This window comes from Ixodes scapularis, unplaced genomic scaffold (genome assembly GCF_016920785.2).
Source record: "Ixodes scapularis isolate PalLabHiFi unplaced genomic scaffold, ASM1692078v2 PGA_scaffold3__209_contigs__length_174095766, whole genome shotgun sequence".
NCBI classification, from domain to species: Eukaryota; Metazoa; Arthropoda; class Arachnida; order Ixodida; family Ixodidae; genus Ixodes; species Ixodes scapularis.
The window spans coordinates 144733327-144877505 of NW_024609868.1; the positions used below are offsets into that span (position 1 = coordinate 144733327).

A 144179-nucleotide genomic window follows, 5' to 3' on the forward strand; every position below is an offset into this window, starting at 1 on the left:
GTTCGGGGAGCGGCCGCTCATGACCCAAGCGCTCGCTGTCTAGGTCTGCCCTTTCTGCTCTGCGCTACCATATTGGTCACCGTTCGGCGCGCTCCTCCTCTCCTTTTTCCTGCGGCCGCGCGCTCTATGGCTCCGTCGTCGATGTGCCAGGCTTTCTCCGTATAGAGGAGGCTATGGTACAAGCAAACACGTTTTTTTTTTTTTTTCTCTCTCTCTCTTAAGTATTTTCAATCTTCTCGGGTGCCTCTTTTTTTAGTTCGGATTTTTTTTTTTTTTTTGTATTAGCAGGGTGTTGCCATGGATGACGTTCCGGGTGCGGTTTGTTTTTCGTTGTTCATCTGGAATGTTATCTGAAACAGCGACGAAGATGGCATGAAGGCGTCTGGATACTACTCGTGAATGTGCTTTTTGAGCGGAACGTGCCGTGCATCAAGTGTGTTGTTGCGGATTTTGAGTTCGACTTTGGAATACCCAGAAAGGTACGTTGGTCACGGGGAGACGCAGAGACGAGGCTCTACATATTCTCAGTAACTCAGTTTTAGCGATTGAAGTGACCATTAAGTCTGACTGCGAGACTCTGGTGTTTAAAGCGTGGCTTCTACAAACTGTTCAGTTTTATTTAAAAAAAAAGTTAGTATTTGGGGGTGTTGCGTTTGGATAAATGCTAATTTTTTGCGCGAAGGGAAATTACGTGAATGGGACTTGTGAAATGTCAACAGATAATTTTTGACGAGATAGTTGGGGGAAGTCGAGTTAACACTTTCGTTAACTCGCATTTACGCAACGCGCGAAGCTCTTCCATGTAAGGTCTTAACGTTCGTGCCACATTAAACAAATTCACCAGTTTCGTCCGTGTTTGGCAACACTTTCAAACGTTATGGGCTGGGTCTTGCCGATTCCCAAGACAAGCGAAATAGTATCCGTCCTCTCGGCGAACATTCCGTTTGCCTTCGGGGATTAAACCATAGAGATGCAACCCTGTCTGAGGGGGACCAATGGATGATTTTGCTCGCGCACGCCTATCGGTTAGTCCCAGTCGAACGAAGTTAGTTCCCAGCTTTTGCGCACGGTACCTAGCTTGAACCAGATGGTCCTTTCGGGGAGCAACTGGGAGTTTAGAGGTCCAAATGCTGCCGTTAATCCCTTGAGGCCAACTGTTTTCTTAGAGTGCAGCAGTTATTGCTCAAAAATGCTGTCCCACGGCGACCCCTGGTGTCTGCTCTAACCCCCGAATCCATAAACCTCACTTCAGTCAAATGTAAATTGAAACTCCCTAAATGCGTTGCAGATCGCGTCAGAAATCAACCCCGAGACGCACCCTTCCCTTGTACATCACATCTCCGAGAAGTTTGGGGGGTCGTGGGGGCGCTGCGGTCGCTGCCCTCCTGCCTTCCTTTAACCTCCCTCAAATGCTTTGAGGCACCATTCATCCCGAGAGATGGCGGTGTCCCACAGCAATGTTGCAAGTCCCATCGCATCTTTTGATTTTGTAACTAGCTCTTACGATCTTCTAGTCGGGAATGTTTACCCGCCCAATACGTCATTGCCGCGAGAAAGGCTGTAGGACCGCTTAAACCCCATGGAAGTATACAATGACGCCCAGTTGCTGGCCAGGTACAGATTAACGAAGGCGACAGTACAGGAGCTACGCTCACTGCTGCCTCTCAATGAGACCGGGGACAAGCGAGGGCTACCGCTAACCCCGATGCTACGGTTGCTCGCCATGCTGCGTACCTTTCATACTGTAACGGGAGATGTGGTGAGTGTGTCTCAGGCGACGCTCTGCCGCACAGCTATACTCGGCGACAACTTTTCTTGGCAATGGAGTGGAGGGTACAGGCACGTGTTTTCTATCCAATTTTGAGCGCTGGATAAGGCTGTGCGTGGGCTATCGTCAACTTCCTCTGCATTGCCAAGAAAAGTTGTCGCCGAGTATAGCGAGGTGACGGCACTCATCACCAAGAAGTTGTTCTGGAAATGGTGCACTCTCCCGAGCCATCGGAGTACTCCGACGGAATGCTGGACTTTTACGCCGTCGGACAGTTTTGTGGTGTCACGGGCTGTATAGACTGTACGCACGTGGGTATAAAGAGCCCCGGCGGATAGAACACCGAGGTTTATCGAAACCGGAAAGGAGTGTTCTTTTTGGACGTCCAAGTGAGTTCATTTCATGCTTAAGTATAATTTTTTTAAACATAGCTCAGTATGGAGGGATTTTTACACAGTTGAGAGCATTTTGACAATTAAATACGGATTTTGTCAAGCAACTCTGCTCCTGCTTCTCAGCAAGCATCTGGAGTCTCACACGAGGAATTCAAATGTACAGTGTTTAACGGAATAATGTTATCTCTCTTCAGGGAATCACTGCCCCCAGCTCCAGTTTTTTTATGTAGTGGCAAGTTGGCCAGGACCTTCGCACGCCAGCCGCCTTATCGAAAACAGTCGTGCTTAGGCGCTCTGTGAGGACAGAAAAGTGCCGCCTCCTACTGGGAGACATGGGCTATGCCTGTCTTCCATTCCTAATGGGCGCGTTAAGTTAACGCGCTCGGGCGCGCTCCAGCGGTCAGAGTGCACTCGAGCTAAACTAAACGACATCGTCTCACTTCCGGTGCACGGTGGCGGAGCGCGCTCCGCGAGCTCCATCGTCGGAGATGGTGCGCGAGAGCTCGAACAGGTCGGTTTCCGGTGAGATGACGGCGTTTCCGCTCTCGCGGCCAGTCTCGCGGTTACTCGCGGTGGTTTCACACGGTGGTTGTGGTGGTCTCGCACGAGACGGAAGAATCATCAAAACTCAAGCGTTTTGGGCTGTTTGGGTTCCGGGCCGAGCCGCCGGGCCACTCTGGACCAGAGACGTCGGGTGTGCGCAATCCCTGGCGAGCGAGTTCGCTTCCGGACACTCCGAGGATGCCACCGTGCTCGCCTCGCCAAACCTCGCAGACAGCGACCGCACCAACCGAACCCCGCGGCCGAAAGGCTCCGGCGCAGACAGGAACGGCACCGAGGTAGGCCGGTCGTCGGTAGGAGCTACTCGTTCTGCGCTACCACGCTGTCCTCGGAGCTCTCGGCGTCGTTCGTGCTTGCGCCGAAGCCTTTAGGGACTCCGTCGGACGCGCAAGTCGCGCCTGCTTGGATGCGTGGATACTTCGACGGCGATCGCTTGGCAGCTCGTGCAATCTTTCCGTCATCGTGGACAATAAAAAAATATAAAAGCATGGTGCTGGTGTAGAAAGGTTTGCATACATCCTTCAAATGCTTGTCAAAGTTCTTTATGTACCTTACCGCAATTTCAGGATCAGGCGAGCCAATAAATTCGGCTATTCAGCCGTCATTCTTTAAGGCTTTGGAAAATTTAGAAGGCGTTCGGCGTACCTTTAATCGCCACACCAACAGCGTGCAGCATACATACAAGCTCTTGCTGTTGCTGCCGTCTTTGCGCAGTTGTTTCATCGAAGTCGTCTTCGAACAAACACTTCTCAGACGGTGCGACGAGACGGGAGCCATGTTTAAGCGCGCGCCGGAAAGCCGGAACCGGAAACGTTAAAAAAAATAGGCGTCAGATGGCGCCTCGGTGCCATAGTGCGCCGTTAAGCTACGCTCCGAACCCGCGCGCTCGAGCGCAGATGTCCGGAGTCTGGAACTCACTAACTTAACGCGCCCAATGGCCCCGCTGGCAGAGCCTAGAGCCCCGAAAACCCCAGGAGACAAGTAACCTAATGCATAGGGGATATTCGAGGTTTTGTTGTAATACTAAAGCTACAAGTTCTTTTTGTGAATCAATCATTGTTTTATTTAGAAACATTAATGAACATGCACTAAAATAAGTGCACTTCGGCATGTCTTGAGATCTGAATATAAAATTCGCCACCACCAGCAATTACAATAAGAAAGACTCGGCATCGGGCCTGGCGGGAAGGATTCGCAAAGAAGGGAATCTCCTCCTGTAGCTCCCAGAATAGCACTTTCTAGAAAGCAAACAAAATATTGTAGTAATGAAACAGATCTTTCCAGGCAAATGATGTTTAGGTAAGAGTAAGAAGATTGAAATAATAAAAAAAATATTGTGGGTCTATAACAACAAACAGACTATAAAGAGCATAGAGAATGCAACAATGTGTTTGGGACATTGTTCTGATGGTAGATGAAATGTTTACTAATTTATCCATGTACAAGAGGGCGCAGATACGAACGAGGAACTCTGCTGAGAGGGCCTTCGGGGTGTGAAAGAGGCGCTTCCCGTACCGGGACATGGACCTGCAGTACTGTACATGTCGCTCCTGTAGGATCATCACTGCCTGTACAGCCTTGCACTGCTTGGGACGTGAAAGAAACGACTCACTACCTCTCTTTCACCCCCCAACACAGCCACACACTGCGCAAGGTTTAGAGGAAGGAGCAGCTGCATCTCCCACCGATTGCCTCAGAGAACTGCCCTACGGGTATGCTTGTCCGGCAGCGGTCGATTCAGCGCACTTCACACATAAGCTAAATCGGCCCAGTTTTACGATTTTGTCGTATAAACTTCTTTATTTTTTCATGGCTGTTTTCTTATCCTATTGACTGTCATATATTCCCGATTGCTGATGCTCTGTGTGCTGTAACAAATGGTTCCTTCAGAGGTCTTCAGACCTCTGAACAAGCAACAAGCTAACAAGCTATACTCTAAATTGTGTGAAGGCATATATGCATATCAGGAACATTGTCAGTGTCATCTGAACCATTCCTGACCGCTACTGATGGAAGCATTGACATTGACAATATTACGCAGTTTTATATGAAGGTTTTTATATTTTGTTACATTGCAGTTCTTAAGGATGTACAGTGAATCTGAAAAGTATTGTGAGATAAGGAATATCATGAGAAAAAAGAAAGCGGCAACTCACATAAGCTTTTAATTCTACGTTTTTATAAGAAATTTTTGAAAGGTTTAAAGGAATAATGAGCCAAAATCTGAATTTCAACTAATAATGCAGTGGGAGTTTTCAACTGGAAGCCACAATGCCCAATATATCAATCACTTTTATAACAATATCTCGAAAAAATGGCTGTACATTTTTTAAAAAGAAAGACGAAATTGATCGAAGGTGTCATCACCCTCCTCCATGCAAGCTCCGGAGGATCGCTGTAATGTGGCGTCAGACGAGGAATGTGACGTCAGATGACCAGCCAGCTTAGCTGAAGCGCGTCTTTCTTTTCCAAAAATATAGTCAGTCGTCCGAGATATTGCTATGAAAGGAATGTCTTAGGGTTTGAAGATTAACCTTGGACGGTCTCACGACTTTTTTGAGAAATACACATGAAGAAAGCTGGGACACCCGGCAGTAAAGTGGCGATGATTTTCAACCACGTGAGGATCTTTCAAAGTGCAACCGAAATTGCGGTTACGTGGTGACCTTCTTGCAATAAGCCTCCGTCAAATAGTGGGCATCTCTTCCGGGACTTCAACCCGCTACCTGGGACGCCATAGGCCAGTGCTTTGCCTCAAGGCCAACGAGGTGGACTGTCTAGTGTGCATTTAGAAATTTTATTTGTTTATATCTTGTTACCCTAGATGTTACAACCTTTACTACAAAAGACAACTTTAGGGTATTACAAAACGATTTGTATATTTTTTTACACAAGCTTAATACTTGCATTTAGCATTCCTTCTGTGCTGGTATTTTCTTTAGAAAACATTTAAGGAAATAAGGTAATGTAAAAGATGTGTAAGGAGTTTTGTTTTCCTTCTAAAATATACTGTTAAAGCTACAGGAAATATTTACTAATAAGTCATATTTGCGAAATAAGAGCTTTGGCACCCATACTATCTTTGTGAAACTTTCAACAATTTCTGACAGTATTACCTGCCCTTTAGTTTGGCTAGTATGAAAAGTCCGCTACTTTTTACATGGCTCAACATGTAGTACCCTACAAGCACCACTACCGAATTAGTAGGATGAATACATTCAAGGTCCTACTTCCATATCTGTACGATACTTCAGATAGACTTTCTAAGTAGCAGTAAAGCACCCAATTGGATGTCATTTTATTTCTTCTCTTTCTCCTTCAGATCGTAGATATAGATTCATTCTTGTCTTTTAGAATCTTCATCTGGATTTTGTGCAGGGGGGCCCATTTTTTTTTTAATTGGTCGCGATGATCTTCCTCGAGGAAGGTGCCACACAGGCCTTGCTCCTGCTGGAGGAGGGTCATCTTTGAATCATTTCCTTTTTCCATGCTCTCTTCTAGCAGTGCCATGGCTGCCGGGCACTACTACTAACAGGAGCTTCAGGAGTTGTCACTGCTGGCATTACTGCAGCACTTGCCTGACTGGTGGGGCTTGCTCGGGCTGCGGTGAGTTTACAAGCGGTCCCTCTACCAGCTGGCACAGCCGTCTTCAAATCTGGACGCTCGGCTGCGACGGCCATACATGTAGGTTTAGGAAGTCAACAAAGGTACTGTGCAAGCTACAAGCTTGGTCGACTTTAAGTTGTAATTTTTAGTTTTGAGCACAACGAATTCCGTACACAGCACTGACTGAACTGAGTCAACATTCCCTGAAAAAAGATCACAAGACGTACACTTTACATGCATACCGCAGTGCATCAAGAAATGAAAAAAACATCAAAAATATGATGCAAAGACAATATAACATGAATATTCTTGACTACGAATACCTTAGGCCATATTCACAAGGCGAACTTACGACAAAAAAGGGGCGTACGAAAAATCTGAGGAGAAAACTGTATTCACGAAGCTCAATTGTCGTAACCTTTACGGGACTCATGGCGCAATTCTACGGCAGCTCTCCAGGTGTGTTACGAACCATTTATAATCAACACGGCTCCACGTCACTTGGCTACTTTGCCGTAATCAGCAATGAATTTGAAAGTGCGGGCAAGCGGCATGTGTTTTGCACGCAGTTCGCGTGCATCCCTACTTCAAGGAGCAACAGGAGTACTCAAAACTACACACGAAAGCTACAGCCAACGAACTGAACGGTTTTCACTGCCAGGATAAATTGGTCGTTCGAGACCGTTTTTCCTCAGGCGGTACCAATACCTTATCGCTAGGGCTCCGTGTGTTCGGATTTTATTTTTCGTAAAATTTGGAGGGTGTTTTACGGAGTCTATTTTTTGCCGAAGATTTGGAGTTTATCGGAATTCGTATTTTTTTTTTCGATTCCCCATTCTCGGAAATTCGGAGTTTAAATTTGCTGTGTTTCCTATTAAAAATAAATAAAAAAAACTAACCCCCTGCTGTAAACGTAGGCCAGATGAAAAATAAAACACGCTTGTATCAATTGAAATATCTTCAGTTGAATTTGGCGTTGGTGCCACTGCCACTGGCAATACAAATTATCCACGTCAAAAGTCACACACAAGTGGCGCTTCGATAAACGCCGATACCTTAAAATCAATAAACTCCCTGAGGTAGTCGCTAGGAAACTCCTATTCATCCGATTCTATTCCATCAATCTAGACCGCAGCCGCGCGAGGTGGAGTAACTAAAAAGCCTCTGACACGCCAAAAAAAAATTTTTTTTTTCATGCTAGGCGCTGAAATAGCATATCAGGACATTACAAACAAACTGTTTCACTATAGAGTTGCGTAGTTTTCTTATAAAAATAGAAATACGACGCCCAATTCAAAGTTCCCGCCAGTGCACTGTGACGTAACAGTGTACCGCAAGGTGTCGGGGCGGCCAGAAGGAAGGCATCGACCTACGTCACTAAAAGTGGGTTCGCCGGAAGTCACGTGAGTTTCACTCCTCGTGCTCTCCGCGACCGTGCCTAAGACTTTATTTTTTGTTTTGTTTTATTCTGCCCTTCGTAGGAGCGACCGTAGAAAACGAAGTCTCAGTTCCACTAGCTCTTTAACGCTGCACCGTTGCTTAGTTTGCGTGCTGTAAAACTTGAGGACGAAGAGTCAGTGGATCGACGTGACGGAGGTCAATGATGAAAGCGTTGCAAGTACAAGCCAGTGTACGAGTGCATGCCGTCAATCCGATGATACAGAGCTACACTGGGCACAAAACAAGCTATCAAGTTTTGAAAAAAACAAATTTTTTTAGACCGCTCGCTGCAATTAGGATTGCGTTTGTTTTTATTTTCATGTTAATTGCTCTGGGTACGTTACCTTTTGAGTTTTGACTGTTTAAGCAATTAAGTGTTCTTTGGCGTCGTGTTCATTTTGTATTTGCCCCTCCCCCACTATAATGCCCTCACGGGCGCTGTGGGGTTATTTCAATAAATAAATAAATAAATAAATAGCATACGACACGCCCGATCGCATTGCTGAAGGTTCAGACACCGAGGTCGTTGAATCATCGGATACTCTCCAGGCTAAAGATGCCTGCCGTCTAAAGAATGCGAGCTGGTGAGTGTACCAAGTACAAGTAAACGTCAAGCAAAAAGTTCGTGTTTTGTCTAGAACATGAGTAGAACTTGTTTACTAGGTGCACATGCAGCCGATGCGTCGTGATGCCTGAATTCAAGACTCTTGAGTGCCGCTGCTGCAGGGAGATGGGCAGGAAACTTACACACCTGCAGTTGAGGTATCACACCGAGACCTGTGAGTTTTAGTAAACTTCGCCTAGGGTAGTAATCTTCATCACTAAAGTGCATCGAGCATAACCATCGCCTACACACGGATTCTAATAGCTGTCCTGCGGGGACCGCAGTCAGCCACCGGTCCATCTCTTGTATGTCTCTCGGAAATGCATGCAGTGTGACCTCTTCTTCAGTTGCTTACATACTGGGACAGTCCCTCACACAGCACCTTCTAGCATTGTAGTTGATCACGTCAATTCTATGACTACTCTTCTTCTACCTTAACAGCAACAATAAGCGATGAAAAGCAAATAAAAGAAATCTTTTCTGCTTGGATCGCTCCTGGAGGTGCGGAGAATAACAAAAATATTAAAAAAAAAATATTACACGCGCTCGCGGTAAGCACGAGGAGAGATACAACTCACGTGACATCAGGCAATGCCTCCCTTCTGACCGCCCCGACACCTTGCGGTACACTGTTACGTCACAGTGCAGTTGCGGGAACCTTGAATTGGGCCTCGTATTTCTATTTTTTTTTTAAACTACGCAACTCTCTAGTGAAACAATTTTTTTGTAATCTCCTGATATGCTATTTCAGCGCCTATCATAAAAAAATATATATATATTTTTTTGGCGTGTCGGAGGCCCTTTAAGGTAGTAATAGAGAGTTTGAACTGCCCCTTTTCCCAATTTTATACAATTCCAATGGTCCATAGCTTTCACTGTTACTAAAAGATACCCTTTCCTTTCTTTAAATGACAAATCGCATGGCTCCAACTGGAAATTAAAAGAATGGCTTTTGTCGTGACCCGAATGTACAACCAACGACCTGTTGCACTGAATCAACCTTGAAGAGACAAGCGGCAAGACCCCTTTTGACAACGGTCCGAGATTTGAAATATAATTATGGTGGAATTAAAAAAAAAAAAAAATTACTTTTTTTTGTTTTGCTTGGGGGGAGCGGAATCGACACATAAATATTCGGAGTTTATCGGATAAATCCGAAGGGACCAAAATTTCACAGGGGGGTGTTTTTCGGAGTTTTTTGGATTTATCAGAAAACACGGAACCCTACTGATCGCACTAGCACGGCGAAAAAACCAGTGCTACGAGACAAGCATATATTGTTACGGTCCCAACGTTTCGGAACTGTCTCGATCGCAGCTGCCACTATTTGCTATTGAAATGCACATGCTTTTGAAATGCACATGCTGAACGTCGAACGTGACGATTTTCTGTCGGGCTAGTAGAGACGCCGCCGCCGTAGCAACAGCCTACTCTCATGGGAGTTCGGGGGCTGACTAGCCACCGGAACCCATTGTTTACCCGTAAGAGACCGCAACTTTCCTCGTCTCACTTAGAAATGCGTTCATGCGACCAATTTCGCCTCCCCTTAAGATATTCGTGACTTTACAACTTTCGCAGCTAAGTTATCGTAGCAAGAGGCTTTTTGCGACTGGCGTGTGGTACTGCGCCGGACATGTTGGACGAGAAAGCTATTTCTGTCGTAAACGACCAGCTGATCTCCAATGACGACATAAAACATGCAGATGCTGCGCTTGATGAAGTCAAGCATTTTGCCTCTACAACAATCGAGCTCGAAATTATCCCTACACTCTAAGAAAAAAGTTGGTCTGAAGGGACTAACGACAGCATTTTGTCCTCTGAACTCCCAGTTGCTCCCCGAAAGGACCATCTGGTTCAAGCTAGGTACCGTGCGCAAACGCTGGGGACTAACTGAAAGTGTGCGCGAGCAAGAGCAACCATTAGTCTCCCTCAGACAGGGTGCATCTGTAGGATTTAGTCCCCGAATGCAAACGGAATGTTCGCCAGGAGGACGGATGATACTTCGCCTGTCTTGGGTATCGGCGAGACTCATCCCAGCAGCGCTGAAAGTATTGACAAAACTCGGACGAAACTGGCGAATTTGTTTAATGTGTCACGAACGTTCAGACATTACATGGTAGAGCTTCGCGCGTTGTGCGGATGCGAGTTAACGAATATGTTGACTCTACTTCACCCAACTATCTCGTCAAAAATGATCTGTTGACATTTCACAAGTATCATTCATGTAATTCGCCTTCGCGCAAAAAATGAGCATTTATCCAAACGTAACACCTCCAGATACTAACACTTTTTTTTAAAAATAAAACTCAAGAGTTCGTAAAATACGCGCTTTCAACACCGGTGTCTCGCAGTCAGAATAAATGGTCACTACAATCGCTAAAGCTGAGTTACTGAGAACAAGTCGAGCCTCGTCTCTGCGTCTCCCCGTAACCAACCTTTCTTCGTAGTCCAATGTTGAACTCAACATCCACAACGACACACTTGATGCACGGCACGTTCCATTGAAAAAGCACATTCAGGGGCAGTATCTAGTCGATCTCATACGATCGTCGTCGCTGTTTCAGATGACATTCCAGATGAACAACGAAGAACGAACCGCGCCCGGTACGTCATCTATGGCAACAGCGTGCTAATACAAAACAAATGCGAACTAAAAAAAAAAAAGGCCTCCGAGAAAACTGAAAAAAGAGAGAGAGAAAAAAAAAGTGTTTGCTTGTACGCCACTTGACCGGCGTGTTGAAAATGGCGACCTTCGACCTTCTCCCGTCCTTGGGAGCGTCCGTGTATCCGTCTGTAAAGTGTAGTGAGAGAGGGAAAAGAGATCTTCGTGCACGAAGATCTCTTTTCTGGAACACGCGCCGTTGCTACTTTTTTTTCTCAATTTTTTTTTAGAGTGCGGGAGCTTTCACCAGCTTTGTATCGCACCGTCAAAAGTGTTGCTCATGGCAGACGAAAAGCAGCTCTCGACACGTGAGCGGCGCTGTTTCAGCGCTTCGCTGCCTGTGAGAACCGGCCTTCATGGAGACATTTGATTGTACAGAATTTCTCGTTGATGGCGGGATGGCGCGTAGATGAGGCTCGTTCCGTCACTCTAAAGCACAGTTTGGGCACGCACACGCTGGGTCTGTAATTTGCAGCGGACGGTCTACTAAAAATATAATACTGCGCTGGTCTGCTGTCAACAACTCGCATGTTACATGTGAGCCACTGTAGCATTATTGTAGTCTATTTGTTATTTTATTGTGTGTGTGTTATATCTTATACTTTTATTGAGCGACAGGGTACTTTACGCAGCCCCTGTTGCTAATAATCCAAATTCCTCTCAAACAGGCAAGAAGCTCCCGGTGCCCCAATAAACGGTGCATGGACCACGACCGGTTTGGACAGTCGTCCCACTGTTTCTGCCATTGTCGACGCAAGTGCACTCTTCGGAATTTGGCCTTATCGTGGAGTCTACCGCTCAGGAACTTCGACTTCAGTCATCCTTGAATGCGATGTGTATCTACGAGGCAATAAAGCTACGTTTAACCTGAACTGCTTAGTTTCGTTTCGGAGATCTGTAGCTCGGGACCAAATGTAAAGGATAAACCTTTAGTCCAAGGGCTAAATCCAAGGGCGCAACGTTTAGACTCAGGGGTCCAAGTGCAAGAGCCTAACAGTCGGTCCTCGGGGTTCATTTGAAATGGTGTAGCAGCTAGTCCCAGGGGTCCAAGTGCAAGGGCCTAGCAGTTCGTCCTCGGGGTTCAATTGAAACGGTGTAACAGTTGGTCCCAGGGGACCAAGTGCAAAGCCTAACAGTTAGTCCTCTCGGTGCTATTGAAACGGTGTAACAGTTAGTCCCAACGGTGCTAGTGCGAGAGAATAATGGAGGGGCGCAACTGTTACTCCCCGTCCCGTTAGTCCCCAAGGGGACTAATGGTTGTGGCAACGCACTTGCTCCCCTCGGGGACTAAGTCGCGTTTCCTTTTTTCATAGAGTGTACAGAGGATAAGCTTCAACCTGGTGAAGTTCGATCAATGAGATGACGTGATAAAGCGAAATACAAGAAAACGCTGTAGAGAGACCTAGGTGCGGGCACGAGTCAAGTAAAATCTCGCGTCGTTCTGTCCTCATTTGGAGTAGCACACTCATTAATCACTTTCCTGATATATCGTAGAATTGAAAGAGAGCCACTTTTAAGGCAGTTGGTTGTAACACAAAGGCAAAGGGTTGCAAACTGAAGGTTAAAAAGTTTCCTTTTGTGAGTACACATTTAAATTGTCGACGTACTGTACCCAGGTTGTCATCAGATCTCTCGTTCTTCTCTTCGTACGTTATTTGCAGCAGTGGCGGCACCGGCAGACTGCAGACAGAGGGCAGGTGGTGTAACTTATCACTGGCATCAGTGTTTTCCTGCCGGCTGAAGATGTGAGATGCCATATCCCCCCCCCCCCTTGCAGGAAAGAGGCACTCGTGGATGGAGCAGGTGGTCCTCCTAAACAAGCAAATAATTGTCATTCAAGACACTTCAAACCTTCAAACGCTATACACCCCTAATGAAAATTCCATCAAGGTAAGTAAATTGGGACACTGACTGCCAGTCAGCAGCCTTGGTGGAACGTGCCCTGATGGTCCATCAGATGACGTCTGACTGCCACTGATGGAACGTCCCAAATTACGTATGTGGTGGTCTTTGATGGAACATACTGTGGTGGTCTTTGATGGAACGTATTGTGGTGGTCTCTGATGGAACGTATTGTGGTGGTGTTTGATGGAACATATTTGATGGAAGGTGTGATTGTGATCACTGCTGAGCTGATAGGATAGGCTAACCAGATTGCAGCGTTGCCAGAGAAACTATTACATACTTTCGACTGCCATAGAATCACTGCAAGTTAACTTCAAGGAGAACTGCCAATAAAATGACAAGTAAAATGCAAAATCAACCCTGTTGTATCTTTATTAGGTCACAGAAAACGCCTGCCTTGAGCGATGCTCGATCTGAAAAGGTAAAACAAACAGCACGGTTAGAATAAATTAAGTTAAAGCAAGTGGTAACTGCAATGGTGGAACTGAAAATGGTGATTTGGAGCTCTTGTAGCTAGCAAAAACTGGTTTTGGGGCAGACATTCTCACTTTTGGAGCAAACATTTTACCAATGTTATAGCGTCATTTCCAATGCAGAAGTTCAAAAATGCTATAACAACTTGGAACCTAATGCCGGTGCTGAGGGTTTCTCAGCAATGGTGACAGCTGCTCGTATTGAATTCGAACAAGGGAATAAGTGTGCACCCGTCCCAAGTAGCACGGGGAGCCCGGCCGAAGGATGGCCATATCCCCATGGCCGAGCCTATTTTCATCGGCCATTGCCCGGCCAAAGAGGTCGGTGCCGACCTCGTTATGGTCCCTCGGCATAAGAAAGGCCCACCTGCCCGGGCTTTGGGAGGGCCGGGCCCCATGGCCGAGCACCCCTGGCTCAAGCATCGGCTGGGCACCAATGGCCGGGCACCGGCAGAAGACTAAGGGCCAAGGGCGGTATTGGGTCGGCCACCGAGCTGGCATGGTGGCATTGGCAGAACACCAGTGGCCGAGGGCGGATTTGGGTCGGCCACCAACCTGAAATCGTGGCACCGGCAGAACACCAGTGGCCGAGGGTGGATTTGGGTCGGCCACCAAGATGATATCGTGGCACCGGCAAAACACCAGCTGCCAAGGGCGGATTTGGGTCGGCCACCGAGATGATATCGTGGCACCGGCAGAACACCAGTGGCCGAGGGCGGATTTGGGTCGGCCACCGAGATGATATCGATGGCACTGGCAAAACACCAGTGGCCGAGGGCGGATTTGGGTCGGCCACCGAGATGATATCGATGGCACTGGCAAAACACCAGTGGCCGAGGGCGGTTTTGGGTCGGCCACCGAGATGATATCGATGGCACTGGCAAAACACCAGTGGCCGAGGGCGGATTTGGGTCGGCCACCGAGATGATATCGTGGCACTGGCAAGACACCAGTGGCCGAGGGCGGATTTGGGTCGGCCACCTACCTGAAATCCTGGCACCAGCAGGACCCCAATGGCCGATGGCGGCTTTGGGTCGGCCACCGAGATGATATCGTGGCACCGGCAGGACGCCAGTGGCCGAGGGTGGCTTTGGGTCGGCCACCGACCTGGGATCCTGGCACCGGCAGAACACCAGTGGCCGAGGGCGGTTTTGGGTTGGTCACCAACCTGAGATTGTGGTACCAGCAGAACGCCATTGGCCGAGGGCGGCTTTCGGTCGGCCGCCGAATTGACAGTGTGGCACCGGCAGGATGCCAGTGGCCGGCAATGGCATTGGGTTGACAGCCAAGCTGGTATGGTGTCCATAGAAAAAACTTGGCAAAGATGGTTAGCCCAATGACTCTCACTAGAGGCCACGCTCAAGGTCTGTTCATACTTGCAAGACGCAGTGGTTGCGTGACTGCATTTTGGTCACCGAGAGACGGTGATGATCGCAAAAGCGACTGGTTTGGAGTTGAAACCGCTCGCTTTTGCGACAAAAAAGCAGTCGCGCGACCACCAGATTTTGGAAGTGTGAATGCGCCTTTAGGGACTCCACTCCCCGATTGTCTTGTGGCACCGCCAGAAGATTGAGTGAGACCGCTCTGCCATGAACCGCTTCAACATTTCTGGACGACGGAAAGCTGTCCTTGAAATTCTAAGTAAAGCTCCAAATAATTTGAATACAATAATTTGAATCCATAAGATGGCCTAAGTGTTGTTACTCTGGAGCATAGCTTATTTAGTGTCGCTCATGTTCCCCTAACCAGTGGATTGCAGGTTGCCTGTTGGCCTATTCAATTTCTTGTCATGCAGCTGGCCTCCTCTGTTTGGGGGGGGGGGGGGGCTACAGAAACACACCCTAATTCATGGCAGGAGCCAACAAAAATATGTAAATTTATTTCAAGTGAAAAATAAACAAGTGAACAGGGAATCCTATTTGGCAAGTACACATTAACAGTAAGCAAAGGACGGATATGTAATACTCTTTCAAGGAGCAATGACAGTCAAACTTCAGGGAATAACATTACCTAGCATTCCTTCATGTGTGCTTTGTTGAAAGTGATGAGATCTGATCATTTTGTTTCACACACTTGCTTCTGTTCTGTTGGGAATATGTGGAAGAGCGTCCTCCGGTACAAGCCCGTGCCATTGACTGCACTACGGTGCTATTTGGTAACCGGATGTGCCTATATGCATTTTTCTCATGAGCACATGCCGTTGGCATTAGATCCTACAAGAATGACGTCACCCTCAGCAGCTCCTGCCATCTAAACACAGTAAATGTTTAAAGTTGGAAAGATTGCTTGCCCCGATTTCCAGCAACCAGGACCCTGGTTAGGAGCAAGAGTATAGGGCTAGACACATCTTTCGTTAGTCTTGCCTGGCAATAGGTTGTTCGAAAACACCATGAACTGTGCTGTCGAAGGCCGAAGCTGCTTTGTCCTGACCCTAGTTGACCTAAACCCGTTGTCACATCAAGAGAAATGTTTGCACATTATTCAGGAACTATGTTTTGTAGGTATGTGTGTACAGTCAAACCCGACTATATTGAACCCGTTTACTTGGAATTATTTCTTATATTGAAAAACTTTTGTGCACAGTAATGTTACAGCGATAATATATATCAACAATTACGGTTACATTGAACAAAAATAGCAGCCACTACCGATACATCGAACTGCCAAGAGTGCCGTTTTGCTCTGCAAGCTTGCTTTCCCCCAATGTTTGCGGCCGCATTGGGGGAAAGCCAGCTTGAAGAGCACGCTGGCTTCTTTTTTGTGGGCGGACGCATTGACTTAACACCTCTAAGAAAGAAGGCCGTAGCGCTCCGAGTGGTTACATCACAATGTCGGAGAAGGAAGGCCATGGTGCAACTACATAAAAAAAAAATATCACATCGTCGTGAAAAACATTTTTCTTGTCAAGCGGCACGGTGGGGTTTGTGCGCGTTTATCCGACATTAATATGTCTTAAAAGTGCTGTCTTGTACAATTTATTATATATATATAATATAAATGTAATATATAATGTGCTACCAAGGTTGAAAGTACCAATTTTATATTCATGATTACCCCTATAACCGCGGGACTATGTGCAGTCCCGCAGCTCCCCACAACTTTCGAATGAACCAGTTCGGTGAGACATTTTCATCTTCCCTCCAACGGCTCCGATTCTGGTAAATGTATGTTGTGTGCGAGCTGCAGACTGTCTGAAAAGGAACGCTGGGACTTTCAGAAGGGAAGAGAATGGAAAAAAATCAAGTCATCGCCGCGGGGAGCGCACACGAGCAAGAGATGGGCCGACAACGTTAAGCCTCCCACACTGCTCCGCTGCTCTCGTGTGAGGTTCTTTTGATCCTTGTTCCCGACGTTTTTCTGTCGTCACCGCAGTCTCGGGTAGTTTTTGTGTTCGCTTGATACTACGGCATTTAAGTGGATTCGCGGAACAAGTCCTGCTACTGTTTGAGTGACGTGTGTGGAAACTAGCCAACAATGACACTGGTTGATTATCGATAGACCTCTCGAGATCTCGACTAAGAGGGACTTCTTGGAGCTTGTCTTCAAATGTTTTCGTGCCAGATATTGTGGGACATATGGATACGATCGACAGGTGAGAAACAACTGATTTACGGGCTTTCTTGGTCATGTGGGACGCAAGTAAGTGCTGCAGTCTTTCTTTTAAAATTTTGTGATGGAGTGGAATTTTGTTCTTTGTCGCTATCCGTGTACAGTGGCGTCGACATTTGTAAATATGCGTTGTAACATTCTAGTTTTCACTGGAAGGTGAATGACAAGTTTGTGCGATCATACAAAATGCATTTTTTGTGGTTTCGTGTTTGCTGATACTAATGTCATTTTATTGCCTTTACCGCATTTATACCAGGACCTTAACTGTATTACGGCAATAGTATTATTGTATACAAAAGAAGTTATATTTTGTTTACATGATTGTAAGTGACCCTTCTCTAGCTGTGTCCACGTTGACTATGTCCACCTGATCTTTAACTGATCTGTTTTGCTGTGTCCACTCACTGCGTGTCTCACAATTTTGTTGAAGCGTTTCTGTATAAATTATGCATTCCTACAACAATTGCGTGACTCAATGTTTTCAACTTAAAACAATCACTTTGTATAGGCGTCTTATACGCATACTTCGTGCCATTTTGTACCGATTATTTAGCGATGTAATGCTTTGCCCGTGAAATACAATGTTTTCTAGACCCATTGTTATGGGCAGCTTTCATTTTAGCTAACAAATCACGCTTATGTGACTAAAACCGCGTTACAACAATCGACCCACGCGCGTTGCCTTCACTTCGACGTGCGCCCCCGATGGCCTTCATTTGCGACGTCACGGGAGGAGCGCTACGGCCTTCTCTTCTGGGAGGTGTTGGTCGACCGCCCGGAACAAAAAAAAAAAAATCTCTTTTGCGCAGGGAGCAGGGGGAGGGCGCCCCATGGTTCCTCTTCCCACTCCGTCCACAAAAGAGAATACTGCCTTTTCTTCCGAGAAGGTTGAGGCGGCCGCCCGGAAAAAAAAAAGCCAGCTTGCTCTGCTAGCTGGCTTTCCCCCAACGCAGCTGCCTGCCTTAGGGGAAAGCCAACTTGCAAAGCGAAACGGAAGCTCTGCAGGTGCTACTGCTCGGACGTGCTCCGTGCTCTCGGCATAGTTCGGCCCTAATGTGCGAATATAGAAGGCAGCGGCCTCAATTTCGGAGTCCATCGATAGCGTAGAAAAATATTGTTATTGTGGATGCAATGAAGAAAAAGCAGCAGAAGATGCAAGACTATTTCATTGTGTAATATTTCAGCAGAAAGTGGATTTTTGAGAGTCAAATTCATTAATACTTCTAATTGAATAACCCGCTATATGGAACTGGCAGACGTTTTCTTGCGAGTTTGATGTAAACGAGTTTGACGTATAGTGGATTTTGAGTTCAAAACGAATTTAAAGTGAATATTTTTTTCTGTTGAATAGTTTTGAATTTAATATTGTTATAGTTTTTACAAGCCTTCCACTACTGTACGATACTTAAATAGAAACCCTGCAGGTTGCTGCCGAGATTTCACTTGTACTCTCCTAAGTCCTTATTTTAATACGTACCTCATATTTATAAACTGCGGCATCTGAACAAGAAATTTGTTGCAGATATTCTAGTCAAGAGGATTTTTAAATCTGCTCGTTATATGCAAATATTTTGTATTCAATATAAAGTATGAAAAAAAAAGGAGCATGAATGATGAACGTATGTTCTCAAGGCCTCTTTTGCCTAACCCAGACATTGTTTCTCAAAAATAATGAACTTCTAATTGCAAGTTTTAGAATGTGTCCAAATTTGTGCGTTTCAAAGAAATGGCATCGTCGTAATGCGCCAATCCAGACAAGGTCTAGGCTTGGCACATGCGCACTGGTGACGACGCTATTTTTGCCTCCGCAAGGCTTTTGGGTACTCTAGCCTATAATTGCCTAAAACTATTACTTAAGGTATTCACATCAAACTTGATCACATCAGTCATGCTCGTGAATGCAAGTGACAACCTAGCTTTTCATAATCTACACCTTTTTGTGTCTAGAAATTTAGTTTTTTATCCAAAAGTGTTTTTTGTATTCCTTCATACACAAACTCATCTCTGTTACGTCACAGTGCGGTGGTGGCGCTTCGGGCACAATTCCGGTCTGGGGCTGTAGGCGGAAGTCCCCGTGCGAGACGTGTATTCCTGCGTTGTTTTGAAAGGAACCTGACAAAAACCCGCTTTCTCGTCAAAACATCACGACTGGGGCTGTACTAAAAGAGTCTAGAAAGGTTTGAAGGTTAGTTTTCATGTGCTCGGTTCGTCCGAGAACGTGGATATGTGCCGTGAAAAGGGAAAACCAGATGCCGTCGGACCACATCTGCTTGGGCGGGAAGCACTTCGGGTTGAATTCACGAATACTGGTGGTCATCAATTTATTCTTTTGTTCCCACATGAATGCCAAAAAACCGTCATGTTGTACCGACCATTGTATAATGACTATGTTCAGTGCGTCTTCAAGTTCAAACGGCCGCCTGATCATTCGAACTATCGTATGCTGTCTCAGACAATTCTGCTTGTCTGCTCTTTTAGAAGACACCGGCCCGAACATCAAATGTTGATGCCGTACTTGCGATAAGAAGTAAGTGCAGCCCTCAAAAGACTTAAATTTGAAACTTGGTAAGCAGGCTTCATGTAAACAGTAGATACAAAAAGATGTTCATCATTGTTACCAGTGGCCATCACCAACTTGTTATGCCTAATTCACTTGGTCCGATTCTGCTTGCGATTTTCAGTATCGGCGTCGACCATCTCAGCTACGGTTCACGCTGTTGCAGCCCGAGTGACTTCGCGACTGAAAATTGCAAGCGAAATCTCATCATGCGAATCAGGCTTTAGCGTACATTCTGCGGCGTCCACGCGGAATGAATCGCCGCATGCCACATTATTCACGCGAAGTTTTGCGGTGTAACGAGCCTCGGTAATCTCCCTGAGGCCGCTCAAGTAGTCAGGCATCGCAAAAACGACGTAGAATCACCAATTCGAACGCCAAAAAGGGCAGGGGGACTCACACCGACAACGACAACATCGCATTCCAATGGTTTGTTTATGGGCGACGGCGAGCTTCTCGCCCACACTCCATCGCGCATGCGCGGCGCCAGTGGCGCTACAGTTCGTAAATATGAACTGGTGTAAACTATAATTTAGGGAATGACATATAAAATATCAAGCAAATAAAAAAATGTCAACCATTTACCTACTACTCAGTTTCATCTGAAATGACCCAATACCATGGTGTTAAGAGAGTTCAGCCTTCAGTTGTGTGGTGTAAACATCAGCCAGTGTGCAACGGTATTACAAATACCAGAGTCACCACTTGCGCGAAGGCATGATGTTGCTCCAATGACACTGCCTAGCTTTCTGCTTCTTCGTCCATTTATCATTTTCTTTTTAGACACAGCCTGCTATTGTTTTACCCTCGCCATGCCCGCCATCAATTGGGGCATAAAATTCATAATGTTTCCTGTTCATATGTTCGTTATACCTTACAATACAACACAGACCATGCTACAGGCCACACAAGTCAACTCAATGTAGTGACCTCGGAGAGAGGCGCTGTGATGCGTTGTCACTTGATGCGCTAAGTTGCCCGAGACAGCTGGCAACGGCCGCTACAATCCATTGCACTTACAAACGGAGTATAGTGACTTCTAGATAAATTATTTGAATCATTTTGTCAACTCCCTACATGCACTAAAATACTACTTCGAGAAATTAGCACAGTTGAGAGCAACCAACCAAGCACAGCACCCCGAGGACTGATGCACCACAAAGTTCAGTTTCCATAGGCACTACCAGACACATCACAGATAAAAAAAAAATATAAATAAAAAAACATTTTTTTGTATGATGCTTTGTGGTGCCTGGGAGATAATGCGACCAACTATGGCCACTGTGGATACGGTGCTCGAGTAACCACTAGTTGTTGAGACACAGCACCTCCAACAGAAATTGACTGCAACAGACTCGGCAAAACCGTTATTTCTTTATTTTAAGACAATAGAATACAACAGGTCTTGGTGGTGGATTCTGAATTACATGTTTCTAAGTGTTCAATAACGAAAATGAAAAAAAAAAATTGAGGATGACAATATCTTTGAATTCTCACAAAAAAATTGTTTGACTTTTTCTATATTTAAAAAAACTTCTGAGCATGCATAAAAATATTTACGTTTCGGGAAGTTTTATTACCCTGTGGAGCTCGAAGATATGTTAATGCGCAATTGGGAAAATCATATTTCCACCTCCTCAGACGCAATTTATTTTAACAAAAACATTGTAGGTCTTTTTGTAAAAGTAGGTCTATTCCATTGCAAAGACATATTTTGCTAGCTCCTATAAAATCTTAATTGAAAACAAAAAATAGGCACGACATTATTGTCCTATCTTAACATGTTGCCCCATTTGTTTTTATCGCCTTCCTTGTTTCTGTTAGACTCTACACATTGGCCGGTTCCCCAATAGACAACTTCCATAAAGCCCTGCATGCAACACGGCGCGCGTTGCACTCTGGGAACTAGTTGGCCAGGGAGGCGGGTGCACGGTTTCGGTTTCGATCGACACGTCGACAAGAGATTGTTTTCTGGTCCCGAGTGCGTCATTTGTGGTCTCTAAACTAACCTAAATGGTCAGACCTCGAAGCTTTCGCACAAGCCCGAGATGTATTGCTAGTCTTAACACATACTTGTTGTATTTTTGTACTTGAGCCTTCCTGTTAGCGTTCCAATCGAGGTATGTGGACGAGCCAGTGCCGGGAGTCTCGACGCTGCGAAGCTCGGGTGCTCGGGGATCTTGCTTGTGTACGAATCAACAAGCTGTAGCAAACAATAAGTATGCATATATCGAGCTCGCGCCTTTACATTAGTGTTGTTGATCAGGAAGTTTGTTTGCTTCGTGCGTCCATAGACGAAATATTTCTTTTTGCAATTACTGTTTTTCTTAATGTGCCTGAGTACGCGAGGTCAAAACTCGGAGGTGCCTTTGAAAAGCTCAATTTTAACACACTTCTTATATCTCTTATCTTTACTGACCCGCAGCACTGCACGAAGTGAAGTATCCACCCGCTTGCATTCCTCTAATATTCAACATCGCGTATGCGCATAAAGTTATCCTGCAATCATATAGGCAAATTCGCGCATAAGAATGCAAAAGTCGAGCACTTGTGTGAAGAATGTCGCACCGTTCGCCGGAAGTGCGTCAGACGGGCATGAACCCCCATGCGCACCGCATTGAGGTTCATGCCCGTCCGGCGCACGGTGCGACATTCTTCAGACAAGTGCTGGAAAGAATTCAAAGCGCATTTGATGGTTGCTAATGGCCATAATATTTGTTATGTGTTTGCTTTCTTTTTGCCTGAGTATGCGGAGATAATTTCAGACACACCGTTCCCGGCATAGATCTCGGGCGTCAGTAAAAACTCGTCCAAAAAGGCTTAGCGAGGAGTAGTGGACGCTTGTTAGGGCCTCCGTCGTAGATAGCCGATCTCAGTGTTTGCGGAAAGTTAATCTTCTATCAGCATAAAATTCTAGTGGGAGATATATGATGACACGAGGAAGACATCATAGTAACGTTTGTGCAGTAGTGAGGTTGAATTTATGGCGTTTCCTTAAAAGTTCATGCGTAAACGCTGGCCTCAACTTTGATGCCCCATGAGGATGCGGCTTGCTTTTCGCCCAATGAAGTAACAAGAAGCGGACGTTTGGCAAACAAAATGCGTGTAAGGCTCCAGACGAACAAGTTTCAGTTGCAGTTCACTGGTACTAGACGGGATTACTGACATTGAGCTCAAAGATGCACTCGTCGGGTGAGGTGACTAAGCTACGACTTACTACGTTCGTATACGCACGCACAATATCCGGTGTTTCGGGAACCAAGGAAAGTGCCCCGATTTTCCTTTTATATCGCTCGAGAATGCTTAGAGTATTGTACATTCGTGAAAAGTCAGATAATCGAAAACGTAAGCAGCGCGTTCGGTCGCGGCGTGATAGCATGAGATGAAGCTGCTCAGTCGAAACCGAAACTGAGTGGCCAACTAGTTCCCAGAGTGCACTGCGTGGTATTTTGCCGCGATGGGGCGCGTCGGTTTTGGGAGAAGTCCATTCCCCATTCTTGGGTCAGGCTCTGTTGATGCACTGTTTAGTTAAATTAAACTATTATTGCTACATGAAAGTTTTATGAGTCTGTGCTTTGTCGGACACATGTCTATATTTCCTGTTTACAGTGTAACAGTTACACTTGCGGCTCACCCGGACCGTGTCGCTTGCTCCAGTGCCGCTACAAGTCATGCCTTCATAGTGCCTTGTTTGGAAGACTTCAATGTCATGGGTGCCTTGCGACCACGGCTTCTAGAAAAAAAAAAAAAAAAACACACAATTAATTGCCTGCACGCAGAACACCAAAGAAAAAAAATCAAACCTCTGGGTATCTAATGCCTGTCAAGAATATCAATGTAACCTGTGCTTTAGTGCACATTCTATATACTCTGTGCATTAGTTGTAATATGGGGAAGAGAGCAGATGCTGTACAGAGATGTTGTCCACCTAAAGTAGGTTTAAAGTATGTCCCTTACATCTATCACTTGCTTCATGCAGTTAAGCATGTTATGTACGAACCAAGATTGAATATGATATTCAGTCAATTTCCGTGCAAACGACATAAACAATCACGTGCCTCTGTCAAGTGGCAAATTTGAATGCAAGCTCTGCTAGGTACATATATATGTCTCGTCTGGTTGAAATTAATCACAGGAGCTCACTCTTAAGAGACATTGCACAATTTCAGGTTGTCCGAGCCACGCAGCTTGCTCCACCTTACGTATCATTGCGCAGCATGTTAGTAACATGACAGCCTCCTTGTCAACGCTAAAGTCATTTTCCTCGTTTGAGGTTTTTTGGCAATGCTTATTCCACAGCCTACAGCCCTAAAACTTGAATCTCTATCATATTGAGGGCTATATCACTCAGCTTGCATCCACCCCTTCTACAGGCTGCAACCACAGAGGCATAACATAAACAGATCCAGTCCCTATAACACCAAAAAATATTGAACGGTTCCAATTGCATTGCTGCATCAATAGACCCATTTTCTGAAAGTCCACACAAGGCACACTAGATCTTGTAAAGAGGTACAGTAGCACAGCCAAAAATAATTTACGTCCCCACTCACCCCTCCCAATATTAATTAGCACAGTACGCTGTGTAATAATACGCTACTTTCCACTTACAGTATGGGTGCATGTTCTGGTGTAAGTCATCGCACCAGTAATAGGCAAAATGAAATTGCCCATAAAACTGCATATCGAGTGGAACCTTGATTATGCATTTCCAGTTTATTCAACGTCCTGCATTTTACTATAATTTAGCGCAGGTTTCTCAAAGTGCTGTAATTATTGTCGTTTTGGGTAATACGACTCCGGGTTCATTATTTGACACTTTCGCGCGTTCCCATAAATGTTGTATAATGAATGTTCCACTGCATACGGTCTAAACTTCCAAGGGGGAGGGGGGGGTACTGAAGTTTCATGAGTAAAGCACTGCGGATGCGCCAAATGCCCAAGAACTACCCACGGTTATGCCCAGTGAACTGGCAGGTGCGGATAAAAATAAATTAGATTTGGCGGATTGTGAATTGGATGCAGATGTCATGGGCTACAGGCGCGGATATCCGTGGGTCCGGATCTATATTTTTGTCGAGGGGGCTCTCAAGCGTGAGTTATCGCAGAGCGAAGGGAATAAGTGAGTAATTCTACAAAGTGCATTATGGAATGTTTGGCAGGAAAAAAATTACTCTCTCAGAAAAGGAGTGCCAATTTGGGAGAAAATATTTCTTTACACTAAGACCTGAGTCTTATCAGAGATTGGTTTAGAGTGTTCTGCGTCACCAAACCTGCTGTCCCTACAAAAAATAAAGAATGTAGGGGCATCAATTGCCTTGGGAAAGTGTGTTCTTGTCTGGCACGAAAAGAGTGGAAAACATTCTTTGGGCAAAGGAAACTCAAAACGTACAAGCCACAAAAAAGTAGAAGCCCCAGTCGTGTAATCGCGTCTTACCACGCATATACCAGTGCTTCTCTGCAAAGAGTGACCGCCTTTCCTCGCACACTTTTTTTTATTTTTTAAAGGGACACTGACAGGGTATTTATGCTCGCCAAGGTTTTTAGTTGTACGTGACATATGAGAGCTCAACTACCCAGAACAGAATTTGCGGCTCAAAATTCGGTTTCTTTCCGCCCAAAAACCGCCGATCAAGAACTGGCCGGTTCGAGTCTCGCTCACTCTCCTTTCCGCGGTCACGGGCCGTTTTCTAAGGTATCGATGCGACCACCAAATTTAATCAAAGTCGTGGGTCACTGAAGGCACACACTCAATATTAAAAATAGAAAAAAAATATGAAACCCATTTTTTGTGGCTTCTAAAAAGCTGTAAATACGTTGATTGATAAAAAAAGTTCCACAGACAACCGGAAGCATTCTGTGCGTTCGTCGTTTCGCGTATCGTGGGACTCGCGGGGACGGCGATGGCAGCGGACGACGGGCATGGGACCTCTATTTCAGAACTGTCGTTTGCGGTACCGGCGAATTCTGTCTACCGTTAAAAGAGAAATTTGGGACTGATCAAAAGAATTGGTATTCATCCCGTACGACACGCCCGGCCACCAAGCAGATTTGCACGAAGACGTCGCCGAGCCGTCGCTCCCTTCTCGTGGCTGAAGACATCGCTCGCGCAAACGTCAAGCACGACGTGTCTACTTCGAGTTGAATATGCACGCGTACGATTTCTTTACTACGTGCGAATGTCCCCAAAGCGTGGTGCTTCCCGACTTCGACCCGGGAGTGCTTTTGCTAGAGAAAAATCGACAGCAAACTTTCCAACTTACAGTTTACCGGCTGAATTATTACTAAGAAAAGAGATCCACCAGAAGTGAGATGTGCCAGTAGCTCAGTGGGAAAGACGTCCGGTTCACACGCGTTAGGTCTGGGATCGATCCCTCGTGTAGCTCTATTTTTTTTTTTTTAACATTTTCCGATGTTTACATATCTTTTTCTTTTTTTTTTACAATCATCACTGAAGAAACAAACAAAAGTTGTGGACGATACTTCGCTTAATTAAATGGTATGGGATTTCCGTTTTGACACCTGCGAACTCAATGTAATCACTTTCCACAAAATACGAGGAGCATATAAATCAGGTAGCGTCCGCTTTCCGAGGTGCCCGTATATGTTCTACAGGAATTGCAGCCAGCCATTGGTCCCGATCCCGTTGATCTTTCGGAAACTCTGTCGCACAATGCCACTTTTTTTCGGATGCAGGACATGTGAGCCAGCTCTTCACGCAACATCTTGGGTGTATTCTTTTTGGAGCCGATCATGGAAATTCACCACGGGCACCTACTACTCATCCTCCAACTCCTCAATGTACAAAACAACTCATCTTGGAGTACAAAACAACGAGCGGAACAAACATAACTGCAAAAGAATCGCACGGCGAGCAGTTCCCGCACGCCGCATAGCACACCGCATGTCGTGTCGTCTGCTATGGAGAGGAGAAAACAAAAACAAAAACGCACGGTCGGGTGTAGCCACGTGACTTCCGCCACTCACTCTCTTCTCTCCACTTCTCCGACCTCCGTCGGGTTTCGGTTTCGATTTCGAGCAGTTGCGTCTTTTGGCTATATTAAACAAATACGCTACTCTGTTGCAAAATATTAATTGGGTAGTCCTCCGACACCATAATGAAGTGCCTGGCAAAAAATAAAAAAAAATTTTGGGGGCTGTCAGTGTCCCTTTAACTTAAAAGGGACCTTCAAAAAAGAAAATGTAGGAGGGACACGCAGGTAAAAAACAAATTTAACATGAACAAAAAAAATTTTTTTTAGAGGCTGGTACACATGTACAGCACAGAGCTGATGAACCTAATTTAGCACTAATTCACCACTGTATCACTGGTGTAGGACAAATGTAAGACTGCATAAACAAGATCAGCATTACAGTACAGACTACTTATAACGTAACCACTTATAGTGCAGGACCGGGTATAACGAGACTTTTTTAAACCACCGGTTCGCCTCCCATAGAACTCCATGTAATTACATACCACTTAAAATGCAGGCGCGAAGGGAAATACTGGTTATAGTGCGGTTTCTGGAACAGCGCGCCGATTGCCCTGCGCAGCCAGCACGCTTCCCTGTGCGACACTAGATAATGGCGCTAGCCTGGCTAGCCGCAAGCGGCACTCGCGGGGCAAAGAGGTTGCTCGAAGTCGTGGCTCCAAGAAGCGAAGAGAGAGGCTTCAGTTGCCATACCGACAAAGGGACGCACGCACGTGTCGCTCACGTGCGTGCGTTGGAAACAACCGCAACGACAGACCAATTGCAGGTTGGGGAGAACTGTTAGAGCGCGTTGCATGTCAGTCGCGGGCCGGCTTCTATCCGCAAACATGGCGTCGGTTGCGATCGTTCCACGCAAAAGCACTATCCTTGACTGTGAATTTTCGTTGTGTGCCGCTATGATAACCCAGCACGTACTAGAAGGGGAGATCCACCTACTCGTGCGGCAATGTCGTGGCGGCACTCTCAAGACGGCAGAAACGCCCGTGTCGTTGTGTTTGTTTACTTCGACTACAGTGGTGCTTTCTAAGCATTTGTGTTTTTGAACATCGCCCGGATTTCTTATCTGGAGCATTTCACGCCTGTGCTAAAGTTGAAGGTATTACTGGCGCGTACCGTATAAAGGATGCTAATTTTCACGCGTCTTCATCACCGGAAAAAAGTGATTAGGGTTAGCAATCCTAACGCTTGCAACGTCCGTCCGCAACCAGCGACGCCGTTAAAAGGCTGCGCCAGGCAAAAGTCGCTCATTTCTTTCAAAATTGACACACTTAAAAGAGAAGTGTACTAGTCTGGTGAAATAAAGACTCCTCTTCGACTAACATAAAATAAATTTTTTTTTTTTTAAGGTAAGTTGTCTCATGGCATGTATTTTGGCCTGAAAAATTGATGTTTTCGTTATAACGCGGTACCGCTTATAGTGCAGATTTTCGCGACTCCCGCGTTTTACGTTATATGCGGTCTACACTGTATTCCCAGGTCTTGACTAATAGCCCTAATGTAGAGCTGTGGTTCTATGTGTAAACAGGCCTTACATAATATCTTTTTTTCACTATTACCTTGAAGGTTTCACAACTGCGGTGATGCGATTGGCCTAACCCGTTTTGGAGCACCTTTCGGAGCAGCCAAAACAGTGTTTTGGAGCAGCAAAAGTGGCCTTTGCAGCAGCCAAGAGAGTGTTTTGGAGCAGCAAAAGTGGCTTTTGGAGCAGCCAAAACAGTGTTTTGGAGCAGCAGAGGTGACTTTTGGAGCAGGTATTCTTAGAAAAAAATATTTGTTTTAAGTGCTGGACAAACGAAGGGCACTTTGCTCGCCGCAATAAGCAAACTATGGTCAAGCTAGACCACCTGGGAGTCTCAACGTGTAACTGAAATGCCAATGACATGACAGATTTTGCAGTGCTTCAGGTAAATTATACACACATATGTAACTGCTGAAGATAAATAAGAACCAAACTGCACATAATAAAATTTATTTGAAAATGATCAGCTTACAAGTAAATATCACAGCAGTAGGTTGACTAGTTATATAATATAATGAAAGGAAGCAGTCTCCGACTGATGAAACGCGTAACTACTGCAGAGCAATGCGAAATTGTACACAAGACAAACGTTCATTACGAGTCTTAGCGCGTGCTTTTCTTTTCGCTTTTTGAAACTTTCTGAAAGGCTGCTCCAAGCCTCGCTTTGCCTTCGGCTAGAAATGAATGTCAACTTTCAATGTCTCCAAAGAGACATTGAGACATCCCATAAGTGTACAATGCTGTAGGCGTTGCCGAGCGATTCCGAAAAACCGCTTGCCGCCGTTTCACTGGTTCCCGACGAGCCAGATTTTCGTCAAAAGTAAGCAAACGTAAAACAATGAATTGCAAGCGTCCCAGCAGGTGCTTCTCTTGTACAATCATATTCGCATGCACCTGAGGGCAACTTCGGCAAGCTTGCAGTTGCACGTGCTTCGTCGCGTGAGCGGAGATAGCTGTTCGACCGAAACCATGCTACTCCGCTTCAGTGCCAACTGGTTCCCAAAACTGTATGCAAGATGCAACTGTCCAGGATACAACAAAAACGTCCAGCGGCACGTGCTTGATAGGCAGGCAAACAAGGTACGTACTAAACACACACAAAAAAAGAGAACCTGAGCGCATCGATGCAAGACATCGCGAGTAAGGGTCAAAAAGCTTTTGGAGCGCTTTGTGCAACGACTGAACTCGAGACAAACAGGCACGCTCTGTGAGTTCAGCGTGCATACATTGCCTTCTTTGCTTTAGATCACTTCTCTCCACCCACTTTCTTCCGTGGGAGATTTTTTACGTATCAGGGTCCCTCTCGAAAAAAAACCTACCAAGAGAAACCTAAATAATCATTACTTCGACAGAGCAAACTGAGTAAAAGAGGGATTTTTGTAGTAGCGTAAGATTTAAAAATGCACAGGAATTTCGGTGAACACGCCGCGAACATGCGGCAGTCCTTAAATTTCAGTTTAGAAAGCGCCACATGTGCAGCGACGTGCGGATGGCAACGCCCGACGTTGCGCCACCACGGTGACTGGCAGGCAGACACAAAATATAGTTTTCCATCAGCCGTTCTTTTGAGGAGCGAGTGCTTCAGCTCACAAAGTAACTCCTCCCACCGCGCAAAAACGTGCTTTCGTTTCACAGTATGACTGCATGGCTGGCCTGGTACCCGGTACGCTACTGTCGAAGCATCCACACATGCCCGCGTTTATCTTTGAAAAAAAAAGTCAGCCGCGTGAACCGCAGCGCATGCAGCGTCATTCGCTCCCTAACACACAACACTTTGTGTGTTGGGGAGCGAATGACGCTGCACGCGCTGCGGTTCACGCGGCTGACCGAAGTTGTTTTGTTTTCTTCTTTTACCCTAAACCACCGATGTATCAAGATCGGCCGCGCCGAAAAATAAGGCAAAACGACGACGACGACGAATAAACGCTCAGTCTTGTGACAACCAGCTAGGCTTGACATGACTCCTTCATTTGGTCTTCCGAATTTACTTCACTCCTGCATGCTCAATTATGGTACTCAGTTTAGTTTCGGTTTCGAAAAGCCACCAAAATTGGTCCTTTGGCGCAGATTACTTTTATTTTGGCGAAATATAGCAGGATGTAGCAGGGTTAGTCCCTTGGCGCAGTTTGGCGTAATTGGCGCAGCAATCACATCACTGCAACTGGGCATTACACAAGGGATAGGCTGCTGATATTTGCGATAGCAAATAAGTGACCATTACACTCAAGAACAAGAAAAGTCATGTAGGTAGTGTTCTAAGACATAAGAACTCAGGAGCTACATTATAAAGAATGGTCACCATCTTTTGGTTTTATTTTATATCCACTTCCTTCCCTTCTTCTCATACTTCAGTCCTTGTCTTCTTCGGTCTCCCTACATTTCCACACTTTGAGACTCATACCTCCTGGGATGATAAAGTAAAATATTGCCAATTGTGGCAAACTTGAGTTGGCATCACTATTTCGATATCCAATGGTCTTCAAAATGCCTTGCTGGCTGGACATCTTGACAACGCGAAAGGGCCAAGGAGGTTGGAGTTTGTCCCTAGGAGGTCTTTACGAACTAAGACCAAGTCATTCAGCTGCACGTTGGGTATCCGGCTGCCGTGGCGAGCCCTGAAGTTTTTCTTCATGCTGCCTCGATACTTGAACCTTTTGTCTGCTATTTTCCTTCATTCCCTCAGCTCCAGTTTCTCCGAAATTCCCAGCTGCTGGTCCCCTGGCAATTTAGGAGCGTCTTCAAAGACAGCATAGTATTGCACCCAGGAGCGGCAGTACGCGAACGTTGTGATGAGCCAATTCTGCCGTGAGGCAACGTTTCCATACGCCTTTGAAGGTTGGATACATCATTGCGTGTTGTTGGAGGTCTTGGATGACCCTCTCTGCCATGCCATTAGCTGCTGGATGGTATGAAGATGACCATTGCAAAGTGATTCGGCGCTGTAGACCCCAGTCCCAGAGGCGTTCGCTTACAAAGGCAGGTAGGTCCGTTGTCAAAAATGACGGTCCTCCCATTTTTAATACATCCCACTCCAAAAGACGTATTACACTATTTGCATCTTCCTTTCCAGGACGGACGGCGACCCTTCGTGTGCCCTGGTCGATGCAGATCAAATGTGCTTGAGTTTTCTGAATGCGTGGGCTCTTTTTTATATCGGCGAAATCCAGATGAACAGTCTTGAAGGGTTTTCCGGGGTGTTTTGGAAGAACCATTTCGTTAGTTCGCGGACGGTACTCGGCTTGATGGAGTTGGCATTGGTAGCAAGTTGTAACATACTTCCAGATGTCCTCCTTCATGTGGTTCCATCTGAACTTTTGTACCAGTTTGTTGTAAGTGCACCAAAAACCACAACGTATTGCCTGCATCTCCAGTATCTTGATACAGCTGCAGCACTTTATGGACGAGTGTGCCAGGAATGGTGTATTTGGCGTCTTCGAATTGGAAATCTTCTGTTCCTTCAGATACCTTTTGAAGATTAGTCTCCTCGAATGGGAGGTCTACAGCCAGCCGGGACAATGCATTTGCGTCAGCCAGAATGCTTCCAGGACGATGGTTTACGTAAAACTCAAACTGTCGCAGTTTGTTTATCCATCTCGCCAGCTTCACTTTTGCTTCCATCAAACCAAGAAGGTAGGTCAGCACTTGATGGTCCGTGTAAACATTGAAATTCTTTTCATTGAGGTAAGTATGAAAATATTAAATCGCCATCAACAAAGCCAGTGCTTTTTTCTCAGTGGGTGTGTAGTTGATCTGTGTTTCCGAGAAGGTGAAAGAGTAGTATCCGATAACCTTGATTTGTTGATTCAGGGGTAGAGTGGTGTCTATGATACAGCACAGCTCCTGTTACATAGTGCGAGGCGTCGGTATTCAGTTTAAATGGTAATTTGATACCTGGCAGGGTCAGCACAGGATCACTGGAAACACCAGTGATCAGATATTGGTATGCAATCTTGCACTGGTTAGTCCATTCAAATGGTCTTTCTATCTTCGCGAGCCCCATGAGGCATTTCTTTTCTCTAAAATAGCCCTTTATGAACGCCCGAAATCGACCAGCCAAGCCGAGGAAACCTCGCAGAGAATGAACGTTATATGGCCTCACAAACATGGATATCCAATCGACGGATTCTTGCTTCGTCGTCTTTGTGAAGCCATCAAGCGTACGATTCAGGAAGATGACCTTGACTCGCTTTCCTTAGCATAAATTTTTAAATACGCAGTCAAAGCTTTAAGAACACTTGTGAGCTGTTCGATGTCTTCTTCGGCGGTCCTCAGGCAGACGATAACGTCGTCAATGTACACTGGAGAACACTCCTATGAAGTGCTTCAAGACCCAATTGATCATTTGCTGAAACAAGACTGGAGAATCTTTCCACGCGAACTACAGCCGGCTGCACTCGTATATGTCGAATGGAGTCACAAAGGTGTGTACTTGTATTCTTCCTGTAATGAGACTTGCCAGAAGCCTTTGCATAAGTCGATGCGCGAAAACATCTTACAGCCACCAGTCTCGTCGATGATGGCTTCAATTCGTGGCATAGGAGACGAAAATAGATGTTTGTTAGCTGATAATCCTGTAATCCGTGTACAGATGAAACGACCCATCCTCTTTCGGAACAACAGTAATTGGTGATGTGAAACTTGAAGTAGATGGGTTTTTTTTTTCGCGTCTAGCATCTTCTGCAGCTCCGACTTTGGCCACACCTTCCTCCCTCTTGACATGTTGTAGGGTTTCCTCATGACAACCATTATGACCCTTAGCTTAAAAGGTACCTCGATTGCTGTAGTCATTTCTGGAAAATCTCCAAGACATTCGAGTTCCCGGTACATCTGTGTGACGTCCTTTGCTGATTTGTGTTTTCGGAGAGCTCTTTCTGGAGTCGGCTGTGCATCTCTGAAGACTTGTGCTTTGTCAATGCTGACCTCTCCAGTCCAGTAGATGTTCAAACAAAGCTGCTCAATGAGTGGTCAAGGCAACAGGAGTTGATAGCCTTCACAGTGTTTTGGGCATGCAATAAATACCAAATACCAATACCAATAGGCAACATTCTGCCTCATCAGTGCATTGACTTTGGCGTGGTTTTTTTGATAGATGATAATTTCTGCCCATTTTCAATGCACCAGCTTTTCACCATCGTAGCCCTTCAACTCAATGTGTTCATCAGATATGTTGGCATCCTTGACATGGTCCACGTTAATTACAGCGACAGTTGCTCGACTGTCGACTAAAGCTTGAAGCTTGTTTCTATTTACATTGACCAAGATATAAAGGTTATGATTGTTCAAAGAAACACTCTCCCTTGGCGTCATTGGTCAGATACCGAAACCCTCTTTTATTAGTTTTTTGCATTGCAATCTTCCCCCTGGCCTCTTTGACGTTGCCCTCTTGGGCCACGTTGACGGTGTTGGGAGTGGTCTACTTTTGTATCCAATCATTGGGGGCAGTACTTCATTCAAATGGTCCAGTGGACCTGGTGACAGAGCTTCCAGTGCTTTTGTGTGTCGGCACGCTGGGCTTCAGTGGAACTGAGCAGTTAAAAAAACTTTCCGCTGCTTGTGTGTGTTGGCTAATTCAGACAGTTGTTGCATACATCTTGGCAGTTATGCCAAGATGTATGCACACAACTGGTCCTTCGTCATCCCATGAATGATTAAAGGAACCAGTGAAGAATCTGGTAGCTTTGAATCTGCAAGCTGCACAAGTATCCTCTTCTAAAAATGTATGGCATTGCAGTCCCCTCTTTGTACTTCTAGGCTATTGCTCGTTGCCATGCTTGTAGCTTCTGACCAAAAGAGGAAAGAAAATTGTCTTGTCATTCCTGCCATGACTCATACTCATGCAAAAGCACGCACAGCTCGTAGTACTTTTTGGCCATGCCATCAAGAGAGAGACACAAGTTCTTCTTAACTTTGTCGTGAACTGTCTGCCAGTTGTTAGGCCCACAAGCATGCTCATAGAAATTAATCCAGCATTCTGGGTTGCTAAAAGCTCCATCAAAGATGTCGGGCTTCACCATCTTAAAACGTGGTTTGTTCGCCGCTTGCAATGTGAAAGCAATTGTCTGAAGTAGTTTGAATTGATGGACCATCTGTTGTAATCCAAGCATCCTTGCAAGTAGAAGGCCTGCATCTTCAGAGTGCAGGTTTGTTGGCTTCGGTCAAGTAGTTTCCAAGATGAACTTCTAATAATCTGACAGTTTCATGTTTATCTTGACCTTGACTTTTTCTAAAACATGTTCAAGGCTTCGGCCTGGCTTGTCAACTAGATATTGAATGAAGGTGCTGGTGCTTACCGCTAGCGGTAACGCCATAGGCTCTTCATGCAGCTGACATTTCATGGAATGTATAACTCCCCTGTCGCCGCTTTCAACTTCGAAGGTCACCCCTTGAACTTACTGCAATCCAGTCGGCTGTGCCGTTTTGTAGTGTTCCAAAACATTAAAACTCGGGAGCCACATTATAAAAGAATGGTCACCATCTTTTAGATTTTATATCTTCTTCCTTCTCTTCTTCTCGTACTGCACTCCTCGTCTTCTTCGGTCTCCTTACAACTCATAAACTCAAGAATAGTATACACAGATAAAAAAGTAAGGGGAGACATGGCCTAGGAAGGTCAACTTTTGAACCATTCTCTCAAATTTATTTAAACTTTCAGGGTGAATTGAACCCCATTAGGCTTGATGACATCTAAAGTTTAAGTCTTATAGGCCAGTTCTACAACCCCCCCCCCATACTATGCTTAACAAACTCCAGAAAAAAGTCACTTTATTAGGAAATGTATTTAAAAAAAATGCATCCCACAAAATGTTTGGTTTAATGTGAAGAAAAATACCCATAGTGCAAGTTAAGGTAGACATTAATTGTAGAAAATGGAATTCCAGAGAAAAACAATAACACACAAAAAAGCAAGCGATTTTAACAAATTTCTGTGTTTTAAAGTATTCAGTTTCGTCATGAATTTAGCTTTTTCAGATTATAAGTACCTTAACGTGTCCATCAGAAATTTCAGTCCAGACCACCCTGAATGAAATCTTCACCCTTTCAATATGTCAAATGATACATTTCCTCATACCATATTTCCTGCCAAAAAGTGAAACTGAGAAAAATTCATTTGGAGTTTCAACTTTAGGTTTCTTTCTTTTATATGACTTTGAGGTAGGCAAAATTCCCCTGGAGCATTTTTAGCACCTTCCTTTGAGGCTTTGTTGTTCCCCAGGCAATAGCTACCAGTTTGTGTCACTTGCAGGTGAGCTAACTTTTGTAGCAGGCATTCCTTGACAGATTAACTGGCAAGAACTAAGAGGCAAACATACTAAGGAAGAGCAGCAAAGCAGGAATAGGATCTGAAGTGGAACATACTGTGAAAGGGTGTTACCAAAGATAACAGAATATCACTTCACCGGACAGGACCAATGATAAACCCTGTTTCGGGTCTCAACCAATAAGATTGCTCTCACCAAATTTTCTGGATTTTTTGTTTGGATGTATAGGCTTCTCCTGGCCATTGATACTTTTAAACTTGGAAAACTTCTACGGGCTAAACCTAGAATAAATAGCACTTACAACGAAAGTGGTGAGATGTTCTGGGATTGTTAAACAAGCCTTAAGCCGTGCTAAATAAAATGCGCAAAAAACTTGTTTCCCATTCACTCGGATATGTCGAAAATAATTTATTGTGAGATAAATCTTGCATGTTTATGAATAAAAGTTTCTGAAACCACTCTTTTGAAGTTAATAAACATAAACATAATCTTTTTTAAGAAAAAAACTTTTTTCCTGAATTTTTTTTAGTCTGAGGCATTATCACCCTTTAGCAAAAGTTATACATACAAAAATTAACAAGGGACATCTTATCACTTGAGTGGTATTGTTAGAACCATTGATTCCAAATATTGTTAGCAGTGACTATGTGGTCGGGCAAAGCGTTTCCTTCTGTTATTGTTAAGGGTATCAAAGAGTTTGCACAGTGGACACGAAGAAGGCCTGATTGTTGCAGGTAATGTCTCGTCTTGGAAAAAAAATGAAAGGGGAGATGGAAACAATGTGTTCCTAAGTGCTGGATTATGTGGTAAAATTTGTAAAACAGTGTCCGCCGACATATTTCTCGTCTTAATGGTTAGCTCTGGGCAACGTTATTAGAACACTCAATTGGGCAACTAACCCTTGAAACCCGGACCGCGTGCGTCCACCAAGACCAAACTTTTTTATTTATTTACTTATTCATATACCCTTAAAAGCCCTCATGAGAGCATTACATAAGGGGGTGGGGGCCTGCGTGGATAAGTTTCATACAATAATTACCTGAACAAGGTAAAATAAATATACACGCATTAACACGAGTTCCCATAAAAGCACAACAAAAAAACATTAGGCACAATAAACACATTTCAAGAATAAACCTCGCTGTTTAATCAAATAATCTCAATAATTCACTTCTGAATGCTTCAGAGTTTTCAATTGTTACTATGGCATCAGGCAAGTTGTTCCAGTCGACAATTGTCTGGGGAAAGAAACAGTGGTTGAATGCGTTCGTGCTACCAGATAAACGGGCGATTGTTCGAGAATTCCCTCGTCGGGTCGATGATCGGAGGAGAGAACGCAGTAGGGCGTCGCGAGGCGTAGGATGATAATAGTTAATTTTGTGAAGGGCTGAAAGGGGTGCAATTTTACGGTGGACTTGTAATGGTGGGAGGTTCAGTTGATTCTTTAGAGCAGATACGCTGGTGGTGCGGTCATACTCGAACAAGGTAAATCTTGCTGCCCGGTTCTGAACTGATTCCAGATTGTTGATAAGGTAGATCTGATGAGGGTTTCAAACCGATGCTGCATATTCTAATTTTGACCTTATGTATGTGTTACATGCCACATTCTTTACATGCGAGGGAGAGGCTTTTAGGTTGCGTCTAATGTAACCCACAGTTCAGGATGCTTTAGCTTTAATGTTTTTAATGTGGTCAGACCAGGTAAGGTTAGCTGTCATTGTTACACTGAGATATTTATATGAGTCTACAGCCTCTATCAGACCGCTTCCTATTGAGTATGAGAATACTGATAATGATTATTTTCGAGTAAAGCAATTTAATTTACATTTTGATTTATTCAGTGACATAAGCCAGTTATTATACCATGTGCTAACTTTGTTTAAATCGCTTTGTAGCACATAGTGGTCATTCTGATTAACAATTTGTATAGTATAGTATACAGTCGTCGGCAAAAAGCCGAATGGTAGAAACGACAAATACAGGGAGATCATTAATGAATATTAAAAAAAGTAAAGCTCCAAGCACTGATCCCTGGAGAACTCCTGATGTCACTCGTTCTGTGTTAGATTCACGATTGTTAACGGATGTAAATTGCGAGCGTGAAGAAAGGAATTCTTGAATCCAAGACAGAACCAGTGAGTCAATATTAAGGCATGAGAGTTTGGCGATGAGACAATTGTGAGGAACCCTGTCAAATGCTTTTGCAAAATCCAGAAATACGGCATCAGTCTGGATGCATGCTTGAAGGTTAATATGATGATCATGGGTGAATTCCAGAAGTTATGTCTCACAGGAGTACCCTTTCCGAAATCCATGTTGATGGTTATAAAATATATTGCTAAATTCCAGATGCGATGCAATGTGCAAGAATAAAACATGTTCTAAAGGTTTTGATGCTATGCAGGTTAATGATATTTGGCGATAGTTCGAAACCAAGGAGTGAATGGCAGCTTTAAAAACGGTAACAACTCTGCCTAATTTCCAATCTGCCGGAAGACGTGATTGGGACAATGATTGCGCAAATAGTAAGTGGAGGTACGAGCTTAAAATAACTTTTGTGTTAGCAAACATTTTTGAGCAGATATAGACCGACACGCTGTTTACAAACAAACCCGCGTTTGCCCACACCAGGTGTGGGCACTGCGCATGCGCAGAAACCGAATTCGAGTGAACTGAAGGGTCTGCGCAAGCGCAGTGCCGTCGACAGCGCCACCGCAGCTGTGTGACGTCAGGGACGCGTGTTGGTCTATAACCTCGCCCACAAGAAGAAGTGGGTTTAAGTCTTTCGATGAGCTTTGAAATTCCAGCAGGGGAAATTTCAATAGGTGTCATAGGCTCTAAATCCAAATGACATAACAGGGGAAAGTTATTTTCTGTTTCAACAGTAAAAACAGACGAAAAATACTCATTCACTGCACTCGAAACGTTAGCTTCACAGACAGGACTTCCATTTTCATCCATCAGGTAGACAGACCGATCATTGTTTTGGGAGAATATGAATTTCCAAAACTCTTTGGGGTTATCTCGTAACATCGATGGAAGGTCCTCAAAGAAAAACTTTTTTTTTTTTTTTTTTTTGATGAGCGAAGAGCACTTTTATACGTCTTCAACTAGATACGATTACAGTGCCGCCTCTTAGCGGCGAGTCAAAATATCAAAGTTGCTTTATATAGCTACTTCGAGATGGCACAGCGAGATGGCGCCACCGGCCCTTGTGCAACTCCGCTGATCTGGTACGTGCAACCATGCAGTTCCCAGAGTGGGCGCTACGAGAGAAATGGCAGCAATACAATCTTGTCTAGTTCGGTTCTCAAGTACGGATCATAGCCAATTTTTCAAAGTAGGCTCCTAAGGCAGTTTCCCGACTGAGTTGCTCTAGTAACGTTGGCTCTGGGGGATTCACTCTCTAATGCAATTCAGAGATGCTAGTACAGTGATGCGATTGGCCTAAGCCGTTTCGGAGCACCTTTCGGAGCAGCCGAAACAGTGTTTTGGAGCAGCAAAAGTCGCCTTCGGAGCAGCCAAGACAGTGTTTTGGAGCAGAAAAAGTGGCTTTTGGAGCAGAAAAAGTGTTTTTTGGAGCAGATATTCCTAGAAATATAAAAATATTCCTTTTAAGTGCTGGACAAACGAAGGGTGCTTTGCTCGCTGCAATAAACAAATTACGGCCAAGTTAGACCATCTGGGAGTCTTTGAACATGTAACTGAAATGCCAATGACATGACCGATTTCACAATGCTTCAATTAAATTATACATATATATGTACCCATCATAAATAAATATAAACGAAACTGGACATATTAAACCTTATTTGAAAATGACCAGCTTAGTAGTCAATATCGACAGCATTAGGTTGACCAGTCATATAATATATGGAAGCAGTCTTAGGCTGATGAAACACGTAACTACTGCAGTGAAATGCGAAATTGTACACAAGACAAGAGTGCATTACGACTAGCGGGTGTTTTTTTTTGTTTTTTTTGCTTTTCGTAATTCTTAGCAAGGCTGCTGTAAGCCTCGCTTTGCCTTTGGCTAGTAATGAATGTCCACATGCAATGCCTCCAAAGAGACATTGAGACATCTCACAAGTGTATACATACATTGCTAAGGCCATTGCCGAGCAATTCCGAAAAACCGCTCGCCAACGTTTTACTGGATCCCGACGTGCCAGATTTTCGTCAAAAGTAAGCAAACGTAAAACAATGAATTGCAAGCATCCCAGAGGGTGCCTCTGCCGTGCATTCATGTCCGCATGCACATGAGGGCAACTTCTGCAAGCTTGCAGCTGCACGTGCTTCGTCGCGCGAGCGGAGATGGCTGTTCGATCGAAAAAAAAACATGACTCTATGCTCCGTCACCAACTGGTTTCCGAAATTGTATGCAAAGTAAAATGTAACTGTCCAGCATATATACGACAAAAAACGCACCCGTATTCACCAGGCGCGAGTAGCGCCTGTTTAACCACTGACTAGTGACGTCATCGACTAAAATTATCACGTGGCAAGCGATAGTCGCCGCTAGGTGAGCGCTTGGTTTTCTCCGGTCGTGTTTAGGGCATAGTCGCCCCGCGCGACTGAGGAGTCGACTGACAAATCTTAGTGATAGGGTAGGGCTAGTTTAGCCCGTGTTTAGAGGGTGACTAGCGACTCAGTGCCATGGCCAACGCGTATAGCACCGCTGACCGCCAGCGCTAACGAACCCCTTACTCTCTCGGAACCCTGGGGGCACATCTAGAAAGAATTGGAGAAGCAAATAATGCGTAAATAGCCATGTTCAGTGGACCGAGATACCGCTAAAGAGATCTCAGCAGGGCGCTGGACGACAAGAAAAAACATGTTTACCGGCGCTTTCATATTTGTTTATGTCGCTGGCAATGCGGCTTCCGTGTTTCTCCCTGGTGTTGTTTTTAAATTTTTCTTTGTAAAACTGTCTCGGACAACATGTCTCTCATTGTAACTTTTTTTTTTCCTGATAAACATTTAAAGTTTAGTTTTTATACGAAACAATACCCATTTACGCAGTTGCGCTGAAATATGCATATCCGTGTCCTATCTTTTTACGTATCTTCCGCTTGTTAGTTCTGAATAGATAGTCACCCGCTCGCTTCGCGCTCGTGAATATTGCAGAACATAATCTGCTCGTTAGACGCGCATTTCTCGTTTAGCTCGCGACTACTTAGTCGTGCTACTAACCTTAGAATGGCGCTGGTTAGTCGTGCCTGGTGAATACAGGTGACAGAAGCTAAACAAGCTAAACACACGGGAAAGAAGAACCTGAGCGCATCGATGCACAACATCGCGAGCCATGGGGTGAAAAATTTCTTGGAGCGCTTTGTGCAACGGCTGAACTCAAGACAAGCAAGCGTGCTGTGCGGGTTCAGCGTGCAGACATTGCATTCTTTGCTTTAGCTCAGCTCTCTTCAACTTTCTTTTGCGGCAGATTTTTCACGTACCGGGGTCTTTCTGAAAAGAAAGCCCACCGAGAGAAACCTAGGTAATCACTACTTCGACACAGCAGTATTTGAGTTAAGAAACATTTTTGTAGTAGAGTATGATTTAAACAACAGGAATGTTGATGAACATGCGGCGGTCTTTACGTTACAGTTTAGAAACCGCCATACCTTCAGTGACGTGGGGACGGCAACACTCGAGTTCGCGCGACCACGGTGACTGGCAGACAGGGACAAAATATAGTTTTCCCACGGCCTTTGATTTCAGGAGCGAGTGCTTCAGCTCATAAACTAACTCGCACCGCGCAAAAACGTGGTTTCGTTTCACAGCATGACGGCATGGCTGGTATCCGGCACACTTGCGTCGGAGCGTACGCACAAGCCAGCGTCTACAGTTGAAACAATTTTAAAAAGCCGACGGACGAAACCCACGAGACGACGAGCGCGCGAAACGAGAGACGGCAGGAAAAACCATGTAAGACCGGACGGACAATTGATGCAGAGTACTTTCTGTCGGGCGGACGCTTGCGCCACCTAGCTCACGCATGCTCAATTACAGCATTCAGTTTAGTTTCGGTTTTGAAATGCGACCGAAATTGGTCCTTTGGTGCAGGCTTGGCGCAGATCACCCATATTTCGGCAAAATGTAGCAGCATGTAGCAGGGTTGGGCCCTTGGCGCAGCAATCACATCACTGTAGTATAAGAAGAGTAGACAGAATAACTAAATTGTAAAACTTTTTTGGAGAAGTTTTAATTCTTCAGCAAGATAGTTCTGCCATGGAGACCATACAGATGATGAATGTTCTAACTTAGGGCATACAAAGGTAAGGTATGCAACGCATTTATTATTAGGAGGGGCTAGTATTAAATTGTCCAGGAGAAAGTGAAGTGCGCTGTCTTCCTTACCGATAGTAGGTCTAATGCGGGTGATCCGTGTAAAATTTCTTGTTATATAAAGAAAAACATATTTATAAAACAAGAATGTGCTGATTATGGTATCGTTAATACTGTAGACATAAAAAGATGGTAATGAAAGCTGAGCAAATGTAAGCAATTTGCATTTCTTTATCCTCGAGGACAACAGCCACTATCACACCAACCCGCTATGGATAATAAGGCAGTTTGCAAGGATAAGTGATGATCGCCATCTGTGACAGGAGTAAATTAGTCATCTGTGAAAAGTCAGATAGTGGACGCAACACGAAAAGGATGATCATTGATACAGATTAGGAAAAGAAGCGGTCTGAGCATGTTTTCTAAAGGAATGCCCAATGTTAAGTTGGACTTGGATCACATGAAGTTATTTATAACAGTGCATTGAACTTGATTGGAAAAAAAGTCAGTCAAATTTAGGGGTTTTACGTGCCAAACCTACGACGGGCATCTGGCACGCCCCAGCGGAGGACTGAGGATTAATTTTGACCACCTGGGGATCTTTTGACGTGCAACCGAAAGCTCGGTTACACGGCGCCTTCTCCGCAATAAGCCTCCGTCATATTGTGGGGGCACCTCGGTCGGGATTCGAACCCGCCACCTGGGGATCTGTAGGCCGGCGCTGTCGTCTCAGAGCCACCGAGGCGGCTAACTTGATTGGAAACAAATTAGAAAATCCAGGCAACAATAAAGGGATCAATTGTGACATTGCACGATAAGGTGGTTATGAGACACCAGGGCCGTAACCAGGGGGGGAGATAGGGGGTTCTGACCCCCCCCGAAATTTTTTTCTGGGTACGGCCCTGGTCGGTGCACTTGCAGCCAGCCGATTTTAATCTCCACCTCTGCGCACGCGCAGTGGCGCGGTCGGCTACCGGATACCAAACCGGGACCGGTTCTCCGGTTTGCTGCAACTCTCCATTATATACCACCGATGCACATGATTCATAGGTGAAAATAAGACAATAGACACTTTCAAAATGGCCGCCGTTGTCGCCAAAAACCCCCCCCGAAATTTTTTTCTGGGTACGGCCCTGTGAGACACCCTGTCAAATGCTTTTGAGAAGTCTAGGAATATACAGTGGTGAAACTGACAAGAGGTGATTTGGAGCAGCTCTTGTAACAGGAAAAAATCGGTTTTGGAGCAGACAATTTTGAGCTTTCATGTCAGAAAGTTTTATACAATCTCTTCGAAAGTTAGCCCATAGAAAAGACTGTAGCTGTTGGAGCATTGGGAGACTGAAGTGTTATGCCCACAGAGGACCTGGCCTGTACAGATATTTATTTATTTATTTATTGAACAGTCATACGCCAGCAATTTTGTAGAAGTCTCAATTAACCTATTATTAGTACCGATGGCATCTTCAGTCTGTGTTTAACGTAAAAAGATATTTTCGGCTACTTTGTAGCGGGTTTTATTACAGTGACGTAATTGTCACAAATTTAACATCAAACGGACACTTATGGTTGAAAGTGCCTCACATTGCCCTCCCTCGTATTCAACTTGCTGCTGTTCATAGAACAGCTAAGCGGAGCACATAGCTACTCTAACCGATCACGAGTAGCGGTAGCTATTCATTGCGATCGATGTGAGCACCGTTCGCAAAAAAAAAAGAAAAAGACGACAACTCTTCATTTGGCATGAGCAAAAATAGATGTTGGGTTTCAAGCAAATTCAAAGTGAATAGTAATAGTTCTTTCGGTCGAATATTTTTTAATTGAATATTGAAGACTTTTTGCACCTTTCTCCATGCCTTTTACTACTGTTCCACCATGCTTAAACAAAAATTCAGCTGGACTCACGAAGGTTGTTCCTAATTGCCCACTTATGAGTAGTTAAATTTAATCTAGCTATATTTATAGACTGTAGCCTCAGAACGTCCAGTACCTACAGTGGGATGGCAAGTAAATGACAAATTTGACATAAAATATTTTAAAAATTTTGTGCCTATATAAAAATATTTTTGTTGATTCTGAATTTAAAAAAAGCACAAACAATAAACAGAGGTTTTTTGAACATTGCTGCCTACAGCCTGTTGTAACTCAAGAAGGTAGGGTGAGGGTAAGACGGGCCAGGAAAGAGGAAGCAGATGGAATGCTGGAGAAGAGAGGGGGAAATCTCTCTTAAGTGTTCCGTCTGCTTCCTCTGCCCCGGCCCGTCTTACCTTCACCCTACCTCCTTGACTTGCAACGGACTCTAACATACACCCTTGAATAATAGTCACAGTTAAATTTTGAAGATTTTACTGCAATGTAATAATAACGATCCCAAAACTTTTATGTTTTTTTGTTTTGTTTTTTTCTTTTAATATACATTAGGCCTGCGCGTGCACCATACTAGTTTGAAGATGTGCTTTTCGCATAAGCGTGCGAATGAGCTGCGGCGAAGCGGGTAGCGAGATCACTGTGTCAGCTTCATGGGTATTGCTTCTCCGCAGTGCAACTGTGTTTGAGGAGAAGCGCACTCAAGGGGGCTAACCCACCGCAATCAACACTTCGAAATGTATGAATATTGCAGTTAATTTTTTAAGCGAATATCACCATATTATTTCAAACTACTATTAGAAAATTAAAATATTCGCGTAGCTCTATTCTTCGCACATACTACTTAGGCATCAAGAAAAAAAAACTACTTTCTTAACTTTCAGTGGCATCGCTTGTCCCGTGCCAGACACTTTCAGTTTCCTTTTCGAGAACTGCTCCCTTTCGGCGCAGACATGACGCAAATTGCGCGCAAATACAGCCTTTAGAGCAGCATGTAGCAGGTTATTCATTCTGGCACAGTTTGGCGCAATTAGCGCAGCAGTTTTACCACTGAATATAGCAACGGTTTGTTGTTTACGTTGCAAATTTAATTGAATGTCATGTATAAATCACAAAAGTTGTATTTTGAATGATAATGTCTTTCTAAATCTGTGCTTATTTTTGTTTAGGAGCATATTAGGCTCAGTGTATCTAATGATGTTTGAAGATATCATGCTGAGTGATATAGAACAATAGTGAGGTGAATTTCTATCTTTGAACCTATGTACCTACTTTTTGTATAACATGTATTAAGTTATGTTAATCGTTTAGTTAACGCGTTTTCTGTATACATTTATTACCCTGATTGTTTTTCCTGCATCTCCGTCACCATCTGCCAAGCTCTCGGGGCCCGGACCTAGTAAGCCAACAAAGATTGGCTTTTTTGTCCGTGGTTTCGACATCTGTACTTGCAGATGCAATAAATGATTTGATTTAATGTACAGGGATTACATGGCTGATTTTTAAAAAGGCCCTGCAAGGACTTTTGTACTGGTTTTTAATTTGCACCGAACCTGAGTGCACTGAATGTCGTATCTTAATGAAACTGTTCTTTTCACGAATTTTACTTTATTTTAAAAGATATAGGCAAATTAAAAATACAAAAACAAGCACAAAAACCCTCTTTCATGACGTCCTCGTCGCTTGAGTGGTCGTGAACTAGAGCAGGATTAGTGAGCTCAACAAGCACACACGGCTGCCGCACTCCGTGTCGATGGCTCGAGAGGGCGCCACTAAAGCATGTTCCGGCTAGGCTGTATGAAGCGGGCGGCCAGGGTGGCTCGCACTGCACTTGCTGCACGATTAAACACTGATTCGGCATGACACTTCATTGGCCACCAACGATAGCAAACACGAGTTAAAAATCAGTTCAGAAAGGCAGCCACTTCGCGCTACCATACCACCAAACGGCCAAATCGCAAGCCAAATCTGCTCGCCAAAGGCCTTCGAAACGCTCGGAACCAGTCGGATCCTCGAACCGTATACGACCGCAGCGCCGCCACGTACATCGGAGACCTTTCTACACTCGCCGCTCATCGGTGCCTGACCCCACTACCCCTCTAGTATGCGCCGCCTTTTCCACCGATTGGTGGTGGATATGTCGACGAGTCATTTCTTGTTTCCGTCTTTATAAACTGCATTTGTTTATTTTCTGATCTAAAATACTGAACAAAAAGTACTTTCATAAATATCTGAAACGGTTCGCGCCACTTATATTTTGTATTTCGACTAAAAAGAAGCTTTTAGCGGGTCTGACCAGTAGACTACACAAATTGCGCGCTTTCGGCACCGCAGGTCGCCCCCGTAGGTGGAGGAGGTTTCCACATCGTCCGGTTAAAATATAACGCACTGGTATTTAGTTACTCTCTCCGTGCCCGCTGCCTTGCCCGAACCAAAATAGATTTGGAAACCGCAAAGAAGGTAGACGCTTAAATATGATTGCAGGGCCCCTTTAAGTCAAGAGGTATGCTACCAGAGGAGTGATTCTCGATAGATGTCAGTTAGAACCAGAAATTCTATATGGCTTGGTGTTTTCCATGACTGCAATTTTATGTGGTTGCCACCAGAACTTGTGGAAAGTTCCAGATCTTCAATGGCTAAGGATGTATATCTAACAATTATATTCTGCAGATATTAAACAGGGAATTGCCATTATTACACAAATAATTACAATGCTCCAAGAAGTAATTCCACTAAAGAATAAAACTGAACATACCAACAGCCTCCTGTCAGCAGCTTCCATGAGTCTTGGTAGTTTCAAACTGCAACATGTCCTCTAGAAGTGGAGCATAAATGGCTCTGGTCTGTGCCTGGTCTGGTGCTCTAGCTGTCTGAGGGCCATGAGTCCACAGTCACTTGAGCCTTGGTTTCACCCCTCTATTCTTCTACACGGGCCACAAGCTGTAGTACCAGGCTTGCAGTAGAAAAGAAACTGAAGGTGTTAAAGATGCACTGCTGAAAAGACAAGGCACAAAAAAAGCCATTAACTACTTAGCTTGAAAGGTGCTAAAAAAGAAAATCATACAGATTTAATTAGAACAAAACTTTGAAGATTCATCTCAACCACCCAGGTATTGTGAACCTAGACTGATCTTGCAGCACAATAAGCCTCAGTCAAATTGCAGGAACCTCAGTCTGGTTTACAACCTAATAACTCGGCATCTTGCCTCAAAGCCAACTTTCAATTAACAGCTAATACATTAAACTCTGAAGATACAGCACCAATGAGAGATGAGCATGGTCATGACAGCCTGCTTGACTTACAGTGTCAAGTTAAGGGTTAATCAATGAAACTATTCTCCTATGCCCTTGAAAACTGTGGTCGAGACAAACGTTACAACCAAAAAGATACTTCAAGTAGCTGTCAGCATGCGCTGTACAAGCAGAAGTGTCAAGGGAAGGTTGAAAGGGCCACAGGAAAGCACTGGCTTCCCAAACCTTAGATCCGCCACCCGAAAAACACCCTACTTTCACAGGGAGGAGGGAGCTAGCCTTGTGGCTACAATTTCAGCTATCTGCTCACGTGATAGGGACAGTATACCCAACCTCAACATCAGATTGGACATAGACTGAAGGTTCAGTTGACAGACTGCTTACAAAGCAAATTGCACGGACCAGAGGAGCCTGCTTTAGTATGTTGGTCAGCGACTGTGTGCTGAAAAATTAACAAATAGGGAAGAGTCATGCTAATGCAGTGCTTATATCTATAGTGAGTTTGAAAGAAAAAGATTATGCACGTAAAATGCTTTCAACAGGCTTGTGAATGTGCATTAAAAATTTGCATAAAGATGTTGGCCTGAACTAGGTTTCGGTCGGTGCTGCTTCAATTGCTCACAACTGATCTCATTCCAGGGGTAGTGATTAACAGAAATAAAACAGGCACAAAGGCTGTTTCACACACTTGCGACTGCTTCTGGCTGGAGAGGTTAAAAGACTGGCTTTAAACCTCTATAAATGCTTATGACTGCCGTGCCGGTTGTAGGCAGTTGCAAGTGTGTGAACCATGCCTGCTTTCTTCTGCAGTAATACACTGCACAAGGAAACTTATTGTATGTTTCTATAGTTGCAACACAAGAATGCGGTGAGACTGGAGTATTCAAGTTCTAGTGCGGTGAATCACAGTTTGCTCTTCTATTTAGGCCTGCAAGAATGATGTCCTGGGAATAATAACAACATCAAGCCTATACAAACAAAAACACCTACCTGCTTCCAATCATACTTTGAAAAGACGTTTTTTAAGGCATGGCCAATAAAAGAAAAAGCTGATGGCCATAGAGAATCTTCAGTCACAGAAATAACACTATATACTGCCATATACGTCAGGATAGACCATATCCCAAATTAACCATGCACAAAAGAGAATGCTGAGAATGTATGAACATACACTGCATGTGCTGGTGTCTGCAAGCGAATCTGTTCAAAGGTAAAAATCTAAAATAAATAGCACATTGCACACACATTCCTCGAAACCCTATTTTGGTTTTTTGCCTCGAATCCTTTATGCAGAGAAGGCAAGCGTGTGCAGCATGTGTACCTACGTTTCCAGCATTCCCCTTGGTGCTTGGGTAATTAGCAAAAAGTCTATTGCTGAAGTTGTGTCAAATGTGTGTCCAAGCAACACACTGTGGTCGTTGCAGACAACGTGCTTGCAACGGATGCTGTCAAAGCTACAGCTCCTGATGCAAATTTCTGAAAGGGCCATTAGAGGCAAGCACACATGTCAAAACGTCGGTGAGGGGGGGGCGGCGGCAACTTACCGGTGAAATTCCGCTGCCTCAAAGAATCATGACCACCTGTGACATCTTCGGGCGATAGTAGCTCCTGGGGTGCTATTAGAAAATAAGATGGATTGTTAGGTACAAATCTTCTAATACTCAGAATTTAAAAAATAACTATCAATTGAGTACAGAACCCTCAGATGCATCTGCTATATAAATGCTTGTGCAGCGAGAGCACATTCGAAAAATGCGACCTCCTGCTGAAAATAACAATGTATGTATGCTTTACATGCAGCATTTCTTTGCAGAGCTGGTGGTTGCATATTATCACTGTTCTCGAACTTCCACTTCTATGGTGCACAACCATGTGTTCTATGTTGAAATAGAACACAGGGCTCTCAAACCAATAAGTGTTTTCACGACAATGTCATACCTACAAGTGTTCAATCTGTTGTTTGTTTGTTTTTTCCTGTTTTTATCTCTTGAGACATATGATAGTTATCTCTTCGCTGTTTTTGTAGCTCGCTTTGTCAAGAAGATGAAAGAGAATACCTTGTCAAGCAAACAACTGTTGGCTTTTTGTCTGCCTCCCAGCATTTGTACTCGTACAGGTGCAAATAAAATGATTAATTGATTGATTGAACTAACACAAAATGGAAGTGCAACAATCTAATTCATTCCCTATAATCAAACAACAGAATTCACGTTTGAAAACAATACAGGTGCCTTCACTAAGGGAAGAAAAAGGTAAAATGTAGGCTTCAAAAAGCAAACATATCGTAGCCAATGGCGTCATGTCACTTGACACTCAGCAGACTACTTCCCGCTGCATATGCTTAGCTGTTGGCATAGGCACATAGCCCCCTGCTTCTCTCATTCACCGTCCTCTCCCCCTCCCTCTTTGTGTCACACCCTCATGGAGCTTTGGGAAGCAACTTGAAGCCAATATATATTTTGTTGCAAGTTAAAAGCCTGGGTCATCTGTATTATATTTTATGTCCCTCTTTTCTTGCCCAGTTTTCTCGCTAGACTGGCCAGGCAACAATCAAATGCAGGCGCACTTACTGCTCCCTCTCTTAAATCTAGGCTCTCTCCGTCATCTCCGCCGGCATGTTGTCGTTAGCGCTCCGAACGCCTCTATCGGCATGCCACAACGGCTTCTCCGCGTGCAATGCGGTAAAGCTGCTTCCCAGATAAGGAGCGGAGAGCAGACGACGGCCTTTCCCGCATCTTCTACTGCCTGTTTTGGGTGCCTTCTTGGTCGTGACAGTAAGGTGCGGCGGTCTGAGACTTAGGGCCAGTTGCACCAATGCAGCTTAACGCAAATCAGAGCTTAGCAGGGAACCTAAGCCGAGTTTTGGTTTTGTTCTGTTGCACCAAAATCACTTATCGCTAAACCTAGCACTAAACCATGCCTATCGTGAGCGCTCAACATCGGGTACTTTACTTGGTCATTTCTTAATCCTGGATTTAAAACATGCCGGCTGGTTTGTGGCGGTCTACACGGTGGACGAAATTGGTTGTACAAAGTGTTTTAGGCTACAGCAGCGTGAGAGCCTCAACAAAATGACCTTCGATTGCGACAGATGCAAAATATTATGTGAAGTGTTTATCGACCCGTTTTCAAGTTGACTTTCCAGTCTCAGTGTGTGTTAGCCCTAACCAGGGAAGGTATGCAGATGTGGGGCTCACGCACAGCTCACGTCCATCTTCCCATTGGTTTTTATTTCAGCGTGCTTATTCGTATGCAGTTATTTGCGCATATCTGTAACGTATTGCTATTTACAACCTTGTTTATCTTAGAGCGCAGCTCTTAGGCACCCGCTTCCGGCTTGAGTGGAGTCGGCGTAACCGCACGGTGCATTATGGAACACTACCCATGATGCAATGCGCAGGGAGGAGGATGAGGGGGAGGGAAGGAAGGAGGAGGGGGAAGAGAAGGAAGGAGGGGAGGAGAGAGGAGCTTGAAGGATGAGGTGAGGTGGAGGTGAAGGAAGATGAGGAGGAGGGGAGGAGTAGCAGGGAGGATGAGTGGGTGAGGAGGAGCAGGTAAAGGGGGTATACCCTCCCCTCAGTACCCTTCCCTCGTCTTCTTTAAGAGCTGTGCTCTAATTCGGCGTTACAGGGTGTTGTAAACGTCAGATTCTTACTTTCAACGCATTTCCTTTTTCCAATCAGCGCGTTGAATAGCGGCAGTGCACGATCTCGGCGATCAGCCGATTGTAGCCCCATTCTTCCGTTGTCATTAAATTGCGGTGAACAACGCATTTAAACAATAATGCAACGAAAAGGCTATTTTTTTTTTTTTTAGTGTTAGGACAATTTTTAAGAGAAGTTTCTTTGTCTCCCGAGTAAAATCTTAGCTTCGGAAAACTGTGTCGTTCTACAGTCGAAACTTATCTGGTGACCGCACTTTGTAGCGGCGACAAGAAATCATAACGACTAAGATGCGAGATTTGCTCAGCACTGTATTAGGGCAGGCTGTGGCGGGTAGTGCGAAGAGATGACTGTTCTCATAGACACAATGTGATGACCTAGTGTGAGTTTTCATACTTCAAAGACCGCCACCGCCTTACGTTCAACTAGGGAGACAGGCAGTGTACTGTGCCACAGCTCACACGCCATGCCCCTCTGGGTAAGATGTTACAACATGTTCTGCAGTACCGTAGAAGCTAATAATCGTTCAGTAATTGTATTTGCACTTCGATATATTTAAATTGTTGTCAAAATTGAATACAATATTTACTTTTATTTTTGGGGTGCACTTTGTTGCAATGCACATAAGTTGTGTTGTGAAGTAGGCATCATGAAAATACCCAGTATTTCTGTTTTCTGGCTGCACTTGGAAATTTTTTATACAAATATGTATGGTTAAATTATCCTTGGCAAGCAATTGGACCCCAGCCCTAGACTCAAGCCTTGCTTATTCCAGCATCTGCTCATCTATTTTCTTAAGGAAATAATTCAGGTACTAACAAAAACATGAAATGGTTATGAAGGCTGATCGGGAATCTGAATGGTTTATTTTGGAAAATCATGTAGGTCATAAATGACCTAAGCTTAATGTGATAATCCTAGTGTTGGTTTTCATGATTGAGATCTGAGGCAGAGCAGGTGAAATAGAAAAGAAACTTTGTACAATGTCTAGGTCTAAGGCACAGCTTGTATTTGTTTGCTAAAAGACAGAACTAACAGACACTTAGAAAAACCCTCAACACCTAGGCATAGAAATTAGAACAGCATAATAGAACCAGAGGAATGAAATGCACGACTGCCACAGAAAGATGGAACTTTACCAATCTGGGGAAACTTTACGTAACACTGACTAGTTAAAATAAGTGAGAAACCAGACCGTAATGCAGCTTGCTTTTTGAACTAACCTAAAATTAACTATCTTCAATTTTATGAGCTAACAAAATAATGACTGATGCAGCACAAAGAAAGTCAGAAGGTCAAGTTACAAGGTTACATGTAAAGACCCCAAGTTAGCAGTCATGCTGCATATGGTAAGTTTTCTTTCTGCAGTGGAGACACAAACAGTCTAATTTCATAGCTGACTGATTCATCACTCTCTGAAGGCTAACAACCCATTTAATTTTGACTTTTATGACCATAATAAGGTCAAAGTAGGAAAGTTTTAACCTACACAAAGATATACCAGGTGTTTCTTTCAAAACTTAACAGATTTGTTTAAAAAGCCGTGAAAGTTACACTTATGCGGTTTGTGCAGATGAGTTATACAGCCAGGGGGATAGAGTATTGGGGCTAATTGTAACGATCAGTCAGCTAATTATTTAAAATTCGTTAATTAACTTTTTAAATAATTAAAAATCGACACATAGTTCCAATTAGAAACTTGCTAAGCGCCATTGAAAACCACTAAATCAACTCTTTTTAGAACATAAAGCATGGGCAGCATTTTACGTCGTTCTAATGAAGCGCTCAATTTGGATGTGTTTCTAGGTTTCGCTTACTTATCCGAGCACATCTTTGCGCCCGCAATCCTGTCCCCTCCCCCTCCCCTCCCCTCCCTCCTCCTCCTCCTCCTCCTGTAGTCGCGGCGCAAAGCCACTCCCTCGCTTACCTTGTAGCATAGAGGGAAGTTGGGCGCAACTGTGTTGCACATCTCAGCCACTGTCGAGCAGGACCGTGGGAGCAGAGATGCACTGCAATAACAAATCGAAACCTAGAAACGCGTCCACATTGAGCGTTTTCATGGAACGCTGTAATATACAGCCCCTGCGTTATATCTTTCGAAAAAGAGTTGATATAGTGGCCTTAGGTGACGCTGAACAAGTTTCTAATTGGAACCACATGTCTATTTTCATTTATTAAAAAGTTAATTAACGAATTTTACTTAATTAGCCAACTGATCGTTACAATTAGCCCCCTATACTATGTTCCCTTGGCCGTATACCTCACCTGCGCAAAACCGCTTTAATGTAACTTTCATTTTTTAAAACAAAGCCACAAAGAGTGTCTTGGTGTAAATGCTATATGTATACCGTTACTAAGATTGGCTCATGAAGTAAACTAAACAATGAATAAGTATGGTTGGAGCCAGAACGCAGACGTTACGAAGGATCCATGTCGTACGAGGGTGATTAAAAACTTATTTCACTTTGGTCAACTTACACCTTCTGTTGGCTGCACAGTCTTATCGGCACTTTTCATACAAGGTTGCTGTATCTCCAGTCACTGCTGTGCAGGCTTGAATCTGTTAAATCAGTTCAGTTGGGACTGAGGTGCTAGGAAGAATGGCTGTCCCATGCTTAATTTGTACAAGTGAATCAGTCATCGTTCTCGTGATATGAAGGGGTGTCCAGTAATTCCATATATATGAATATACCGATATCCATAAAAAAAACTTTGTGCACAGTATTATGGAAATGTAAATGTTTTCTCGCAAAGAAATGCGTTTGAATGGATACAGAAGTTCTATGAAGAATGCACGAGTGGCAGTCATAAAGGAGCCAATGCCCATCCATTTCGACGACTGAGAATGACGTTGAGACACATCCGCGAGAGGTGTTGAGACACTTCTGCAAGGCAATGAGGGATCTCCAGAGAAAACTCAAATGCTGAAGATAATCAGAGTATTGTCATCGTCCCCATATCATAGTCAATCATTGGTCTTGAATGGTGCTATTATATTCAAGTTCTCTATTTTGTGACCACACTTGCCTCCAGATGGCTCCAACGTACTGAGAACTACCCCGGGATAGTCATCGGCCTCCGATTGAAGTCAATAATTGGTCTTGAATGGTGCTATGACAACAAAGTTTCCTTTCTGGTGAGCCAACTTGCCTCCAGACATCTCTGCAATGATGAAAACTACCTCGGAATGGTCGTAGTCCTCCTATTGTAGCCAATAATTGGTCTTAGACGGTGCTATGACAACGAAGTTTCCTTTCCGGTGAGCCAACCTGCCTCCAGATGTCTCTGAAATTATGAAAACTACCTCGGAATGGTCGTCGTCCTTCAATTGTAGACAATAATTGATCTTAGATGGTGCTATGACAACAAAGTTCCCTTTCCGGTGAGCCAACCTGCCTCCAGACGTCTCTGAAATGATGAAAACAACCTCGGAATGGTCGTCGTCCTCCAATTGTAGCCAATAATTGGTCTTGAACGGTGTTATGACAACGAATTTTGCTATCTGGTGAGCCAACTTGCCTCCAGACGTCTCTAAAGTGCTGAAAACTACCACTGGATGGTCGCTGTCCCTAAAGTGTAAACTGAACTTTGAAAAAAAAATGTGGTCGTTAAAATTATTAAAAATCATTTGACAATTTTGTAATCCTGACATGTTGCAAAGGGACAGATGCTTAAGGAACTATATCATGTAAAATTTACTGAAAGGACAGATATAAGGGCACTGCCATTCTGATTTCAAATGCAGCACTGATAATAGGCACATTCAAGTCCCACTAAGTTTGTGCTTAGGTCTTGCACTTAGGTGTTTGCTGCTCCAAAACAGTGTTTTGGAGCAGCAAATGTGGCCTTTGGAGCGGCCAAGATAGTGTGTTTTGGAGCAGCAAAAGTGGCTTTTGGAGCAGCGAAAACAGTGTTTCGGAGCAGAAAAAGTGACTTTTGGAGCACACATTCTTAGAAAAAAAAATATTTGTTTTAAATGCTGGACAAACGAAGGGCACTTTGTGTTGTGTTGTGATGCGACGTGTTTGGGCGGAATTCGCTGCTTGTGTTTTTGCTGCTGAGACATCCCACAAGTATACAGTGCTGTAAGCGTTGCCAAGCAATTCTGAAAAAAAAAACAAAAAAAACACTTGCTTTCGTTTTACTGGTTTTCAACGTGGCAGATCTTCATAAAAAGTAAGCAAACGCAAGACATTAGATTGCAAGCGTCCTGGATGGTGCCTCTCGTGCAATCATGTTCACATGCACGTGAGGGCAACTTCGGCAGGCTTGCACCTAGACGTGCTTCGTCGCATGAGCAGAGACAACGGCTGTTCGACCGAAACCGAAACCATGCCACTCCGCTTTGTCGCCAACTGGTTCCCAAAATAATATACATGTACAAAATGTAACTGTCCAGCATACGACAAACAGTCCAGCGGTGCGTGCTTGCCAGGCCGGTGGGCGAGGTACAAGCTAAACACACAAAAAAAAAGGACCTGAGCGTATCGATGCAAGACATTGCGAGCCAGGGTCAAGAAGTTTTTGGAGCGCTTTGTGCAACGACTGAACTCGAGACAAACAAGCGTGCTGTGCAGGTTCAGCGTGCAGGCATTGCCTTCTTTGCTTTAGGTCACTTCTCATCATCAACATTCTTTCGCGGCAGATTTTTCACGTACCGGGGTCCCTCTCGGGAGAAAGCCCACCGAGAGAAACCTAGGTAATTATTATTTCGACACAGCAGTCATTGAGTTAAAGAGGGATTTTTATAGCAGCGTATGATTTAAACAAGAGCAGGAATGTCGATGCGTTTCAGTTTAGAAAGCATTATATCTGCAGCAAAGTGGGGACGGCAACACACGACGTCGCGCGACGAGAGTTACTTTGTGAGCTTTGTGAGCACAAAGTAACTCTTGCCACGTAAAAACGTGGTTTTGTTTCACAGCATGACGGCAAGTCTGGAACCCGACACACTAACGTCGGAGTGTCCGCGCACACGGCCGCGTCTATCACTAAAATATTAAAAAAAAAAAAAAAAGACGCGAGATGAGATTCTTGAGACGACGAGAGTGCGAAACGCGAGACGGCGGGAAAAATCATGCAAGACTGCATAGATGATTGATGCAGGGTACTTTGTGTCGGGCAGCGTCTTGTGCCACCTAGCCAACGCATGCTCAATTACGGTTCTCAGTTTAGTTTTGTTTTTGAAAGGCGACCAAGATTGGTCCTTTTGCGCAGGTTTGGCACAGATTAGCCATATTCAGGGGTGGAAGCGGGCTAGAGCCTTTTGTAGCAGGGCTGGGAGCAGCAAAAGTCCCAATTTGGAGCAGTTTTGGAGCAGTAAAACGCTCGCTTTAGAGCAGCTCGGGAGCAGCAAAAATAAGTTTTGTAGCCGTAGAAGTAGGTTTTGGAGCAGGTCACGGAGGTCAAACAGGTGACTAAAAGTGATTTGTTGTTGCTAAATGTGAAAATGAAGCAAAAATATATGCATGCACATCCCAGAATAATTTTCAAGCAACATACATACACATTTTTCTATTTCTATTGCATTGAAATATGGAATATTGGCAATTTATGCAAAGGAAAGGCTTTGAGAACCATTCCGGCAGCAGGCAGAGTCATGATAGACTTTATATGGGAGGCCCCGACAATAAAAGCCTAACTTGAGCCACGCCAGTACAAAACCGTCTACTTAATAGACCAATTGTAAACATGTATCCAGAAAACTAAACCACTGCAAGGTGTCAGATAAACTACCTTCGCTGACTACAGCTTTTGTTTAATAAAGAATACACATGCTCAATCACTACCTAAAAAGCCCTCCCTATTGGAAAACCCCAATATAAACAGCGTATTATGGATATTGGTAAACAATATCTTTTTATTGTATTGCAATACAATATAGACAGTGTATTGGAAAACATTACATTTATTGTATTGTATTACAATAAGGATTTGTTATGGGATTCCAATATCCATAATACGCTGAAAATATTGGAATCCAATACCGTATAAACCCTTATTGGATCCCCATGTGTCGTATGGGGATCCAATAAGGGTTTACGATTCCAATATACTCAGCGTATTATGGATATTGGAATCCAATATATTATATCGGCTACCAATAAAACTATATGCGAGTTGGAATATCACGTTCAGCACGACATTTCTTTGCAACGCAGTCTCTTCTTGTGTGTATTTCTGAGTGATAAAAGAAAAAGTGTTGTTGTTGTCAAATGATAAATAAAGAAGCAAAACACTGGGCTTATCCATACCAAATATATTTAACATATTCCTGAACTGGAGGATCTGGCATTTACTGCAAAAGAAAGTTAATTGTTTAGGACCCTCATTCAAAAACTTGCTGTTTGAAAACAGAATGTGAAATCCTCACCTTTTAATGAAAGCAGCACCTGCTAGCTGTAGCCATATAGAAACTGCAAAATAAAAATTTGTGATTAGTTCGCAATAAGTAGCAATCCTTCACTAAGCTGGATAGATTCAAAATTATGTCTGCGTTTGATTGTGAAAAAATAAGCTTCCATTCCACTGCCACGGATCATTCTGAGCTCCGTCAATTAAATAAACCTATCGGCTCGTCTGGCTTTACAGTTCCTGCTTTGCACCTAACCACGGTGAAAGATACACTCTTTAGGTGAGGACACGCCGGGGCTGAACGCGCGGCACGAGGAATCAAATAGTGTTCGTTCGACGGGCATCCGAAAGACTGCATCATTCGACTGCCACCGTGCCCGCGACTGACAGTGTCACCGGCGGCCAAACGGCGGAACTGTGTGACAGCAAAAAATCATTATCTCGTTGTCATGACACCCCGGTACACCATGGTCTTTCTGCACGTGTGACAACCTCGCTGGAGCTCTGCGCGTGTGGTACATAAGGCGGCACGAGCCGTCTTGAACGTGCCCACGGGTCGACGAGTCACCTGCTGGCGTTGCTTGAAACCAAAGTGAGAGAGTGTGAAGGGCGAACTTCATCGGGCCGTGGCCAAGAGCGCGCTGTCCTCACCTGAAGAGTATTATCTTACACCGTGCACCTAATTAAAGTATCTGGAATGCTCACCTTTGAGGAAAAACGAACTGGTGCTTGCTTGCTTGTAGGCCGTGGAAACTGGGACAAACTGGGAGAGAGATTTGCGATTAGTTGCGTTCAAGTAGCAATTACATTGAGTAGCCCCGTAAAGTACACTAAGTCGATAGGATGGAAGCTTGGGCGAGTTGGTGAACCATACTTGCCGGTGACAGCGCAGCAAAATTAATCTCAGACCAGACACTCAGGAAGACAAGCACACGCGCTGAACTTACAACTCTTGTGTATTCGACTGCTTCATTTTTCTCTTCAACGTCTGGGTTGACTTTTCAGAACGTGATAAGTAGAAGAAGTAGCACGAAATACAAAGGAAAATTCTAAAGAGAATGCAAAAGAACAGTAAAAGAGAAGACAAATGAAGAAACGGAAAAAATATCTAAACGAAACACTTTTCCAAATTGTCCCTCTCCCTCATCGCTATCATTTAGATAGAAATTGGAGCTCTTTGGTCGACAGCGCTATAGAAGGACTACTTACAGACTTGTCCTTCAGCTGTGCTATCCTTTCCGCTTCCATTATTTCTCTAGTCAATGCGTCTCTACTCCTACCTATTACAGAACAATTTTCAAAATGTGCTATACAGCCACAATCGCGACAATGGATTCCCAAGTGTCCAGCTACGACTCGGTGGGTGTTATAAAAATGCTCTCTTAAGCGATCATTCAAACACCTTCCAGTCTAGCGTACATACTCTCTACCACATGAGAGTGGGACAGAATATACGACTCCTTCAGTACAATTTACAAAGCTCTTTTGGTGCTTTTTCAAACAACCAACTTCCCGGTGTGCCGTCATTTACCTTCCTGCACAGGCTTAGAAGCTTATTTGGTGCTGAAAAAGCAACATTAATGTTAATGCAGTTACCTATCTTTTTTAGACCGTGCTAAACTTTATGTATATATGGAACAATGGCCATCCTTTTCTTTTCTGTATTGCGTTTAGGTCGTTCACCCCATCTTATTCTCTTTAATAAATCCTCTGCAACGGCTGTAAGTAATGCACTAGGATATCCTGTTGACTTTAACCTGGCGATTTGAGCATCAAAGCTAACCTTAAGTGAATGAATACAAGACTTATTAAGCACACTGGTGAGACATAATTTAACAATGCCTCGCTTAACAAGCTTGGAGTGTGCTGACTGAAAATTAAGAGGTTTCTTCCCTCTCGGTTTGTATGACCAACATACATGATGCTCCGAAAAAATTAATCTGAGGTCCAAGAACTGGAAGGAACCTTCTGTGGAGAGCTCATGAGTGATTTCTGGTGGATCTATACAGGATTTACAACAGGAAAGAACATTAGAGACTAATATTTGAAAGTCCTTAGCTGCACAATCTAGCACAATCAAAAAATTATCTACAAAGCGAAACACCTTCACAACAGAAGAAGCATCTAAGCTACGTGAAAGGATCCGGCCCCGATGCGCGAGGTAAAGGTTACTCAAAACTGGTACTATGCATGAACCAATGCATACCCCTGCTTTTTGGAGAAAGGTGTTACCCTCCCAACATGCAAACATAGATTTAAAATATACGGTGAGCAGTTCAAGGAAACCACCTTGCAAAAATCCTGACGCGGTCTGAAAAGCAATAAGTCATGTATTCATTCAACTAAGGTTAGCTTTGATGCTCAAATCGCCAGGTTGAAGTCAACAGGATATCCTAGTGCATTACTTACAGCCGTGGCAGAGGATTTATTAAAGAGAATAAGATGGGGTGAACGACCTAAACGCAATACAGAAAAGAAAAGGACGGCCGTTGTTCCATATATACATAAAGTTTCGCACGGTCTAAAAAAGATAGGTAACTGCATTAACATTAATGTTGCTTTTTCAGCACCAAATAAGCTTCTAAGCCTGTGCCGGAAGGTAAACGGATCGGCACACCGGGAAGTTGGTAGTTCGAAAAAGCACCAAAAGAGCTTTGTAAATTGTACTGAGGGAGTTGTATATTTTGTCCCACTCTCATGTGTTAGAGAGTATGTAGGCCAGACTGGAACGTGTTTGAATGATCGTTTAAGAGAGCATTTTTATAACACCCACCGAGTCGTAGCTGGACACTTGGGAATCCATTGTCGCGATTGTGGCTGTATAGCACATTTTGAAAATTGTTCTGTAATAGGTAGGAGTAGAGACGCATTGACTAGAGAAATAATGGAAGCGGAAAGGATAGCACAGCTGAAGGACAAGTGTGTAAGTAGTCCTTCTATAGCACTGTCGACCAAAGAGCAGCAATTTCTATCTAAATGATAGCGATGAGGGAGAGGGACGATTTGTAAATGTGTTTCGTATAGATATTTCTTCCGTTTCTTTATTTGTCTTCTCTTTTACTGTTCTTTTGCCTTCTCTTTAGAATTTTCCTTTGTATTTCGTGCTACTTCTTCTACTTATCACGTTCTGAAAAGTCAACCCAGACGCTGAAGAGAAAAATGAAGCAGTCGAATACACAAGAGTTGTAAGTTCAGCGCGTGTGCTTGTCTTCCTGAGTGTCTGGTGTGAGTTCGATTTTTTCTGCGCTGTCACGTTCAAGTACACTAAGTCGGAAAGATTTAAAAAATTACATGCGCGGGACATAGATAACCTCTTGCGACGTAACTAGGCATACGTCAATAGCGCTCGCGTGTATTACAGAAAAATAAGCTTCAATGAAGGAGCCCCCAATCGTTCTGAGCTTCGTCAATTAAAAATGCTGTACCGGTCGTCTGGCTTCAGTATTCCTGCTTCGGGAATCTGGGATTCTCACCTCTGAGGAAAAGCAAACTGGGACCTGCTGGCTCTTAGGCCTTGGAAACTGCCAGAAAGATTTGCGATTAGTTGCGTCCAAGTACCAATTTCTTTGACCAGCCACCTACAGCACACTAAGCCGGATAAAATCAAAATTACATGTGCGTGACATAATATGCCTCTTGTGACAAAACTTGGCACATGTTTTGTCGCCTACAGCAACACTGAAGCCAGACAGACAAGCGATACGGCATATTTAATTGACGGAGCTCAGAACGACTGGGGACGCTTTCACTGAAGCTTGTTTTGCTGCAATACAAGCGTGTATTGCAGCAAAACAAGCTTCAGTGAAAGCGTCCCCAGTCGTTCTGGGCTCCGTCAATTAAATATGCCGTACCGCTTGTCTGGCTTCAGTATTGCTGCTTCAGAGCAATCCAGAAAATCTAGAATCCTCACCTTTGAACAAGAATGAACTGGCGCCTGCAGGCTTGTGGGCCGTGGAAACTGCAAGAGATTTGCGATTAGTTACGTTTAAGTAACAATTTTTTTGAGTAGCCAACTACAGCACACTCAAAATTATATGCACTGGACATAGATGCCTCATGCGACGAACTTCCTTCATCCTTGTTTTCTGTTAACTCTGCCCACCTTCACCACCCGCCTCCAATTTCTGTGCTACTTTTTAAATCTCGATTCCCTGGTTCCCAAAGGCCATGCCATGGCTTGTGCCACTCACAGGTCTGTCAGCTCTGCAACCGGCGCCATTGTGGCAAAGACGCCAAAGCACCTGGCGCTTATGTGCTCTTTTAATATTTTGAGCATGGCTCAAAACAGGTGTATGGGTGTCTGGTATGCCCTTTGCTTATTTGCGGATCGTTTCGAATCAGAGGGTAGGCGCTTCTGCGATCTGAGCGCATGCTCGGTTTTTTACAATAGTTGAAATTGAACTCTGCAGGAATTTTCAATCATAACAAACAGAATGTGCATGCCAAAAGGCATAGCAAATGAAACATCCACCGTCTATCTATTTTCGGTTCTTGTCCGCAAGAAGCTGTCGTATATGTAGCCTTCCTTGCTTAAGCCACTCATCCCTAATGTCCCGGTTGGGTCTCGTCCTGATGAATTGTCGGTGGAGACCTGAGGTGCAGTCAACATCAGATTAGACCTTTTGAGACAGAACCATATACTTGCTGGAAGGAAGTACACCCAAACGAATTTTAGACATGTCATTTATAGTGAGTTTTAAAATGAGAGGCCTGATGTAAAATGAGACGTCAATACTGATGCACCAATTTTGCGAACCTAAAATTTTGAAGGCCTTGTCCCCCTAAGGCACATGAATCCCGGCATGTGGATGAAATTTTTACCTTAAGATCCTGACTCAATGCCCATCCCCGAATATTTGACCACCACACTTTTAGAAAAAGATAACTGTTTAGAAAACACCGAGTCATCGACCACCCCTACAAAAGCCTGAACCAAGCCTACTAGTACCGTGGCTTGTTTGCTCCGTGCCGCCTTGAGTTAATTCGGGCTGACAATTTTTTTTTCAAATGGAACCCACATTCTTAGTTTCGGTTTCACTTGTAGAGGCAGGTGGATACTTTTGTAAAGCTTCCTCCCTATGCGCTTCCGAGTCAACATTTTTGCAATGGCCAACCCCCGGGCTTTGATTTTTGCGCTCCTTGACAAATGCTGGAACTCATATAGCAGTGATGTGATTGGCCTAAGCCGTTTTGGAGCACCTTTCGGAGCAGCCAAAACAGTGTTTTGGAGCAGCAAAAGTAGCTTTTAAAGCAGATATTCTAATAAAAATAAAAATATTTGTTTTAAATGCTGGACACGCGAAGGGAATCTTGCTCGTCGAAATAAACCAATTATGGTCAAGTTTGGCCACCTGGGAGTCTTTCAAGATGTAACTGAAATGCCAATGACATGACACATTTCTTTTTGGTTTTCGAAACATTCTGCAAAGCTGGAGCAAGCTTTGCTTTAGCTTAGGGTAGTATTGAATGTCCAATTTTAATGTCCCCAAAGAGACATTGCGACATCCCACAAGTGTACAGTGCTGTAGGCATTGCCAAGCAATTCCGAAAAACCGCTTGCCACCGTTTTACTGATTGCTGACGTGCCAGATTTTCGTCAAAAGTAATTAAATGTAAAACACTAAATTGCAAGCGTCCCGGCTGGTGCCTCTGTCGTGCAATTATGTTCGCATCGTTGGTTTGCATGCACGTGAGGGCAACTCCGGCAGGCTTCCAGGTGCATGTGCTTTGTCGCGCGAGCGAAACGGCTGTTTAATCGAAACCGAAAGCATGCCTCTCCGCTCCGTCCCAACTGGTTGCCAAAAATCTATGCAAAATGTAACTGCCCAGCATGCGACAAAAAAAGAGTCCAGCGCCGCGTGCTTGCAAGGCCGGCAGGCGAGGTACGAGCTAAACACAGAAAAAAAGAACCTGAGCGCATTGATACAAGACATCGCGAGCCAGGGTCGCTTTGTGCAACGACTGAACTCGAGACAAACAAGCGTTCTCTGCGGGTTCAGCGTGCGGACATTCCCTTCCTTGCTTTAGCTCACTTCAACTTTTCTTCAGAACACATTTTGCACGTACCGGGGTCCCTCTCGAAAGAAAGCCCACCAAGAGAAACCTAGGTAATCAATACTTCGACACAGCAGTCTTTGAGTTAGAGAGGGATTTTTGTAGCAGCGTATGTTTTAAACAAGAACATGAATGTTGATGAACATGCGGCGGTCCTTATGTTTCAGTTTAGGAAGCTCCATATCTGCAATGTCGTGTGGCCGTTGATTTCAGGAGCGACAGCTTCAGCTCAAAAAGCAACTCCCGCCGCGCCAAAACATAGTTTCGTTTCACAGCGCCACGTCATGGCTGGTACCCAGCACGCTAGCGTTGCAGCACACACACACGCCAACATCTATCGTTAAAAAAAAAAATCGCGAGACGAGATTATTGCTTACGAGATGACGAGAGCATGAAAGAAGAGACGGCATGGCGGGAAAAGACCATTAAAAAAAACCATGGACGATTGATGCAGGATATTTTGTGTCGGGCGGCCGTTTGCGCCGCCTAGCTCATGCATGCTCAGTTACGGTACTTAGTTTAGTTTCGGTTTTGAAAGGCGACCAAAATTGGCCCTTTGGCGCAGGCTCGGCGCAGATTACCCATATTTCGACAAAATGTAGCAGGGTTAGCCCCTTGGTGCAGTTTGGCGCAATTGGCGCAGCCATCACATATATAGGCGGGCAATAGCTCGCCTTGAAAATACTTGCTCTTGGTGGCCGAGAACAAACTCGTGTTTCTGATTGGCAGCCATTTGCTGCGAAGGATACCTGCACATGTCCTAAAGAACCCAGTCTTAGTCTAATACAGATGCTTTGGCCAGACAGAGACACAAAAGCCTGACACAAGACCACTATAAAGACCGGAAATGGAGTGTCTGTGAGGAATAAAACACACAACCCAGATAGGCATCAATCACTCACCTTGAAAACACTTGCGATGAGCGGCAAAGAGCAAACTTCTGGCCTTGATTGGCTGGTGCTTGCCACCAAGACCTGCATGTATAAGAAAGAACCCGGTCTTAATTAAACTTGGGTGTTTTTGCAGAAGGGAGACAAAAAATACTAATGCAAGACCACTACACATAGGAAATGCCATCCAAGGAGAATGAAACACTAAACGCAGTGTGTTAGTGTTGACTGTTTTTTCCCCCCCGAGTCACCCGTTTTCTCGGACGAGCCCCTGGGCTCGGTCCTTGGGCCACTTTTGTTTTTAATTTTTATTAACGATTCAAAGATACACCACCCCAATGTACAAAGCCGATTTTTTGCTGACGATTGTGTTTTATTTGCCAAGGTAAACAACCCGTCTGATCAAGAAGAATTAAATTAATGTCTATCTTTGGTTCATGCATTGTGCATAAAATGGAATATGGTTCTAAACTCTAAAAGGCGTGTTCAAATGGCCTTGACGCGGAAGAACAACCCTTTGTTTTTTTACATATTCTATCAAATGAGTACCACTCGATACTGCTAACCAATATCAATACCTCGGAGCTTTAATTACCTCTGATTTGTCATGGAGTGCACATTTTCAGTTCATAGCTCGTAAAGCAATGCGGAAGCTCTGGTTTTTAAGACGAAATATTAACCTGTGTTCACCTGAAACTAAACTGACTGCTTATAAAACCATCATAAGACCAATGCTAGAATATGCATGTATTGTATGGGACCCTCATACAAAGCTGTCAATCGATATGTTACAGACTGTGCAAAAAAAAAAAAAACATTGCAGTTTGTGTACAACCATTATGGTTTTATGTCATCAGTTTCAGATTTGTACCCAAGATCGGGATTGAGTGATTTGGCAACCCAGAGAAAAACGGACGGCTGAAGTTTCTTTATAATATGATATAGGGTAATTTGCGACTGCGTCTCTGTGATTACACTTCATTTAACGAAACAAGGCCCATGAGAGGCAAACACCAATTAACACTTGTCGAACCATTTTGTGGAACCACTTTGTTCAAAGCATCCTTTTTTCCTAGAACCACGTGTGAGTGGAATAAGCTTCTTGAAAGTGTTTTGATTTGAGATCATTAGATGCTTTTATTGAAGCACTACTCTCGCACTTTGTTGAGCAGTGGCGCTGTCTGCTTGTTTGTACTACTTCCGCTTGTCTTTGAATATTGTTTTTGTACACCTCCTGCCTGGGCGTTCCACAGAATGCTGGCAGTATCACCAAATAAATAAATAAATAAAATATAGGCAGGCAATAGCTCACCTTGAAAATACTTGCTCTTGGTGGCCGAGAACAAACTCGTGTTCATGATTGGCAGCCATTTGCTGCGAAGAATACCTGCACATATCCTAAAGAAACCAGTCTGAGTCTAACACAGATGCTTTGGCCGGTCAGAGACACAAAAGTCTGATACAAACCACAAAAACCAGGAAATAGTGTCTGCGAAAGATGGAAACAGACCCAGGTGGAAAGGCTCGTTCTGTTTCACCTTAGTCAAATAGTGTAGCTCATTTTGCTAAAACAATGCATATTTGCTAAAAAATGTATAATATATATTTTGCCCCATTTAGCAGAGTTTACTGCAAGGGTACCTGCACACCAGAATAAGTCAGACTTAGTTTTTTTTTCTTTTGATGAGCGACAACAGAATCCTAAACGGGTGATGAAACAAAATATAAGCCTACCAAGCCAGGCTAGTTTGCCTTGATGCAAGCACAGTGCCTCGGCCGACAAATGACGTTCTATTCTTGGTCACTTGCCATATTTGGTGGGAATAGTAAAGTAAATGAAAATAAGGCTATCTCTCTTGCAGCCCACAGCTGCAAACGAAATTCATATACCTCGATAAACGACCTAAAAATAAAATTGGGTGGTGGCCAAGCGGTTTATGGTGTCAAATTTCAAATTTACAGACTGTGTTGTTCTGGTTGAAGTCCTCCTGGTGTATATGTTTATCCTTATTAATTATACTTAAATTGTTTTTTTTTTTATTTTTGAGGCACTAGCACATAATTTATACGCTAATTCAGCTTTAGAAGCGTTTTAAGAATACTCCACGGCTTCCTAGTGCTTGTAATAAATTCTCAATAAGAGCGGGTTTCAATTTTTTTTCTTGCTCTCGCTGCTGCTTGCTTCCTCACCCTTAAAATGCTGACAACTCGACACAAAAGTAATAAAAAAATGTGCTTCAAATGTGATGAAGATGAGCATTTCCAAGTTGTACCCCTGCTTCATGCCCTGACCATGCCACCATACCACAGCTGAATGCAGCGACGAATGGTCCCAGGTGCTGTGACCCGACCGTACATAGGCTTACGGTGTGGCGCGACTCATGCAGCCCCTATGCTTGATGATGGAGCCAGTGTGCGAGGTGCGACCTGCTAGAGCTGTGCAAGCCACAGCTTTACAGCCTGCAAAGGGTGGGAAGATGCCCCTCCCTTTGCAGAGCTTGCAATAGCTTAGCAAGAAGCTATTGCAAGCACTAGGGAGCCACAGTGTGTGAATAAAGGCACTTCTGAATGTGAATTAGTGTGTAAATTATGCGTCTATACGTTAAAACTTAAAAAAAAGTATTATTTATAAATATATATATACTGTATACTAAAAAAAAGGCAAAAAGAAAAGAAACGTCTCCAGGTGGGTTTGAACCCAGAGCTCCACTGCCCTTGATTTCAGTTCCCTAAAACCCGCTTCAGATGGGGCAACTTTTCTAGCAATTTTGAGGTTGCTGGCGGGTAATTCCCTAGGTTTTCCCAGATCAGCACGAATTTCTGAGATCAGGTTCGGCTTAAAACAGACACGCAACTCGAACAAACTGGAAAAGTTTGAAGCGGCAGCAGCCAATCAGGGACGCAATATTTTCACGTGACACCCCTGTGGTGGTGAGGATGACAGCTGAAGACTTGGTCCTGGTTTCAAATGGATCGTTTTTAGAAATAAACTTTTTCAGAAACATGAGTGAGTATTAATGCCAGTCAAAGATATAAAAACATGTTTTTAGCACGTAGTTGTGCGTCTATATAGTGCAAGAAAAATCAAATTTCATGATGATGATGGCAAGTCGTAGCAATTTGGTTGCAGCGTCTGAACGCAGGCGGCCTGTGTTGCTGGTGTTGCGACGTTAAGTTGCTGGGGGAAATTGCCCCGTCTGAAGTGGGGCTTAGGCTTGCTTCCACCGTTCACGCTCGGCGAGCAAGCCCGCTTCAACCGTTCACACCTCAAGGCAAGCTGGACAGCTACAAGCCACCTAAATGTCTACCGCCGCATCCCCGGCCAGGCCGTGACGCGACATAACTTATTAAAAGTCTTGCTGTCAGTGCCACGACCGGCCAGAGTGAAGTCGAGAAAGAATCATCTAAATCACTTCGTAGCTTTCTTGGAACGACCCCCTCAAGGGAGAGTCGTCCCTCCGCCTTTTGTCGACTGTTGGACTGACGCGAAGAAACTAGCCGTCTTGACCCAGCAGTTACAAATCATAGTGCTCATTAACTCGCCTGCCAGCGTTCCAGGTGCCAACCGCAATTTCCGCCAGTTTACCCGACACCCGCTGACAATCTCGTCTGCCAGTGTTCCCGGTGTCAACTGCCATTTCCGCAATCTTTCCAACACCCACTGTCAAAAACCCATCTGCACTCCAGGCCTCGACAAGCGCTTACTTGCCTACCGCATCACCCCAAGCCTAAATCCTAAATCTGCAATGAGTCCTGGCTGTTTCCCCTCCTCCCACTCGTTATCCTGCCTTCCAGCGAACATGCCGTGACTCTCCTCTGCCTCTGGAGACGACTTTCTTACATCTTAACCGCGCTCCCAGTCTCCTGCCAACCACTATTCTAGGGTACCCGAGAAAGCGTGTATTCAACCTCGTTCTTCGAGCCCTTTAGGTACTTGATTCGAGGAGACACCTGCTGAGGTCTGCCGTGAGACAAGTCGCCAAAATTCCAACATATTTGTCTCAACGGGCATCGTTAGCATTAGTGAACAACCCGCTCAACGAATCCGTATGACTCCCTGGGGACGACTAGAAGCAGAGGCATACCGAATGAGCCTCACGTTGGATGTGCCATTTTAATACTGGTTTCTTTATGGAGTTCGCTTAGCTACTAATAATCACCGCCCAATCGGTATGCGCTCCGCCCGTCACCCAGGGAGTGACATACAGCACCGAGAAGACAGCGAATAAGTTTACTACCTCACGGTTGCCCGTCGTTCAGAGCCAGCAGTCCAGGCACGCCGACCCTTGTTGTCGTCCGTCGATCAGAGCTCACAGTCAGAGTCAGTGTCCAGGCCTGCGGATCGTCCTTCCCATGCCAGCGCTGCGTAGGCTGGCTGTCCCGGGCTATCACTGCCCGAGTCTCGCTGCGGAACCACCCCGGGATCGTCGTGGCCTAGGCTAGATGGCCAGGACTCGCCGCTTCTACCGGTCCGGTTTGAACCTCGCTGGTGGACCGCTCCAAGCCAGGCAGCCCGGCTCCGATGTTCCTGCCCAGCTCCAGCCTCGCTCAGCACGCACTGTCTCGCGCCAGCTCGTGACTTCTTTCTCCGCCGACCGCCTGTCACGTGCCCTCTGCGTCGTCTTTCACCCTTGGCTCCCACAAAGTTAAGGAAAGGGAATGTACCATTATGCTCAGTGAAGTTCGGTGAGAAGACCCGGGACTCGAGCAGGAATGCCGTTATCCTTGGTGTGACCCTACGAGACTCTCTTGCTGCTTTTGCTGGGGTTTATCTAACTGAAGTACCTGTCTGAAAAGTAGAAGAAACATATGTGCATAACACTCATTATTCACAAGAAAATTTGTCAACATCCAAAATGACCCATGGAGAAAACTATGTGAGGAATTTGTTGGCCACGTTGGCCGAGTCACCTCTCGTGGCCAATGTTTCATTGCAACTTTAATTGTAGTAAACAGTCAAAGGGTATATTACAAGGTGCAATTTGGTTTTGTGCGAACCTACAACGCACAAAACAGCACTCTAACACAGTATGTAGAGGTACCTCTAAACAAATTCCAGGGTTTCATGGAGCCTCCTTCAGATAACTGATGTTGAACATAAAATGTGTGCACCAAGGAGTGAGCAAACAGTGACTTTCAATTAGTCTCAAGCACCAGCGACATGTCGACGAGGAGTGCAATGCGTAGAATGTCGTCTAGAGGTGTGCAGCCAAGATAAAAAGGCGAGATATAACGATATCAGAATAAGATCACACCAAAAAGGTTCCGTTACAATCTAGGCACAATAATGAGTCAACCGACGTACAGCCGCGATTCACTCTGTGTTGAGGTGAAACATGGCCAACAAAATATAAAAAAGGCGTCTTTTTTTTTTTTTTCTGTACATCATTTGCTCTGCGCCGTTGATAGAAGGACAGTTGGGCGGCGTCACAAAGTCACTCGCTAGCGCTTTTTCAAATTCGTTCATCGGCACTCATGGTATACCCGGGAGGAGAAAAGTACGAGCTCAGAGCCGAGCCGCCGAGCGTCGATTGCGGCTTTCCTAAAGAGAAGCTCCGGTACACTTCGGCGACTCGTCAGCTTCAGACGCCTCTTCGAACGAGCCTGACGTGCCCGCGAATCCAATGAGCCGAACGGGCGCGGCAGAAAGCACGCCGGAAGGAAGGGGGCTGGAGGCTGAGTATCCGAAAGAGACGCGGCGCTGGTTTCTATGTCTATTTCGTACATGAGATAACAAACTGGCAAAGCTAGCCGAGTGTGAACAGTGACCGACGTTACATTGGAGCACACGCAGTCGAAATGACGCCTGCAACAGAGCACAGCTAGGTGCTTTCAACAGGGGACACAGGCGTTCAAAAAGGCCTCGATTTAAAAACTTCACTTATCCTTTCTGTCCTTCGGTGTTTACTTTGATCCGCGTACGCCAAAGCACTCAATGCTGCAAGTAATAGAGTCGTGTATACGTACCTTTCGAAGCAATTGAAAGTGTGTAGGTTTCGCTCGATGCCCACGACATCGAGCGACATCGAACGACATCGAGTGCGACGAACGCCAATCACGCCGGCTGGCCAGGCTGGCCAGGCTGGCCGGGTCGCGCAACACACAGTCGTTGACACAGACATAGTGGTGACAGTGGCGCAACCGACGCCCGCCCGCTGCGCACTGCGCATGCTCGTCTTGGCGGCTCGCCAGCACGCCGGCGACGCCGGCATCGCGCCGGGCCAGCCGGGCTCGCTCTCTTCGAAGTTCGAACAGTTCGAAGTCCAAACTGTGGCCCAAACTGCTTGCGCGCGCGCGCGTGTTGGCGATGGAAACTGTCTTCTCAAAAAACGAGGCTGTAACGTATCGTTTGATGGCGCAAGTGCACGTATTTTTCACGTCGTTTTTTGGACAGTGTGTGTATCTCGCGAAACAGGTGACGAAAAGTGGTGGGTGAAATGTGCTCGCATGTCGTCGTGGATTTTGTGTACCACGTAGGATTACCCAGAAAGGTGGGTCAATATCGATAAATGTGTGCGTAAGAAGCAACTACATGCACGGGACCTGTCAAACCTATTCACCGTCATTATTTTATCGTGCAAACCGACATTGTCACGTATAGCGTTCGATTTCGGTCCCAACACCGGTAACTAGTATATCGTGTCATGATGTTGTATTTCTCACCGTCGGTAACTTCGTATTGATATCGTATTCGATGTGGTGGTCGTGTCCCAACACCGATAATTTCTTGTTGTATTGCGATGGTGTGTTGCAACATCGAATTGCATCCCGGTACATTGGGTTTATCGTTAGGCGATCAACTTTTGTTGCATTACAACTGCAATAAACATTTGTTGGAAAACGATCACTCCAATGAGCACGTCGTTATTGGGCTTTCTCATTAAAAGGTAGGTCGCGGCGGGTGTTCCGGCTAGTTATTCTGAATGGTTTGGTGGTTGTCTAGTTTCAAGCGCGCGAGGCTGTGTGTACTGTGTGCCGTACTAACAGCTGTACATACTTGCACTGTCGATCAATGTTAATGTGTTCGCAACGCAGAACGTTTATGTTATGTGTGTATCCACACCCAATATATTTTTCGCGTATTGCCGTGTGGATATGCCAACGTAATGTATGTTGGTAACTTGGTACCCGCGTTCTGAGATATATGCACGCGATATCATATTGTATTCTCCTTTGGTCCCATGATCGACGACCAATATTTGTATATCGTGTGGCCGTACAGTATGTCCATGTCGGTCACCAATATGCACGCGATGTCGTATTCTATTCCAATAACCGTGTAGTATATCGGGGTATTGTGCTCCGATATCGTGTTGTATACCAATAACCGCAAGTTATATCGGGATATTGTGCTCCAATATCCTGTTGTATACCAATAACCGCATACTATATCGGGATATTGTGCTCCGATATGAATTCCCATCGTGCGTATTGGGTTAATCGGATAACAATAAGTTTTTATTGGTTTCCATCATCATCTTTGGAATACAATATTTCCAATGAGCCGAGTTCATATTGGCCTTTTTCAATAGGGCTATATCAAGTTTAGTAACAAAATACAAGGCTACTGACATTTGACAAGAATTCAGATGCAAAATAAAATGTGTATTTTATATCTTTGGACTACCACAGTCACTCGTACATATGCAGCTTTAAGCATCGACTAGAAGAGCAACGCAACCTTATGTACTCCATAAAATGCTGTGCATTGCGTGTCTCCATAAAAAAAATTAAGGTACCACAACATGTTTCAGAATAAAGCAGTCCTTGCTGACCTGTTTTCATTAAATACAAATGTTCTTAATCCCTGTTCATAAAATACAGTAATCCCTACACCCAAGTTAACATACTAAGCTATATCTAATTACTTTGGATGGAAAAATATATTGTCTTAAAAATATCACAGCCACTAATACATATGCAGCATAAACACTGACTAGAAGAGCCCACAGGCTCCATGTTCAAAAAAAAAGGGTTGTGACTAAGCTGAATCTGTGTAATTTAGAAACAACTGAAGTTCACCTTTTTTTTCACAGTTTGAAGAGCAGAGTCAATTTCTTTTATGCGCTCGAGTACTTTGGGCAGTTTAGAGTTCACATCTCTTAGCAGGAGGTGTCCACTCCCCACCTTGTCCATGTCCTTAACTGCCTCACCCTTGCTTATGAGTTATTGTGCACTCAGTAGAAGTGCTTTAAGAGAAGACAGTTGTGGGGGACAGTGAGCGGACTGCGTGTAGAAGACGGCGCGCCAGCAGGAAGAAGAAAAAAGGACGCTCGTGGTAGGTGCGCGAGGACGAGAGTTCGAAGGGCCGTGAGGAACGAAAGAGGCGGTGCTGAACGAGCCCAGGCAAGACCTGGACCACAGGGCAACCGTGGCCTTCCACAGCATCGACGGCACAATTTGAGTATTTATAAAGTGTTTGTCTATGATAGCGCTTCTTGTGTGACTTCCTCGGAGCGAGTAGAACTAGGCCTGATCGGGAATTGACAGGCGACCCACATAACTGGGGCAGTTATGTGGGTCGCCTGTCAATTCCCGATCAGGCCTAGTTCTACTCGCTCCGAGGAAGTCACACAAGGAGCGCTATCATAGACAAACACTTTATAAATACTCAAATTGTGCCGTCGATGCTGTAGAAGGCCACGGTTGCCCTGTGGTCCGGGTCTTGCCTGGGCTCGTTCAGCACCGCCTCTTTCGTTCCTCACGGCCCTTCGAACTCTCGTCCTCGCGCACCTACCACGAGCGTCCCTTTTTCTTCTTCCTGCTGGCGCTGTCTTCTACACGCAGTCCGCTCACTGTCCCCCACACAGTTTGAACGAGACTGAAAATGAGATGTAGCTGATCAGGCGCTGATCCCTGCGGGGCAGGCTGCCTTCTTACGTGACAAAAAGCCCACCAACTTCTCTCTACCCTACCCAACCCCCCCCCCCCCCCCCCCCAAACCAGAAACTTATACGAGTAGAGTGGCTATAGCAAGTTAAGGTGCGTTCTTGACAGGAATCGGCAGCGCGGGAGTGTTGTACGGCATTTCTGATGTAACCCCCACTCCTCCACGCTAAACGAAAGAAGCAAAAAAGTGTGTAGCACTGCCAATTAACCAACTCGCTTAAGATCGCGGGTATTGTTTTCGCCAGTGGTTTGACGGCAGTAGACAACACACGACAGCGTGCACATTCGCGCACACAATGATGGTTTTGGTTTCGTTTTGACAAGACAAATGAGCTCGAGAACGGATGTGCCTGTGCTCGCGATTCTTCACGGCTAAGCGTCCAAATATGGTAGGCTACCAAATAACAGGTAAAGCTAGTAAAGACCACTTACTTCTGCTCATGTTAATGGCCAAGGTAGCCCACCGGTGCCGAGGCACCATCTTCCACGATCACGGCAAATCGGGACCACGGGCAACTGCATGCGCGCTCCAACCGCGCCAACCAACTATGCCCGAAACCAAACCGATGTGTTCGTATATAAACTCTTTGTAGTAAAAAACGACATCGCACTCTCGATTAACTAAAATCGACGAATCGCCCTGAGGTTAGACATGGTTCGGAGCCCCAGTCGAGTTGGTACGAGTCACCCGCAGTGACACCTAAGCAAAAGTACCCACCTCATGGTGGCCCGTGACCAACCGTTTTCCACTAAATTTAGAGAAAACACTAAAAAAAAAAGTTGAAATTGGTGTTTTGGAGCAGGCTGGCGCCGGGAAGTGAATTGGCGCAGGGTGGCACAATTGGCGCAGCGCTTCCACCCCTGCATATTTTGGCGAAATGTAGCAGGATGTAGCAGAGTTAGCCCCTTGGCGCAGAGTTTGGCACAAGTGGTGCAGCAATCACATCACTGATGTTGGCAGCGCCGATTCCACAGAAATATTAGTAGTTGCACGGTGTTTAATTGGGGGAAGACCTGTGTTTCGGAATTAGTTCAATTTGAAACAAATGCATAATCGTAAACATATAATTAAAACAGTGCAAACGAGCACAAAGACAAGTAGAAGACGGCACAGAGACACAGCGCTGACTCACGACTTGCTCTCTTTTTCGTCTTCTTAAAACACATCAACATAAAAAGACGCGAGTCAGCGCTGTATCTGTGTCCCTTCTTCTAATTGTCCTTGTGTTCGTTTGCGCTGTTTTAATTGTGTTTTTTTATACACCACCGACTAGCTCACCTCAAAACATTACTGCAAATGCAAAACATTCACCTTTCTTTTTCTCTCTTTTTTTTTTTTTTCGAGATTGATTAGCGCTAAGTGGCGCATTTGGGTAAAGATTGAACTGTACTCGCGCTCCGGGGACCTGTAAAAAGGCATGAAAGCAGGAAATAAGCAATCCTATTTTTCCTTCAGTATTTTCTTTTTCTTCTTTCTGTTAAACAAATTATTATTATTTGCAAAAAAAAAACAAAAAAAAAAAACGGAAGCTTTGCGACAGTTAGCGCATTAACATTGTGTGGTGCTTAGCTGGTGGGGTCAGTAATGTGGAAACGGACGGCGAGCAAACAATTTTCAAGGCGCAATTGCCGCCCCCCTCAAGCACACACACACACAGATGTCCCAAACTTCCGCTGCCGCTGCGCCCGAAACCCACAACTTTTAACAGCCATCACATCTATCGTCGTCTACTCACAAACGCGCAAATCATTTTTAAAAAAAAAAAAAGAAAAGCTACAGTAACAAATGGCCAGGGACTTTTCAGGCATTCCCCCATCTAGTAGTGTTAAAAGTGTTCAGAAGACGTGTATTGCCTTGTGTTGAGATGATGAGGGCAGTGGCATAGGAAAGGGAAGGGTCTTTTTTTAATGATATTGTTTACTGGAAATGACTGATTTTCCTGCCCCCCCCCCCCCCCTTTTCCTATGCCACCGCATCTAAGCACAAGACAATACAGGGATAAAAATTGTGCACTGCTCTAGTTTTTTTTCTTTCGTCAATAAAAATATTTAACCCTAGAAAAAAAAATTATCGCCAGAACCTTTTTTTTTGGGGGGGGAGGGGGGGGGGGGGTTGATGTGAGTGGGATGCCCCCGAGTTTTGGAGTGGGTAAAATATTACGAAGTGTCTAGCGTTACGTCCAACGTAACCCAAGTTAAGTCCAAATCTCCGCCTTTCCCAGGTTCACGGGGGAGAGAGAGGAGGGCGGGGGGGTTAGGTATACGTGTTTCAGTGCTCCGACTGGACGTAATGCTAGCCACAGTGAAAATATTAATAAAAAAGTCCCACCCCCCCCGCCACAAACACATACATACACATTGATCACCTGCGTCCAATCCCCGAGGCATGAGCACCGTTTACTCTCAAGTGCACCACCCAAGGCTAGTTATTTCTTTCAATAAAAGCAAAAATATTTGCTTGAAATTAATCTAATTCTGAAACTAGAACCGCCAATATTCCCACTGACTCGTCGAGGCTGCATAAAAGCCGATGTCATTCACAACACAAAATTGAGAACATCTACACCACTGTGTTCATAGTTTCCCGCGACAAAATCGCGCCACACGCGGAGTGCAGGTAAATAAGGTCCAACAGACTCAACAGCTTCGTGCTAACGAGCGTCCGCGCCTCCGCACGCAATCCGCACTCGGAGTGCGGATAAGAATCCAGCACAAACCGCACTCGGAGTGCGGATAAGAATCCAAAATTATTCGCACTCGGAGTGCAGATTAGAATCCACCACCGGGCGCGCTGAGTCCGTGCTCCGGAGCGCGAGAGTTAGATGCTCCTTTCACTAAACGGACAGGAGTGCCACCGGAGACCGACACTCGAGCGCGCTCTTCGTGCACCGAAAATTTCTCGTAGCGCGAGTGACTTCTTCGCGCTCCATGACGTCACGTAAACAAACGAGATGGCTGCGCTGCTTTTGAGACCGTCGAGTCGAGAGGCGTAGCCGGAGCGCTGCCCCTTTTCAGTTGATCAGTGCTTAATCCAGCAGGTAAAAACGATTTGATTTGAAAGCTAAGACAGCAATTAGCGTTCCGAAAAAGGTTTGTTCGTGCATCTCGCATGAAAAAGAAATTCGTCTGTCAAACGGTAGCATGCCGGTAGCACAGCGACAGAAAAGTTGCAGAGATGAGGAGATTAGGACCGCGCTTTTCCTTTTATAATGCTTAGCCCAGCGAATAAAGATACTTCGATTTGAAAGCCAAAACATCAGCAAGCGTTGAGGAAAAGGTTTGCTCGTGCGTCTTGCCTGAAAACGAATTGATCTCTCGGACGAAGTGCTGATAGCTCAGCGACAGAACAGTTGTGATGAAAGGACAGTCAGACCGCTGCCCTGCTTAGAATGCTTAGCCCAGCCGCAGCGAATAATGATACATAGATTTAGTGATGGGACGAATCTTTATCCGAATCGAGATTCGGAGCTGTTAAGTTTGTAAAAATCCTGCTTATTAGTTAAGGTGATTTTTGTTAGGAAAGTTTATCTTTCCAGAGTTGCGTCGGCATTGTTTTTTTTAGCTTTCTATGTTTGTGTCGGCGGGGCCAGAGCGGCCGCGACGCGGGAGCGGTTCCCCCCGCGGTCGTTAAGAAGCGTCTCGGGTTTCGGAAGCCTGCTCGGACCGGGAGCGGGACAGCCCGCGCTTGGAGGCTTGTAGCTTTTAGCCGAATGTGCCTGTACATAGAGGTTTTTGCCACTTAGTATCAAATTGTCGCTTTTTACCCGTTGTAATAATTTAGCTGTTGGCGCCAGCCCGTCTGCGTAAAATGCAGGGGTTGATTCTAGAAAGAATTTGGATTTGGCCGTTGGAAGTGCTAGGCTGACAGCTTGTTGACCATTGGAGAACAGCGTACCACGTGGGAGTGGTGAAATTTGAAGGGATTGGTTGGAGCCTGAGGGGAAAGGAGGCCCCTACGAGGCTACAAAAGGATCCCCGAGAGGGATTCTGCAGATTTGGCTTCGATTCGATTTTGGGAGACTGGGAACAAAAGTATGGGGTTTAATTTTGGGATTTTTAACTCACTGTTGAGTTGTTTTGTTTCATAATAAACGTGGCCACACTGGTCACTGTAAAGCCAACCAACGTCGCAATGTGTTCAGCGGGATCGAACAACTTTTAGTCCTTTTTTTTATTAGTATCAACTTCCCGGGGGGCTGTCATCGGGCGACCACCGTCATCGGTCATCCCCATCCGGACCAGGACGCGCCCATCCCTACACCACCAGGTCCAGGCCCCGGCGAGGAAAGTTGACTGGAGCCAAATCTGAAGATTCGGAAATATTCGGAAAAGTAGCCGAATCTCAAGCGATTCGGAAAAGTTCGGAAATATTCAAAGCGTTGCCATGGTTGCCAGATCACGTTGATGAGTGTTTCAACTTTTCGTGATACTAAATTCACTAAATTCTACAAAGTGCACAAAATAATGTTGTAATATAATATCATAGTAATTAATAAAATGCTCCGCTTTGTTTATAATATTTTGGATGTTTGTCGAGAATGGAAACCAGGCATCGCGGGAACATTGGTTTCGGTTTCGGATTACGACCAAAATAGGCATGCTTGGTGCACGTCGAAATACAAGCATACAAGCGCATGTTTTCATCGCCCGAGTGGCTTGGGCGGTTCGGCGACAGCCGGTTGTGGACCAGGGACCTCCGGCGTTGTCGGCGGGGCCATGGCAGTGACAACCGCGGCTGCCCTTCCAGCGAAACGCAAGCATGAAAAGTTCCCCGTGGATCTCGTCAGGCTGGGTGTGGCCGCCCCAGCCCGGCGGGATTCAGCGGACGTGCAGCCGGTGCAGCGGCGGGTCGACGGAGCGAGCCGATGTTTACGTGAAGATCAAGTTCTCATACTCCGGGGTTACCAGAGACGTCGACCGCGCTCGTCCGAGGTTCGCAGCAGTCCCCCCCCCCCACAAGAGATTGATGCCGTACGTGCAGTTCGGCAGGAACACATCTCGTGCCCATAATTACGGTCATAGTAGCACCAGTAGACCACACCACACATATGTAAGTATGTTCGATTCGATTATCTTTAACGTGTGTCCACTGCGGTATTGTTATCGAAACACGGGAAACAATCTAAAAGTCCTTGCGCCATACTATGTACGGCGGAAGGAGTATTTGTACCTTTCTAGTTAATGATATCTTAATTAGTGTTTGTTCCTGAACAATAAAGTTGCGCTAGACACCCCCATGTTGTTTCTTTTTCATCAAATAAAGTTCTAGTATACAATACTTGCTGCCGAGACGAAGAAACGACAGTGCCAGTGTGACGTTTTTCTTCGCCGGTGCCGTACGCGGTCGAAGCTGGGACGAGCAACACTTTTCATCGCTCTCGCGTTTTACGCAGCTAGCTCTAGAAAAGGAGACGAATCATTTCCTTGCCTGAATATATTTATTGAGCGTTGCGCCACATTATGTATAATAGACAGCATTTCGCTACATTTTACCGATCCCCTCGAAACCGCACAGAAACCAAAACCGTGCATTTGTTAGGCCTACGCCAACCACACCGATCAGCTCAGCTGGACCTGGGTGCGTGCCAGGATTTAGAATGACAGTACAGTACATACCATAAGTTGAAGTAAGCAAGACGAAATCTGGAACACAACTGACCGCATTGGCGAGGTTTATGACAAGGTTCATAGTGCCGTCTGCAACCAGCAACGAACCTGACGAATCTCCGAATCTGCCGAATATTCGTCACGGGAAGTTCGGAAATTTCCGAATCCGACCGAATCCGAATCTCCAGTGATTCGTCCCATCACTACTTAGATTGGAAAGCCGAAACACCAGTTAGCGTTGCGGGAAAGGTTTGCTCCATGCATACCGCCTAAAAACGAATTGACGTGCAATTGAACAACGGTGCGCCGGTATCGGCGTGCTTCCGTCTCGCTGCGAGACGGAACGGACGGAACCAGGGAATCTGACAAATTTGGGGGTTTCCTGCGTCGACGAGCCGGTTCAAGAATGTTTTCTTTAATTGAAATCGTAACAGCATGCATGGTCAATAGGGAGTATTCACTGGACGCCATATTTGAGGGCGATGTTTAGAGCGCATGCTCGGAACGAGCTCACGTTAATAGGCTCCTAAGACCGGCAATCTTGGTGGTGCGAAACGCACGTGGCGAAAGAACTATGGAAGCACGCCGTCAGCACAGGCTCAGCAGTCGCGCACATAGCTATGGCCGCCAGTAAATACGCCCTATAAATACAGGGTGAAACAAGGAGACACCAGGCTCTTTAAATCGACCGGAAAATTCGGTTTCTTAACCTATCGCGCCACGACTTTGTGCAGCGTTGCCCACAGATGGTGCACTTTTTTTGTAAAATTTGCAAAGAGCGAACTTACCTGAGGAAAAAGTAAAGAAAGAAAAAGGCTTAGCTCCTATGGAAACGCAGCGACGCCACCGGTCTTCAAACAACACGGCGCCGTTTCGCACGGGTCACAAGAGATGGCGCAACGAACGCCGCCAACGAACGAGCAAACGGCGCCGAGAGCCAGCGCCTCAAGCAGACAATCTTTTCGACTCAAAAGCGGAGCGCGTTCCGCGGGCGGCGACAATCGCAGAAACAAAAACAAGTGCGGTAACAACAAGGAACTGCAGTTCCTGTCTGCGTCGTCTGCTCGTTCGTTGGCGGCAGTTGGCGTCACGACCGCTTGCGCCATCTCTTGTGGCCCGTGCGAAATGGCACCGTGTTGTTTGAAGACCGGTGGCTACGCTGCGTTTCCATAGGAGCTAAGCCTTTTTCTTTCTTTACTTTTTCTTCAGGTAAGTTCGCTCTTTTCAAATTTTACAAAAAAAATGCACCATCTGTGGGCAACGCTGCACAAAGTCGTAGCGCGATAGGTTAACAGCGAGTTCGTTTCACGGCACTCGTGCCCACGCGTGCCCACTCGCAGCAAGGAACGGGTTCGTTTCGGCCGGCGCTCCACGAGTGGTTGCACTCTCCGAGTTCGTTTCATCGCTGACACCCCACGCGTGCATGCGCTCGCTGCACCGAGAAAACCGGGAGTGCGCCAAAATGCAATCCCGTCATGCCTCGCTCCGGCGGGGCCGGCGAGGAGCGGGAGCAGACGACGAGGGTTCGTCTCCTACGATATGTGGCGGAACCGAACAGAAAAAAAAGAGGCGAGAAACAGACGCACAGTGCTGTCTGTTTCTCGCCTCTTTGTCCCCGTTTTTTGAGCGCTAAAATGTATTCCAAAAGTGCACTGTGCTGTCTGTTTCTCGCCTCTTTGTCCCTGTTTTTTGAGCGCTAAAATGTATTCCAAATTCTAAAACCAACTAGCCCAACAATCTATTCTACGGAAAAAAAAAAAAGTAGATTTTCTGATAGAAATCATGTCCCGCGGGCAACGAAATGAAACGCGAACTTGAATTGTGAGCGCCTGCTATTTCACAAAGGAAGCAATTGACAACCCGTGATTCATTTGCAGGTTTTAAATCACTCTGTTGCCGTAAAAACGCTGAAATATACCAGTGTGTAAAGAAATGCTCAGAACAAACGCAACAGCGGCCCTCGAGATTTCTATCACCATCCGTGTGCGGGTGAAAAATTGAACATTTGTCGATAAAACTCCCCCTCTGACTACCCAATAAGCATCAGAGAAAGCTAAAGATGGTGACTTTACCCGAGGATTGGGCAACATCATCATGTTTAACATTTACCTAAGCAGCTAACTTGCCCCGTCGTATTTTGTTCGAGAAAGCTCTCGTTCTCGACGCCCTCACCAAAGCTAATATCTAATCCACCTATAGTGACGATTTAAATCAAAAATCCCAGTTTCGCTGGATATTCTAACAGGCTAGTTTTAAGCCGTACCCTTTCAGTGGTTCACGCATAATACCATGCTCAAACGGATCAAGCTTCTGCTCGGACAGCATCATTAGTTTTCTTCAGTGTAAACGGTTATAAGAATTGAAAGATCGCAACCAGCTGCTTTGTAGACAGCTGGTTGCGGAAATTTACGCCGTCTGTAACTAGCTCTACGGCAGCCGAGCTGCTTGAAGGCATTGCAACTATAAACTACAGGCTGCAGTTGCCAACGTTAGTAGATAAACGTTGGTAGCAACTGCATTCTCGCATTCCCACGCATCACTCAGAACCTCTATGCTCGGAACAGAAAGGCGCTAGTTTCGGTTTGAAGTCGGTGCCTTTTCTACAACATAGATGGCGGCAGCATCAGTCTTCTGCACTCGGTGCATTTGGCAAGTTCGTTTGAGTCCAGTTTTCCGTGCAACACTCTGTGAGTGCGATGCCTTCTGTTAGAGAACTCGAACGGTGCCAGTGCGTGCGAAACGAACTCGCTATAAGAGACCGAATTTTTCAATTAGAGCCTGGCGTCTCCTTGTTTCACCCTGTAGATCGGCCATGGTAACCTTCCAGATATGTGCACAAAACGGGTCTTAAAACCTTTCAGGAATATTAAAACGTTCGTAGAAACTTCATACGTTGCAGTCTCTTTTGCTTTAGAGTCTGCGGCTCCACACGGGCCTAATTATTTATCTTCGAAATATTTTCGGCTTCTGCCACCCGTATTCACGGTCGGAAGGAGCTTACTCGATCTACCGATCTAACTCTAGGGTAAAGGTGGTTATCGAAAACCTACCCGCGTCCAGCGTTTCTCTATTTTTGTTGTCACGTGACATAATCGGCCAGTGTAACTCGGATCCATTCGAGTAGGTTTGGAACGCAGCCTCGGTGTATCGCGCCATAGAGTTATTATAATGTACGCTAGAGGTTCAACTGGCGCTAGTGTGCTGCTGCAAATTGAAGCAGACAGCAACCAGTCCGAAATGGACTTCCGGTAATGCATTTCTATGGGAAAAAGCGAGTGCATTTTCTCTCTGCGCTCGATTATAAGGGCAAATATCACGAATTATTTGCACGTACAAGGCACATTGGAACATTTCTCAGTCACGCAGACGAAATAATTGGTCAGTTACAGTGTTTTTATTTAAAATTCATGGCACGAAAAACGGTGCTAAAACCGCTTCGTACGCGTATTTATGTGCATTGTCGGACACTGTTAGCGCGAACACGGCGTCGGCGCTTTCCAGCGTGAGGGACACACGTGCCAAACGAAAGAAAGACATCTGGAAAACCAAGAGAGACGGCAAGAACTACGTAGTAACACTGGATAAGTAACTCCTTGTGCATGCAGACGATCAAAAATAAATTGAAAGCCACGTAATATAGTCAGATTTGCAATAAATAATTACTGCTTTATTCTTTCTGCTCATGAATATGTGCGAAGATGCTTGTTTTGGGTTCAAATCATCACCCGCACCCTCCAAATCTTTGCAAATAGGAAGAAGCCAGAGAACAGGTGCCCGATTAAAACTGCCCGACATAGGAAATAATAAAAAGACATCTTTCGTAGCCCACATACTTTATTTTTTTAACAGATCGTAAAAATGCACGACGGAGTCATTTTCATATAGTGACATAACGGGCCTATTACCAATATATAAGCGCCACCGGGATGCCAGCGAACCTTGAACGCACTCTACATCCCTTTCGATTGTTATTTTCCATAGAATCGTCGCTTATTTTTACATACCAGCCATGGAACACAGGTTTGGCCCTGAAATATAACGAAGTTTAATATCGTTCAGTGGTAAAGAATAATGGTGTAACTAAATCAATTACACTTTCACAATATTAATAAAGGTACATACTATCCGGTACAACCGAAATAACAAAAGTTATTTATGTTATTTTTCGTCGAAGAGACAAAATACAGGCGCGTTTTCCCATAGGAATGCACAGGAGCACCGCAAAAGTAGACTGGTTGCTGTCTGCTTCAATTTGCCTCCCGGAAGTCGCATAGACACTAGCGCCAGTTGAACCTCTAGCGTACATTATAATAACTCTATGTATCGCGCTCTTGTACGCTATGCGCCGTTTAGTTGCTGCGCTCGGAGTATGAAACTCGGAGCGTCGGAGTAGAAGTAAAGAAGCGCCGACTTAACGCGCCCACTATCCGCACTCGGAGTGCGAATAGGGACAGCCTGGATGGACTGGCTCGACAGTTATCTATTCGGACGTGACACGCCCGGCGGCGATGCTCTAAGCTCGTCTCTGTCATTTCGGCATGCGTCTCACTTCAAACTTTGAATCTACAACGAAAACTAGCTGGATATCCCTTCAAATATGTTCAATCAACACGCTATCGAATCAATTTAAAAGAGAAACACTTGCTTACCGGCGGTTAGCGTTTCCCGAAGGTGCTCCGGCAGCCGTGCACAACCTACGGTCGTTGACTAGACGCAGCGTCCATCAGCGTCTCCCAGATATCGTTTGTTACTCTTGACAAAGTACCTGTAAAAGAAAAAAGAAAAAAAAACCTAAAGGAATCGGTTTAAAGGTAGAAATGAACGCAAACCACAGAGCGACGTCGACGACGGCGCGGTTCCCATTCGTATGCCAGACTGTGCCAGACCATCTGGAACTACGGAGCAAGTGGTGGTCACAAACGCAAAACTTTAAATGCTCTTTTTTTTTCTTTTTTACTTTTTCTTTTACACGTCGTATAAACAAAGACTTTTTTTTTAACGCGCCTGCGACAATATTTTTGGAGTGACCGCTTTTGTGCAAAATTGTTTTGGTGCTACTGTAAATTCTGAATACTTTTGGTTTCGGTTTCGGAAACCAGGTGGAGAAAAAAAAAATAAATAACGCTTTCGGAAACACTAGTAGCATCTCTGGAATCGTGATTTGAAAGGGAGATTGGAAATGACGCTTTCTTTTGTTTTAGTACAAACTCTGCCTTTATTTTTTTATTTGTGCTTTTTTTAACAATTGTGCTATCCCTTCGTCGCGTAGTACAAACTGTGCCTGCATTTATTTATTTTTTGTGCATTTTTGTGCAAAATTTATTGTTTTTTTATGCTATGGCTTCGTCACATTTTCCAAAATAAATATTTGTAGCACTTCAACAACCAATATAAATGAATTAATGAAAATGAATAAATATAAAGACGAGCTACTCTAATTCACAGTATGCCCGAAGTGCAATGTGTGCCCTTAAAGATATTTTTAAATGCAAAGGATATTTATTTTCATAAATGCTTTCAGTATAGAAATAGGGATTTCGTGAGCATGGCTTGCAGCCAAGATGACGTCACAGTATTTCGGGACACTGATGCTATCATCCCAAAGGCGCTGGAAATTCTAACTATACTCCATCTCAGAAATGTCTGCAGTAAAGACAAAGGCGCAGAGAGGCGCGTGAGCATCGCTCAGTAGTGTGCTTTTGTTTGTACGAGCACTCGTTCCTAAGAGGCACTTTCTAAAGCCACGCGCTCGTGCCGGTGCCTTTGTCTTCACTGCAAAAATTTAAAAGTTCTTTTTTTTTTTTTTTTTTGCACTTTTTGAAGTAGGTTGGCCGTAGTTTGTTCCCAAAATGACTTTTTGTTTTCTTTTTACACCCTATTTTTAAACGAAGTTTGAAAGTCTCCGGAGGCACACCTGACCGCTACTGTTAATATTCTGCCGCTTTTTAGCTACACAAATTACATTTTGTTTTACATCCAGGGCCAGTGGCGTAGCCAGGGGAATCCCCCCAATACCCCCCAAAAATGTGGCGGTAGGTTGCGGCATACGGACCCCCCCCCCCCCCCCCCCTTTCTAAAAAAAAATTATGTCACCAATGTCCAGGGCTAACAAAATGAAACGCACACAGACACAGACGCACGCACACGCGAGCGCGCAAGCACACACACAGACGCACATTCATGCAGACATGCACACGCACGCACACATACACGCACGCGCACAGGGACGTGGCATACACGCGCGCGCTCCCGCGCACACATGTACACAGACGCATGCACGCCTGCACACACCAGTGTTGCACACGCAATCGCATCCGCAGAGGCACGCACACGGACTCTCGCGTTCACACCTACACACACACACAACGCACGTAAAAAATGCATTTAATTTTTTTTAACGTAATCTAAACCCTGAGACAAGGAGAAATAAAATAACGGAGAGGGCAAGTTGTTTTGTCTGTTATTTTGTTTATCATTGTCTCAGGGTTTACTTTCGTTCCTTGATCTTTCAAACCTGCCGGAATCTATACCGAAACTACCTCAAGTATAGTTTCGGTTTCTTTGCATGGGCAGCGCTTTGAAGTAAAACCGGTAAAACCGTTAAACCGGCCGGCCAAGACAATCCATCTTTTCAAAGGCGTCGCAGACTCGCAGTTTCATCTGGACGTGTCGTTTGGACGTGTTGACGGATTTAAAGGTGAGATATTATCTGCAACATTCTTTCGAACACTTGTTATTTGTTCGGGAACCTGGTAAGTGAATATAGAAACCTTTTATTGTTTACATTTGATGGGAGCGACCACATATGTCTGACTGTCTCTTTCGTGGTTTCGCGGATTGCTTTCGCTCTTTAAAAATACCCTGTGCCCAGAGTGCCCTCATTCAATTGCATTCTCACGGCGATATTTTGGGGTTCTTATGGTATCCGCGAGTTTATCGTTAATATTTCATTTTGAAGTTCTGCCGTGGTACTAGCGACATGATAACGGGGTGATCTGTTTTCAACTTCTCAACCTGTACTATCGCGGACAAAATGAGCTGAAACAGCGCTCCGACCTGCGCCGCCCGTCGCCTTGCTCCGCACGCACGGCGCACCCTGAGGCCGAGATAAATTCTCTCTTGCGCTCGCTGCGCCACTGCGCTCTTCCGTCCGTCTGCTAGCGAGACGGCTTGTGCGACAGCGGGCGTGTGCGTGGTAGGGCGGCAAGGGGGGGTGGGGGTGGGGGGGGGGGGGGATGTGCATTGTTGAGGTTGTTCAGGCCACAGTTCAGGCGTTCCGCTCTAGGCAAGGGGTTTTGCGATTCGGCAAAGTCCCTCTCACGCCACGAGGCGGCGTTTTGTTGCCTCCGTCGGATGATTCATGTCCCCATGTGGCGTGTAATTTTTACGGTCACTGTCGTCGTCGCTGCCCTCCTCGGCCTTTTCTCCGTAGCCAAGGGCCTGTGCTATACCGCACTACAACGCGCTTTGCCCTTTATGGTCGATGCTACTGCGTTGTCCCAAGATGTGTTCGACAGTCTCCTCGTCGCCGCCACAGAGCTCGCAGTTTGGATCTTCTCCATAGAGCTCAAATCTGCGTCTCTGGGTCAGTAGGGAGCCCGTTCGAGCCTGGAACAGCAGCGCGCTGGCTCGGTCTCCCTGCTAGTGTGGATAGGGCGCTGGTTCCTTCTTGTGTTTCCTGTACAGTTGGAGGCTGAGTATCCTCTGCATTGTCCTTCTCCAGTCCTCTATTCCGGCCCGTGTCACCACTGCCCGTATTGTCCTCGCCCACTCCTGTTCCGTCGTCACCAGATGTCTTGTTGTGCCCCCACCGTACTTAGAATCTATGGTCTTTATTCTCTTCATCCAGCCTGTCTTGGGCCCCTGATATCGGATGTGGTAGTACATCCTTCTGGCGTAGCTCTCCTGGGGAAGGAACTTTAGTCTGCCCATGTATGCAAGCTTCGACCTGTCCTCTCGTATCTCGTGGGTAGACATCCCATTTCCCCGGTTACCGCTGCGTTTGCTGTGCAGCTCAGCAGCCATCTCCCCAGTCTGTATTGATGTCGATCCAGACACTTTACCACTGTCTCGCTGTATGTAAGCGCATCATTCGCGTAAGTCACTGCTCGGACTGCAAGGGATTTCCATAGTAGCCTCCCAATAGAGTGTCTATTGTATGAGTGCCTGGCGAGATGCCACACCACCCCCTTCAGTTTGTTTGATTTTTTAATTACGTTTTTTTCCTCTTTGGTCAGGTAGTCCTTGCTGTGCGTTATTGTTACACCAAGGTAATTGTAGGCTGTTGTTTTCTGTACTGTTTAATTTTGTAGGTAAAAGCTGGTGTCCAAATTCACGTTGGAGCCCATCCACTGCGTTCTTCCTGCATTAAATTTCAGGTTGTCCCTCGCTGCCACCCCTGTGCAGATGTCAATCATGTGCTGCATATCGGTTGAGGACTCTGCGAGGAGCACCACATCATTCGCAAAGGCCAGGCATGGGATGCGCGTGTATTCTTCCTGTCCGTCCTTGGTCGTAGTGCTCAAGCCCAACCCTGCCCCTTCCTCCTCCAGATGTTTGAGATGTTTGAGAAGGTCGTTTGTGTACACATTAAACAGTGTTGGCGATAGGGGACGCTCCTGTCTCAGTCCAATACTTATTGGTGCTGGTTTTGATTTGTAGTTTTCTAATGTGTACCAGGCCTCGCAACCCCTGTACAAGCTCTTCAGGTGTTCGACACTTTCCTTTTCGAGTCCGCTTTTCTACATCTTATCCCATAATCTTCGGTGTGGTACTGCATCATATGCTTTCTCTAGGTCTAGGAATCCCAGGAACAACTGGGAGTTTTGGATGTTTTTCATTTCTATGGCTTGGGATTAACGTAAATAGGTTATCGCTTGTTCTTCTGTTTTGCCGAAAGCCATTTTGAGCTTCTACGAAAAAGTTGTTTTTATCATACAAGATCTGTAGCCTGTGGTTTATTATGCTTGCAAATAATTTGCAGACTGCTGATTATTGCGATTGGTCAATAGGCATTGAGGTCTTTTGGGTCTGCTTGTTTCCCTTTATATAGGAGCTTTACTCTTGCCTGTTTCCACACTTACGGTATTTCTGTTGACACCAGGCGTTCATTAAAACATGTTCTGAGGTTGTTTGCTGCCTCTTTTTTAATTGCCTTCAGGAACTCGTTCGGAATATCATCCATACCGGTTGCCTTCTTGTTTTTCAGTCGTCTTATTTGCCTCTTCATTTCCCCCGTGGTTATAGGATCTAGTATGGAATGCTTCTGTATTTTGCGTTTTCCCAAAGTTTCTTTTTGACTATGTCTCTTCCGGGGTTTGCTTCAGTTTTTTGTTGTTGCTGTAAGAAGTACTCAGTCATCCATTCTTCTATTTCGCATTTTTCTTTCAGGTCTTTGCCCCCTCTTTGCAGCATACGTGTCTGTTCTTTCTGTTTTTCTGCATGCATTGTAGTAATTTGTCTCCAGAATGTCTCGTTAGATTTTTTCCCCTTTTTCAGTATGTCTTCCTCTGTCTTTCTGCAGAACTGTTGAATTTTTGTGGCCACTATACTTTGTTTCACCTTGTGTTGTACCGCAGGAAAGGCTACAAGCGCGAGCTCCTTGCTCAATGGCACACCTCGGCGGCACAAGCTCTCGTGCACCAAGGGCAGCTGCCAACGCTATGAGCTCACACTTCTAGCCTTCGCTGCGGTACAACATGAGGTGAAACGGGGTATAGTGCCTTCACTCGAACTCTTTGTTCTTCAAAACATTCCCACAGGTAGTCTTGGGTGTAGCCTTTTCGTTGTGCCCACCTGTGCTGCCTGTTGATCTCTTGTCTTCCCAATTGCCTCCTTTACCTCCTGTCGAACCAGGGCCTTCGGTTTTATTGTTTCCCTTTCCTGGTTTTTTCCACTTGTTCTTTGGCTGTTTGGGTAATTAGGCTCATTAGTTCTTCATATGTGTTGTCTTTTGTAATTTTTTTCTCCAATTTTGATGCAAATTTTTCTATTTTATGTTCTGCTTCTAGCTTCCAGTTGTTTTCCTGGATGTTTTTATTTTTTTCTGTCTTTGGTTGTTGGTGTTTAGTTTTAGCAGTATTCTGTTATAATTGCTTGCACAGCTGCTTACCTTGCTCTCCTCTATGTGTATAGCATCTAGATGTTTTCTTTGCCTGCCTCGTCGTTTATGAGTTCAGCGTTCCTTAAACTGCAGTTAACGCGTGAACAACATAGTCTGGGCCCGTTTGCTCAAAGCGCTAACAGCGGCTAAAGTTTGCCGCAGTACCTAGGAGAGGGATTATTATATCACGTGACTGGCTCGGTAAAGATGCGGGGAAACATGGCGGTGCCCCGGTGAGTGAGTGCCGCTCGCTTTGGAACTAATGTGTCGTTGTAGCTTTAATATCGGGCGCGTTAGTCAGCAACAAATGGTGCGGGAGGCTTTCACTTTGCCTTACCTTACTTAAATCGCAAAGCATGAGCAATGACCTCGCCGCATTTTCTTATAGTCTTTTGATTCTGGCCATTACTAAGCCTAAATGAACGCAATAATTGTCGGCATGGCAACGTCTTTGGAGAGCGGATTGCCTTGACTGAATCGGCCGGGTATTGATAGCACACAAAAGCAGACAGCGTCCCATTAGACCTTTTTCTAAACTACCCAAGCATCGAGAACAACGCTGGAAGTGTAATTCTACGGTCCGCGCGCGCTGGCCTTTCTCTTATAAAAGATTCAAAGTAAATAAACATAATAAGGCTTTGACGAACGTGCGTGCAAGGCAAAATTTGTTTTAGACTTTTTGCTTTTGAACAATTACTACTGCAGACGCCAGCACGTGCAATGCCTGTAACTGCACTCGGTGCTTGGGAAATTTAGAAAAAGGTCTATTGGGACGCTGTACAAGCTTGCTCAGCGTCTTTGCGGAGCAGAGCCGCTGAGCTGCTTCGCCTAACTACACTTAGCCGCCTAACTCCACAAACAATTTTGTTCTTAATGTCCCTCAAGTCGGGTAAGCAAATGGCAAAATTAAAAGTGTCCTAATGTCACTCTTATTTATTTTGCTTGGGGTACATGTGAACGAATAAAAAAAAATACACCCGTTATGTGGCACACTTACCTTTGGTAATGGAGCATTTCGCATCATTGGTGATTTCCTTCTCTTGCGATTAGAACGTGCAAACACTGTTGAAATGGCAGTCTTCTGCTTCAGCTTCATCCAGCCATCTGCGCGATTTTGCTCAAACTGGGATTCTTGAAAGTGCCTAGAAAAATATAATTTATTTTACCTTATAATGCCCTATAATTAATGTTTACATGCTTAGTTGCTTTATGTACATTAAATCCAGGACACTTATAACTTTCAATTTACTTAGCAGTCACTAGTTTAAACAGGGCTGTCATAACCAGGGCCCCTTAGATGTTGCAGATAGTGAACATGAGAAATGCACATAATTAAAATTAACTTTGCCGTTTTGTTTCATTTAAATTTCATGTGCTCGTATATCTTTATGCAACAAACAAAGATCCTAGCTTTAGTGATCGCACCATGCTTATCTTGATTGCAACGAACTAATTATGTCTCACTTTTCTTGAGTTGAGCCAAAGTTTGAACTGCATATATGACCAGATCAATGCTATTGACAGTAATTTATAAATTCATACCGTCTGTGATCGTAGCTGTAGATGCGATCACGCAAGGCACAAGTGATCATTTCCATAGTGGAAAGTTTTTGGAATAAATGAAAAGATTCTTACCTCAGAAAGTCGGGAACCAGCTGTTGGCGTCCACGTGTCGCGCTTTATTTTTATTAGCCAGAGTTTCCCTCATTTTTTTCTTTCGGAATAATAAACAACTGAAAGCCGTCATGGCTGCTGTTAGAGCACCCGATGGCGCAGCAACAAATCATTTTTGTCTTTGAAAATAAAAGCTCAGAAAATCAAGGAGCTGGTAAACCTCCAGAGTAGCCTATGCACGCGTACGGGGAATAAGAACAAAAATGGTGGTCAGGAGCGTGTCATGTGCAGCGGGTTCATCGTTGCCACGTGGTTGCTAGGGCCAACGTCAATGCCGTTGGGAGGAGTCAAGGGTCCGCATGGGTTCACCGAGGACAATGGATGGCCAAACTCTCCCCTATCTATGGCTCTGACCCTTGGCAGGTGGAGGCACCATCTGTGAGATGCTGTCACAAACAGCGGCATTCTGTCTGCTGCTTCTCAGGGACGGCGTCTTATAGTCAAAAACAGTTTTCCACCTCTAACTTTTTATTCTGGTAATGATATGCGTTAAAACTTGAGCATCTCGCTTGAATGGCTGCGGCTATGTTCTAACGGAGTTTGAGCTTTCTCCAAAGTCTAGTTTATTTTTGCGGTACAAAAACCAGGGTTCGATTTTTTTCATAGACGTTCTGTACAATAAGCTATTGCACCCTCCTCCTTGCTAAAAGTTCTAGTTAAGGTTGTTTTACTTATTATATGGTGTGTCTCTCTTCATGACATAAACTAAAGTGAAGTCTGAATTTTGTAATAGGTGCCACCCTGACCAGGCTGAAGCTGACATGATTAGCAAGCATCGTAGCGTGAGTTGAGTGAAATGACAGCATATATTGACTACTGTGTGGATGTCCGTGCTTCGTGGCAGTCATACGATAACAGTTGTCTTGACGTCACTTGTGTTGATGGAAGGTTGCCCTATTATGTCATTACGAACTATTATTTATTTTTATTCATTTGGGGAGCTCGTGGGCCATTACAGGGAGTAACTTTGTACAGCATCCTTGTCTAAGGGCTATACCATATTAATTTGCTGTTGTGTTTCCTGTTGGAGGATAATGACTTATTTGCATTGCATTCCAAATCTCACTTTTTAATTACTTCAATATTACTTAGTAGCTGGCATTTGATGTCAGCTTCTGCCACATCAACCCATGACCTTTGATTGTGTGCCAAACACACCACTAAATAAAAATGGCTTCATTATTACGTTTCGTTCCTCCATTGCATAGGATATGGGAATCCCAGCAATTACATTTTCCAACTGTATTTTGTAATACTCACAATTTCAAATTATGTTAACAATTTTATAAACCTCCGAGTCACTCGTTAACTGATCAATTATTTAAATAAATGTCAACTGTTAACCGGTTGCAAGTTTGTAATTAATGCACAGCCCCACACTGCATTACTGTTTGTGTATAATATAAGGAAATGTTGAGTAAACATACAGGTTATTTAAATAACTTTTATGTCTGACCCATTATATTCAGTGTTTTCTAGATAAGTTTGAAGTTATATAAGAGAGTGCTCATCTTAAAATTAGGCCATACCACTGGATGTACACTAGTGTGTGACCTATACATATGTTCCCAGCGAAATGAAAGAAGTCATTTAAGAAGGACTAACCACTTGCTTTGCTGTTTGTCTTGTCTTCTTTTAGGTTTAGTTTTAGGACTGGTTTTCCTGACTCAGCTGGCTTGTCTGGCAGCTTGCAACCTATGGGAACCTGAGGAACTGCATCACAAGAGTGAAAGGGACGCCCACCTAGCACTTCTTCGAGGATGGTGCCTTGAAGAAGGGAGGACTGCGCCTAAAGTGAATGCCATGGCAGGTGGGTCATTACAGTGAACCCCTAGCACAAATAATCCCAAACAAAAAATTATTAACAAATGGGTTAGAAGCAAAGAATGGAAATATGTAAAAAGAGGTGGAGGTGAACACACCATAGCACTGTGCTTTATGTGTCTGTTCTCTTGTGACATTTGCACCGTTTTTTGTTTTGGTCTTAAATGATGGTTTATCATTTAGTCAGTATCAACACTAGTGAACAAAAGTATGCTCTCATCATTCCTATGAATTAACTGTGTGCTTGCAACTTAATCACAAAAATTGTTTATGCTTGTGTCTAGAAATGTAACTCGTAATCTATTAAAGGGACATTGATATGGTGTTTATGCTTGTTGAGGTTTTTGTTTAAACATGACCTACGATATTCCAACTACCCAGAACATTACTTGCGGATCCAAATTTGTTTGTTTCTGCTCAAAAACAGCCATTCTTGAATTGGTTGCTTGCTATCACATTCACTCTCTTTTTCATGGTTATCTGGGGTTTAAACTGTATGTACCAAATATATTCAAAGTTTTGCATCATCTAAGGCACACACGCAACATTAAAAAAAAAAAGAATATGGACCCCATTTTTGTGGTCTCCAAAAGCCAGCAAAACTGCTGATTGAAAAAAAAAATCTTACACAGATCACAGGAAGTACGTATGCATATCATATTCAATACAGTGACGTACTGCGGGCGATGGTGACGCATGATGCACCAACGTTGCGACGGATGAGGGGGTCTTTACTTCGGAACGGTCATTTGTGATACCAGCCAATTGATCTTCAAGCGCAGACATTGAGCGTTTGTCGTGCGAAATAATCGCACGACAAACGGTGCACGCAAATTCGTCGTCATCGTCTTTTCGGTTTCGAACTGCAGAGTTTTTTGGCTTTATTAAATATATACGTGGCTGTGTAGTAAAATATTTCCTGGCTAGTCTCTTGACACAAATTAAATCGCTTGGGCGTGTTAGTGTCTCTTTTAGGGCGTGTTAGTGTCTCTTTAAAGAACAAAACCGAGGTGCAAGCTGGCACAGGTTAAACAAGGTGAATCACCCAATACAGTAGTAGGGATTCATGAAGGATGATGCAAACACTGAAGTCTAAAATAATGGGCTAAAAATAAATAGGCAACCCTGAAGAGGGAGACACAAAGGCACTCTTTACAAATATTATTTTCCTGCTTACAACCACCCTACAAAGGGAATTCGTTCCCGGATATTGCAGCCTTCTACTGTACGCAACCCCGAAGGTCCCCAAGACAACAAATGAAACGAAGCAACCTACGAACCTCTGAATAAATGTGGTTGAAAGAAGAATAGCTTGAGTTTTTAACCTAGGAAGTACAAAAACATCATACACAAGGTCAAGTTTCCAAAAACGGGTGGACATCGAACTTGTTTCTAACGAAAAAATACAGGCAAAAAGCAGTAGCATAGCCAAGAATTTTTTTTTTTTTCTTTTTAGGGGGGTGGCTGGGATGTCCTTTACTTCGGGTTCGGAGAGGGGTAAGGGGTCAAAATGTTTGTGTATAATATTATAGGGTCGGCTGGATTTCGGGGTGGGGCTGAAGCCCCATAAGCACCCCTCCCCCTCCCTGGCTACGTCCCTGTACGCCTGTTCCACTCAGAGTCGAAACACAGAAAGGGCTTAGTCAACGCATTTCTATGCTTTATCAATATTATTATTATTGATTCTTGCAGTATATGCTTGTAGTCATTCCCTTCGGTCAAAACTATTTCAGCAGGATCCCATAAGGGCGCACAAATATTACATTTATTCAAGTGGGTTTTTTTTGTTGCTTTTTTTGCAGAATTTGCTGCAAAGATTGCATAAAAACAGGGGTCAGTATTTGGAACTGTGAAAACATTTGAGGGAATAATTGTGACCCTTTATGGATCTGTCCTGAAAACGTTTTGACCCAAGAGAATGTCCACAAATTTATACTGAAAGAATCAGTAACAAAATTGAAGCTTGTAACTGTGGTGAATAAGTCTTTCCTATGCTTTGACTGTGAGTGGAAGAACTTTTTTAGCCTATATCTTTTTCCCTAGAACCAGGCTTGATGTCCCTCTCTTTTAGGAAGTTAATGTTGTGTATGGTGCTTTTCTATTTTCTAGGCTATAAGCTCGAGGGTATTCCCTGTTTCTTTGATCACATTTACACAGAGGTTAGTAGGTTGCTTCTTTGTATCTCTGTCCTTGAGTATGTTGGGGGTCGTGCTGAGTCCTGGACAGTGCAAGCTGAAATGTTAGTGCAATGACCGAAATCCACTGCTTGCTGGGCTTCTACAAGAGATGCTGAAATAGCAATAAGAGGCGGTTTGAGGACAAGAGTGCATGGCCACTGCTATGCCACTCTGCCTGTTTCTCATCGTTTAGGAGCACCTCGATTTGAGTCTTTATGTTTTGCTATCGCCTAGCCGTGCTTGTTGGCGCCTCAATTATCTGGGCCGGTGGCCTTTGTCCCAGCCCAATAACTTTGTCCTATGACTCAGCAGGCAAACATAATGGTGACTATAAACAATGCCAGGAGCAGCACATCTGCAGCAAGGTGTGCTGTTCTCAACCATGATCAAGCCGAGTCAGGCATCATGCCACTGCAATCTCTTCTGAACGTTATCTTTTATCGCTAGTTGAAGTTTTCTTGTTAAGGCAGTGCCACTGTTGTCAGTCGTCGCTTGGTCATTTCAGCTTCTAGCAACAATGACTGGACTGTAGGGCTGAGCATTGATTATAATTTAAGCCTCATTATAATTGCCATCCCTTAACCGATTATTAATAGATTAATCATTCTCATTCCTTTCCATGCATACTCAAAATTATATATATTTTTGTTTGCCTTCGCTGAATGTTTGATAAACAGTATACAAAATTGATTATGAATCAACTTCAATACATAGTTGACAACAGTTTGAGGACACACTCGCAGTTTATTACTTGAGTTGCATGAGGCAAAGAGGTTTGTTGATATTCATCGGCAAGAGCGGCTTCCTTTGATTGTTCTCGCTGTTCTAAACAGACACTCAATATATGTTAAAGTGGCCAGAGCACATGTAACCCTCTGCACCTAGTCTGGAGTTACAAATCTTGCCCTTACAGTTTATTTTAGGTTAAAATTTCACCTAAACTTTGCCCTTCATATGCATGTACTCGGCCATTTCTCTATGGTAAAAGCATTTAATTTTGATTTTCTTTTGGTTCGTCAAAGTTTTACCGGTTGACCGGATAAACAGAATAATCCAGATTAAAGCAATATTTGATTAATTGGTCGGTTATTCTATCCATTGCCCAGCCGTACTCTTCTATAGAAGGCACTAAAGTCCAGCAAAATATTTTTCTTTTGGAGATGGTTGTAAGTGGAAGTGCACCCATGGAAAGGGTTTCTTAAAATCTCCCTTTATATGTTCTGTTGTGTGCCGCTTAATTAAGAACCTTTCTCTCCATTTAAATTTAGCTGAGGCCCAGTCTTCGGTACATTCATCATAAGAAATTTCTTTTAGAGTGAAACTTCAAGGCAATGTCAAAATTATTGCAAGTTGAAGCAAACCAAAATCACAGAATGAAGTGATGGTTTCCTCTTTTGTTTAGAGAGATCTAATGTTTATCAATATTTTGTTGGAAGGTGCTTTTATGACAAAAGGTGTCGCCAACCTCTGCTCAAGACCATGTGGCTTGCGGCTTTAAAACCCATCACATTCAAGTGTTATTTAAATTTTTATCTTCATCATCATCATTTTCTTGAACCACAACATTATTTAGAGCACCAGTTTTACTAAAGAAACTTCCATTGCCAGAGACTCATGCTCTTATTAATTGTGCAATGACAGTGCAGCCACCAACTGCCATTTCTAGTGAAATAGCGGTCTCTGGTGTAACAAATTAACAATGAACAGTGTGGAATAATGAAAAACAGTCCACTGCTGTTTTTCCAAGATCCAGTGACTTGCTTCTGCAGGCATTTATGGTTTTCCAATGCAGTGTAAATGTGATCAAACCAAAACAGAAGATAGAGATGTGCTGCGTTAATGGTCCCTAGACCTTCCGAGTGGTGATGCTCCTCCTCACCTTTTCCTAGGCAACGAGCGAGAGGACTCTTCACTAACGTAATCCATCTTGGGCTTCTGGTATAACGAAGGCCACTGGGAGGGGCTTGAGGGCAGTCTGCCTCGAGGGGAAGTTGACTTCTTGATTGCTGCTACTTGGGGACTCCAAGATAGATGGACGAGGCTTTTCAGCAGACCTAGGCTATCCTGGAGGTTGGGGTGGGACGTTTGCGAGTTGTGTTACTTTCCTACATGGCGACAGCCGCCTCCTGTGCATAAGTTACCTGGTGCTCATCTTTTGTGTAAGGTTGCTATTCATGTCACTGAAGGAAGCTTTACACTTCTGGTGTGGCATGTTACTTATTTGGCAGCTAGAAAAGCTGTTGCTTGAAGTCAATGTTCAGGTTCTTGGTTTTTGGAGGACCGGAAATATTTTCTAATACACTCGACTCTCAGTAACTCAAACTCCTGAAAGCCACAGACTTTAATTTGAAATATGAGAAGTTTGAATTATCGGAAATTTATGGAAAAGTGATATGAGGCAAAGTATGAAATCGCTATAGCAATAACTACATATACCAAGCAGTTTTTTATACTATCCTCTGCACAGGCCTATTTAAAAAAGGGCACACATAAAACAATGGTGAGGCTTAAAGCAAATATTAATATTGGCCGAATATTTTCTAATTGAATATAGAATAGTTTCTCAAAGCCTTTTACTACTGTTGTGCCGTGCTTAAACAAAAATTCAGCTTAACTTGTGAAGGTTGTTCCCAACCTTCCCCTTGTTCACTTCTAAGCTCAGTTAGTTTTAATATAACTACATATATGAACTGTGGCCTCTGTAAGTCCAATGCCTACATTGGGGTGGCATGTAAATGACAGATTTCACATAAAATTAAACCTAAACAAACGGCCAGCTATCCTAATCGAAGGAATTTATAACTCTGCTTGCTATATGCAAATATTCTTTCTTTCATCTGGAATTTAATCCCCCTTAGAAAAATCAAAGCACAAATAATGAAAGCAGATTGTCAGAACAGTGCTCCTTGCATAATCGAGATGGGTTAGTCCCATCGAGCATGCTTCTCACCTAGCACCCGTATACTGCGGCAAAGCAATGACCACGAGCTTCGCGTGTATTGCTTTTCCGGAGTACACAGGTGCTCGATGAGAAGCGCACTCAACGGGGCTAACCCTCCGCAATGAACAAATAGTGTGAATGGAGCGAAAACATTGTTTGAATTAAACAGCTTATAGATGCATTAAAATTTAGGGAAAAAACTAAATTTTTAAATTTGTTTGAATTAATGGCAGTACGAAATATCAGAGTTTGAATTATTGCGAGTCCACTGTACTTTTTTTAGTTCAGACAAAACAGTATTTAGTGGCAGCTCTCAATGCAAATAGTAGTGGTTGTATACTTCATATACTTTTTTTTCAGGTGCCGTAGTTTCACAGTTTTAGAGGATTTTAAACGATCACATGAAATTGGTAATACAGCACATCATTATGCTGTAACTCGCCTCTGGCAAGCACATTCCAGTGTTACAAGCAGATTATACTTTTTCATGCAGCCATATGAGTGGCAACTCTTCGATTTTCTGCTTGTCTAGTTTGGTAGAAACATTGTTCCAAAATGGTGACATGAAAAGAAGCTATTAGTCTAAATTAAATTTTGTTTGTCTTGATCCTATAAGTGAATTGCTCTCATATCATTTTGCAGGCAATGTGCTGAGGCTTGGGCCATGTGGAACTGGAGGCAGCCAAGTCATCAAAGAAGATAGGACTTCGGCTCATTCAGAAACCATGTGAACTACGGCACAAGAGGCCCAGGGCACCGGAACAGCTGGCTGAATAAACAGCTAAGCCTTTCAAACATTGAAGTGTGTGCTATCCCAAGGGGAGTAGTTTGAAGGGGATTAGAGTTTTAGACCTCAAGGCAAATAAATGTATTTTTTCCTTCCAAAGGTTGGATACTTCTTGAACAGCCCTGATTCAAAAATACGAAAGAGTTATACAAAGAAGGCGGACAGGACAAACATATTTCGAATTTCAACACATTGGTGTCTTTTTTTGCTGGTATAAATTGACTAACCTGGGGACATGCACTTTTAATCTGACAGTGAATCGAACTGATGACCCTTTCTTCCAGTGTCCATTGAATTCATGATCAGTTAACCAACAGCCTGGCCACCAACACCTTTGAAATTTTTGGACTAGGCAATATATATATCCTTCGGAGACTATATTCTTGTGAAATCGGTAAACTGTTTCTTTGTTGTTTGTTTGCCTAGTAGATAACATACACTGTAAATGACACCAATTTTTTTTGTACGGGGAGACAAGAAACAATGCACATCATTTGTGCCAGACTTCGGAGGTGGTTCTTGGAAAGCTAGTGCAACTGCAATTTAGCCTAGACTTTGATTATCATGAGCAATTGCAACTAGGTAGGTTTTTGTCAATCTTTTTTTCTTTTTGCACAGCGAAGCAGCAGGTGCTGTAACATGAAGGTTCAATAAGAATGGGTGCGTCATATGATGTTCAGATCACAAAGACCTCTATCTGGATGCCTCCTAGCTGATCCACCCCAGTGCCTTGAGTGCATTACAGTGATGCCTAGAGCTTGAGTATTGTTGCCTGCAACATGATGAACCTACAAACACAAACATCTGTTCTCGCATGTTATTTTGCCTTTAGATTGGGGAGAAAACTGCCGTCTGCTATACCTTTAGTGGCAATGAAAATGCCACAGCTAGCATTATTTGCCCCATGGCCGAGGTGAAAATGACCTTCGGCTATGCCTTTTCTGGCCAGGCAAATGTCACATTGTTTTTTGCTCAATGGCCGAGGTGAAAACAAAGCCAGGCTAATGCCGCGTCGGTAATTTCTCCATGGCCAGGCTGAAAACGACCCTCGGATATACGTTTGTGGCCTAGCAGATGCCGGCCCTCGTTCTTTGCTCAATAGCCGAGAAGAAATCAAGGCCTCGGTGGCCTAGCAAATGCCGGCCCTCGGTCTTTGCTTAATGGCCGAGGTGAAATCAAGGCCTCGGTGGCCTAGCACATGCCGGCCCTTGTTTTTTGCCCAATGGCCGAGGTGAAAACGAGACCTCGGTTATACATCCGTGGCCAGGCTAATGCCGCGTCGGTATTTGCTCCGTGGCCAGGCTGAAAACGACGCTCGGATATACCTTTGTGGCCTAGCAGATGCCGGCCCTCGTTCTTTGCTCAATGGCCGAGGTGAAAACAAGGCCTCGGTGGCCTAGCAAATGCCGGCCCTCGGTCTTTGCTTAATGGCCGAGGTGAAATCAAGGCCTCGGTGGCCTTGCAAATGCCGGTCCTTGTTTTTTGCCCAATGGCCGAGGTGAAAACGAGACCTCGGTGGCCTGGCAAATGCCGGCCCTCGGTCTTTGCTTAATGGCCGAGGTGAAATCAAGGCCTCGGTGGCCTAGCAAATGCCGGTCCTTGTTTTTTGCCCTGTGGCCGAGGTGAAAACAAGGCCTTGGCAACTGGGCAAATGCCGGGCTAGGCCCTTCCTTGGTGGCCAACATGTAAAAAAATACCTTGGATGGCCGGGAGTTTGCCGAGCACTGCCCTTTGCCAATGGCCGAGCTGAATTCGAGGCATCGGTGGCCTGGCTTTTGCCAACCATGGTTTTTGGTTGTCCACCGAGGATTTGCCGGTGGCCGACCAAATTGATTGTTGGCCTAGCAATGGCCGAGGCATGGCCGATGATTTTAGAAAATTCTGTGCTACTTGGGGTCCGTATTTCTTGTTTTTTTCTTTCACTTATGAAATTTGCGTTTTTTGGGCAACAGGGACATTCCTTCACAAACGGGCCCACGTGCACCCAAAGCATGTTTCAGAGAAACGCCCTCGATATCTGAACCTTTCGGGACGACCGTATACTTTAATTCACAAAACGTATGCGACTCAGCTGAAGCTAGAGAGCAAGCATACATGTTACGACAGGCAGCCCTAGCTTCCACGGATGAACACGAGCAGCAAACATATCTGAACTACGCGCGCGGATGCTTTTTGTCTGCGCTCTTCATGAAACAATAATAATGAGCTGCGACATAGCGGTAATGCCAATAGCCCATCTGTAAAAAATTTGCCCTCTTTTACGGAGAAATTCTCTGGCACCTATGCTGCCGGAAAGGTCATCCGTAATTCTAATAACGGAAAAATCCTTTTAAACACATTCACAATCCGTAAATAAAAGGACATTTCGCAAAACATTACGGAAAGTGCTCTACTATCCGTAACGCTATTCAAGAGCTGTCCGTAAAACAACAGACTGGAATATGCATTCTGCAAAACCTATTACGGAAATCGCTCTAGTATCCGTAAAAGTGCATAAAAGTTGTCGGTAAAAGGGCAAACAGAGTAGGCTTTCCGTAACTTATATTACGGAAAGCACTCTTGAGTATCCGTAATCCTATGGGGAGCACAAGTTTGTCTGCTTCTTGCACAGGGGTTGCGGTGATGTCAGAAGGTCGAGCTCTTATTGGCTGATTGAACAAAAATATAGGGGGTAGACCTCATGGTGTCTAGCATTGTGGTCTACCCACTATATCCTTCCAATCAAAGCCAATGAGAGCTCGTCACCTTTCTGACATCACCGTAATGTCTGTGCAAGAAGCAGACGACTTGCTCTCCGCATAGGGCGGTGTCAATAGAAAGGTGGGCTGTAAAATGAGCTCGAATTAATGCCTTCATCTAGCAAGCTGAACTTATCAAAGGTTTTCTTTTTGTGACACAGATTCCCATGAAAACTTTTAAGGTGCAACTCCAGTCTGAGAAAAATAGAACTACATTATTTAAATTTGACAATGGGCACCAATGTATACAATCGAGAGCTGCCACAACCTGTTGTGGAAAGCAGGCAACACAGCTGAGCAATGCATCTGCAGCAAGTTTCCTTGATGTCAGTTGTTTTTTCTTCTGTCAGTTCTGGCATTCAGACCAATGTGCAGATTTATAGAAGGTAGTGGGATTACAAAACATTATCTGCAGTCTGACTGACCACCGCAGTCATTGCATTTTTAAACAGCGATATAAAGCACCTTATAAAGCAAAGAGAATGCTGTTTTCACATTCCACAGAGACGGAGCTGTGCCTTTACATGTCACAATGGTGTTCACTGCTAAAATAGACCTTTGGTAAGAATATGAGCTCAATGCTTGTAGGTGCAGATTTCTCCAGTTCATATAACAGCCAGTCCCTTAGTGATGCTGCCCTATACATAATGTAATGTTAATTATGACGCTGATACAACCAGGTTTTCCATAAAAAAAAAGTTACAGAATTTTGAATTGAAAAAGGATCTCTTTAAACGAATATTGAGTACTCTTGCCTATGCTGCTTGCAGCAATCATGCAATGTCACCTGAATAATTGATGAGAAAATAAGAAAAGTACCTTCGAACACTTTGTTTGGGTCCTTGAAGAGCCAAAGTAGAGCCCCCCGTGGTGTTTAACATTTGTTTTTAGATACTGCATGTAACATGATGTGCTAAAGAGAAAACAGAGAAAAAATAATTATCTATATCAGATCAACAAGATGTGCAAATTGAGCTTGTGCATGAAACACAGCCCACCTCAGCCCATTTAATTATTACCCATGAATCTTATACAAAAGTCAAACGTACATTGCCTCTAATTGTTCATCCTGTGACCCGATATCTAAAACCAATGTTTGACTTGAGGGTCTTGTTCTTCTGTTCCTTAGTCAAAACCGATACACTTCAAGCCTCAATTCGTTCGAAACTTAGAAAAAAAAATGCAAGGCCGGAATCGCATAAGTGATTTGGTTCATAATGTGAAGCATTTCTTGAGAACTGATGAACCAACCGGAAAACTCGATCCAGTTTGAGTAATGCTTTATTTCTAAGGTTCATGAGATGTTGCAGAAGAGTCTATGTAAAACTGGCTAAGCTCATATCCCAGACTTTCATAAATTTGGGCAGCCACTTCAAAATCTCCCATTAGAACGAAGGGCTAGTTGCACTCTTTCTCGTTGTCGAATCAGGTGGTCAGCCTCGACTGCTTAGAGTGTGTGAACATAGAAACTTGATTTTCTCTTTAGATATCCATAAAGGTTTTCACAGAACTGAGCGGGTGAAAGATTGCATGTGTACTAAAACTGCTATCAAAAACTGGGGACTAAGCAGTAGCTTAGTCCCCAGTCCCCAATCTTACAATTTGGGACCTTCATCCTACCCACGTTTGAGCACACCTGTGCACACGCTTTTGAGTTGGGCGAGTGGTAAAAATTTACAGAGTATCTATATATGGCATGCCAGTCTGTTTGCAAGCTCCACAGTTTGTGCACCTGATTACCCCGAAAATGTGATCTAGCCATTCCCTTTACCCCAAGTGCCTACCACTCAAGGAGCTTGCTTGGCCACCTCGTCAGCGCATTCTGACTGCGCATTTCTTTTGTTGCCCGTTGAAAGGCGGACCCTTCTTCATATTTTTCGCTAAGAGACTATTCCGATGTGTGCGAACGATGCATTTTGGTGTACCTGCATGCCATATACTCCAATTTACAAGTTGGATTTGGAGCTGACAAAAGCATAAGGTCAGATGCACGATTTTAAAAAGCTTTCTCTCTGCGTGAGCGCTCGTACAAACCAAGCTGTCATCACGTGCCTCTGCCGTTGCCTGTGCTAGAGTGAAATCGGTCACACAAACCATAAATCAGACCAACCGACTGGTGAAAAGTGACAAAAAGGTTCGCCCACAAATGCTGTCGAATTTAAAGTGAAAATACGTCAAGCCGAGACAAGCAACCCATTAAAAAAAAAGTGAAAGCCGTTTACAAATGTCTGTAACGCCGAATTGGAGCGCAGCTCTTGAGGAGGAGGAGTGAAGGGTACTGAGGGGAGGGTAGACCCCTCCCCCTTCTCCTCCTCCTCCCCTCATTCTTTAATATGCTCCGGGGGGGGGTGTCACGTGACTTCGGGGAGGGGGTCACGTGACCTCGGGGAGGCGTGACCTGGGGGTGACCTCAAGGCCACGTGACCCCAAAGGTGACCCCCACGTGACCTTGGGGTCACGTGACCTGGAGGGGTCACGCGACCTCGGGGGGTCACGTGACCTCAGAGGGGTCACGTGACCTGGGGGTCACGTGGGGTCACGTGACCTTGAGATGACCTTGGAAGGGGTCACGTGACCTTGGGGGTCACGTGACCTCGGGGGTCACGTGACCTCGGGGGTCACGCGACCTTGGGGAGGCGACCACGTGACCTCGGGGGTCACGTGACCTCAGAGGGGTCACGTGACTTGGGGGTCACGTGACCTTCAAAGGGTCACGTGGGGTCATCTTGGGGTCACGTGACCTTGAGATGACCTTGGAAGGGGTCACGTGACCTCGAGGGGTCACGTGACCTTCAGGGGGTCACGTGGGGTCACGTGACCTTGAGATGACCTTGGGAGGGGTCACGTGACCTTGGGGGTCACGTGACCTTGGGATGACCTTGGTTACGCCGACGCCGACGCCGACGGCGACGCCGCTCAAGCCGGGAACGGGCCCCTAAGAGCTGCGCTCTAAAAAAAGGTACCACGAAACTTTCATTACACCAGTTATTTTATATCTACAAGAAATAAATATGTGTAGCCAACCGCATAAAATTAATTTATAGAGACCATATCGGATCTGCACAGATGAGGAAAAAGCCAATCTTTAGGAAGGCCTTCTTAATAACTGTGGCCTTTGATCTAGTGAAGCTGTACAAGTTAGGATAGAATAAATGTTAGACACAGATTTTTCTTTATACATTGTGGACAAATAGACATCCGACTATGACTGTGGAGGGGAGGGGGACACAGGCAGCAGCCGCATCTTTTTTTTGCGTGCACCTCGACCAAGTCGTATTAATTTGGTTTGTGGGAACCTGTACCTGCATGTCTTGGCACAGAAGTACGCCGAGTACAACGATTTCTGTGCCAAGACATGAAGGCCACAAGACATTTTTCAAAGAATTGGGCGGCTAGCAGGACTAGTGGGCAGCGAAACCACTGCCACCCACCGTGGGAAAAACCCTGGTTAGATGTGATGAATATTGTCCAAACAGTTTTCAGAAGGGTGCTGTCAGTCACATCAAGTTTGCTTTTCTCTCAGACGTGCTAGATTTTAAAAACTGAACTATTTACTTGCCAGCAAAAAGCATGTGCAGCCAACTCCACAAAATGACTTTTTCAAAGTGACCAATCGTCAAAAACTGCTCCACGTTGTACAATTCCAAATGTAGTTCCTGAAAAAAAAAGACAAACACCAATGACAATCTATACAAATGAGAGTTGCTTAAATCGTAGCTGGCTATAACTATCCAAGGTAATCCTGCAGTACAATGGCCACAGGAGTCTGCCAGAAATCAGCTGACTTGTGCTTCAAGAAATTCCTACAAACAAGACTTAAGAACCATGCAGTTCCCTTTACTTAAAGGTTACCTTATAATGTGTTAGAATATATAAGAAAACAGATTTCAAATCTTAGAGCAAGACCTTTTAGGCATCGACATAAACTAAGCGAAAAAATTATGCAATTAGAGGACCCTTACAACATTTGTCGCCTTGGGCAAGATACTTTATTTAAAAAGACTACCTTATTAAGCTAGTTAAGAAAAAGGTAACCTATAACAGTTACTCCTAAGAGGTAGGTCAATTATTTAATTTACTTCTTTTATTAAACAAATAAACAAGGAAAACTAGGAACCGGCTATGCTCAGGTTTTTTGCACAAAGTGCCTGTATCAGTGTTATTACATCTTATACTAAAGCAGCAGTTGCTTTTCTAAATTTTCATCCAAAAGTTTTACTTTACTGAAGGCAAGCACATCCATTTCCATCGCTGAACAAGCTTTCAACTGGCACACTCGGTGGAATGGCTTGCATGCACAAGGATTTGTTCCTGGTTAAAACCTCAACAATACACAAAGCCACCCTATTGAAAATTCCATCAAGGTACGTAATTTGGGACACTGACTGCCAGTCAGCATCCCTGGTGGAACGTGCCCTGATGGTCCATCAGATGACGTCTGACTGCCACTGATGGAATGTCCCAAATTACGTATGTGGTGGTCTTTGATGGAACGTACTGTGGTGGTCTTTGATGGAACGTATTGTGGTGGTCTTTGATGGAACGTATTGTGGTGGTCTTTGATGGAACATATTTGATGGAAGGTGTGATTATGATCACTGCTGAGCTGATAGGATAGGCTAACCAGATTGCAGCGTTGCCAGAGAAACTATAACATACTTTCGACTGCCATAGGATCACTGCAAGTTAACTTCAAGGAGAACAGCCAATAAAATGACAAGTAAAATGCAAAATCAAACCTGTTGTATCTTTATTAGGTCACAGAAAACGCCTGCCTTGAGCGATGCTCGATCTGAAAAGGTAAAACAAACAGCACTGTTAGAATAAATTAAGTTAAAGCAAGTGGTAACTGCAATGGTGGAACTGACAAATGGTGATTTGGAGCTCTTGTAGCAGTCAAAAACTGGTTTTGGGGCAGACATTCTCACTTTTGGAGCAAACATTTTACCAATGTTATAGCGTCATTTCCAATGCAGAAGTTCAAAAATGCTATAACAACTTGGAACCTAATGCCGGTGCTGAGGGTTTCTCAGCAATGGTGACAGCTGCTAGTATTGAATTCGAACAAGGGAATAAGTGTGCACCCGTCCGTATTTCTTGTTTTTTTCTTTCACTTATGAAATTTGCGTTTTTTAGGCAACAGGGACATTCCTTCACAAACGGGCCCACGTGCACCCAAAGCATGTTTCAGAGAAACGCCCTCGATATCTGAACCTTTCGGGACGACCGTATACTTTAATTCACAAAACGTATGCGACTCAGCTGAAGCTAGAGAGCAAGCATACATGTTACGACAGGCAGCCCTAGCTTCCACGGATGAACACGAGCAGCAAACATATCTGAACTACGCGCGCGGATGCTTTTTGTCTGCGCTCTTCATGAAACAATAATAATGAGCTGCGACATAGCGGTAATGCCAATAGCCCATCTGTAAAAAATTTGCCCTCTTTTACGGAGAAATTCTCTGGCACCTATGCTGCCGGAAAGGTCATCCGTAATTCTAATAACGGAAAAATCCTTTTAAACACATTCACAATCCGTAAATAAAAGGACATTTCGCAAAACATTACGGAAAGTGCTCTACTATCCGTAACGCTATTCAAGAGCTGTCCGTAAAACAACAGACTGGAATATGCATTCTGCAAAACCTATTACGGAAATCGCTCTAGTATCCGTAAAAGTGCATAAAAGTTGTCGGTAAAAGGGCAAACAGAGTAGGCTTTCCGTAACTTATATTACGGAAAGCACTCTTGAGTATCCGTAATCCTATGGGGAGCACAAGTTTGTCTGCTTCTTGCACAGGGGTTGCGGTGATGTCAGAAGGTCGAGCTCTTATTGGCTGATTGAACAAAAATATAGGGGGTAGACCTCATGGTGTCTAGCATTGTGGTCTACCCACTATATCCTTCCAATCAAAGCCAATGAGAGCTCGTCACCTTTCTGACATCACCGTAATGTCTGTGCAAGAAGCAGACGACTTGCTCTCCGCATAGGGCGGTGTCAATAGAAAGGTGGGCTGTAAAATGAGCTCGAATTAATGCCTTCATCTAGCAAGCTGAACTTATCAAAGGTTTTCTTTTTGTGACACAGATTCCCATGAAAACTTTTAAGGTGCAACTCCAGTCTGAGAAAAATAGAACTACATTATTTAAATTTGACAATGGGCACCAATGTATACAATCGAGAGCTGCCACAACCTGTTGTGGAAAGCAGGCAACACAGCTGAGCAATGCATCTGCAGCAAGTTTCCTTGATGTCAGTTGTTTTTTCTTCTGTCAGTTCTGGCATTCAGACCAATGTGCAGATTTATAGAAGGTAGTGGGATTACAAAACATTATCTGCAGTCTGACTGACCACCGCAGTCATTGCATTTTTAAACAGCGATATAAAGCACCTTATAAAGCAAAGAGAATGCTGTTTTCACATTCCACAGAGACGGAGCTGTGCCTTTACATGTCACAATGGTGTTCACTGCTAAAATAGACCTTTGGTAAGAATATGAGCTCAATGCTTGTAGGTGCAGATTTCTCCAGTTCATATAACAGCCAGTCCCTTAGTGATGCTGCCCTATACATAAAGTAATGTTAATTATGACGCTGATACAACCAGGTTTTCCATAAAAAAAAAGTTACAGAATTTTGAATTGAAAAAGGATCTCTTTAAACGAATATTGAGTACTCTTGCCTATGCTGCTTGCAGCAATCATGCAATGTCACCTGAATAATTGATGAGAAAATAAGAAAAGTACCTTCGAACACTTTGTTTGGGTCCTTGAAGAGCCAAAGTAGAGCCCCCCGTGGTGTTTAACAATTGTTTTTAGATACTGCATGTAACATGATGTGCTAAAGAGAAAACAGAGAAAAAATAATTATCTATATCAGATCAACAAGATGTGCAAATTGAGCTTGTGCATGAAACACAGCCCACCTCAGCCCATTTAATTATTACCCATGAATCTTATACAAAAGTCAAACGTACATTGCCTCTAATTGTTCATCCTGTGACCCGATATCTAAAACCAATGTTTGACTTGAGGGTCTTGTTCTTCTGTTCCTTAGTCAAAACCGATACACTTCAAGCCTCAATTCGTTCGAAACTTAGAAAAAAAAATGCAAGGCCGGAATCGCATAAGTGATTTGGTTCATAATGTGAAGCATTTCTTGAGAACTGATGAACCAACCGGAAAACTCGATCCAGTTTGAGTAATGCTTTATTTCTAAGGTTCATGAGATGTTGCAGAAGAGTCTATGTAAAACTGGCTAAGCTCATATCCCAGACTTTCATAAATTTGGGCAGCCACTTCAAAATCTCCCATTAGAACGAAGGGCTAGTTGCACTCTTTCTCGTTGTCGAATCAGGTGGTCAGCCTCGACTGCTTAGAGTGTGTGAACATAGAAACTTGATTTTCTCTTTAGATATCCATAAAGGTTTTCACAGAACTGAGCGGGTGAAAGATTGCATGTGTACTAAAACTGCTATCAAAAACTGGGGACTAAGCAGTAGCTTAGTCCCCAGTCCCCAATCTTACAATTTGGGACCTTCATCCTACCCACGTTTGAGCACACCTGTGCACACGCTTTTGAGTTGGGCGAGTGGTAAAAATTTACAGAGTATCTATATATGGCATGCCAGTCTGTTTGCAAGCTCCACAGTTTGTGCACCTGATTACCCCGAAAATGTGATCTAGCCATTCCCTTTACCCCAAGTGCCTACCACTCAAGGAGCTTGCTTGGCCACCTCGTCAGCGCATTCTGACTGCGCATTTCTTTTGTTGCCCGTTGAAAGGCGGACCCTTCTTCATATTTTTCGCTAAGAGACTATTCCGATGTGTGCGAACGATGCATTTTGGTGTACCTGCATGCCATATACTCCAATTTACAAGTTGGATTTGGAGCTGACAAAAGCATAAGGTCAGATGCACGATTTTAAAAAGCTTTCTCTCTGCGTGAGCGCTCGTACAAACCAAGCTGTCATCACGTGCCTCTGCCGTTGCCTGTGCTAGAGTGAAATCGGTCACACAAACCATAAATCAGACCAACCGACTGGTGAAAAGTGACAAAAAGGTTCGCCCACAAATGCTGTCGAATTTAAAGTGAAAATACGTCAAGCCGAGACAAGCAACCCATTAAAAAAAAAAGTGAAAGCCGTTTACAAATCCCTGTAACGCCGAATTGGAGCGCAGCTCTTGAGGAGGAGGAGTGAAGGGTACTGAGGGGAGGGTAGACCCCTCCCCCTTCTCCTCCTCCTCCCCTCATTCTTTAATATGCTCCGGGGGGGGGGTGTCACGTGACTTCGGGGAGGGGGTCACGTGACCTCGGGGAGGCGTGACCTGGGGGTGACCTCAAGGCCACGTGACCCCAAAGGTGACCCCCACGTGACCTTGGGGTCACGTGACCTGGAGGGGTCACGCGACCTCGGGGGGTCACGTGACCTCAGAGGGGTCACGTGACCTCAGAGGGGTCACGTGACCTGGGGGTCACGTGGGGTCACGTGACCTTGAGATGACCTTGGAAGGGGTCACGTGACCTTGGGGGTCACGTGACCTCGGGGGTCACGCGACCTTGGGGAGGCGACCACGTGACCTCGGGGGTCACGTGACCTCAGAGGGGTCACGTGACCTTCAAAGGGTCACGTGGGGTCATCTTGGGGTCACGTGACCTTGAGATGACCTTGGAAGGGGTCACGTGACCTCGAGGGGTCACGTGACCTTCAGGGGGTCACGTGGGGTCACGTGACCTTGAGATGACCTTGGGAGGGGTCACGTGACCTTGGGGGTCACGTGACCTTGGGATGACCTTGGTTACGCCGACGCCGACGCCGACGGCGACGGCGACGCCGACGCCGACGGCGACGCCGCTCAAGCCGGGAACGGGCCCCTAAGAGCTGCGCTCTAAAAAAAGGTACCACGAAACTTTCATTACACCAGTTATTTTATATCTACAAGAAATAAATATGTGTAGCCAACCGCATAAAATTAATTTATAGAGACCATATCGGATCTGCACAGATGAGGAAAAAGCCAATCTTTAGGAAGGCCTTCTTAATAACTGTGGCCTTTGATCTAGTGAAGCTGTACAAGTTAGGATAGAATAAATGTTAGACACAGATTTTTCTTTATACATTGTGGACAAATAGACATCCGACTATGACTGTGGAGGGGAGGGGGACACAGGCAGCAGCCGCATCTTTTTTTTGCGTGCACCTCGACCAAGTCGTATTAATTTGGTTTGTGGGAACCTGTACCTGCATGTCTTGGCACAGAAGTACGCCGAGTACAACGATTTCTGTGCCAAGACATGAAGGCCACAAGACATTTTTCAAAGAATTGGGCGGCTAGCAGGACTAGTGGGCAGCGAAACCACTGCCACCCACCGTGGGAAAAACCCTGGTTAGATGTGATGAATATTGTCCAAACAGTTTTCAGAAGGGTGCTGTCAGTCACATCAAGTTTGCTTTTCTCTCAGACGTGCTAGATTTTAAAAACTGAACTATTTACTTGCCAGCAAAAAGCATGTGCAGCCAACTCCACAAAATGACTTTTTCAAAGTGACCAATCGTCAAAAACTGCTCCACGTTGTACAATTCCAAATGTAGTTCCTGAAAAAAAAAGACAAACACCAATGACAATCTATACAAATGAGAGTTGCTTAAATCGTAGCTGGCTATAACTATCCAAGGTAATCCTGCAGTACAATGGCCACAGGAGTCTGCCAGAAATCAGCTGACTTGTGCTTCAAGAAATTCCTACAAACAAGACTTAAGAACCATGCAGTTCCCTTTACTTAAAGGTTACCTTATAATGTGTTAGAATATATAAGAAAACAGATTTCAAATCTTAGAGCAAGACCTTTTAGGCATCGACATAAACTAAGCGAAAAAATTATGCAATTAGAGGACCCTTACAACATTTGTCGCCTTGGGCAAGATGCTTTATTTAAAAAGACTACCTTATTAAGCTAGTTAAGAAAAAGGTAACCTATAACAGTTACTCCTAAGAGGTAAGTCAATTATTTAATTTACTTCTTTTATTAAACAAATAAACAAGGAAAACTAGGAACCGGCTATGCTCAGGTTTTTTGCACAAAGTGCCTGTATCAGTGTTATTACATCTTATACTAAAGCAGCAGTTGCTTTTCTAAATTTTCATCCAAAAGTTTTACTTTACTGAAGGCAAGCACATCCATTTCCATCGCTGAACAAGCTTTCAACTGGCACACTCGGTGGAATGGCTTGCATGCACAAGGATTTGTTCCTGGTTAAAACCTCAACAATACACAAAGCCACCCTATTGAAAATTCCATCAAGGTACGTAATTTGGGACACTGACTGCCAGTCAGCATCCCTGGTGGAACGTGCCCTGATGGTCCATCAGATGACGTCTGACTGCCACTGATGGAATGTCCCAAATTACGTATGTGGTGGTCTTTGATGGAACGTACTGTGGTGGTCTTTGATGGAACGTATTGTGGTGGTCTTTGATGGAACGTATTGTGGTGGTCTTTGATGGAACATATTTGATGGAAGGTGTGATTATGATCACTGCTGAGCTGATAGGATAGGCTAACCAGATTGCAGCGTTGCCAGAGAAACTATAACATACTTTCGACTGCCATAGGATCACTGCAAGTTAACTTCAAGGAGAACAGCCAATAAAATGACAAGTAAAATGCAAAATCAAACCTGTTGTATCTTTATTAGGTCACAGAAAACGCCTGCCTTGAGCGATGCTCGATCTGAAAAGGTAAAACAAACAGCACTGTTAGAATAAATTAAGTTAAAGCAAGTGGTAACTGCAATGGTGGAACTGACAAATGGTGATTTGGAGCTCTTGTAGCAGTCAAAAACTGGTTTTGGGGCAGACATTCTCACTTTTGGAGCAAACATTTTACCAATGTTATTGTGTCGTTTCCAATGCAGAAGTCAAAAATGCTATAACAACTTGGAACCTAATGCCGGTGCTGAGGGTTTCTCAGCAATGGTGACAGCTGCTCATATTGAATTCGAACAAGGGAATAAGTGTGTACCAGTCCTTATTTCTTGTTTTTTTTTCTTTCACTTTTGAAATTTGTGTTTTTTAGGCAACAGGGACATTCCTTCACAAACGGGCCCACGTGCACCCAAAGCATGTTTCAGAGAAACGCCCTCGATGTCTGAACCTTTCGGGACGACCGTATACTTTAATTCACAAAACGTATGCGACTCAGCTGAAGCTAGAGAGCAAGCATGTATGCTACGACAGGCAGCCCTGGCTTTCACGGATGAACACGAGCAGCAGACATATCTGAACTATGCTCACAGATGCTTTTTGTCTGCGCTCTTCATGAAACAATAATAATGAGCTGCGACATAGCGGTAATGCATAGCCCATCTGTAAAAAAATTTGCCCTCTTTTACGGAGAAATTCTCTGGCACCTATGCTGCCGGAAAGGTCATCCGTAATTCTAATAACGGAAAAATTCTTTTAAACACATACACAATCCGTAAATAAAAGGACATTCCGCAAAACAGATTATGGAAAGTGCTCTACTATCCGTAACGCTATTCAAGAGCTGTCCGTAAAACAACGGACTGGAATATGCATTCCGTAAAACCTATTACGGAAATCGCTCTAGTATCCGTAGAAGTGCTTAAAAGTTGTCGGTAAAAGGGCAAACAGAGTAGGCTTTCCGTAACTTATATTACGGAAAGCACTCTTGAGTATTCGTAATCCTATGCGGAGCACAAGTTTGTCTGCTTCTTGCACAGGGGTTGCGGTGATGTCAGAAGGCCGAGCTCTTATTGGCTGATTGAACAAAAAAAAATAGGGGGTAGACCTCGTGGTGTCTAGCATTGTGGTCTACCCACTATATCCTTCCAATCAAAGCCAATGAGAGATCGTCACCCTTCTGACATCACCGTAATGTATGTGCAAGAAGCAGACGACTTACTCTCCGCATAGGGCGGTGTCAATAGAAAGGTAGGCTGTAAAATGAGCTCGAATTAATGCCTTCATCTAGCAAGCTGAACTTATCAAAGGTTTTCTTTTTGAGACACAGATTCCCATGAAACCTTTTAAGGTGCAACTTCAGTCTGAGAAAAATAGAACTACATTATTTAAATTTGACAATGGGCACCAATGTATACAATCGACAGCTGCCACAACCTGTTGTGGAAAGCAGGCAAAACAGCTGAGCAATGCATCTGCAGCAAGTTTCCTCGATGTCAGTTGTTTTTTCTTCTGTCAGTTCTGGCATTCAGACCAATGTGCACAATTATAGAAGGTAGTGGGATTACAAAACATTATCTGCAGTCTGACTGACCACCGCAGTCATTCCATTTTTAAACAGCGATATAAAGCACCTTCTCGACAACACCAAACGTCACTTTCACTCATCTGCGTCGGCACTCATGCTTGTAAATAAAGAGAATGCTGTTTTCACATTCCACTGAGACGGAGCTGTGCCTTTACATGTCACAATGGTGTTCACTGCTAAAATAGACCTTTGGTAAGAATATGAGCTCAATGCTTGTAGGTGCAGATTTCTCCAGTTCATTTAACAGTCAGTCCCTTAGTGATGCTGCCCTATACATAAAATAATGTTCATTATGACGCTGATACAACCAGGTTTTCTATAAAAAAAAAGTTACAGAATTTTGAAATGGAAAAGGATCTCTTTAAACGAATATTGAGTACGCTTTCCTATGCTGCTTGCAGCAATCATGCAATGTCACCTGAATAATTGATCAGAAAATAAGAAAAGTACCTTCGAACACTGTATTTGGGTCCTTGAAGAGCCAAAGTAGAGCCCCCCGTTGTGTTTGGCCTGTTTTCAGATGCTGCATGTAGCATGATGTGCTAAAGAGAAAACAGAGAAAAAATAATTAAATATCTATATCACATCAACAAGATGTGCAAATTGAGCTTGTGCATAAAACACAGCCCCCCTCAGCCCATTTAATTATTAGCCATGAATCTTATACAAAACTCAAATGGACATTGACTCTAATTGTTCATCCTGTGACCCAATATCTAAAACCAATGTTTGACTTGAGGGTCTTGTTCTCCTGTTCCTTAGTCAAAACCGATACACTTCCAAGCCTAAATTCGTTCGAAACTTAGAAAAAAATGCATGGCCGGAATAGCAATAGTGATTTGGTTCATAATGTGAAGCATTTCTTGAGAACTGATGAACCAACCGGAACACTCAATCCAGTTTGAGTAATGCTTTATTTCTAAGGTTCATGAGATGTTGCAGAAGAGTCTATGTAAAACTGGCTAAGCTCATATCCCAGACTTTCATTAGTTTGGGTAGCCACTCAAAATCTCCCATTAGAACGAAGGGCTAGTTGCACTCTTTCTCGTTGTAGAATCAGGTGGTCAGCCACGAGTGCTTAGAGTGTGTGAACAATAGAAACTTGATTTTCTCTTTAGATATCCATAAAGGTTTTCACAGAACTGAGCAGGTGAAAGATTGCATGTGTACTAAAACTGCTATCAAAAGCTGGGGACTAAGCTTAGTCCCCAGTCCCCAATCTTACAATTTGGGAGCTCCATCCTACCCACGTTTGAGCACACCTGTGCACACGTTTTTGAGTTGAGCGAGTGGTAAAAATTTACAGAGTATTTATATATGGCATGCAAGTCTGTTTGCAAGCTCCGCACTTTGTGCACCTGATTACCCCCAAAATGTGATCTCGCCATTCCCTTTACCCCAAGTGCCTACCATTCAAGGAGCTTGCTTGGCCACCTCGTCAGCGCATTCTGACTGCGCATTTCTTTTGTTGCCCGTTGAAACGCGGACCCTTCTTCATAATTTTCTCTAAGAGACTGTTCCAAAGTGTGCGAACGATGCATTTTGGTGTACCTGCATGCCATACACTCCAATTTACAAGTTGGATTTGGAGCTGACAAAAGCATAGGGTCAGATGCACAATTTTAAAAGCTATCTCTCTGCGTGAGCGCTCGTACAAACCAAGCTATCATCATGTGCCTCTGCCGTTGCCTGTGCTAGAGTCAAATCGGTCACACAAACCATAAAACAGACCAACCGACTGGTGAAAAGTGACAAAAAGGTTCGCCCACAAATGCTGTCGAATTTAAAGTGAAAATAGGTCAAGCCGAGATAAGCAACCCATTAAAAAAAAGGCACCATGAAACTTTCAATACACCAGTTATTTTATATCTACAAGAAATAAATATGTGAAGCCAACCGCATAAAGTTAATTTATAGAGACCATATCGGATCTACACAGATGGGGAAAAGGCAAATCTTGTGGAAGGCCTCCTTAATAACTGTGGCCTTTGATCTAGTGAAGCTGTACAAGTTAGGATAGAATAAAGTTAGGATAGAATAAATGTTAGACACAGATTTTTCTCCATACATTGCGGACAAATAGACATCCGGCTATGACTGTGGAGGGGAGGGGGACACAGGCAGCAGCCGCATCTTTTCTCTTCGTGCACCTCGACCAAGTCGTATTAATTTGGGTTGTGGGGACCTGTACCTGCATGTCTTGGCACAGAAGTCCGCCGAGCACAGCGATTTCTCTGCCAAGACATGAAGACCACAAGACATTTTTCAAAGAATTGGACAGCTAGCAGGACTAGTGGGCAGCGAAACCACTGCCACCCACCGTGGGAAAAACCCTGGTGAGATGTGATGTATATTGTCCAAACAGTTTTCAGAAGGGTGCTGTCAGTCACATCAAGTTTGCTTTTCTCTCAGACGTGCTAGAGTTTAAAAACTGAACTATTTACTTGCCAGCAAAAAACATGTGCAGCCAACTCCACAAAATGACTTTTTCAAAGTGACCAATCGTCAAAAACTGCTCCACGTTGTACAATTCCAAATGTAGTTCCTGAAAAAAAAAAGACAAACACGAATGACAATCTATACAAATGAGAGTTGCTTAAATCGTAGCTGGCTATAATTATCCAAGGTAATCCTGCAGTACAATGGCCACAGGAGACTGCCCGAAATCAGCTGACTTGTGCTCCAAGAAATTCCTACAAACAAGACTTAAGAACCACGCAGTTCCCTTTACTTAAAGGTTACCTTATAATGTGTTAGAATATGTAAGAAAACAGATTTCAAATCTTAGAGCAAGACCTTGTAGGCATCGACATAAACTAAGCGAAAAAATTATGCAATTAGAGGACCCTTACAATATTTGTCGCCTTGGGCAAGATACTTTATATAAAAAGACTACCTAATTAAGCTAGTTAAGAAAAAACTAACCTATAATAGTCACTCCTAAGAGGTAATTCCATTATTTTACTTTACTTCTTTTATTACACAAATAAACAAGGAAAACTAGGAACCGGCCATGCTCAGGTTTTTTTGCACAAAGTGCCTGTATCAGTGTTATTACATCTTATACTGAAGCAGCAGTTGCTTTTCTAAATTTTCATCCAAAAGTTTTACATTACTGAAGGCAAGCACATCCATTTCCATCGCTGAACAAGCTTTCAACTGGCACACTCGGTGGAATGGCTTGCATGCACAAGGATTTGTTCCTGGTTAAAACCTCAACAATACACAAAGCCATTGCCTCTGAGGTTGCCTTTCTCCACCACTGCTCCTCACTGTAAGCACAACTTTTGGAGGGAGTTGAGAAAAAATATTCTCCTTGTTTATCTGTTGTCAGTGTTTTCTCTGCATTGCCAGCTGCGCTTTGTCATTGGCACTTGTCATTCATAATCCGAAATGCATAATCTTTCTGGTCATTGTCTATCCATGACAATCTAGATATAAGGTATGCATCAGATCATGCTCCTCAATGCAACTGTAATTAGAAAGATTAGAAAATTAACTCCAAAAGAACATTGCTACTTTTTTATTCAGTAAAAATAACGTGATACAGAACTTACTTCCCACAAACTCAGCGTGTGACAGTTAGTGTTACCAAGAAAACAATTGTTACATCAATATGTTGCTTGCAACGTGTCACTACTTAATACTACCTGCGATTCAAACGTGGCAAGTTCATGGGCTACAAAAAGCCAGCAGCAGGTGACCTAGTATGTTTGAATTTAGCTATAGTAACTAGCTAGACTCAAATGAATTTAGCATATTAGGTTTGAACCTAGCTATAGTGAATAGTAACACCAGTTGGGGTCAAAACAATGTTACATGCGACGGACACTACAACAAAACTTGTCAGAAGTGACACCAGCTGGATCAGCGTTGTCTCCCTCTCAGAGTCGTGCTCGATCTGTAATAACTCACTTTTTACTTACCATGAAAATACACCAGCGAAGTTGACTCCGTAACTCGACTTGTTCAAATAGTCAAATCATAAAACGTTGCTCGACGTTTCGTATCTTCTGAACAAGACGTACACAAGACTGTCAGAATGCCAGTTAAAGCAAGTAAGAGTAGCTTAAATCGCAGTTGGCACTGGACATGCAAAGTAATCCTGCAGTCCAAGCATGGCTGCAGGAGGCTGCAAGAGATCAGCCAACTTGTGCCCTGAAAAACCTCTACAAAACAAGAATAAACCATGCAGTTTCATTTTGAAGTTAACTCATAATCTGTTAAAATATGCATTAGAAAAAGGCTTGATACCTGTTCAAACTGGGGCTTTAGGGGCAACATGTTAGATGTGGCTGATATTGCTACAACAGTTGTCGAAAAAGTGACATCAGCTACATCAGCGTTGCCTCCCCCTCAGGGACATGCTCAATCTGTAAGAACTCAGACTCGTGACTTACCATAAAAAAAGCGAAGTTGACTCCGTAATTCAACTGGTTCAAGTGGTTAAATTGTCAAATATTGCTCGACGTCCTGAGGTGCAGACTGTATTTTCTGAAAAACAAGACACAAGATTGTTTGACTGTCAATTTAATCAGGTTAGAGCAGCTTAAATAGCAGATGGCACTGGACATGCTAAGTAATCATGCAGTGCAAGCATTGCTGCAGGTGGCTGGCAGACCGGCCGACTTGTGCTTTGAAAAACCTCTATAAAACAAAAAGAAAGAACCATGAGGCTTCACTTACTTCAAAGCTTAAAAGTTACTATTTAAAGGGGGGTGCAACGATTTCCGGACTTCGGTCAAAAATTTGTGGAGGTTGCTCTCTGACACTTCTGAAGTAAAGAACAGGAAACCGATTTCGCCTGCGCGTCCTAGTTGTTGCGTAAAAAAAAAAAAAAAAGATAGCTATTGGCATTTCGGGCACCCCTCAACTCACTCCCAGACTTCAGGATCACACCTGGTCGCACTCCTAGTGACGTCATTCGGAGTGCCGTGTAGGTTCCCGTGTGCTATCTCGGAGGACGCTTCCTCTCCCTCTCTCTGCTGACATTAGCGGGCGTTATGCTGCAGCTTGGAGCCGAGCGAGGGCACGTAATCTTCTAGCCGTAGTTCCTTCGGCTGCAACTTGCGGCTGCAGGGGGGGGGGGGGGGGGAAACGCTTGGCTTTTGTTTTGCGATTAAGCAGCGGAATCGCAACATTGTTAATGAAGGAGATGTTTTCTGTATCCTCCGGGACGTGATAAACAACGTAAAAATGACGAGATGCAAATTCTCTTGATCATAAAATCGTTGCACCCCCCTCTAATAATAATGCATTTAAATATCAAACGAATAACTATTTTGTGCGAGAGCAAGGAGCAAAAAAGTTGAGAGGAGATAATTTGTAAAGTGGCAGGATGCCGGTTGCTGTAATTAAACAGACGCAGACTCCTAATAACACGGGATATGAATACCATATAATGTCGGCCACATCTGCCTTGACACTGTAGCACTCGCACTGCGTGCATGCATCACCGGTTTCACAGCAGCGTACCGCAGCAAATTATGTATTGGCTCTGGGGGCTCAAACATTTTACAGATCAACCATCTTTGGTTACAATTACAGGATGACTTCCCGTTTTAAATAAACGAGTTGAAATAAGTTTCATTTGCATACAGTTCCCAGATTTCTGTGTGGGCTTTTGTGAGTCGTTTCAGTTGCTTTTTTACGATGGTGTGTCCTGGAGCATTCTCAGATTGAAAATTCGTACAACTGCCGAACCGCCCTATCCGACGAAAGTATAAACAAAATATGACATCATTCGCTTCGATATTTCAAAGTTCTGAATACTCACAAAGCCCTTTGTTACGCTTCTCGAAAGATTGGCATCAGCCACATTAGAGTTGTCTTCCTCTTAGGTACATGCTAGATGTGTAGGAATTCAAATTTGCACTTACCATAAAAAAACATACAGGTTCAAGGGATTTCTGTGGAGACTTCATTTGAAGCCCTTCAGCATCGCTAAAATCTTGCGCTGGGCCGTCGTTCGCTTCACTGCTCCCATTCTCTTCAACCCCTTCTCCAGGTTGATTTGGAAGATTGGCCTAGGAGGATATATTGCATCATCTAACATTAATGCCATGCCTGCTTCATGTATACTCAGCCTGGTGAAGGTGAAGCCATTTATTTTCTACTATGAAGTCAGACTATGGTAGTGTTGGAACATGTTAAACCTGAATGACTGCTGAACAAGCACGCCTTCTATAGACCGACACCCTGTTTATAAGCAAGCCCGCGTTTGCCCACACCAGGTGTGAGCACTGTGCGTGCGCAAAAACCAAATTCGCGTAAAGTGAAGCGTCTGCGCTGTGCGGCCGACAGCGCCACCGCAGCTGCGTGAAGTCAGGGCCGCGTGCTGGTCTATACAAGATGACCATGCTTCCCTGCCTTGAATGTTACAGCCTAATGACAACCAGTGTTCCCACGTTATCAATTCATTATAGATATGCAGCAGCGTAATTCTTTGTAAATTTAGTACAGCTCAAATGTTTGTGCGAGTTGTGAAAAAAGGCGCTACGGCACGATAAATGATAGGGTAATATAGATTATGTCATTCTATGACACATCCTGTGGACTTGACGAATTTCAAGATTTTCTCACATTTGCATAAACTAGAGAGTGGCCAAGGCTTCCTTTGAATAGGTAAATTCAACACGTAAAAAGCTCCAAACAAGACTCACACCGCCTTCAAGAATGGCATAGGTTCTTTAAACATTGGCCGATGCTCAGTGACAAGGAAGCAATTGTCGTTGAAGACGCCTCCTGAAAAAAAATATGAGCTTGCATATCAGACAATTTGAAACTGCAGGAACGGTGGCTATGTTCCTTACAAACAGTCTGACTGAGGAGCCAAGATTAATGCATACAATTTTGCAGTCCGTGGAACAGTGGTATTACGTGCCTTCCTGAGTGGCGCCGTGCAAGTATTGAGTGGAGGTATATTGCTTTAATATACACATAGAATATTATGAGCATAAAAATGAATATCAATACGATGGTCTTAGACCATCTGGTTGGGGGGAATCAGCGTACGGTGACACAAGTGCGTTCTGTGAAATGAGAAATTAATCGGCTGCATTATGACTGCTAACCAATTAGTGAACGAAAATACGCAGTGGTGATACACCAATGGGAATCAGTTCATCGAACGACGTTTCCTCGACAGATCGTTTCATCGATAGTTCAAATTACCTTTCTTTTTTTTTTGTGGGGGGGGGGGGGGGGGGGTAGGTTGCATGTGACTGTCGCCGCGAAGCGACCTGTACGGGTCGGTTAGGTGGGTTAACATTCTTGTAACGAGCAGCCGCAGACTGTCGCCCCGAAGTGGAGTGAACGCAGGCGGGGGTGTGGGTTTACGCGCACTTCACTGATACACGAGTGGCGAAACGTCCCTGCAGCATGAAATTCACGTAAAGAGTGTCGATGAAACGTTCGTGTCGACGAAACGTGTCCATGAAAAGTTGTCCAAGAAACGTACTGCCGCAAAACGAATTTTGACGAAACGATAGGGACCCCTCGGCGAAATGAGAAGGCTACAGGGCGCCCGAACAACGATGCGAAACTCGTAAAGCGCACTCACGCACTTAGACGATGCGTTGTCACGTGCTTTACTGCAACTCTTGCCAGCCAGCACGCGCGAATAGCCTCCCAATCGCTACAAACGACGAACCGCGCGTCCCAGCGAGCTCGCGACATGACACAAGGTTCAAACGAGCACCCAACTTGAGCTTTCAACTCTGAGAAGAACGTCAAACACGAACTAAGATAGCGGCGACAGTCATTGAACCCTAAAGTTTCAAGCGACGCAAATCCGTGGTTTCGTTTCTTTCAAGGAAATAAGTGTCAAAAATACGAACGAATATATGACAGTCCCCAATCAATGTTAATAAAAAGAGCAGAACAAACTCACCGTTTTGTTAACAACAAGGAAAGCTCGCACAGAAACCACCAAGAACCTCTTCTCCTAGACAAAACAAGCGCGGCAGTAACGGCAGCAAAACGAGCGAGCGGAGATGGGTAGATGAAGAGATAGCGCCCAGTGTGATTATACTAGACAAAAATCTCACCTCGTGCTTTTCAATTGAGTGGTAACTAGCGCCACCTCGTTTCGGAACGTTTATCATTAGTTGTTTGACAGTGCAATAAATGATCCTTTAAAATGTGTGAACCGTTGCCTATTAGTCTAAACCAAATAAAACAATTTTCAGCCTGTTGCAAACAATTTTAGTTGTTTAAAGAATCGTAACTTTAGATTTACGAACAAGTCAATCGTATCCCGAAGGAAAAATCCATCAATGTAACCCTGTTTGGCAGTCAATGTTTTCTAGTGGACCGCTGACTGTGCCTGACTGTACGTCAAGCATGTCTGATTGGCCAAAAAGTTACTCTGACCGACAGTCAAACTCCAGTCAGACTCTGCTTGTCGGCTTTCTGATGGTTTCCTGGTGGCAGTCGGCCGCCGCGAAATTCCATCAGGATGTCTTGGTGGCGATTCTGATTGTACATACATCGATTGTCTCTAACTGTACGTCAAAAAGCTTTGACGTGCAGACAGACGTACGGTCAAATGACGTAAAGTTCGTTCGGACACCACTATTTCGTCAAATCTATGAATACGAAAAGTAATCTATGCACGAGAAAACGATTTCGGGACGTGAGCCCATAAAACCGCTGACGTTAGATATTTGACACGCAACCGACCGACAACCTTGATCAGAAGCCCGCCGAAGCGCCGAAAACGACACTTCGCTTCGCCCATAGAGGCTTCGCCGCTTCGCCGAGCTTTCATGAACGATCGCTCTCGACTCGTTTTGTTTGCCCGCTTGCTCCAACCTGTCGATCCTGCCAGGGTTCTACAATGACTTATGTTTTAGTAGAATTTCTACCCGACAAGACCCAGCCTGTTGTGAGTTCCGACGATGTAAGGGACTTTAGCGGTGTAGTTGAAGACGACAAGGTGTACCAGGTCTACTGAGCCGGTGACGCGCGAACAAAAGGATCGTTCTACGACGCGACCCAGACAGCACACGATATTGGGCCAACATTGGAATTGATGGGACAAAGAATGGCCCAACAATGGCCCAACTGAGCCATGTGTTTACCAATATTGGAATTACCTGGGCCAATAATGGACTATCATAGCCAATGTTTTTCCAATATTGGTGATGCACTGGAATAAGCTGTCCAATATTGGACTGTGAAAGCCAATGGCTTGCCAATATTGGATAAATGCTGGCATAACCTGTCCAATATTGGACTGTCAAAGCCAATGGTTTTCCAATTTTGGATATATGCTGGCATAAGTTATCCAATATTGGACTGCCAAAGCCAATGGCTTTCCAATATTGGATATATACTGGCATAACCTGTCCAATATTGGACTGTCAAAGTCAATTGTTTTCCAATATTGGATATATGCCGGCATAAGTTATCCAATATTGGACTGTCAAAGCCGGTAGGTTTCCAATATTGGATATATGCTGGCATAAACTGTACAATATTGGACTGTCAGAGCCAATGGCTTTCCAATATAGGATACATGCCAGCATTAGCTGTCCAATATTGGACTGTCAAAGCCAATAGCTTTCCTATATTGGATATACGCCGGCATAACCTGTACAATATTGGACTTTCAGAGCCAATATGTTTTCTAATATTGGTGATGTCTTGGTATAGGCTGGTCAATATTGGTACTGCCATAACCAATGGCTTATCGATATTTACGTCGCCTAGGCTATAGACCCGCGAGCCTCTTTTTTGCATTGCAGAAATAGGAAATTGGAAAAGAGTCATTCATGAGCTCGATCGGGCGAGAATTTTATTTAGCCAACTTCATGGGGCGTACGTCGCCGGCGCTTTATAACCGCGATCACAAATACGTCCTTAGCTGCCTATAGGACTATTGCAGTTTTTTTGCCGGCTGCTCTCCATTCGCATTGCCTTACCTCGGCGTTGACAACTTAACTCCGTTTTTTTTAGATTTAAGTATTTTTGTCTTTTCCACTATATTTTTTATATATACGTAGCGTTAACGTCTTCTCTTTGTTCGTGCCCCTGTCATGTTTGTATTTCTTTCTGCGTGCTCTATTTTTTATATCTAATGATTCTGTGCATATTTAGTCATTGTCGACGCAGGTGTCAACAAACATAAAGCCGCCGCTTACGCCGCAACCGAAGTGACTCTCAGTTTTACGAGAGTATATCGCGATATAAAGTCATATATTAAACTCAAGTGAAGTCTCGAGAGGGTTGCTTCGACTGCCAGTGCACATGTCATCAGGGTAGGCAGAGCAACGACGTAGCTATCGTGACGCGAGAGCATATATATATACTGCGCCTCGATCTGGCCGGCCGCGCTCGCTCTGCGGAAATGTGAGCGTGGGACTCTCGAGCCCCGTTAGCTTACTGAAGCTGCTAGACCCTACTTTGTTGTCCCGAATCATTTGCCCTTCGAACGGTCGCGAAGCCGTTGCGCCCGGCGTATACCCTACCCAGCATCTTTCAGAAACCGTTCGCGCAGCATCGCAACCTTCCGTCTGCGAGCGTCGGCGATTCATCGTGTGTTGAAATTCGGACGATGTGCTGTTCGGGGTGTCTTTTATGTGTAACTCTTTCGTAAAACAATTTGAAGTTTAAAAACGCGAACCTAACAGCGTACAAACAGTTTTAAATTTATTGATAAAAAATATATTTATATACTGATAGATATATTTGTGTACAGTCGGGAGCAAAAGTTTGCGGGGCACGGGAGCGCGTGCCGAAATGCATCGCCGCGCCGTGCAACGGCTCGCAACCGCATTAAAAAGCCCCGCTTTGCGCATGCGCGCCCTTCGTGCTGGCAGTCATGTCTCTTTCGCTCGTTTCTGTCCGACTCACTCCTGATAACCGGAGACGGCGCCAGGGGCGCAAGTTGCCGTTTCGCTGGCTGTCATGCCTCGCGTCCTCTTCAGCTGCCTCAGCAGCCGCGCTGGGTGATGAGGCGCCTGGCTACCCCCCTCCCGTACACACAAGCACACACACACACACACACACACACGAACTCCATGACAAAGCGCGGTGGCTGAGATGGCTGAAGCAGACGCGCAGCAGACAGCCAGTGAAGCGATAACTCACGCCCCTGGCGCCGACTCCAGTTATCAGGAGCGCGTAGAAAAGAAACGAGCAAAAGAGACATGATTGCGAGCACGAAAGGCGCGCATGCGCAAACCGTGTCTCCTTAATGCGGCGGCGCGCCGTCCGACGGCGCGGCGATGCATTTCGGCACGCGCTCCCGTGCCCCGCAAACTTTTGCTCCCGACTGTACATCGAGCGCAAAAAATAGTCGCGCTTAGTTCTTCATTACATTATATTATATATTTATATATTATTATATTTACGTTATACGACGTAAAACATACTGTCTTCAAACTTGCCCCGTTTAGAACCACTTTTGGGCTGGAGAGCTTCTTTAGAAGTTCAAAAGCTGACCTTCAAAGAGCTGTCCTGTTAAATCGGTATTGACAGCAGGGTAGACGCTATGCGTGTTTAAGGCCAATCGTGTCTCCGGTTAGGGTCACTTGACTACGGTCTCGAAGCTGGTGATAAGGCAGAGCACGGAACCTGCCTAAAGCCCAAGGTCACGCATAACATCTACTGCACTATCAACCTTGGGTAGAAGTGACAAATTCTCTCGCTGCGTTCATTCTTGAGATGCCCCTGAAGATTAGCCTTTTGTAAGCGCACCCCACCCCCGTTCTGGCCTGCTTGCTTTGTCCTCCTTCTCTTTTTTTCTCTCTCCCTAAGCTGAAGGCGCGGTAGACGGTCCGTACTCGCCGGACCAATGAACCGTACACGTTTTATCGCTTGAGTTCGCTCTCTGTGCGCGGGTAACGGCAGAAGCGTGATCACGTGGTTTGACGGATGACGCATTAGCCGTTGAAAAACTCGGAATGCCTGCGTCGCGAAGACCGGACCTAGTTTCGCGTGTGATGCGGCCTGCGGAGTGCGGGCCCGCTGTGGATTTCGCTTCTGTGGTAAATGGTATCTCGTTCGAAAAGTTCCACCCGTGTCGATTTCTTCATAGAAGCCCAAGACATTCTTGTGAATCGTTTAGTGTTCGGTTCGGCAAATGGAAGCGTGTGCTACACAGTCTTGGGTAGTAACGCGTTACTAGTAACGCGTTACTGTAACTTCGTTACTTTTTTGGTAACTTGTAACTGTAACGAGTTACTTTTTAAAAATGTAACTTGTAACTGTAGTTCTATTACTTTTTTCTGAGGTAACGATGAAAGTAACGACGTTACTTTTGTCGTTACTTTGCAGTATTTTATGAATAATATATCACTGGCCGAGGTGCAATTAAGCAATTGCTTGCACTTTCCAAATCGTCTATTCCGAAATTTCGAGTGTCAAGTTGGCCTTGCACAAAGTTGTGAATACGTTCTCTCTCGCGAGTCACGACCCGAATATAGCCACGTGTAGATTTTATGAAAAACTATCTAGTTATCTTTACGCACGCGCTTGTACTTCGTGCATAAACACTTACATCTCAGTGTCGTGAAGCACTACCTATGCTGTGTGTTTTTTTTTCTGTGCAAACGCTTTTTAATCGGGTGAATCAACCGTAAAACAATAATACACGTGAAGGGCACTGCGCACGTCTCGTATTTTGATTAGCGCCACTACTCCGCACTGCGCATGTTTCGTATTTTGATTTGCGCCACTACTCTGGCGTGGAAACTTTCAAACACTAACTTGTAGAAGCAACTGCTGCTGAATTTACAATATGAAGTAAAAAGCGTACTTTTTTTAATTTTATGCAATAAAACGTCGTGAGAGACGTTTTCTAGTTTTTTCTAAAATTTTTTTTGTTATAGAAAAGTAACTGAAAAGTAACGTCGTTACTTTTTAAAAGTAACTGTAACTGTAACGAGTTACTCTTTTGTTGCGGTAACTGTAACGGTAACTTCGCTACTTTTTTCTGAAAGTAACTGTAACTGTAACGAATTACTTTTTAAAAGTAACTTACCCATGACTGGTGCTACATCGTGTTGAATCTTCACGGATCACTTCTTTCTGGTTTTTGTGTTTGAGTGGTTTTTCTGCAGCGCCCGTGTTTACATATATGTCGGATTACATCTTTCAAGTCCGGTATTTTCAAAGTAAGTGCGCTGCAACCTACTTGGTGATCATTGTCCGCTCTTGTATGGGTAATCTTCCGGATAACCTCTAGAATTGGGCAGGGCCTATCTCCTGGCAGCCGGGAGAATAAGTTTCCCGCAATCTTACCGACAGTCGCCTGCCATTATCTGTCTGAAATAATGTCACAACTGCAGGTAGAATGCTGACTTTTTTATTCTCCGTGCGTTTCGCGAAAACACGTTTCGTGGCCACCTTTTCGTCGACATTTTTGTTTCATCGACACGCGTTACGCGAATTGCGCGCTGTAGGGGCATTTCGTCGTGCGTGTATTTCTGAGGCGCAACGTTTCCTTGACATGCTTACGCGAATTGCACGCTGTAGGGGCATTTCAACGCAAGTGTATTCCTGAGGCGCGTGCTCACCGAACCAGCCCACCCTTTCACGCCGCTTCATGCCAAGTCTGAAGCGGTTCATTGCAAAAAAAAAAAAAAAAAAAGAAAAGAGGGAAAAGGACGTATTTTGAGTTTTTTTATGAAACATCGCGTGTTGATGAAACGATCTGTCTATGAAATGTCGTTCGATGAAGTGATTGCACCGCCAATGAAGGGCGAATAGCGGCAGAATTTTGGGGAAAAAATTCTTCCAGCTGCCGGGAGACTGGACACTACCCAAGAATTACCCCGGTTTGTGTTTGCTTTGCAATCTTCTTAGTTGTATCACAGTTGAATAGTACCTCTTCACATATTACAAATTGCTGATTTTGTGCCTGTCTACAGAATAAGCTGTGTGTAATAAACTTTTTGAAGATTTTAAAACAATCCCTTGTGTCTGTTTACCTTCCTTTTTGCAAACAACTTGGCGAATGCACTTGCAAAGAGCTGGGCGAGTGCAACGATGGCCAAAAATCAGCATAACGGCCAACATCGGATCGGGTCGCGCTTCCAGTGTTGTCCAATATTACGCCGGTTTTCGCCAATGTGGGAGCACCTTGGCTGAAACCATGGTTTAGCAATGGCCCAACATTGGCACCAATGATTGGGCCGACATTGGCTGGAACGATGGCTGAACAGTGGCCCAACATTGGCACAGATCACTGGGCCAACGTTGGAAAGGGTAGCGCTTCCAATATTGTCCAATATTGCGGCCGGTCTTTGCCAATGTTAGGCCAATGTCGGACCGACATTGGTGTGCTGCCTGGGGAAAGTACTCTACATGGCAGGTGAGTAGAACTGAAGTACGGCGAGTGATGTACGAGTGCTTTGTATAACATGCTGACGGCTTAACTGCATTTACAGCCGAAGCATCTCATATAGAACGATTAGTAAAATCGTGTTTCAAAAACGGTTCCATAGCATAGCGGTTAAGGTGTGCGAATTGTACGCAAGTGGTCGCGGGTTCCAATCCGCGGTGGTCCTGCTTTTTTTTCCTTTTTTTTTTTCTCGAACATTTTGTTTTATCGAGGCATTTGGCGATATTTATGAGTGCGTATAGCTTTACTGTTATATAAATGCTGCCCTTGTTGCTGAAATTCCCTTGGCAGTGGCAGTCAGACGTCATCTGATGGACCATCAGATGACGTCTGATGGTCCATCACGTTCCACCAAGGCTGCTGACTGGCAGTCAGTGTCCCAAATTACGTACCTTGATGGAATTTTCAATAGGGATTTCAGATTACGGATGCTTCTCCGTAGCTTTTAATGAGAAGCTCTACGTTTTTTTACGGAACGTTTTTACCGTGCAGACCAGATAGAAAGATATAAACTTTCTTGCCTAAACCTCTCGGACCGAGTCAAGAGCATTTCAGTACTGCAGCGAGAGGTTCCGACAATGAGTGCATCGCTCTAAAAAGTGCTTCGGCTGTATATGCAGTTAAACCAAGCAATCGTAGAATAATCGCCGTACTTCAGTTCTACTCGCCTGCCATGCAGAGTAGTTTCGCGTCGTAGAATCCTCCTTTCGTTGGAGCGTCTCCGGCGCAGTAGTACACCTTGTCGTCTTCAACTACACCGCTAAAGTGCCTTACATCGTCGGAACTCACAACAGGCTGGGTCTTGTCGAGTAGAAATTCTACTAAAACGTAAGACATTGTAGAGCCCGGGCAGGATCGACAGGTTGGAGCAAGCGGGCAAACAAAACGAGTCGAGAGCGATCGTTCATGGAAGCTCGGCGAAGAAGTTCGGCGTTTCGGCGGGCTTCTGATCAAGATTGTCGGTCGGTTGCGTGCCATATCTCTAACATCAGCGGTTTTATGGGCTCACGTCCCGAAATCGTTTTCTCATGCATAGATTATTTTTCGTATTCATAGATTTGACGAAATAGTGGTATCCGAACGAACTTTACGTCCTTTGACCGTACGTCTGTCTGCACGTTAAAGCTTTTTGACGTACAGTCAGAGACAATCGATGTACAGTCAGAATCGCCACCAAGACATCCTGACGGCATTTCGCGGTGGCCGACTGCCCCCAGGAAACCATCCGAAAGCTGACAACCGGGGTCTGACTGGAGTTTGACTGTCGGTCAGAGTAACTTGTTGGACAGTCAGACATGCTTGACGTACAGTCAGGCACAGTCAGCGGTTCACTAGAAAACATTGACTGCCAAACAGGGTTACATTGATGGATTTTTCCTTCGGGACGTCCTGTTTACCTCTTCAAATGTACTGCGTTTCCTTAGGCATTCACTGGCTGAAATGAAGCATACACACAACATCCAGCTCCTATGGTGAGATGTGTTCAAAGCAAAATGTTGGGCAGAAAAATAGCGAGCGGACGTAGCAAGCTGTAATACACCTTAGGGCTTACTGCAAAAACTAGAGTTCCAGACTTGCCAATTCACTAATGGCGTGATGTATTGCCGTTCGATAATGTTACCTCATTGCCCCACAATAATTAACGAACTGTTCAAATAACAGGTATTTTAGATATAATATAAACACCCAAAACTGCAGCGGAAGCGCCAGTGCGCGAATTTTGTCAATTACTAATTCCTGCCTACTTTCCATGCAATGAGTAAACAGGGCTTACCAGTTTTCTGCACCCCTTTCTTTTCCTTGTCGGTGTTTTCCTTTGGATTTCTTTTTATACTCTCCCAGCATTTTTTTTGTTGCTTCACGTCTCGTGGACTGACCTCCTAATTGCAGTTATACTCGTTGCCCAATGGAAACCACGCATGTGATTTAACGCTTACCGGTGATACGTCGGTGTCCTTGCACTCAATTATATGTTTATACCGGGTCAGAAGCACGATCAGTATATTTCCACCTCATTGGCAGAAAACCGGGCGGCGGGTTTCCTTACCGGTCGCACTGCAGGCGCGGAGAAAACGCACAACGAGACAGCAAAGCGGCGGTAACAGGAAAACGTTTGGATAACGATGGATTGACTAGGCTACGTAGAATTCTTAACATTCCGTTAGAACAAAAAATGCGTGCTCCTTTTCTTTTTAAAATCTAAAAACACCGATATCTCTTTTTGTTTAGTTTGGCCTGTAAGCACATAATATGCCAGTTTTCAAACATATTTACCTACTTTTGAAGTGTTATTCAAATGATGACGATAAAGTTATTCCCCCTCTCGCTCCCGAAGGCATTCTGGCCCCCGAGACTAAGCGGCTTTGAAGGGCGCCCTTCGAAGCCGCTTGGAACCTTGGCCGCCAAGTAAACCCTCGCCTTACGCAAGGGAGGTTGAAGTTGCTTTTGTGAAATGTAAACGTCGCTTCAAGTGAAGGCGACCCTCGCGCTTTCCCTGAGGTTTATGAATTCGGCGGTAAGATACAAAAAGACGGGCATGTTTACCTATTAACAATCCAAAATAATATTATCTTTTAATACGTAGAATGGGTCGCCCATGAGCGTAATATCGGGTATTTTAAAATGCGTAGAGCCCGTAGATTCAGTTATCACCAAAAATAGGCAACCTAATATTGTACTTGGCTGTCCCTTTGACATACAACAGGCAATGAACGTGAAAATGAAATCCCGTTTTTCTTCCAAAATAAATAAATTACGCATTGTAGAAAGATCAAACCCCGTGAGAATCTGACGCCAGTGGTGTGATAAGATTCAAAAGTGTAAGCACATGACATTATTTAAATCAAAAGATAAAGAAAATAAAAGTTATTTTTGAGCCGACGACCAACTACGCTTAAAATTCATTGTACCGAAATTTAAGATTGCGGATTGTAAGCGTCTGTAGAATTTTTTCAAGGAAAATGTGTTGTCAATAAAAATAAAAAAAAACATATATTAGCTTGTTTCTTGCTTACCATAATTTTATTAAAATAAATGCCACGGGCGCCCGCAATCCCACATTCTAATTTGATGAATACTGGGCCTAATTGGCCTCCTCGGCTCGTGGATAAATGTAGTTTTTCTTTTGCATCTTTTGATCCAGGAAACGTCATGTGCTCGAACTTCCATTTCATCACCTCCGCTATAGACACAATCTTGAATTTTCATCTTTCTACGATGAGTATTCGTTCTCTGTTGATCACGGTAGAATTAGTACAGTCCTGCATGGCACGTGGAGGGGCGCTGGTAGACGGGCTCATACCGGGGCCTGGCACACATTTTAAAACACAACACCTACCATCAACATGTGGCTTATAACTGATTAGTAAAATGTGTGCAGTGAAAATACTTACGCAGAAAAGGATGGTGTGAAAATCTTCTTGCGCTACTCTGCGTGGCCATCTTCCAACAACACTTTGGTGCTCCCCCAACAGCGAAAGAGAACGGGGCTGGGGATTTTGGAATAAACAGTTGTAATGAGAACATCACCTGGATCGGTCCTTGACTTCCGTTCCTTCGTTACACGCTCGTGACAAAGGGCAGGCAATTAATTTGTGAAGCAGAACAGTCCTGATACTCTTACCAATCTTTGCCTCGTTTGACTAGGCAGAATGGGTCTTGCGTTTCTTGCCTGTCAACTTCAAGAGGGGGCGCACCTCAGAGCCCAATAGAGAATACATGAGGTTTTTCACCAAATTAAACAAATTCTCACATAATAACGGCTGCGCGGATCTTCTTGAAAATTTCGGCTTTAAAGACATTGAGTCATTATCGAGACACTAAGCGCAACAAATGTTTCATCATAAATTTAATTATATTCTTTAAAAAATCATGAAAATGGTCAAAATCGGCTAATTCGGCACTCTTGCGTTCGGAGCGAATTTACAAAATTATCTAAATTCAAACATAAGAAGTATTGCGCTTAATGTCTTCTAAATTTATTACGGAATCGAATAATATTCAAATTATTCATGTAAGTCGATTTGTTCCGTAACTACAGCAAATATAAAGAACCAAGGTGTCGGTGCTTGTTTTTGTCGTTTTTAAGGTACCTCTCTCTCCCGTGCGGTGGCGCTCGCTGTCCACGAAATGCGAAATCGTCCGTTCGGAGATCGGCCGGATCGGCACTGTGCGAGGTGTTCTTCCGCGGCCGTATTCCGCGCCCGTATCCTGTTTCATTCTGCACGCCGAGGCGTCAGTGTGCGTGTCTTGCTTCCCTGGTTCTCGCTGGGTAGGTCTCCGTGTTTTCGCAAGTGGCAAATTCACCTTGGAGGTATGGGTCGAAGACAACAGTCCTGTGGCAAGCGGACCGCGAGGTGTTCCACAACCTCGCGGTCCGTCAACGCGTTGTGCTTGTTTCTACTTTTTTTTTTCTTTTAAAAACGGGCTTTTTTTTTTGACGCAAAGTTTTATTTTATCGTTATCCTTCACACAAACGTCCTTCGGCCTTGGGGTCGTGGAAATCGGGGATGAAGTGTGCACAGAGTAGATCGTTGTTTTCCTCCTTTTTATTTTTCACGGACGTCCTGTGACCTCCGTACGGTTCGTGGTCACCGCAATCTAACGCGGGGAAAAACGGGTCGCCTGCTCTGTAGTCAGGGTATTCCTAGGGGAGGGTGATAACTCGCTGTTCTTCTGGAAATTCACATATCACCCAAAAAGGTGACATGGGTAATGATTACGGTATGTTTTTTCCGGTGTTTATTTTTGAGCGAAAATCGGTGCATGTTTTTCGGTGCTTATTTTTAATCACCAGTGTATTAGGGGTTGAACGTCTTGTGATGACGCTAAAAAGCGTTGATAACCAAAGAAAAATGCGATTGGACAAGAACATTTCAAATTTCCAATTCTATTCACATATCCATTACGCTCTTCTCGTGGGAGCATCTATCCTGACGAAAAATGCTTAAGTCATTGAACTGTGAACGCATACTCAGTGTACACACTTTCGGCCTAGAGAGGTATTGCGCACGCTCGAACGCGCTTCACAGCCCAGTAGACGAAGTTGGTGGCACCCAGAAGGCGAGTTTTTGAATGGTCTGTAGTAGGCAAAAGAAACAAATAACAATCAACGCATATCAGCTCTTCAAGCGAAGAGGCGCGTTTCTAAGGTCAATGGTTCCGGACGGCACTAATGTTGTTGGCGTTGTCGTAAGATGACGTCAGTTCATACGAACTGACGTCATCTTACGTGATCACGTGACACAAACACGTCATCTTACATGATCTCGTTACACGAAATGACGTCATCTTATGTGATCACGCTGCACGAAATGACGCCATCTTACGTGACCACGTAACACGTCATCTTGTAAGTCAACCTCTCCCCACAGCAGCGCGCTCCGCGCTTTCCGGGCCCGTGCAGTGCTGTAGTCGAAAGCAAGCTCCCTATGGCAAGCGAAAGCTTCTGAAGTCTCACATTGAGAATACTCGCAAGCGACCGTCTGTGGAAGCTTCGCACGTTGAGGTTTTTGTTGAGATCGAGCCATCGTGTTCCATTAACTATAGTTGAAGTTATCGTTCAATAAAGCCCTAAAAATATGAATGTAGTTGGTTCCATTAACTATAGTTGAAGTTTCATTAACGTGTTCCATTAACTATAGTTGAAGTTATCGTTCAATAAAGCCCTAAAAATATGAATGTAGTTGGTGTAGACATCAAGATCTAATCAAAAATGCGGTTTGACGTCGTTTAATTAACGTGTATATACAAGTGTAGAAAAAAATGAGTTATTTGTGCATAGATGTTTAAAAAAGTGTTTATTATTCGACATAGGACTTTGGGAGAAGGATGTGTTCAGATTTTTCTTCATGAGCGCAAATATACCTGACGCAATAAATAGTGACGATTTCATCGTCCCAGTGGTGAGCAGGTGATTTCTTGCTCGAAACAATGATGCCAATTCATAAACCAAGTTGCTTTTCCAATGTCTGGTCACTATTTTGTAAACCTTTCAGTCCAAACGAGTATACTTCTGTTTGTTTTTGTTAGCTTAGGAGGGGGGTCACAGAGCCTATCCTTTTGTCTTCCTCTAGGACAGACGTACAGAGTTATACCGCAACACGCATCTGTGGAGCACACAGAGCTATCGCTCTCCTGTTGGCGGTACAGTAGCAGACGACACAACGCAGCTCCGTAGTCTATCGAGGGCACGGCTAGCCGCGGCCCGTAGCGCGACCGTTCAGACTAGGGAAATGGTTTTGAAGAACCGAGAAATGGTATCTTGTATACAATAATCACATGTCGTTAGTATATTCTACTTGCTATGCCAAATAAATATTTGCAGCTTGTGAGAATATGTTTGCGTGACGATTTACCGTTCACACTCCTGACGGATGTTAGCGAATCCTTCATGTTCGTGGCTCGCAGTTATCGGTACCCCCTCGGAGTGACTTCACCATATATATTTTTTTCTTGCTTGCAGGACATCATAAAAATCACAAACACGCGAGAAAAAAAAATCTTATGAGTACGCGTGATTTTGAGCTTCGCAGCTCTAAAGATGCCCGGTAAATGTCGTCCAGCTTAGGAAGAAACTAATCCTTTTTGTTGGAGTTTGACTATCGTATGCTGGCAGCTCGTTTCCGGTCTGTTTTGTCTATACTCTGTTTCACCGTAATTTGGCAACCCTCAGTCAGAGCTGGTGTGAGGGAATCACAGTCGCGGAGCAAAGCACGTGACAGCTACTTTTAGGAGCAGTACTATGGCACCTGCAGCGCGTCTCCGACTGGTGTGAGCGTCTTATGCTGGCCATACATCAAAAGTGGTCCCGAAGTGCAACAAATGACGTCACAGCAGACGGAGTGTCACGCTGTTGCATCTCGCGATCCTGGCAATTCATCGTAGAAATGCTGGCGAAAACCACGAGGGAACACGAGTGTCGCTGTCGTCATGGCGTCCACACGAAAAAGAATTATACAATTTCGACGTTTTTGTAATTCGGTAATTTAAATTACTGTATACAATTTTTAAGAAAATAAAGACATCATAACCAAATAGGAACTTCCGTGCTAAAACATGCAGTGCGAAGTGAAGACAACTACTATCTTTTTTTTTTCTTGATGTCCACAAAAAAAAAAAAGGCTATGCAGCATCGATCCTACCGTTCTTTTTTTTTTTTTTTTCGCACATTATGTGATGTCTTCTAACACGAAAGTACCGACGTAAAAGCGCTGTAGAGACGATATAAAAACAAAAATTTAAGTGAATCGAGCTTTGTAGTGAAACGGAAAAAAATAAATAATTAACGACTTTTTACGGTAAACATTTCACCTCTAAGTAGAACTTCAAAAAAGTGACGGTTACGCGCTTTCATGCCCATTTCAACAAAGTTGGTAGAACGATGTATTGCATCTTGTGAATAGACATGTGGAGCAGCATGTTTATGTTAGAGACATTGTGTGTAATCGCTGCGCAGTACCTGCCAAAAGAAGATATTATTTGGGCACAGTCTCAACCGTTTCCGTCTGTGTGTGCTACGAATACAGAAACTCTTTTCGTAGAAGAAGTGATGAGGAAATGGTGTGCCCTTGATGATACGATTGTGATTATGAAATAAAATTTTTAATCAGCCAATAATTGCGACCTGTCCGGTCACCTGGAACCCCGACAACAACTATCGTTCTCTGGGAAGTTCATTCTAATATTTACACGTTTTGTGGAGTTCATCGAGCGAATAAGAATGTTCCAACAATGAGCTAAACCTACACGAGTTCCCGAATCCAACACGGCGCTTTTGAATTTTAGCGCCGTAGATAGTTCTGCGAACAGTGTATACTTCTGTGCAAATATTCGTCTAACAGTTTTGCAACGTTGGAAAGCATCGGAATGATTCAGAATCACTGCGGAGTTGATACTCGGGAAGATAAGACGGGCACTTGGGAGAATCGGACCGTGGCATTTGAGACAGGGGCACAACCGGGGGACAAACGTGCTACAATTGCATACCCTTCCAAGGTCATCGCTTGGGCGACCGCGCGCGCGCCCAAGAAACCTTTTTTTTCTTCTTTTTAGGGGTGGTGGGGGGGGGGGGGGGGGGGGGAGGGAGGGGACGGGAGTGGTGTAGGCGCTGATTGTCTTCCTTCTTTGTGGCTTTTGACAGACGCACAACGAGACTGGCAGAACAAGCGCATGATTCATTTCTTTCGATGGAGGCGTTCTGTCTGTGTATGCGAACATGATTTTTTTCCCCTTTTAGTAGTTAGTTGTTCTTGCCTTGACTCGGATCCCAGTGGGTGCGTTGTCGTTGTATGCCCACTATTTTTTTTTTTTTTTAGTTTATGGTAGTTTTTGCGCTGATGAATCAAGGTAGACAAAACGAAAAAAAAAAAAATGAAATAGCGCCTCGACAAAAAAAAAAAAATAAATAAAGTTGTTGCGATCAGGAACGTTTTCAAAGCGATTTTAGGAGCCTTCAGTGTTACCACAGGTGCAGGATTGAGAGCGTAACCCACGCACTTGAAGAGAAGGGGAAGCTCTCGTCTTATTGGAACTCTCTTTTATGGGTTTCCACGTCGCGATTGTCCTTCAAAATCAACTATCATTTATTTCTCGCTTTTGCGATATCAAGGTTTCGCTGAAATGGATAACTCTCACGTACAGTTCGACGCGCAATACCTTTGCCGTATTGACTCGCGAGAGATGCCCCCAACACGGCTAAGTATGGCGGTGCTCCAGACCTAACATCTAAATTTTGTTGCCTTACCTGTAACTATTTCGCGCCCATTTTGAGCCATATCAAAATGAAAGCGCATGATGGAATAAAAATGACACTCGTTTTCCGCTCGATGGAAATTTCACGCCAGCTCGCTGTCTTTGCTGCTACCTTGAGCGTTTCCCAGCAATGCAAAAAGTTAAAAAAAAAAAAAAAACGTACGATGGCATTTTTTGCACACTTATTACTTCTATAACACTGAGCCACCTCGTATCCTTTTGTTTTTCTTTCATGGTACTAATTTCTTTCTGCGCATTACGGCTGTTACGACGCTAAGTCTGTCTGCCCTTCGAATTTGAACTTAGGCTCAGATCAGGGACGAACCAGTTTAAATCAGGAAAATATAATTAACACTGTAGTAAAGTAAATCTATCATATCGATCGGAAATACGATTTGGCACATTCCATCTGAACACATATTGTGCACAGCGAATGCAATAGCGAGTCAGCGTGCAAAACGCCGCCACACTGAGCTACCATAACATCTCAGCGATTTTTGCATAGCACCGAGCACGGAAAAGAGAAAACATAAACTAAGCAAATTTATTTAAAGCCCGGACACTCCGTACGTCCAATCTAGCTAAGGTTATCAATAGACTCGACCATGTCATTTCTAGAAACAGATAAAAGACGTTGGCAAAAATGATTAGACTGAATAAGTGAATTAACGCACGTATTTTACCAACCGACGGTCGCGCGCCTTCAATACCCTTTCCAATTGTCATTGCGCACCTTGGACACAGTTTGGGGAGCAATGCATATTTACATCGCCGCCCGAGGTCTCCATTGAACCTGTAGTGCTGACCCAAACAAAATGCTAACCTGACTCTCAATCGCTCACCGCAAAGGACGATTTCGAACAGGCGGTACTGTAGGTCACTTGAGATAAAAAAAAAAAAAAGAAAAACAAGCTATAGAAACGAGCGTCGTAAAAAAGGGGACCGGCATTTTTATTCCTACCTCCGAACAGAAACGAGCGCCACCCACTGCATCACACAGCGCAGAGGCCGGACTCGGCCACCGCGCGTACATACGTACATACCAAGCGCGCGTGAGGGAGGGAGAAACTTCCTCCGCCGGCAAAACACGGCACATTTCGGGATCTATTTCACGCAGCGGATAACGCGGGCCTTTTCACACCTCGATACTGGCGCCATCTAGAAGTTGCACGTTCAACCACGTTTCGAGCCGCGCGCCATCTGTTGGCTGAAACGGACGAATAAATAGAGGTACCGCGCCCTCTTAATGCATCATTCTCACGGTGCACTCTTCCCCTAAACGCTACGAACACACTCTTTTAACGCGAAGCGTTATTTGTCTAGTTGTTCCGGATTTCGTGTAGCTTAAGTTAGAGAAGCCGTATTACATTTCCCCTCCGGATGTAGCGGAAAAACTGACGTCACGTGACCTAAACACCAATTCAGTTTCCCCGGTAGATATAGCGGGAAAAATGACGTCACATGACTCCGTGTCACGTGGACTCTACATTGAAATCAGTTTCCCCGCTAGAATTAGCGGAAAGTTTGAGATCTCTTGACATGATGTCAATTACCTATACCACAGGTGGCCAGGCTGACCCGGCCTAAGAGCCGCAATCAAAACCACGAAACTTCCAAGAGCCGCGGGGGGGGGGGGGGGGGGGGGGGGGGGGGGCAAGGCAAACTTTTGTCCAGAGGAATCTATGCGAGTCAAAAGCAGTCCAACTCTACGTAAAATAGGAGTAGCACAAGACTACCAAACCGCAACCTGCCTTTCGATTTAAAACGCAGTCCATTTCTCGCTTTGGGGAAAAGGGGAGGGGGTGGAGGGGAGGGGAGGGAGCCGCGAGCCGCACTTTAACACGCGAAGAGCCGCATGCGGCTCGCGAGCCACAGCTTGGCCACCCCTGACCTATACACTAATCGAGTTTCCCCGCTAGATTTGGCGGAAACATTGACGTCTCGTGACCTCAACAAAAATTCAGTTTTCCTGCTAAACTTAGCGGGAAAAGTGACGTCACATGGCTTCATGTCACGTGACCTATAGACAAATTTAGTTTCTCCGCTAGACGGAGTAAGAAAATTGACGTCACGTGACCCGATCTCACGAGACTTATACGCCAATTCAGCGTCCCCACCAAATTGAGGAAGAAATTCACGTTACGTGACACCGATTGCATATCAATAAAGCCACGAGGTGCAGCTCTCGCTATAAAAACATAAATATCGAAACATAAAACGTCTATCGAAACTTAGATAAGCAATACAATACCTAATAAACTATCGGATATCATGTTTTCCAAAAGTGAATGGACTGCAGGAAAAAAATTAGTACTTTAGCTGGTTCGGCGGTGAGGAGTAATTTTCGGATATTTTAAGTAATATTTACTCTACGCGAAAAGAGAGAAGCTGCAAAACGCGTTCATATTTATTTAAACAAATGTTACTACATCGATATTCTAGAGAATATTAGGACGAAGGCATTCGCCTTGGTTCGAAGGCTTGCAACAGATTTATAGACTTATATCAAAGATACTGTCACAAAACTACTATTTTGTACACCTATCTTATGTCTTGATCGTGAACCCTTTCGATCAAACAGAAACAACCGAGACCGACGAGTCCCATGTACATCCACATGCACACAAAAGTAGTAGTGTTGACAGGCTTGCACCGTCTCGGTGCTAGTAAAGTAAGCACCAGTGATTGCAAGCTTGCCAAAGATACATTTGCCGGTACGCCGCACATGCTCGGAACTTGTCGGCGTCGGTTCTGTTTGTTGCTCTACAGACCATTTGCAGTATTCCCAAGCGCCCCGGCCCGCACTGAAGGAATCATGAAAATGGTATTCCTTCAGCTCCCTATAGACCATTCCATTTAGCGCTCTCTGGGCGGCACCATTTTGTTCGACAGCAGCGCCCTCGCCATACATCCGGGAAATTCAGCGGGTTCGGCGGGGTAAAACGAGAGAGAGGGCACGCGCCCGACTCCACTAGCAGACGACAAAACGGGAGGTTGCCATTCTCCATCTTTGGGCTGTATCGGCGGACTGTACGGAACATCGAACTCTCGCTAGTGGCTGCCGTTGTGAGGTGGTTCGCGTTCTTAGAATAGTTATGGCTACTCCAAAATCAGCCTAGAGCGCTCTCTGTTGTTCTACTTCGGTAAATGATCAACTGACATATCTTTTTTCCGTTACTTAAATAGCAGTTGAGTCAGCCGGCAGTACTATCCTCAACTACTGCGTGTATTGCGGCAGGAGAGCACGTTTTTATTTATTATTTCAGACATCCACTCATGGTCGCTAAAGGCCTACACCAGTACGAACTTTGTATAGTAAAAAGGGTACAGCCACCGGATTCACTTTTCTCCGGAGAGACCGGCCAGTCTGACACAGTTTTCCCTATTTATTTTTTTTATTTGCACGCAGATAACAGCGCAATTGGACTCTGTTAGTCTTTTTTATCTAGCATAGTAATACACGATAACTGGCATACCAAAACCTGCGCATCTGCGCTTGAAATTCCCAATATGACGCGACAGAGTTTGTACGGCAGCCGGATGCTAGGTACCGCCCACTTGGCGGAGCAGACGACATTCGGGCGAGAGGGGGTGGGCATTTTTTCTCTTTTTACCCTCTCTGCTATGACCCTAATGGAACGGTCTATACACCAACTCATGTTTACAAACAAACCGGAGCGCCCCTAGCGGACGCCACCGGCGCCGCGCATGCGCGGTGGATGGTGGGCAAGAAGCCCGCCGTCGCCCATAAACAAACCATTCAATTGCGTTGTTGTCGGCGTCGGTGGGAGTCCCCGTGCTCTTTTTCGCGTTGGAATTGTTGATGCTACGTCCTCCTAACAATGTCTGACTATTTGAGCGGCTTCAGCAAAACTAACGAGGCAAAACTTTGCGTGAATAACGTGACGTGCGCCGATTCATTTCACGTGGACGCCGCAGAATGGGCGCTAAAGCCTGACTCCCACGATGAGATTCTGCTCGCTGTTTTCAGACGCGACGTTGCTCGGACTGCAAAAGCGTGGACCGTAGCTGAGATGGTGGACGTCGATACTGAAAACCGCAAGTAGAATCGGGCATTACAAGTCGGTGATGGCCACTGGTAACAATAATGATAAACATCTTCTTGTATCTGTTTACACTTAGCCTACTTACCCCAACCAACCTTCAAAAGTGTTTTGAGGCCTGCACTTAATTCTTATCGCAATTACCGGGTCAACGTTTGGTTTCCGGGCCGCTGTCGTTTGAACGAGCTGACGACAAAAAGAAGCCAAGTTTGAAAGAGCAGACGATAGTTCGAACGCATGCGTAATGGGGTACGGGCAAGAAGCACCGCGTCCCGCGTCAACAAACCACTCGAATGTCACGTTGTCGGCGTCTGTGTGAGTCTGCCTACTCTTTTTCGCGTTGGAATTGTCGATTCTACGTCCTCATCGCAATGTCTTACCACTTTAATCGCTTAAGCGAAATTATCAAGGCTCGTTACGCCTCTAAACTTTCCGTAAATAATTTGAAGTGCGGCGATTCATTCGCATGAACGCCGCAGAATGGACGCCAAAACCATGATGAGATTCTTCCAGCTATTTTCGGTAGCGACGTCGCTCGTGTTGCAAAAGTGTAGAAGGTAGCGGCGATGATCGACGTCGATACTGAAAATCGGAAGCGAGAACAGACCAAGCGTAACAGGTCGGTGATGACCACCGGTACCAATGATCAACATCTTGTATCTACTTTTTACACCGAGCCTACTTAAGTCTTTCGAGGTCTGCAATTACTTCTTATTGCAATCACCGGGTCAAAGTTTGGTCTATGGGCCGCTTTTGTTTGAACGAGCAGACGACAAAAAGCAGACGTTTGAAAGAGCAGACGAAAGTTCGAACGATCAGGCGGCCGTGTGAATTTGAAGACGCACTGAACCCGTGGATGGTTCGGACAACTTGGCGGTTTTCTCTCGTTTATGTTGGAACAAAGCAAATACATCTGGCGACCACAAAGTGTTGCCCGCGCACGCAATCGTAGTTCGACAGCGTCTGGTTTGCCCTTTTCACGGCTACTATCCACGTTCTCGGACGAACGGAGGGGGCAAAAACACATGAAAACTGATCTTCAAACCTTTCCAGACTCTCTTGGTACAACTCCCGTCGCAGCATTTTGACGAGAAAGCAGGTTTTTTGTCTCGTTTCTTCCAAGGGAACACATGAATGCATGTCTGGCACGGCGACTTCTGCCCACCGCCACAGACCGGAAGTGCGTCCGGCGCGCCACCACCGCGGCGTGACGTAGGAGAGTTGAGTTGGTGTATACTCCGCGACAACTTTTCTTGGAAATGCAGTGGAAGGTACAGGCCCGCGTCCCCTCTCCCATTTGGAGTGTACGCAGGCTCTCCTCCTCCCCCATTTCCGGGGAGAGGAGGAGAGCCCGCGCACACTCAAAATGGGAGAGGGGACGCGAGCCTGTACCTTCCACTGCATTGCCAAAAAAAGTTGTCGCGGAGTATAGTGATCGCTAATTTTCGACCAACTCCATGGTTACACAGTATTAGAGCGTAATTCGAGGTCACCCTGAACAAGCACCTGATATACCCCAACGACCTGTCGTATCACTTTTAAAATTGCTCGTCAACGTCAGCGTTTTTGATACTGCGCATGCGGGTCACTTTTCAACCTGGCTGAGCTGCAGAAATCTCTTACAATATTATCATTCTCGTGATTGTTGTTTGAGCAGGAATTGCTTAAAAAGCCGATAATTCACAACAACAAAAAACAGGATATAGCTCGAAGTCCGCGGGGCTGTTTATGGCATTTTTAGCGTTTCTAACTTAATATCAGCATGATGATAATGTAAGAGATTTATGCAGCCCATCCAGGTTGAAGGGTGGACAGCATGCATAGTATCAAAAACGCTGACATTGAGGAGAAAATTTAAAAGCGATATGACAGGTAATTGAGGTATATCAGGTGCTTGTTCAGGGTGACTCCGAATTACGCTTAAACCTGAGTAACCAAGAATGGGGTTGAAATTACCGATCACTAAGGGGCTGATGGACCACCGTTCCCATGAATTTTCAGCGCGGGCCGGGGCAGTTGGGGGATATAGCAAATGGTCTATTGGGGCTCGGGCCATATGATCAGAACGCAGCCTGGAACATACAGGTTCTCAGGTCTACCAGTCTTATGTCCTTGCGGCAGCACACCGATAACTGAAAGCGCTTTTAGAACATAACTTGTATATCTTATTTTGCCAATTTTTGTGCAAACAATAGTTTGTAACTCCGCCTTGTAACCATCTTCCGCCAAAGGTATTGACTGCGTTTACGCCGATAACTGTTACGGGCTCTGCCCACCACTGGCTATGACGTTCGTTGTTGATTTTGTAGTTATAGTAGTGGCTGATGTAGTAGTTGTAATTGTTGTGGATGGCGTAGTTGACTATGTAGGGCGTCCTTCGTCGATGTTGCCAAATCCTAGAAACAGGTCGAATAGAACCTGGGTCCCCCGCGTGCAAAGCGGAGGTGTTACCACGGAGTTACGCCACATATTTTTTTTTATTGCGAGGCAACACGAAATGTCACTTCACATTGAAAATGTACAGCAAGCCTTTGGCAGCACATAGTAAAGCTCTCGAATCTTGAGGATAACTTATTAGATCGCCAGTCACTCGGGCTTGGGCTCACGATGTCAAGCAGAAAATAGGCCTATTTAATAAGTGCAAAAAAATAAACAACAATAGAAGCCTACTTTTTTTTGGCAATGAGTTCGGCACGCCTGGCAGCCATGCACGACCTACAGGTACTACAAAGGCTGAGAAGAAAACAAACTTTTCGTGGAAAACACAGTCATGGCCCTTCACGTTAAAAAAGAAAAAAAAGATACCCGAGGCGGTAATCAATGCCTCCTCTTCAGCGTGCGACTGAGCACCTTCCCTCCCCCCTCCTCCCACTCCAAAAAAACAACAAAAACACGTCGTCTGGACAAAGGACGAAGATACGATCCACTGTCTCAGGTTCCTTACATCATACACAGTCAACAGTCCAAAAAAACATTGAAAACCATTTCTTGCCGCAATACCTTAACGCGCAAAGTATTGGTATGCAACCTGAGCTGCGCCACGGCGTTACTAAGGCGCTTTACACTCAGGGTTTTTATAGTACCCGATTTCCACTGCGCAAGCCCTCGGAAATATAAAATAGCCGATAAGATGTCGTTGGATAACTTTCAATGTAAAAACCTTGTGCTGGGAGACGCTATTTCACCGCGCCCTGAAACTACAACAACAAAAACAAACAGAAGAAACTAGTGCGTTTTGAACAGAACAGGGAGAAGCGTCCCTGTCTATGAAGGGGGGAGACATGCGGCAGCGTAATGTGCATGCTTTTTTTTTTTGTCTTGTTTTGTCGTCTGCTGCGCAGAGTCGTATTTGTGGAGAGTTTGGTCACTAATTGGTAAGAATAGGGTGAAAGTAAGGGCACGTCATTGAATGAAATTGTTTCAATGACCTTGGGAACGTGGATTGACAGCGCTCGTGACCAACCACTTGCCACGAATGTTCGACTAGCGGAGGCGGAGCTGAACAAATACCCTCCAATCAGACTTTCTAGGTAAGGATGCACTGAAGTATTTTATGTCAGGACGCTGGAGTTGAAATATGCAACTTTCGTAAGTAAAACGGCATCGCACGTGACGTTGACGTCTCAGAGACATTCAAAATGCACTATCTCTCTCTCTCTCTTTTGATTTCAGTCGCCGCCGCGGCAACGACACCGAGAGAACGGTAAAAACCATGGGTGCGACTGTGCATATATATATAGTAATGAAGTTGCACTTCGAGGCGTTGTTGGAGTTTTAAAACAAGTAGTGAGTCGATGTTTATGTCTGAGACGGGCCTTCTTCAAGACTGATTGCCAAAATCGGTTACAGAGTTGATTTCGGTTTGCACATCTGGGTCACGTCACGCGTCAGATGACGTGTAAAACTGCCTAGGTAAACAACAATGTTATACTCCATCTGACCCCACGCCCGGCCGCAGCAGACGTAACCAGCCATCCGAGCCAACCAAAGGCCGGGTCAGATCCCGTGACCCCAGGAGAGGAGTGCCGTCCCATGCGGAAGGCACAGTCACGTTCACAGAGTTGGATCGGCTCGGATGGCTACCAACGCATGCCTCGAAAGTTTATAAGGCGAAACAGAGCACAGTCTACGAAACGAAAAAAAAAAAAGATATGAAGAAAGCGCACACAGTAAACAGAGCAAACGCTCGGCCAGCGCGCAAAAACAATCCCCCTCCAAGAAAAAAAAAACAACAGCAACAAAAAACAGCGGTTTAGAACATTCAAAAAG

The 144179-nt window shown here is 44.6% G+C and overlaps 1 protein-coding gene and 2 long non-coding RNA genes across 23 annotated transcripts; 1 reads left to right on the forward strand and 2 right to left on the reverse strand.

The window, feature by feature from the left end:
- Window positions 1–14375: 14375 nt before the first annotated feature.
- LOC120850036 lies at window positions 14376–89394 on the reverse strand. 7 transcript variants are annotated; one of them, XR_005718055.3, is made up of 6 exons: window positions 82859–83090; window positions 52343–52424; window positions 48298–48369; window positions 46257–46495; window positions 23215–23313; window positions 14376–14582 (listed from the first exon to the last, which is right to left on the reverse strand). It is a non-coding gene; the product is annotated as an uncharacterized LOC120850036 (long non-coding RNA). The 7 variants fall into 7 exon arrangements; XR_006078130.1 differs by lacking the exons at window positions 14376–14582; window positions 52343–52424 and adding exons at window positions 67952–68502; window positions 89309–89394 and having other exon boundaries at window positions 23074–23313; window positions 82859–82974; XR_006078131.1 differs by lacking the exon at window positions 14376–14582 and having other exon boundaries at window positions 23074–23313; window positions 82859–82974; window positions 83039–83093.
- On the forward strand, window positions 77447–97813 carry LOC115321801. Of its 15 annotated transcripts, XM_029982071.4 has the most exons (6): window positions 77447–77652; window positions 84783–84906; window positions 86588–86683; window positions 90719–90771; window positions 91625–91795; window positions 97570–97813. In XM_029982071.4, the coding sequence occupies exons 3-6, from the start codon at window positions 86616–86618 to the stop codon at window positions 97656–97658; spliced, it is 381 nt and encodes a 126-aa protein (XP_029837931.2). In that variant the 5' UTR covers window positions 77447–77652; window positions 84783–84906; window positions 86588–86615; the 3' UTR covers window positions 97659–97813. The 15 variants fall into 15 exon arrangements, 5 of the variants coding, with proteins under 5 accessions (XP_029837931.2, XP_040078280.1, XP_040078282.1 ...); XR_006078129.1 differs by lacking the exon at window positions 86588–86683; XR_006078128.1 differs by lacking the exon at window positions 86588–86683 and having other exon boundaries at window positions 91637–91795.
- A 17449-nt stretch (window positions 97814–115262) lies between these two features.
- Window positions 115263–118670, reverse strand: LOC120849778. Its single transcript, XR_005717994.1, has 3 exons — window positions 118625–118670; window positions 117146–117239; window positions 115263–115290 (listed from the first exon to the last, which is right to left on the reverse strand). It is a non-coding gene; the product is annotated as an uncharacterized LOC120849778 (long non-coding RNA).
- Window positions 118671–144179: the final 25509 nt, after the last annotated feature.

What these genes read in the sequence shown, in the direction of transcription:
- LOC115321801 (XM_040222346.1), top strand. Translation starts at nt 77,569, where the DNA reads ATGCCGTACGTGCAGTTCGGCAGGAACACATCTCGTGCCCATAATTAC. An exon ending in ACGTGTTGACGGATTTAAAG is followed by an intron (nt 84,907 to 91,624) that starts GTGAGATATTAT and finishes GTCTTCTTTTAG; the next exon opens with GTTTAGTTTTAGGACTGGTT. An exon ending in TAAAGTGAATGCCATGGCAG is followed by an intron (nt 91,796 to 97,569) that starts GTGGGTCATTAC and finishes ATCATTTTGCAG; the next exon opens with GCAATGTGCTGAGGCTTGGG.